General features: G+C 40.5%; 15 protein-coding genes, 1 long non-coding RNA gene and 1 other non-coding gene across 20 annotated transcripts; 7 read left to right on the top strand and 10 right to left on the bottom strand.

Moving 5' to 3' along the window:
* Window positions 1–634: 634 nt before the first annotated feature.
* Window positions 635–7,587, bottom strand: derl1 (derlin 1). The gene is made up of 8 exons (XM_008432018.3): window positions 7,250–7,587; window positions 5,592–5,703; window positions 5,447–5,511; window positions 4,814–4,840; window positions 3,822–3,917; window positions 3,647–3,699; window positions 3,426–3,536; window positions 635–2,550 (listed from the first exon to the last, which is right to left on the bottom strand). The coding sequence occupies exons 1-8, from the start codon at window positions 7,400–7,402 to the stop codon at window positions 2,403–2,405; spliced, it is 765 nt and encodes a 254-aa protein (XP_008430240.1). The 5' UTR covers window positions 7,403–7,587; the 3' UTR covers window positions 635–2,402.
* A 1,445-nt stretch (window positions 7,588–9,032) lies between these two features.
* tbc1d31 (TBC1 domain family, member 31) lies at window positions 9,033–20,465 on the top strand. The gene is made up of 23 exons (XM_008432019.2): window positions 9,033–9,443; window positions 9,632–9,772; window positions 10,248–10,363; window positions 10,506–10,684; window positions 11,336–11,487; window positions 11,593–11,752; window positions 12,702–12,902; window positions 12,992–13,162; window positions 14,090–14,169; window positions 14,254–14,400; window positions 14,503–14,636; window positions 14,725–14,858; window positions 15,212–15,391; window positions 15,488–15,720; window positions 16,569–16,641; window positions 16,776–16,855; window positions 16,941–17,076; window positions 17,173–17,265; window positions 17,702–17,830; window positions 17,972–18,166; window positions 18,350–18,419; window positions 19,229–19,384; window positions 19,506–20,465. Exons 1-23 carry the CDS (start codon window positions 9,373–9,375, stop codon window positions 19,655–19,657), a joined length of 3,183 nt encoding a protein of 1,060 aa, XP_008430241.2. The 5' UTR covers window positions 9,033–9,372; the 3' UTR covers window positions 19,658–20,465.
* Window positions 20,466–22,239: 1,774 nt separating this feature from the next.
* On the top strand, window positions 22,240–26,677 carry LOC103478288 (protein FAM83A). Its single transcript, XM_008432021.3, has 6 exons — window positions 22,240–22,540; window positions 22,620–22,736; window positions 23,284–23,378; window positions 23,495–23,662; window positions 23,789–23,913; window positions 24,549–26,677. Exons 1-6 carry the CDS (start codon window positions 22,243–22,245, stop codon window positions 25,729–25,731), a joined length of 1,986 nt encoding a protein of 661 aa, XP_008430243.2. The 5' UTR covers window positions 22,240–22,242; the 3' UTR covers window positions 25,732–26,677.
* Window positions 26,678–26,759: 82 nt separating this feature from the next.
* c16h8orf76 (chromosome 16 C8orf76 homolog) lies at window positions 26,760–30,401 on the bottom strand. Its single transcript, XM_008432022.3, has 8 exons — window positions 30,198–30,401; window positions 29,503–29,604; window positions 28,898–29,041; window positions 28,618–28,668; window positions 28,394–28,538; window positions 28,193–28,304; window positions 27,313–27,445; window positions 26,760–27,226 (listed from the first exon to the last, which is right to left on the bottom strand). The coding sequence occupies exons 1-8, from the start codon at window positions 30,300–30,302 to the stop codon at window positions 27,068–27,070; spliced, it is 951 nt and encodes a 316-aa protein (XP_008430244.2). The 5' UTR covers window positions 30,303–30,401; the 3' UTR covers window positions 26,760–27,067.
* A 119-nt stretch (window positions 30,402–30,520) lies between these two features.
* Window positions 30,521–37,246, bottom strand: LOC103478290 (uncharacterized). The gene is made up of 5 exons (XM_008432023.3): window positions 35,286–37,246; window positions 32,779–32,805; window positions 32,323–32,620; window positions 31,601–31,746; window positions 30,521–31,466 (listed from the first exon to the last, which is right to left on the bottom strand). The coding sequence occupies exons 1-5, from the start codon at window positions 35,323–35,325 to the stop codon at window positions 31,120–31,122; spliced, it is 858 nt and encodes a 285-aa protein (XP_008430245.2). The 5' UTR covers window positions 35,326–37,246; the 3' UTR covers window positions 30,521–31,119.
* A 1,170-nt stretch (window positions 37,247–38,416) lies between these two features.
* LOC108167015 (fucolectin-4-like) lies at window positions 38,417–41,754 on the bottom strand. Its single transcript, XM_017309389.2, has 6 exons — window positions 41,507–41,754; window positions 41,341–41,386; window positions 41,122–41,151; window positions 40,749–41,031; window positions 40,184–40,329; window positions 38,417–40,017 (listed from the first exon to the last, which is right to left on the bottom strand). The coding sequence occupies exons 2-6, from the start codon at window positions 41,372–41,374 to the stop codon at window positions 39,995–39,997; spliced, it is 516 nt and encodes a 171-aa protein (XP_017164878.2). The 5' UTR covers window positions 41,375–41,386; window positions 41,507–41,754; the 3' UTR covers window positions 38,417–39,994.
* Window positions 38,983–44,461, top strand: LOC145547659 (uncharacterized). The gene is made up of 3 exons (XR_014083954.1): window positions 38,983–39,119; window positions 43,499–43,607; window positions 43,699–44,461. It is a non-coding gene; the product is annotated as an uncharacterized LOC145547659 (long non-coding RNA).
* A 42-nt stretch (window positions 44,462–44,503) lies between these two features.
* LOC145547658 (uncharacterized) lies at window positions 44,504–50,051 on the top strand. 2 transcript variants are annotated; one of them, XM_081597454.1, is made up of 6 exons: window positions 44,504–44,815; window positions 45,927–45,960; window positions 46,212–46,241; window positions 46,338–46,629; window positions 48,269–48,414; window positions 49,270–50,051. In XM_081597454.1, exons 2-6 carry the CDS (start codon window positions 45,927–45,929, stop codon window positions 49,596–49,598), a joined length of 831 nt encoding a protein of 276 aa, XP_081453580.1. In that variant the 5' UTR covers window positions 44,504–44,815; the 3' UTR covers window positions 49,599–50,051. The 2 variants fall into 2 exon arrangements, with proteins under 2 accessions (XP_081453580.1, XP_081453581.1); XM_081597455.1 differs by having other exon boundaries at window positions 44,504–45,775.
* Window positions 50,052–51,005: 954 nt separating this feature from the next.
* On the bottom strand, window positions 51,006–55,536 carry LOC145547650 (fucolectin-3-like). The gene is made up of 5 exons (XM_081597429.1): window positions 53,358–55,536; window positions 53,096–53,128; window positions 52,720–53,008; window positions 51,797–51,942; window positions 51,006–51,551 (listed from the first exon to the last, which is right to left on the bottom strand). The coding sequence occupies exons 1-5, from the start codon at window positions 53,389–53,391 to the stop codon at window positions 51,205–51,207; spliced, it is 849 nt and encodes a 282-aa protein (XP_081453555.1). The 5' UTR covers window positions 53,392–55,536; the 3' UTR covers window positions 51,006–51,204.
* Window positions 55,537–55,704: 168 nt separating this feature from the next.
* On the bottom strand, window positions 55,705–77,361 carry zhx1 (zinc fingers and homeoboxes 1). Its single transcript, XM_008432026.3, has 8 exons — window positions 76,303–77,361; window positions 72,857–73,158; window positions 71,844–72,331; window positions 64,797–65,018; window positions 64,491–64,706; window positions 63,670–63,834; window positions 62,207–63,454; window positions 55,705–61,099 (listed from the first exon to the last, which is right to left on the bottom strand). Exons 2-8 carry the CDS (start codon window positions 73,053–73,055, stop codon window positions 60,812–60,814), a joined length of 2,826 nt encoding a protein of 941 aa, XP_008430248.1. The 5' UTR covers window positions 73,056–73,158; window positions 76,303–77,361; the 3' UTR covers window positions 55,705–60,811.
* A 1,430-nt stretch (window positions 77,362–78,791) lies between these two features.
* Window positions 78,792–95,814, bottom strand: atad2 (ATPase family AAA domain containing 2). Its single transcript, XM_008432029.3, has 29 exons — window positions 95,426–95,814; window positions 94,328–94,482; window positions 94,191–94,228; window positions 93,917–94,106; window positions 92,446–92,533; window positions 92,266–92,347; window positions 91,934–92,089; window positions 91,641–91,761; window positions 90,447–90,548; window positions 90,174–90,282; window positions 89,751–89,866; window positions 89,276–89,450; window positions 89,043–89,131; window positions 88,724–88,883; window positions 87,987–88,077; window positions 87,699–87,876; window positions 87,481–87,617; window positions 87,272–87,404; window positions 85,810–85,996; window positions 84,571–84,756; window positions 84,351–84,486; window positions 83,344–83,540; window positions 83,086–83,245; window positions 81,990–82,112; window positions 81,517–81,684; window positions 80,793–81,431; window positions 79,411–79,544; window positions 79,185–79,313; window positions 78,792–78,983 (listed from the first exon to the last, which is right to left on the bottom strand). Exons 1-29 carry the CDS (start codon window positions 95,621–95,623, stop codon window positions 78,954–78,956), a joined length of 4,407 nt encoding a protein of 1,468 aa, XP_008430251.1. The 5' UTR covers window positions 95,624–95,814; the 3' UTR covers window positions 78,792–78,953.
* LOC145547774 (small nucleolar RNA SNORA5) lies at window positions 85,578–85,711 on the bottom strand. The gene has a single exon (XR_014084092.1). It is a non-coding gene; the product is annotated as a small nucleolar RNA SNORA5 (small nucleolar RNA).
* Window positions 95,815–96,102: 288 nt separating the features above from the next.
* psma2a (proteasome 20S subunit alpha 2a) lies at window positions 96,103–99,758 on the bottom strand. Its single transcript, XM_017309210.2, has 8 exons — window positions 99,623–99,758; window positions 99,069–99,145; window positions 98,759–98,891; window positions 98,347–98,469; window positions 97,603–97,684; window positions 97,358–97,431; window positions 96,969–97,026; window positions 96,103–96,866 (listed from the first exon to the last, which is right to left on the bottom strand). Exons 1-8 carry the CDS (start codon window positions 99,661–99,663, stop codon window positions 96,750–96,752), a joined length of 705 nt encoding a protein of 234 aa, XP_017164699.1. The 5' UTR covers window positions 99,664–99,758; the 3' UTR covers window positions 96,103–96,749.
* Window positions 99,759–99,952: 194 nt separating this feature from the next.
* On the top strand, window positions 99,953–101,797 carry mrpl32 (mitochondrial ribosomal protein L32). The gene is made up of 3 exons (XM_008432698.3): window positions 99,953–100,145; window positions 100,339–100,535; window positions 101,277–101,797. The coding sequence occupies exons 1-3, from the start codon at window positions 100,049–100,051 to the stop codon at window positions 101,526–101,528; spliced, it is 546 nt and encodes a 181-aa protein (XP_008430920.2). The 5' UTR covers window positions 99,953–100,048; the 3' UTR covers window positions 101,529–101,797.
* A 671-nt stretch (window positions 101,798–102,468) lies between these two features.
* Window positions 102,469–106,394, top strand: LOC103478294 (uncharacterized). 2 transcript variants are annotated; one of them, XM_008432033.3, is made up of 3 exons: window positions 102,469–102,816; window positions 104,427–104,619; window positions 105,873–106,394. In XM_008432033.3, exons 2-3 carry the CDS (start codon window positions 104,486–104,488, stop codon window positions 106,213–106,215), a joined length of 477 nt encoding a protein of 158 aa, XP_008430255.1. In that variant the 5' UTR covers window positions 102,469–102,816; window positions 104,427–104,485; the 3' UTR covers window positions 106,216–106,394. The 2 variants fall into 2 exon arrangements, with proteins under 2 accessions (XP_008430255.1, XP_008430254.1); XM_008432032.3 differs by lacking the exon at window positions 102,469–102,816 and having other exon boundaries at window positions 104,373–104,619.
* A 545-nt stretch (window positions 106,395–106,939) lies between these two features.
* LOC103478295 (coiled-coil domain-containing protein 127) lies at window positions 106,940–111,038 on the bottom strand. 2 transcript variants are annotated; one of them, XM_008432034.3, is made up of 4 exons: window positions 110,920–111,038; window positions 110,258–110,413; window positions 108,600–108,844; window positions 106,940–108,501 (listed from the first exon to the last, which is right to left on the bottom strand). In XM_008432034.3, exons 2-4 carry the CDS (start codon window positions 110,403–110,405, stop codon window positions 108,055–108,057), a joined length of 840 nt encoding a protein of 279 aa, XP_008430256.1. In that variant the 5' UTR covers window positions 110,406–110,413; window positions 110,920–111,038; the 3' UTR covers window positions 106,940–108,054. The 2 variants fall into 2 exon arrangements, with proteins under 2 accessions (XP_008430256.1, XP_008430257.1); XM_008432035.3 differs by having other exon boundaries at window positions 110,258–110,410.
* A 135-nt stretch (window positions 111,039–111,173) lies between these two features.
* Window positions 111,174–120,979, top strand: sdha (succinate dehydrogenase complex, subunit A, flavoprotein (Fp)). Its single transcript, XM_008432036.3, has 15 exons — window positions 111,174–111,319; window positions 114,743–114,826; window positions 114,938–115,099; window positions 115,232–115,375; window positions 115,561–115,725; window positions 115,818–115,966; window positions 116,050–116,174; window positions 118,006–118,174; window positions 118,275–118,470; window positions 118,576–118,747; window positions 118,856–118,974; window positions 119,069–119,180; window positions 119,277–119,407; window positions 120,140–120,253; window positions 120,335–120,979. Exons 1-15 carry the CDS (start codon window positions 111,257–111,259, stop codon window positions 120,419–120,421), a joined length of 1,992 nt encoding a protein of 663 aa, XP_008430258.1. The 5' UTR covers window positions 111,174–111,256; the 3' UTR covers window positions 120,422–120,979.
* The last annotated feature ends 933 nt before the right edge of the window (window positions 120,980–121,912 follow it).

Here is a 121,912-nt window from a genome sequence, read left to right as displayed (position 1 = left end):
GGGCTCAGAGAACCAGTTCCAATCAAAACTGAACATGCACACCAAAGGAAAACATTAGGCTAAAAGAAAAATTAAATTATATGGAATGTATGAAATAAATGTAAATTTAATTATAAATGGGTCAAATTTCATCTAATTTCTTGCCTTGGTGTGAAATTCTGATGTGAATCAAGCTCACCTGACTGATGCCTCACAATGTTGAGACGAAACTAAAATGTACAACTTAAATGTGTGCAATTCCTTTTGCTTTTCTAGAACCTCTTGTGCCGCCCCCCATAAACATGCCGCCCTAGACAGAGAGCCGTGTTTGGCAAAATGAAAAACTTATATCGACTCTTAGCTTGAGGGTTCTTTAAGAATATTTGTTTTCTTCCAGCACCACTTACCAACATGACCCAGCAGATGGACATCTCTTCTACTTGATGTGTTGATACAAAACTGATAATCAACCCACATCAATGCAACAATGTAAAATAACTGAGGGCAATAAATGTGTTTGCTCTTTTAGAGGAGAAAACGAGAAACAAATAGTAATAAAACAATTCTCAACTGGTCCTTCTGTACATATTCTAATAATTTATTTTAACAAAGTATTGCATTAAGGCAACAATAAAAATAATCAACACACCCAGACTCATCTTTTCAATAATGTGCTGTATTTACAAAAAAAAGAGCAAGAGCTCATTTTTGTTTTACCTCATTTAAATCGTCTCACGTCAGAAAAAGTTCCGGCTCTTTGCACCAAAGGCTCGAAAATACAAATATGTTACACGTACTCAAGCTCAGACCTGGGAGATACACAAGTTAAATACAGTTTCTATGTATAAAAAAACAAAGTATTCACCCCTGTGGATGTTTTACGAATTTGACTTTTTTGACAAAAAAAATTTTTTTTAGTAAAACCAAAAAATCAGTTGTGGAAAACTGCTTTTTACAAAAGAAAACAAGTGACTGCATAAATATTCACCACTTGAAGTCATCGTTTAGAAGATGTGATTTTTGCTGCACTTCTTCTTTTCAAAACTTTTCAATCTTCCGTCAGGTTTCTGTGTCAAGTCCTGAAACAAATTCTCTATCAGATTGACTTGTCTTTAACCATTTCTGTGTCACTTTAGCTCCTTAGTTCTCTTGCAGATGAAAACAAATTATTCTCTGGCATTTCTCGATATATTGCTGCATTCATTTTACCTTCTGCCTTCACTAGCCTTCCTGCCAAGCAGCATGCCGCCACCACCGTGCTTCACACTGGGAATAACGTCTTGGTGCTGATGTGCATTGTTGAGATCTGCCAAACACAGTGTCTTGTTTGATGGCTGAATAGCTCTATTTTCACTCATCACTCTAAAGAACCCTGTTTCACTTGACTATGGAGTTTCTTTTCTACCATTTGGCAAACTGTTTTAGCCTAGATATGAATTTTCTTTAAGTGGCTCTCTCGTCACTTGCCTGTGCTTTTTAAATGATGAAAAGCACAGGCAACAGGCAGTCTCTACCATTTCAGCTGCTGAAACTTTTTTATATCCATCCCCTGACTTTTACCTTAAGCAACGTTTACTCCGATTTGCTTGGAGTGTTCTTTTCTAATCCTACCTTCCAGCTACTGGTGTCTTTATGCTACTTTAGTCACTTCATTCTTCTCATTGTGAGATTGCTGGCACTAATTGACTGGACCTCTGTTAAATTAGGTTAAATGGGGGTGAATATTTAAAGTGTTTGTCATTTTGTAGAAGTCAGATTGATATTTTTTTTAGTGAAGCCAACTTTTGTTGATCATGACTGATTTGTAAAAGCAATAAAGAGGGCAAAACATCCAAGGAGGTGAATACTTTTTTTTTTTTATGCGCTATAGCTTCCCTTCTCGTCTGCTGGGGGGAGGCTGACGGCGCACTCGGCAGTGATAATTACAATGTAATCTGATATGGCATCACAAGCAGGGAGGAGTCCGAATCAACAGCGTGCAGCTGCAACATCTCTCGTGTCGACAGTCGAGTCATGGAGGAAAACGGCGGAAGAGGACAGGAAAGACGGAAATGAGCGGGAGGCGTTCGGGGTCGCCACGGAAAAAAGACATTTATTTTTATTAGTTCCATCTGCTGGACGCGTGCAGCAGTAGAAACGGCTGAACCGAGCCTACGGTCAGAGTCCGAGTCCTGTAGTGCGGAGCGGAGCAGTTCCGGTTAAAGCACATACACACACTTTCTCCGGTTTCATCCTGCAGCATCTTTGAAAACCCAACACACATACACGTGAATCAAACTTGAGGTAAAGTTTTTCTTTCTCTCTCACTCTCTCTCTTTCTTTCTCAAAACAGAAAATTGTGAGGAAGCAAAAATCTCAGGCAGAAAAAAAAAAAAAAAAGTCAACTGCTCAGTTGTTTGTTAAGAGGGAGCTGAAGGAGGATCTCATTCTCCTCCGAGGCGAAAGCCTTGTCCCCAGTTGTGACGGCCTCCTCCCCTGCCTGCCGCTGGCGGCTCCTGGGGAACCGGCCTCCTGGTCGGAGGAACTCCAAACCCCGACACTCCTCCTCGCGTGTTAGGGAAGAACCGATACCTGGAGGAGGAAAACAGGGAGGCGATTTATTGAACATCGAATGCTACGAACAACCGCAACCAGCTGGAGGTCAGAAAAAGATTCCCGACTTTATTTGGTTCGTTGTGGCTTTAAGACGAAGACGAACGGTTTTTGTTCAGAGATGCCTCAGAACATGAATGATACATCATCACAAAGGCGAAACGTTACTGAGTGATTCAAGAATCTGACACATTATAAATTACAGCTTTAGATAAAGATGTTTATTTTTGAAAGGATGTAAATATGACTCATGTTACTATACACTGCAAAAACACAACATCCTACCAGGTCTAATTCTAGTGCAAGTATCTTACTTTTCTTGAAATAAGACAAAACTAACTTAGAAGTAACTTTTCAGCAAGAAACAATTGATGGAAAAGTACAAGATGAAAGTGAAAAAATCTGCCATATTGTTCCACTTGTTCTACCTGCAGACTTCACTTATAACTAGCATTTTTCCCTTCAATATTAAGGAATTCTTGACTTAAAACAAACTTCTACATATTGCTGAAAAGTTATTTATAAGTTAGTTTTGTCTTATTTTAACTGCACTAACATATCTTCACTAGAAACTAGACTTGGTAAGATTTTGTGTTTTTGCAGTGTAAGATGCATATTTTGAGGCAGCTGCTACAAATACACTGTAATCCTTTAAAGTTGAGTTCAGTCGTCCAGACACCGCTGACCCTCAACCTGGAGGATTTCACTGTATTAGCAGGTTTTCAACCGTGAAATTTGTACCACCCAGTTTTATTTAATGCAGAAATTAGACGAAGAATTTACAAAAACTAGAAATGAACCGCAAAGTTACGGATCAGTGCATTTCTGCCTTCATCTTTTACTTGAACACTCACAAGAACTCGGGCGTGGAGAGGAAGGAGCGTCCGCCCAGGTCCATGGGGTATTTGAACATGAGGAAAAAGTAGAGGTGGCCGACCAGATTGCCCGTCAGCTCATTCACAAATCTGCACAGAAGCAAAGAGAGGAAGACTAAAGAAACCTCACACCACCGATCCGCTGCGACGCTGCGGCTCGTCCCTATGGGATCCGATAAAACGGGTAAGTTGGTACTTACGATCCTCCGATGATAAAGTTGAAGACCAGGATGACCCAAGGTAGGTAATGTGCCTACAAATAGAGCGGCAGACATCTTTAACTGGACGTTTACATGCATGCAAGCAGCAAAACCGCCAGAAGTCCCTCCAACAATCAGCTTCGTGTCCGACGTGAACGAGGTTTGAGGCACGTACCTTGAAGCGAGTTCCAAACCAGAAAGACACGATCATCTCGCTGTTGAACTGAGCCCAGACGTACAGCACCGACATGATCAGTGGGATCATCAGCAGCTGAAAACGTCAACAAAAGGAGACGCCAAGTCAGACGCTCGCAAAGTAAACTTTGTATGCAGATTTTAAAAATAGGCTATTTGCTGCCCAGAGGAGTAATTAAGCCAAAATTGTATAAAATGTATATATTTTGTATGCAAGATAAAAAAAATAAAAAAAACATCTGTAAATGTGTTCAACCCAGGGACCCACAAGTGGCATTGATCAAATTCTGAAGAAAAAAAAAAATCCTATACAACCCGACAGATTAGCACTACGGTGTGTTGATGTTAATTTGGGCAGAAATGCCTGAAGCTTTTGAGCTTCTTGACATCAAATGTACAGTAAAGGAATTCTGTTAGTGAATTTTAGGCAATAAAATGTTGATTTTCTTATTTAAAAAAGGAATCAAATGATTTGTTTATTTGCATCTTTTAATGCAATTCAAATATTGCATAAAAAGCCTTCGGTGGTTAAATGAAAAATGTGCAGAATGAGCCCATTCTTTTATCTGATTAATCGATTAATCGTAAAAAATAATTAATTACTAAAATAACAGTTGGTTACGGGCTGAGAAACATACAAAATGTATCCAACAGTCTGATATGCGGCTATAAAAAGAGCCAAATCTGGTTCTTCTAAGCATTCAGTCAAAGGAGATTAAATAAACAGGCATGCCACACTTTTCAGATTTTTATCACATAAAATCCAATTGCAAACAGACCCAATGAAGATTGTGGCTGCATTGTTGCAAACACATTTTTTAAAAATTCATGAGGTGTGAATAGTTTTGCAAGATACTGCGCTGTTTATCGCATCCTGGGTTTTCAGTGTCACCTGGAAACAAGCACTGCATGCTTCAACAACTCGGCACAGTCAAACCTGTATTGTGGCGTAGATACAGAGAGAATTCTTACCCGCATGTCCATCAGCAGCCCGGTTATCTAGAGACGCCAAGTCAAGGACAACAAGCTCTAGGCGGTTTCATTTGCAGCCTCAGGATTTGGGAGAGGGTACTCATGGAGGGGGGAAAAATAAATAAAAAAATCCCTCACTTAAATCCCCATTTCAGCTCTAAAAGCACCTGGCACTCACACTGGAGCAAAGGAGCCGACCTTGACGGATCACGCCTTCCTGCTGTTTTTACCTGAGGTTATTATCAAAACTGGAAAATTCATATTCCTGATTTGGTTTGTGACTCAGTCTGAGGTGTCTATTAATCATCACTGAACTCCTGACAAAACAAACCGAGCCGGACTGTGAAGCCGCTTGGTGCTGCATGTGACCTAGATTAAGTTTCTCTCTGCTCTGCAGAGGGTAGACTGACACTGGGCCACTGGCGCAGAGCCACCCTGACATGGCATGCTTCTGCTGCAGAGAGAGAGAGATAGACAGAGAGAGAGAGGGAGAGAGAGATGGGGTACAGAGGAGGAACAAAAGCATCAGTGGGTCTGTGGAAAACAGGCCTACAAAGGGCTGCAACTTTCAGCGTTCATTCTGTCCTTTAAGGTTTGAATTTCCTTCTGTTGGCGACGGTGCTGAAAGGATACAACAATGCAGATCCAGTTGAAAAGGAGCATGAAAACATAGTCTGCAGGCCGGCCATCAAACGCTCCTAAGGATTGGGAAGAAAGGCGACATTTAAAAAAAAAAAAGAAAGGGTGACAGAAAGCGTAAGCGGCCCGACGGCCTCACCTGTTTCCAGCCGAGTGGAGTAATGGTAGAGGAAATAAAGATTGACCATGTAGAGGAAGCCAGTGTTTGGGGTGATGGGGAAGTAAAGGGTGGCTGTCACCGGCCTCCAGAGCTGAAACAAAACAAACAAACGGGATGCGGACTCGAGGCGGATCACAAATCAGACATTTTCAGCCATCTCTATCCGTGTTAACAGATCTTTCGCGGCAACGATGTGAACAACACGGCGTTTAAAATGTGCTGAAGGGACAGAGCTCTGTGAACGATCCAGGAACAATTGTCGCTAATCGGTTTAGCTATTAACCTGTAAAAATGATTTCTCTTTGTCGCACCAACAATTCCATTAATCTGGGATGAGGCAGCAGCAGCCCTTTGGTCATTTTAGGATTTACTGATTTCTTACTTGATCTCAAAGGACGAAAACCAAATTATGAGATAGAAATACGTATATTTTTTGGCCAGCACCAACTTTTGTTTGGTACTAATACGACTGATAAAAATCAATAAAAATGGAATCAAATTGTAGCTTAACGGGCAAGATTTAATGCATTTTCCCCCAAGCCAGTTTCAAACTATTCTTTAGCTGAGCCATGGCTGACAGTATTGGAGTGGATTGTAACATCTGTCATAAACATGTTACAACCATCTCCTTACATAAAACTAAGGAGTGTTTTTTTTATTATTATTTTATTGATAGTGGAATACAAACAGGTGAATGAGCTGATGTAAAAAAAAATAGAAATCTGGTGAGATCTCAAAGAAATATACGTTAGTCCGATCTTTGTGTTGTGTGTGTGGGTCCTTTTGGTAACTCCAACCTATAATACACACCAAACTGCACCTCGTGTGTCTGTCAAGATTGAGATTCAAATTAAAAATATACACGCATCCACACAAACATAGGCACACTGGGTGTATTTTCGATGGATTGATGGACGTTGATTGTATTATTCTTTAAGTATTCATGCCTTTTTGAAATGTTTTATTATACTCATTCATACAACCACACATTCATGAGGCAAACAGAGTGTCTGAGTTATGATTCTAGTTTATTCTTTACTTGCAAAATACTTCATTTTTTAGCATATTTTATGATATAGTTTCTTGTAGATGGAAGTTTACTGTTAAACTCCATCATTTAAAAAAACACGTGAATACAATTATTATTACTAGATATTTTTTTCTACGGAACAAAAATAAATATAAAGAACGATATTAATTGTTTTTTAATGGTGCATTTAAAAATCATTTTCTGTCTGAATTACACTGCCCTCGGACACAAATTCAAGCGGAACGCCTTTCGTGATTACTGTCGTACAGTCGCCGCCTTGTGGACTACATCAGAACAACACCCTAAAAATAAACACATATTTACAAACCCTCTAAAACAGAAATTTTATCACATTCCTTGAAAAATTAAAACATTAAATTCATCACTGATAACATTTTAGAATGACACGGTTCACTGAGTATTTTCGGGTGAGCACGTTAGGGTACACTTTCAAGGCTTCCGGAAGTTCCAACCTACGTCTCGACCTCTGATTGGCTGCAGCAGAAGGCCTATTAGGGTTAGCCAGCTGCTAACAACCCGAACACATAAATAGAACCTCAACAACAACCAACGCTTTGGCTCAAAGTGACAACCATAATATACTCACCTGAAATCTGCTAAAGACCAGCTCTGGAAACAGCATAAGGTTCCTAAAATCAATCAATCCTAGTTTACCGATAAAGGGAACAGCAATCGAAGCAGCAAACCAATACCGGGTGATCAAAGGGATGCTTCGGAACCAGTCCCCGATGTCTGACATCTTTCCATAGGAGTCCCGCCAACTAATAAAGGCGAAACAAAGTCTGTTCTTTAAAAATAACTCAAACTCGCTTTAAAGTACAAGCCTTCTTGGGTTTGTTTGACAGCTACTCCACAGCCAAGTTAACATGACGTGGCTAATCACTATGAGCTAGTTTTGCATTTGTTGACGTCACAAAGCTCCGAGAGGTAGCTTCCGGTTCAGATTTCCATAATAAAAGGCAACAACCTCTACCAATAATATCCGCCAACAAAATTAGAGCAAATTATATTCAGACTTCGCGAAAATAATAAATTGTGAAATTTTCTAACCTTTATTGTCAGAAGGATAATTTAGTAATATGTGAAAGCATGAAAGTACAAGCTGATTTTACAGAAACTACGGATATACATTGTTGTTTTTATATTATTCTTGAGACATTGTCAGAAGATACATTGCTGTATTGTGATTGCTTTGAAGTGACAGATTACAGGCTTCTAAAAGGTTCTACATTAGTGCTTTACTTCAGTTAGTTGTATGCATGATCATAGATAATATAATATAATATAATATAATATAATATAATATAATATAATATATACTTTCTATAAAAATCAATACTAATTAGTATAATTATTTTTCGATCTGCAAAATAGACCTAATGCCACTCTTAATTTGGATGTAAAGAGGCTAGTACAACCGGATGCATTTTGAATATATAATACCAGATTTTTGTTTATGTTCTATTTCCTGTAAAATTTGCACAGCGCCCCTTCGACCATTCAGAGGAAGCCAGCAAAAGAAAGAGGCGTGTCGGTGCCAGTTGACTCAGCAACTGAGAAGTATTTTAAACTGAAAGAAGGTGATAAAGATGGACAAGATCTAGATGGCTAAGAAAATATCTGTAGAAATGTGTTATAACACCAGACTTGCTTTCCATTATGTAAAATGCAACCTTAGTTTAGTTTCATTTGTTCTTTTATTTTTGTTTTAATCTGTTTTATTTATCTATTGCCAAATTACATCAGTGTGAAAAGATGTTTAACATTACTCAATTTCAAGAGGTACTCATCCAATGCAATATTCATTAATTCAGTATTTTGGGTAACTTATCGTCACTTCTCAACTTGTCCTAACCAGACCGATGTGGTCCTAAATGAAAATGAATTTAACATCCTTGCCTTAACATGTAAAAAAACAAAACACAAAAAAAATTGTGATGTTACTGACAAGAACGCTTCCTGGTCATTATTTTGGCCAACACTTTTAATTTCGCATCACCTCAGAACGAGAGCTTCAAAACCAACTCAAATCCTTCACACATTTATAAAATCCCACTTTTGTTTAGACCTCCTTAACACGTCTTTAAATACGCCAGAACATATGTGATAACACGGGAAACAGCTTGAAAGCAGTGTTTTTGTAACAAACCAATACAATTATAATTAATAAAATTGAAACTCAACATTTTATGTTAGTATAGTTCAACTAATTAAAGTGTCCAGATATTTATTAAATCTCAATAATAATACAGATATTTTTGAAACCATTTTGTTCCAGGTTTCAATCTAGAAAGTGGTAGTAAAAAGTCTATGCCAATCGCCACAAAGAACCATTGAACTTCAACTCCCACGATTCAACGCCAATGACGTCATCTTTAAGCGACGAATAACCGTCTTCAAAACAAACATGTAAGCTGTCTAACAAGCAGCTGCTTAGCTGTACTTCTGCTCATTTGTTAAAGCTCAGTCGAGTTTCTGTTAGCTTTAGATTTTGATGTTGATATTTACAACGTTTTTTGTCGACATTTTTACAGAATAAAGTTCCGACTGTAGATTTTGGTTTTAAATTTCGCGCTGTTTGCTCCGCCTCTGTTCATCTTGCCTCTGCGTTATGGAGGTTGGTTGCTTCGGTCAGGTCAGGAACGTAAAGAAGTGAGAGTGGATTTTATTCCTATGATTGTTTAATCGGCAGAAACATTTTTTTTTTAAATGGAGGTGACGGACATTGGAAACAAAGAGGAAGGGAAAGTATGGCATCGTAAACCAACACCCGGCAAAAGGTAGGTTTGAAAATACCCGGGATGCCTCTTTAAAACACCTGTCTCATTAGCAGTGATCAAGTGCTGCTGGGCTTACAGGGAGTTATTAAAGCAGACGTGATAACGGTTTAACGTGGCAAGGTTTCGATTTCTATAAATATGTCATTTTTCCATTCGTTGCATCCTGTCTGTGGGTTTCCCCTCCTCAGTGTGTTGGCGACGGTGGTCCGCACTGCTCAGCAGAACAAGACGGTGCGTTTCCTCCATGTGGCCTTCGACACCACAGGGGACTCTTTTCTGGCCGGAGATCACCATGGCAACATTTACTTCTTTGACATCAGTAGAAACAGGTGACTATCTGTGGGTCCTGCTGGGTGTGTGAGGGGATGCTGCAGAGTAAAATGTAAACAAATGAGCATTTAAAGCGTCTCACAAAATCAGTCCTTCCAGTTGAACTGCTTTGCATTTTGTTACATCACAACCGCAGCATTAGGAGTAATTAGTTGGGATTTATGTGTGCAAGGAACACGCTAGATTTGTCAGTGCCATTTGCAGGTGGCCACAAGCAGCAAGAAGGTGTTTTGGTCAGAGGAGATCAAAATAAAATCTTTTGGTTTGCATGCAAATGAACATTACCCTGAATGCATCATTCCCACTGAAAGACACGCAGAGTTGTGCTGGATGTCTTTCAGCACAACTGGATAGATGCTTTGCACTGGAGGGAACTATGAAAGTTTCTTTTTTTTTTATGCATAGGACAATAATGCTAAGTTCTTAGAGCCTAGATACTCGATGTCTAAACATGCCCTCCTCTCTCCTGGGCAGGTTCCGCTTGGTGCAGAAAACAGGACAAGCCTGTACTGCTCTGGCATTCAGCCTCCGCAGGACAACTGAGTTTCTTGTAGCTCTGGTTGACCACACCATCAAATGCTTTGACAAAGGTGAGAGGAACTCTTCTGAATCTTACCTTTCAACATCAAAACTATGTGGAAGCAAAGACAGACAGACCGAAACATGTCGTAAGCATCTACTCACCACTCAATGTTTTTTTTCCCCTGCCGTGCCGTGTGTTTACTTCCACAGACACGAAGCAGCTGGTCAGCTGGATGAGAGGTCACGAGGGAGCCGTCACGTCCATATCCGTCCACAGCTCAGGCCGATATGCCATCACGACATCATCAGACACCGCTCAGCTCTGGGACCTGGACACCTTCCAGAGGAAGAGGAAGCTGAACATCAGACAGTCTGTCGGCATACAGAAGGTAAACAAACAGATGCAGCGCCACATAGTTAAACCCAAGTTCACTCATATCTCTGGCACATTTAGATTTAAATCTAAAGTCTGTTTCTTTTTTCCATGATAAAAAAAAATTAATGATCAACAATTTTGGTGATTTACTCCAAAACAAGGTTTCAGTAATTGTCTTAAACTTGTCCGTAAATGTTTTGAAACTCTAAAAGTCCATTAAAAGTGTCATTATTTACCGAATCACACTTCACGACAACAGTCATAAACATTCATGAAGACTCCTTCCTGTTTATGACTGTGTCATGTTAGTCTCATGGACATCCCTTCAAATAAAGTCTTACCAAAGAAGCTTATTTGTGTGGCACCATTCACACACTTTGCAATACAAAGTGCTTCGCAGGAGGAAACAACATCTCATACAAAATCACATAAAAGCATAAAGACATTAGACATAATCGGGTATTTTTTTGAAACACTAAGCCGAGACTATAAATAAATTATAAAGCAATTAATTTTCAGCGCTGATTTAAAGGAGTCAGCAGTTTAAGACAGTGGTCCGTTGTCTCTGACTAACTAAACTGTAATTTTTTGCGTTAAGGTGGGACTTAGAGTCACTCTGTGAGGTTGACAGCTCTGCAGCGACGCACTGTTTCCTGCGTTTCAGGTTTTCTTCCTCCCCCTCAGCAACACCATCCTCAGCTGCTTCAGCGACGACTCCATCTTTGCGTGGGAGAGCGACACCCTGTTCTGCAGGTACCAGCTCCCCGTTCCCGACTCCGGACCCAGGATCTTTTACAAGGCCTTTGCTGTCACACGGTGGGTCTCCAGTCCATTCGATGAGCTCCTCTCTAGTGTTGCTTGTGACTGCCAGTAAAACTCTGCAGGGGTCAGAAGGCTTTAACGTGGGTGTCGTGTCGACAGAGACGGTAAAAGCCTTGCTGCCGGCGGCCGCTCCAACCTGCTGCACCTGTGGTGCCTGGAGAGCCAGCAGCTGGTCAGGGTGATCCAGATGCCGTCTCAGGTCCGAACTGTCAGGCAGCTGGAATTCCTGCCTGACAGCTTTGATGGAGGAGCCAGCCAGGTACACCAGCAGCAGGACTTTTTTTTTCTTTTGACTTTGCTGAGTTTGACATGAAAGTCATCCTCCATCACAGCCGATGTCCTTCACTTTGCCTCCACATTTAGAAACCAGGTTAGATTCTGGGTTTAAAATGAAGAAATAAAAAAAAAAAAAAACATCCCAGAAAATGAACAACTTAAGCATTTTACATAAATTTCCACTAATGTTGTAGATTTTAGATTTATTTTGAAGCTATTCAGCAGTGAATAAAATGTGAACTCAATTTGATTGATATATTTCAGTATTGTTTCTATTAAAAAAAAATTCATATTGTTCGGAGTCATAAACGTCAGAATATCTCAAGACAAAAATGAAAAGAGGGACAGAAACTCACAGCATAATGAAATTATTCCATGGCAAACTTCCACATTTTTGACCAGTTACTCATTACAAACACACACACGCACACACACACACACACACACACACACATAGAAAAGGACAAATTTATTTTCATTGTTCATATTGCTTCACCTCCTGTGGGATTTCCTTTGTTTTCCTTTTCCCGTTGACCTCTCTGAGGAAAACAGCTTTGTTTCTTTTCCAGTTTCTATTTTTCTAGACAGGAAACCAAAATGTTCACTTCAAGAAATATTTTAATTGGTGACAAAAAGAATGTTCCGCCATATTTTCTCGCTGGTGCCAGACGCTGATGAGCTGGATGTCCTGATATGATCGTGTGCTGAAGGCGAACAGATTCACAAAAAAGCAGAAATGTACTAGAATAGAGTTAATAATCCAAATGGAGAAAAACTAAATAATTCTGGCTCCATGTTTGGAACGGCCGTCTGATGTTTCCAGAATCATTCAGAGAGAATCGCTTCCTCCTTTTGTACTTCTGTTCACCGTCTTGTTGTTTCTCTTCTGCTGTCCTCGTTTGTTTTCATGTTTTTTGTTTTTGTCTCCACAGACTTTAGGGGTGCTGAGCCAGGACGGTGTGATGCGTTTCATCAACATTCACACATGCAAACTTCTCTTCCACATGGGATCCGTGGACGAAGCCATCACCGCCGTCGCCGTCGGCCCCAACGGCCGACACATCGCAGCCATCATGGACAACGGAAGCATCAACATCTACAGCGCCCAGAGCCTGACGCAGGAATTGAACAAGGTGACGGTAAAACACGTTGCTGCAGGACACGTGTTCTCACTGGGTCACTAAAGGCTGTTTTGTTTTGTATCTGTGCTTCCTCTCCACAGCCTCTTCCGTCTCGGGTAGCCGTGGTCTCTGGCGGCGGAGCTGGTCACGACTTTTCCAACATAAAGATGAAGGTTAGGTCAGAGGCGGTCCGGCCAGCCAGGCGATCAGGTGGAGAAACACAGGTGAAGATACTGAGACCCCCTGCAGGGTCTTCAGCTGAGGACAAAGAGGTAGGACAAACACAGAACTAATCATTTTTATTTATACTTGTTGCACATTTGGTTTATTAATTTTATTATAATACAGAGAATTCTATCATCATTTTCACTAGACACTCAACGGTCCGATATTAATATCTGTATCGGTCTCAATATTTAAAAAAATAAATTCTAGATCTGGTATCGATGTCTGATTCACAAGATCTATTTAGTCTAATTCTATGATTTGTGCTCTGAGCGACGTCTTGCTTTATTATTTATTTTACATTAAAGTTAGAATTTCTAATTACACTTTCTGAACAATTTCAAAGGTTTGTTGCAGTTTATTTTTACATGTTTGACCAAAGTAGTGAACCAATTGTTTTTGTCAGTTTCAGTTTCTTCTTTTTTTACCTTTACTGTGGATGTTCGACTCCGAAATGACTGAACAAATGAAAGTTGTTTATAAATGTTTGACCAAGCGTGTGAAGCTGTTATTGAGTTTAGGTGTGCTGTACTGGTGCAGAGCTATCAAATAAATTCAGTACAGTTTAATAAAGCAAACGATTTAGATCAGTTCAGCACTGTTCTTCTGCATCGGATCGTTATCGGTACCAGCCGATACCAAAACCTCAGGTATTGGTGTTGAACTTGAATAAAACAGATTGGTGCATCCCTAATTTTTAATCCTATTTAATGTGGAAAACCAATAAAAGTTGCAATTGTTGGAAAAAAAATACGTAGAAAATCTGGTTCCATTAAAAATTAATGAAAAATGTATGCATTAGTTGTATTATTCCTTATTTTCACAGTTATGAAATAGTTTCTATTGGTCTAACACATGATAAACATACCACAGTTTGATTATAACATGGCTGAACGTCTATCATCCAATATATTTCCTCAATCAAAGAAGTCGGATCCACTGATCATTTGGTTTTCTCTCGTTTTGTGATGAAGAACGAACTACCTGCTGGTCTGAACAAGAAGAGACTTGTAGCTCTGCTGAAAGCTTTTGGGGAATTTCCAACTAAATACAGGTGCAAACCTCTTTCTGTTAAAGGTGTTTCCATATTTGGCGGCATTTTGATACTTTACAATCATTTTCTGCGTGGTTTGTGCAGGATGTTTGTGTGGAAGTCTCTGCTGTGTCTCCCAGAGAACCACGCAGCGTACAGCAGCCTGACTGACAAAGGCCTGCATTCAGCCTTCCTCACTCTGCAAGACAAGTACCCAATCAAGAGCCACAAACTGCAGAGAGGATTGCAAAGGTCTGTTTCTCCTACAAATGTCACTAAAATCTGAAATAACAGCAATTTTTGTCTGGTTTAATTGTGTAAATCTTTTTTTTTTTGTTTTTGTCTCGTCTGCAGGCTTCTATCTGCCTTAGCTCACTGGGCAGCCATTTTTGCAGAGGTGGAATATCTTCCTCTGCTCTCGTTTCCCTTTGTCAAGCTTTTCCAGAACAACCCCATGCTCTGCTTTGAGGTGGTGGCCACCGTTATTGGTACGTCTTTACTGTGACGCCGTTTAAAAGATTCGATTAAAGCAGGTTTCCTCTGTAATGTCTGCTGACTCACTGCGACCTGCTTTAGTGAACTGGTGCCAGCACTGGTTCGAGTATTTCCCCAACCCTCCTCTGAACATCCTGAGCATGGCGGAGAACATTCTGGGTCATCACGACAAGGAGCTGCTGCAGCACCTGATGGACTGCGGCATCACCTCGCAGGTAATGGCGGCGGCAGCGACAACAGGCCAACACTCAGAGACAGTCTGGAGTCTGACTTGTACTGTTTCAGGAACTTAAAATAGTTCCCACTGTTTCTAGACTTTAATTAATGTCACAATATCCATCCATCCGTCTGATTGGTCCATAATCCACCGTTTGTTAATCTGTTCATCTTCTTAATTCATTCTGTCAAAATGTGCCACAAGCGACTCTGAATTTTCCTTCTGGTAAAGTTTGTAATCTTCACATGCTGAATGTCAGGAGACTTGTCAGACACTAGAAGCTGCACATTTCAGTAACGGGTTTATCCTCATTTCTAAGAACCCTGTCCTGCGTCTCTCTGTCTGTCCCAGCTGTACGTGTGGCCACTGTTGGAGACCATGTTCTCCGAGGTTCTGACGCGCGACGAGTGGCTCCGGCTGTTCGATAACGTCTTCTCCAACCACCCGTCCTTCCTGCTGATGGCCTGTGTGGCCTACATCATCTCCTGCCGGGAGCCTCTGCTGCTGTGCTCCCAGAAGAAGGACTTTGAGGTACACTTTCTGCCCCTCCATCTTAATCACCACTGCGATCTGTTGTCACAAATGTGCCTTTCTCCTCCTCCTCCTCCTCCTCCTCCTCCTCCTCAGTACTTTTTTCACCATCGTAACAACCTGGACGTTGGGGCGATGATAAAGGAGGCCTACAGGATTACTGGCAGCACGCCGGCTGCCATCCACCCCCGAACCCTGCTCTCCGACTTTACGCCCCTCACCAGCGGCCAGTACCCCATCTTCGACCAGTACCCAGAATTCATAGTGGAATTCCAAAGCAGGGAGAGGGAGCGAATACGGCTGCAGGAGATGGAGTACCTCAAAGAAAGGCGAGCTAATCTCAATAGCAGAGATGTAACTGCATCATCACAGCTGCATGATGATGTAATGACATCTATGAGCAGAGCAAGTTAATCGTATTTTTATGTTTTCCAACTGCAACCTTTCAATGACCTCTTTTCTTTTCCTTCTTCTGTCCTGGAGATTGTTTTTGTTCATCTGTGTTACATTTAGTATATTTACATTTTTAGGACAATTTTATCCTGTCTGAGCTAAGGATGCAAATCAACGATTAACGAGTTAATCTAAAGTCGATTGACGAATGATTAATAAGCGACAGTTTTTTTTGTTGTTTTTTTAACTGGAGTTCTCTTGATTGTCTTTCCATAACAGGAAGGGCTTAAATGTTCAAATTTAGCCCTCTGACACATGGAGCCAGTGCAGATGGATACTCATCTTCCAAGTTTATTTCTTAAATGAGAAATGTCGAACAAGATTTTATTCTTTTTTTCTTTTTTTTTTTGCTTTCATTTTCATTTTATTGTCATGCCACAAACATAAAAAAAACATTTTGTAGAAATTAATGGACCCAAAAAGTTAAATACCTGTAAACATGAAGACAAATGTCATTCTAATACTGTTTTTTTTTTTTTTTAACTTTAATTTATTGTTGTACGGATAAAGGAGAAATATTCATTTACATATTTTTTGTAGCATTGATTGGAGGAAAAAACTAATTTTGGCCCCTGATGCAAAACATTTGGACATGGACATGGAGAGGCCATTGTTGGAACTAATTAACCATTAATTGACAATTAATCATAAGTCGATTAATTGTTTGCGTCTCTAGTCTGGTCCTAAGTTATTCAGACCTAAAGTGACTTTTTGTCGTCTTCAGGGAGGAGTTGTCGGCACTGCGAGCCGACTTTGTGCGCCGCCAAGCTGAAGAGAAAGTCTACTACGCCCAGCAGGTGGATTTATTTACTAGACTTCCTCACAAGCAAAGACTGTATTGTGTCAATGTGTTCAGATTTGAATACAAATCACCTGTTTTTGAAAGCTAAGCACCTGAAATAATCAGATTTTTTAAACGATTTCAATATAGGAGTTGCTTCAGAAAGCCGAGGAGCAGCGCAGAAACATCCTGGCACAAGAGGAGGAGAAGCTCGCACAGCAGAGGACAAAGTATCCAACTACGCTCTCCCGTGTTCATTGTTTCTACCAAAAGAAGAAACGTAGCATTAGTTATTAAAGTTTTCACGGTGTTTAGGCTGACGGCGATGAAGAGAGAGCTGAAGGTGAAGGAGTTACACCTGCTGGACGCAACTAGAAGACGCTTCCTGAAGCACCAACAGGATCTCAAAGCCTCTCAGATACAGAGGCTGGACCAGGAGATCAGCAGGAAGGTAAGCTTCTCTGGGTCTGAGTGTCGAACCTGTAATGTCCGTGATGTTGAGCTTCCTTTTTTTTTTTTTTATGATGAACCTCGGTACTCAACCCAGATGGATCAGCGGGAGCAAGAAACGACCGCAGCGGTTCAGGATCTAGAAGTCAGACAGATGGAGCTGGAGGTGCAGAGGAAACGGTTTGAGCAGGTGACGAGAGCCGCCTGGGCCTATTGGGGAACATACGGGCCGTTTACGTCACAAAAACACTTAGATTAATGGTTCTTAATGGTCCAAAAGGGGTTTGGACAGGTGCTTGAAATCCTTAAAAATGCTTGAATTTCATTTGGGTATTTTTACGATTTGGAAAGTGATTGATTTCTCTGTAAAATCCTTGAAGGAGTGTTTGATTTCCAAACTGCACATTTTTGTAATAAACTGCAATCTAACATTTGATTAGAAGCCTAAATTTGGAAAATGTTATTTATAGAGAAACCAGATATTTTCATACACATAATAAAAAGGACAGACATATTTTTTTTTCTCGAGGTCTGGAGTTAAATCAGACTGAAGTTTTCTTATTTTAGGTTAATTTAGAATTAGAAAAAAATAGTGAACAAACTCTGAAATAATTGCTGCTGCTTAGGACCTGCTGAAGAACCAGGAGCGCGTCGGACGAGAGGTTGAAGAGGAGGTGCAGCTGAAAATGAGAGCTGCAGAGAGAGCAGATGAGACTGGCCCAGAGCTGCTGCACGGCGCAGAGAGCAACCCACAGGTCAGCGACACACCCCGCTGGAAATTTAGCACCTCACAACAGTTGTCCGAGGAAAGCACTAAGCAGTCATCATAACTTGGGTTTTGGTCCAAGTTTCTGCAATATTTACCGTCTGTTCATGCGACATAAACTCTCACACAGGCCCTGGAGGAGTCCCTGGCAGAGGCGTACCAGCTGGGCCTGGAGTCTGACTGGCAGAGAGAGGTGCTGGGGCGCCTGCAGCAGGTTGAATATGAGCAGGAGAGGAAGAGGAATCTGCTGGCAGAGCTTCAAAGAAAATCTCTGGCAGAGGAAGAGAAACTGGCTCACACCATGAGAGAAGTGGCAGGAAGAAAAGTGAGAATAGGATTTTTTTTGTGTGTGTGTGTTTATTAGTGTGGAACAGAAACAAATGATACAGGTGTAATTTTATCTCAGACTTCAAAACAAGCTTTATCTCTGAGAAGTGTGGGATTTGTTCAGGATTTTTTTTTTGACTGTTTTTATCCATGGAGAGTGATTGCTGTGTTTATTTTGCAGTGGGATGAAGTGATGAATAGCAGAGCAGAGTTACAGGAGCAGCGACTGGCCTGGTCCACAGCAGACACGGGTAACACATCACACACACACACACACACCATGGTAGAGGTGGATATTAATAGATGGTCAAACAGCTTTTAAATTTATCCGAGAAAGCTGCCCGGAAACTGCCTGTATTGTCGGATATTAACGGGGAGAAAAAAAAACTCCCATCTTCAAAACACCTCGAGTCAGCTGTAGTTATCATGTCAGGCGACTAGATGGCGATGTGATTTTCAGATTGTCATCGAATGCGCAGGCGCTTTTAACCTTTAGCTTCCGCCTCATTGTAAACAATAACCCGTATCCTATGAGCGAAGAGCTCATGCAACACTTTTATTCCTTATCAGAAACCTGTTAAACTGAACCAGTTATTAGTACAACATAGCATAATGCTATCCGCCATTGTTTTTGTTATCAGCCCGTGCACGCGCATAGCATAAACCCTAACAGCCGTGCGTTCTGCGCGTGTGCACCGTCACCTCCGCGGGTGGTGCTACACTTAGGCGTCACTCTTTCATTTTCCTGACTTGTTTCTGCTCAGACTGCTCCCTACCACAAGGTGGCAGTGTCGTATCAAGTTGTTTGCCAGTCACTACCACAGAAATGCTCTGCATTGCACAAAATCGATTAAAAAACATTCACTTCTGCCATTGCAGGATTTTAAATGAGAACATTTCCGAATAATTAATTCAAATAACATTTAGAATGTGTTTAATCACTTCCAGTCTTCTTTACCACAATAAAAAAAAAACTCTCACCTCTGAATTTTAACATAAATGATGTCCAGGAAACCTGTACTACACAGATCTAATCTGCTCTTTTTTTTAATTGTCTCAGGAGGAGAGCGACTTCTTCACAGACCTACTGCTTCTGTTGCAGCTAAAGGTGTAAATACAGCCACAGCGAGGAGCTCTGCCGCCACCCAGAGGCAGGAAGGCGCCAGCATGGTGTGTCTGAACAGCTCTTCACCTTCAGGGAGCTCCTCCACCAACTGTGAGTCGGTTTAAGCAGTAAAAACTCATTACATTAAATACATTTTAGTTCACTTCTTCAGTGTTTTTGTGTGGTAATGATTATTTAATAGTAATTAAGGGTTCTGTTTGCGTCCTGTTAGTCTCCCTGGACCGCGGCCGGGCCCTCTTGGACAACAGCGAGAGGGAGCTGCTGAAGGAAATCAGGGAGCTGAGACAGAAGCTGGCAGCGCGAGCCAGAGAGTCCACCTCGTCCTCCTCACCGTCTGTGCCCAAGCCGTCCTCCGTGTCCTAATGACCACCAGCTGCCTTCTGTCGTCTGCCCGTTTAAGGAAACATATTCTGAACCTAAGCTCACTGCAGCAAAACACAAACAGTGACTCAGACCGTGGAGCGTGTTGACTGGCTGCTGCGTAGTTATGAACCATCCGCTCTTCCATCTGAGACAGGTTGAGGGTTTACTTTGCGCAGATGAACTCAAGCATGAGAAGATTCTTTAACAACATCGTTGAACCCAGTTAGAAGTTTAATTTATTTCAGTTCTGGGAAACATTTTGTGATGAAAAGACAAATGTGACCTGACGCCGTTCCTGCATCTTTTCCTGTCTTTGCTCTCTGAAAAGTCCTTAGTCAGCAAAAAAACTAAGAAGTGCTTCAACAAACAGTCCAGATGGATCAAGTTGAGCGGTGTCAGATTGGTGCTGCGTTTGAATGTCTGATTTCCACTTCCTACTCAGCAGAGCGTCTTCTCACTCTGAACTTCTCCGGTATTTTCTGTACTTGTGACCTCGGCGTGCGTAATATACAGACTGAAACCCTCTGATAAGGAAGGAGCAACAATTTTAAACACAGGAGTATAAATTAGGGGTACAATGAGCACTCTGACTTCAGATTTCTGCTGCAGTATGAACTCTTGCAGCCATTGTAACCATAGAAACAAATAAGTGGCCGTAACTACTACTTACTTATTTTTATATTTTCTTTGGTAAGAGCACCAGTGCTTTAATTTGATCTTTTATTATCTTTATTATATCAGAGATGTTTTTTTTATTTATATTTGTCTCGTTTAAAGCCATTTTTGATAAAGTCGCCAGTATTCTGTCTGTTTTATGGTAACTTTTGATTCCCATTTATCTCATCTTGATACATTTTATAATGATTTACTCACATTTTACCTAAAATACACCACCTGAGCATTTTTTCAAAAGCGGTCACTGCGTGACTAAAGCATCCTCCTTTTGGCAGGGCAGTGAAAAGCTACAATTATCTTCTGAACATGTTGCAAAGACTCGTGTTTAGCTTAAAGCTGACAAGTGGCATCAATGCAAAGCAAAGCCAAAGCATTAAAACCTCCAAAAAGGTTAAAAAAAAATCTCCATTGAAGACGGAGTCGAAAACAGATGCATGTGAGCTGGAGATCTGCTTAAATGTATCATCATCAGTGTGAGAAACAGCCTTGGCTGAGGTTTTGTGTCTCTGCTCCTAATCCCTGTCTAGGTGTGTCTACCATTGAACCAAAAGCCAATCAGCCATTCTTTGACAGGAGCTGAAGTGACAGCCATCTTCATTCCAGTCACTCATTTGTTCCTGCGCTCATCAAGCTGCCTCAGGCCTGGGAACAAAACTCTACGTCTGCCGTGCTGAACTATTAACCACATCATGAATGTTTTCCTACTGCCTGTAAGAAAACAGGCAGTGCTGTGTTTATTTCATTTAATTACACATAGACTTACAACCCTCTCTATTTTTTTAACTTCACACACATGATAGGATCCTGAACTGTTTTAGAACCTTGAAAGAGCACGCATACTTCTTGAACAACACAGTTTGTCAGGATTCAGCCACAAACTTTAATTCATTTCATTGTTGATGTGATTGAGCAACACAAAGCAGCACATAACTATGACATTCTGTAGCTGTTTTTTTTGAAGAATATAGATGTTTTTTTAGAAAACGAATCACATCACAAAGACCAAGGAACACAGCAGACAGGCCAGAAGAAAGTCAATTTGAAAGCAGAGTTGATTTGTGAAACAATTTCCCAAGCTTTAACCATCTCACATAAAAAAAATATAATAATAATATATTACCCAAAATTGGAAAGAGTCTGGCGCAGCTGCAAATCTGCAGATTAGGGAGGCAAAAAGAAAAAAACCCAGAAAACTTTTAGTCCAGTTTAAAGTTTTCCACAGGCTATACTGGACACAAATACTCTGGCCAGATTAGACCAATATCTAGTTTTTAAACCTAAATCCGAAATGCCATGTGTGTTTTCTGTCTCTACTGTGAAACAAAGTGTTGGAAGTATCATGCTGTGGGGAGCTGTTTTTTTTGTTGTTGCAGGGACAGGAAAGCTGTTCAGTGTTGATGGGAGTTTCACTTTCCAGCATGATATCAACCCTAAACATAAAGAACAGAACTAAATGGAACAGCTAAGAAAAAAAAATTACTTGTGTCAAAATGGTGTAGTTAAAGTCCAGGCCTAAATCTAATTGAGAATCTTTGGTTAATTTACTATATAATTACTACCTATGTTACTATATAATTACTATGTTTACTGTCAAATAGTAATGACGGTAATGATTACTAGTAATCCAACACATAAAATACCAAAAACGGAGATAAAAGTTGAGGATGTTGAAAAGTTCTGCAAAGTGCTGTGTGATAAACTCACCTGTCACATCTCATCTTGTTGAGGAAATCACCTGGCTCTCAGCAGAGGCGGGTCTACCTTCCCCTGACTTTCCACACAAGTAGTTCTCCCACACAGCTGCAGCAGAACCCCGAATGCAGTTCTTCTATTATGCTGAACCAGACTGAAGCTTTTCGAATCAGAACCGTTCCTCCAGCCAGAAAACCCTTCATCAAAGCTCCTCCACCATGGACGGATGCAACAACATCTCAGTTTTGTCATACAGAAGGTTCCAGCCTGTGGGGAAGGTGAGGCGGCGGGTTCAGGACCTTCGCATCCCGTCGTCCTCTAATTATTGCGCCCATACGGCCAGCGGAACCAAGCCGGACCTGAGCCACAACGAGAGCGCGCGGTTAGCGGCCGACTGCCTGCTGTCCCGGGGCCTGGACGGATACCGCCAGGTGCTGCAGGCAGAGGGGGAGGTGGACTTCCTGTCAGAGCTGGAGAAGCTTTACATCCTACAAAACGGGAGAGATGCAAACACAGGTTGAGTGTTTTTCTCTTTTTTTTCTTCTTCTTCTTTTTTTGTGTGTTTCAGTTTTTTACTGTCTTGTGTTGTTAACAGAGTATGCAGACGACATAGACAACATGGATAAAGAGTTTGTCAACCTGTTTGCCCATTGTGAGTCCCAAACGAGCAGCGACTCCGCAGTGGAGTGTTTGGACCAGAAGATCGATAAAGGTATTAAATTACTTTACTGCAGTCATGTCTGTCTGAAAGCCAATTTCTTCAGGCTCCAATTTCTGTCTCCCCAGACGTGAAATTATTTGCTGCTGTGTCGGACGATCCCAGCAGGGCTGCAAAGTTATTGATTAATCTATCGACTGTTCTGACGATTAATCGTATACAAAAAATTAGCACATTGTACAGATTTTTTATTTAAGCACTTAAGCCTTTTATATACAATATTCGAAATACATTAAAAGATGAAACTATAAGCAAATATGTCACTTCCAATAAGAAAATAAACATTAATGCAACAACAAAGTGAATTTAAATAGGGTGAAGCTAAGACTATGCAGACTAAAGCTTTTGTCATTTTAAATGCAAAGTATGTTATAGAGTTTTGGCTTAATTACAGCTCTGAATATGTAGTTGTTTTTTCAGCAAATGGCATCTTTTGAGTCTGTATTCTCCAGTTAGCGATTAATTGATAACTAAATCAGCTGACAATTATTTCAGTAATCGATTCATTACTGAATTCGATTAATCTGATTAATCGTTTCAGCCCTAGATCCCAGCCCCGAGGTGTTTCTCCAGTCTGACAGGACTGCAGCTGCCATGAAAGATCTGGTCAGACAGTTCCTCAGAAAGGCTAAACTGGTACGATAGGAGGTGTGTTTGTGTGACTTGAATCCCTGTTGCTGTAGTACCGCACGGTTGGCAGGCATGCGGGTGACAGTGTGGGTGCGTGTATGTGTGTGTGTGTTTGTATTCAGGTCTTGGCTGTAGTGATGGACGCCTTCAGTGACCCGGAGCTGCTGTGTGATCTTCTCGAGGCGAGCAGGAAGAGAAACGTGTCTGTTCACCTCCTGCTGGACCATGTGAACATGGAGGGGTTTGTCAGCATGTGGCAGGAACTCAAACTCATCAGCAGAAACTTCCCGGTAAGTATTTTCAAAACAAGAAAAAAAAAAAAAAAAAAAAAAAGATGGACATATTTAGCTTCAGACAGTGAGAAGAAAATTTGCTGCTGCATGTTTGTGATAGTTAGCGTGTGTTGGTGTGTACAGAAGGTGTCGGTGCGAAGCGTCCCAGGTCAGACCTACAGCGCAAAGACGGGCAGGAAGCTGACAGGTCAGATAGCGGAGAGTTTTATCATCGCTGACTGGGATGAGGTGCTGACTGGTACATACAGGTACATCTACACACACACACACACCTACACACACTGCAAAAACACACCAAGTTTCACCAAGTATTTGTGGTCCAGTTTCTAGTGCAAATATCGTAGGACACTTTTAAGTAAGACAAAAACTAACTTAACAAGTAACTTTTTAGCATGATGTAGGAGCTAATCTGGCAGATTTTTCCCTTACAACATGGGAAAAATGTTTTCTTATAAGTGAGCTTTACTTACATCATGTTATAATGTCATTCCTCATCAAAAACATACCTGGAGTGTTACCTTGACTCTTTCGTGCACCTCTGAGGAATCCTTGAATCTCCTGTGGGAACCATTCAGCTGTGCAAAACACCTGGGTACACCAAGATCCTCCTCAGAGCTGCACTTTCCAAGTTTCCGAGCTTCCGCTTCACAGAGCAGCCCTTGATTTACCTGATTGTGCTATAAAATAGCATTATGTGTCCGGAAAAGACAAAATACTGTCCCTTTAAGATATTTACACTAGAAACTAGTCAAAAATACTTGGTAATATTTGGTGTCTTTGCAGTATGCCGCTTCCAGAAAACATTGTCTGTTTCTCTATTAATGCTTCAGTGATTGTAAAACTCTTTCCTATGATGTATTCCTGTTTCTGATGTCTCCCTCAGTTTCACATGGCTGTCCAGTATGGTCCATCAGAGTCTTCTGGTTCTCATCAAAGGTGCCTCGGTCTCACATTTCCATCAGGAGTTCCTCAGACTTCACTCCAGCTCTAAGCCGGTCCCTGGATTTGTCACTTTCATCTCTCTGCCACAGTGTCTTTGCCTTTACTCCCTATCTCATGAGCATCCAAACGGCTGTAACTGGAAATCCCACAATACTGTGACAGCAGCATGTTCACGTGGAGAGATTAGTCTACATCCTCCTCAAGGCGATAAGCAGCTCAGAGAGAAAATACCTCCACATCTGCCTCTGTGGCCTTCGGTTCAAACAGCAGCAGAGAGTGGAACAGGAGCCAAGACGGAGCTGCAGAATCAGAACCAGATTCACGGTCACCCTCATCTTCCCGATCAGACCTTCTCAGATGTTCAGCTTCTCAACACCACTGTGAAGAAGAATGCAGAGGTCCAAGAGCCGCGCAATCTGAACGATCTGTCCCTAACACACGGGCGGCAAAATGTTCACCGTCAGTCAGGCTTAAAGAAGCAAAACAGCCTCGCTCTCCTAGATGGGAGCAGCGAAGGAGTTTTCACTCTGCAAAGGAACAGAAACACGTCGGCAGGGTTCACACCAGACATCCAAGCACAAAGAGACCAACCGGATTCCTCACGAATTGCTCACGCTAAGGTGGAACCTCAACTCCTCTCACCTCCGTTGTCACAGAAAACACGACCGAACCTCAGCCGTCAGGTCTCTTTCGGGAGCTCCAGGGAGTACATGCCCAACCTCCAACCCAACGCCTTCAGAGGAACTAGCAAGCAGGAAGGGTTCATGGAATGGCATCAGGGTCGTCTGAACTCGTCCTCTCACACAGTGACCTCCTGCTTTAGACCATCACCAACAGGAGCAGGAACCGCTCTCGGTCCTCAGCAGCAGGCGGAGTCCAATCGGTTCCTGTCAGGCGTATGGGCCATGATGCAACCGCATCCCGTCAGACTGCACTGGAGCCCACAGAAGGCTGCGCGACCCGGAGCGATGGCTCGCTACAAATCCTTCAGCGGTGCACATGAGACGGGGCAGGTAGGCTGGAGAACCCTGCAGAGCAGCAGCAGCACGTTGCTGCGAAGGAGCCTGAGCCTGACGGAGAGAAGCCCAGCAGGATACAGAGGAGCAGGACTTCACCCTATATGAATGCATCCACAGTGCAATGAAAAGCCCATGAAGCAACAGAGCTCCACTGGACTGAGAGATTTAATCATCGAACAAGAAGCAGACCAAAAACAAAGCAATGCAGAAATCTGAAATCAAAGAGAAATTGTACGTTAATTTTCAAAATGCAATAAACATAAGGAAAAAAAAAAAGAAAATGTTCCATTTCTTCTTAGCCCCTTTACTTTGATACCGCTGGATAGTAGCCACTGCCACCAAAAGTATTTGGACGTCACATTGCGTTAGTTTTCCACCACGTTATTCTCCATTCACATGGTGAAACACGGTAGTGGCAAAATCATGCTTTCTGTGACGGCAACAAGGATGCTGGTTAGAGTTGATAGGAAGATTTTTAGACAGAACAATTGACAAAAAAAAAAAGTCCATCTCCAGACATGCAATGTACTGACTGAAGGGAAGCAGTACAAATGTCTGCCAGACTAAACAGATTTTTTAATTAGGGGAAAAAAAAAAGGTTTAGTTTCCACTTGTTAGTTTTCCATTTTACTTTGTGTCAGTTTGTCACAAAGCTTATAAGCTTTAGCTTTAAAGCAAGAAAAACTGGGAAAACATCAGTGGAAATTAATCAATTTGCAAAGCACTGCTTTTCTGGTTCAGCTTTTATCTTTTAAAATTGACAGATTACCTAATTCTGTCTTTCAAAAGTAACTCAACACGACAGTGCGTCTCTGTTCTCATGACTCTGAATGGCCTTTCTGGTCCGTTATAAACATGACTTGGTTTTCCTACTAAAAGGATTCTTTTATGTCGAGTTTTCCTCTTCAATATTAAATAATTTACCAGGCTGGAGTTTCTCATCTCATTTAGTGTTTGTGAGGACAAACTTGATTAAATCCAATCCAGTTCAGTTAATTTACAAATGTCATCTGAAGGTACCTCGCAGAGAAATGTCAACTTTTCTCAAAACATCTGAATCCTGCTTTTTTGGACCATTTTTGATGACATTTTCTATAAGGATGAAGAACTTAAATGTAGTATTTTAGACAAAATATGTTGTAAAAAAAAACATTTAATTTGTAGAATATATAACAATTTTGAAGAGAAGAAGAAATAAAAAGACACGGATAATAAAATATAAACAAACCTGTTTACACAGATATACATAATATACATGTAATACTTATAGCTAGTCTTACCGGCAACACATTACTTATTCTTTGGTCGTCCCCAAAAAAAAAAACAAAAAAAAACTTAAATATACTGCAACACTGCTATATTTGCAACAAATATTTGAAGAATCTTCAGCATCATCTGAAATCCTCTGCCAGTTTGGCTGCAAACATGGATTCCAGCAGCATTAAGGTTCAGCCTGTGATCCATCAGTCTGTGACGCTGCGGCCAGTAAAACGCTGCTCCACCAGCGCTCTCTGAAGCTCTGCAAGCACACCAAGGTCAGGCTCTCCCCGTCCTGGTAGTCCTCCCTCATCTTCTCTGGGATCAGGTCCTCCGACATCACCTGGATCATCAAAGCAACAGCAGAAGGTTCTAGTAGAAGCAGAGTCTACACTCTCTGGGAATGAAGTGAAAACTCGTCCCGCTCACCTCGGTGAGAGCCTGCAGCGTTGCTTCTTTAGGATTTAGTCGCTGTAGAGCCTCTTCTGTGATCCGGAGAGTTTTTTCACTGCGCTGCAACACAAAGGAGGACTGCTGCTGGCGCAGGATTCTCAACAGGAGCCTTTAAGAAAAAAAATGCATAAAACAGGTGTATGATTTACACATAAACACTAAAACCAAGGAAATCTGTCATTTCATGTCACCTGCTGCTGTGTGGAGAAATGTTTAACTGCTACATAATAAATGACTTTGTTTTCAGGTTGTTTTTACGTGTTTAATGTAGGGCTGGAAGATAAATCAATAACGATATATATCGCGATAGAAACATGATCAATATCAATAGATAATCCATCCATCCATCCATTTTCTTTACACCCTTGTCCCTCAGTGGGGTCGGGAGGGGTGCCGGTGCCCATCTCCAGCTAACGTTCCAGGCAAGAGGCGGGGTCACCCTGGACAGGTCGCCAGTCTGTCGCAGGGCTCAATAGATAATACTGATAGATATTCAAGAATTTTGCTGAATTCCAATCCAGAACCGCACAGCATTCTGGGGGATGTAGGCAGAGCAAAGGCTTTGCCAGCTAAGCAAGATTGGTGGCATCAACTAACTAACTTACTGAGGTTACCTAGCAACAACCTGTTGAGTAACTGGGCAGCAGAATTTTAAGGTTTCCCCACCGTGCCTCACAACTGCGTAAAAATGAATGAAAACACACAAAACTAGTCAATAATTATCAATATCGACTGATATGAAATGCTTATATTGTGATATGTTTTTCAGCCATATCGTCCAGCCCTAGGTTAATGTTTTATTAGCTGGGTGTGATTTAGCCTGCGTCAAAGCAGCAGCTTCATCAGAAAGCGTTACCGTGTTCTGATGAAACACATGCAAGCTCTCAGCCAGACCCGGTCCTCAGTGAGCTCTGCTGCCCCCTCCTGGTCCGCCTCAGATTCTCCATTCACAGCCTCTGATGAGCGTTCTGGTACACAGAAGCACATAGTCTATATATACATATTGAGCTAAATATATGTAGATGAAAATATTTTTATCTAGAGAAAGTTGCTCTACCCATGTCTGAGTGGCAGTCCAGCAGCTGTAAACACGTCTGACCCAGGCTGAACCAGTGCCAGGGGTTAAAGGGCAGCAGGCTGCACAGCTGCTGCAGGCAGGACATCTGAGGCCCCACACAGCCAAAGTGCTGGTAGATGTTGACCTTCAGGACGTGTTCAGATTTAAAGTTAGCACTCACACCAATCTGAATTTTGAACAAAAAGGTTTTATTTGACACAGACTTTGAGCAGCAGGAGGCTGGTCAGGTGGCAGGTGTTGGAGGCCTCTTTGTTCTGCAGGAAATGGACATGGTGTGAGGAACGCTGTTTACTACAGAAGACATCTGATCTTATTTTACACAAGATGTTTTTTTCATAATCTATCAAAAAAGTATTGTATTTTATGACAGTTCTTGACTTAAATCATTAAAACCAACCCCATGATCATTCAGAGATGTTTTTTTTTTTTGTGAATAATTATAGCAGGTAATCTTAGGAAAAACCTGCAGGAAAAGAACTTCACCAGTAATCCAGCTAGCTCCAGCGCCTGCTCCCTTCGTCCCAGCTTGGTGCAGCATCGAGCCATTCCCTCCAGGACGTCGCGCCTGATGGTCAAATTGTTGTCTGCGATCCACTGCAGGCAGCTGCTGTAAGCATCCAGGGCTCTCTGAACGAGGCAGCATGAGACACAACGACAGTCGAGCAAAGATTCGGCTTTAAACTTAAACAGCTGCTGGGTCTGATGGTATTACTGCAGTAAAAGTATAAAATATCTAAAGCATCACTTCACATATTTAAATCATAAGAGTTGAAGGTGTGTGATTAAAGGATTGCAAAGCAGCTAGGCCTGATTAAAAATATATATATATTTGTGATGCCGAATGTTTTCCTGTGCATAAATAAATCCTGTATTTTTGTACATAAACAACTATTTTAAATATTATGGAAATACGTATTTTTCCTCTTTCCGTCTGTCTCTTCTTCTATTCAAACTAGAAGCCAAAAATAAGAGTTTTGGCAAATTTCTCATCAGAATGCTGTCGCATTACATGCAAATTTTGTTGCGAAGTTCCAGTTGCAGTTCAGTTTTGCAAACTGAGTGAAAGGAAACTGAAGAACTCCAGTTACCTGATAGTTCCCATGCCTCAAAGCCAGGTCACCTCTGAACTTGAACACTTTCTGCTTCTCCAAGGAATCGTCCGTATCCAGAGCGCTGCTCTCACAAAACCACTGCGAGGAGAAACAGGAGGACGTGACTGATATATTAACTGTGAACTGCAAACCTCATGTTTTAGAAAACAGAAATGGTCAAAATTATGTAAAGAGAAAGCTGACATTTTATGTTTTCCTGGTTGAAATCTAGCCTGCTTTTAACACGTAAAGGCAACGTTTTACAATAAACAGCGAACATTTGTATCAATACTTAAATCTTTTGGCTGCACAAATGATGAACAAAGGGGAATAAAAATGGCCGGCTGTTTTCCTGTTGATTTTATGTTTAAGAATATAAAGGGTCGATGCTTCATCATTAACTGATCAATTATAAACTATGAAACATCAAGTGAACTACAGACTTGAATGTTTACCCAAACAGCACGCTTAAAAACAGAACAAAAACTTCATACAAAACACTAAACTGAAAGCTTAATTTATTAAATCATCCATAAAAAGCTTTTTTATCCCCTCACAAAATAAATACAACGCTTCGTATTTTAGTGTCAGAATCTTTGAGAGAGAGAGAGAAAAAACTGTATTGTTACCATTAATAACATTAGCAAACAGCAGCACATAGTCAACAATCATCCTCTGGCAGACAGTCTCACCTCTGGTTCACACAGTTTGGCGTTATAAGACGACAGAGACTCACACACCCGCTCCCTGGCCTCTGAAAACACAGAGTCATCAAAGGTGCTGCCGAATATCTCCATCCAGAAGCAAAAAGCCTAATAAAATATGGTATTACTACAAAAAAGGGGACCCAAATACTTATACTCAGTTTCACCAGTTTGTTTGACGCACAGTCAATCGGTCCGTCAAGAGCTGCTCCGACGGAAGATTCGTTAAATATATAGTTCCGGGACGAAAGGTACCCGGAGCACATTACCTCACGACAATCTTAAGTCATGCTTTTTTTATTTATTTTTATTAAATTTTTAAGCCTTTGTTGTGTTGCTGTTTCTTCATCTGATTATTATTATTATTATTATTATTAAACATTATGACAATTAAGCAACATTTCTGTTGTTTTATTGATTTATTACTTTTTTCTTATTTTCATCTTTTATTTTGATGTTTTTACTTATTCAAATATTACTGAAAGCAAGCAACTTCATGCTAGACATAGAAATCACCGACTTATACGATACTTAAAAAAAACACACACACATTCCAAATTAAATTCCTCTGAAAACAATCAAATACAATACCTGAATTTCCAAGCACATTGGAGATAAAACAAAACTATAAAGTAATCCAGATTTTTGCTTAGAACAGAATTTAACTCTTGTGATTAAAAGAAAGTGCTATAGAATGTAAAAGATGAAAAAGCCATTACTTCAGAGCATCTGCTTTGGATAAAAGAGTCCAAGTCTAAAACTACAGGAAAGTACATAACCCCTCAAAGTAGTTATTGCAAAAATACAGAGAAAATGATTATTTTAGATTTTTTTAAAACACAGAAAAAGTTCCGTTTTATGACTACAAAGAAATATTAAAATTGAAATAAAGTAGACGTCCTAAATTTCTCTACAACTGACAAATAAAATTAAACTCTTCATAGTCAGACTTGCTGAACCAGTGATGGTCTCCTTCTGTCTCCATGGCTCCACTCATGTCACAGTCTTCTTTATATCCATCCCTATCCCAGAGTTTAAACTCTACAACATTATCATCAACCCAGAACCAGAAGTCCAGAGTGCAGGTGTAGCGAAGGCCGATCCATATGAAGGGACTGTTGGCTTTCTCAGCCTCCAGCTCAGCAAAGGCCTGCATCTGTTCATCCAAGATGGAGGCCAGATCTCTGTGTTTATCTCTGCAGTAGTACAGAGCTTCTTCCCAGGTCTTGTTTTGGTCAATCAGTAGAAGAGGTGAAGCTTAGAAAAGAAAAACAAACTTAGTTTAAAATATATTTGCAATAATATCTGCAACAATTAAAAACTTAAGTTTCTTTGAAAAATCATTACAAATTATTTTATGTGTCTTTTTATGGTGGGAGTTCATCACATACTCATTTTTGTTCCAGTGATGTTCACGTCACAGAGAACCATTTGTTTGTTTTCTGATATGATCACAGTGACGTATCGCCCCGACACTGATGAAGGAAACTTATAGACATTGGTCTGGTCTGTTTTGAAGGCTGTGATGTTTTGAACCCTGGATGAGAGAGATAAAAATTAAACATAACACTGACATGACAAAGTAACCTCTTCAACATGAATGACATAAATAACACTGAAATAAAAACAGGGAATTTGCAGTAACTTCACATTTATCGCAGTGTTTTCAGTTTGCCATCATTGTATAAATGTCATCCAGGGAAGAAAAGCCTTTAAAAGTCATGTTCAAGATTTTGCTTTCATTCATCTGCACATTTGTTCAGACATCAGTATATTAATAATGTTTAATGTGAAAAAAATAGCCACAAATTCTTTGAGCCTTTAAGGCCTGGAATAGACAATTCTGTGACATATATTGTAGCTCAAGGGGAAAAAGAGCTAAATCCTTCAGTGACTGAATTTGCATTTTGAAGGTTTGTAAAATAATTATTTCATTGGATGAAACACATGCAAAATTCTAAAAATGTTAAATAAATCAGTTTAAGATAACATGACCCTTACAAAAGGAAGGATCTTCACACCTGATCTGTCAGTTATCATTAGGCTGATTAAAATTGCATATATATATATATATATTTTTGTTTTTTTTCTCTCCATGAGGGGAGATTCTTACAGCTTGTTGTTGGTGCCATTGTTCTGACGAGAGTTCCCGATGTAGATCTTGGCACCTGATATGTCAGTCGCCTTATTATTCTGAATAAAATTTCTGATATTGATACAGGAAATGTTGTAAACACCCTGCAGGTCTACAGACCACCAGGAGTTCGTCTGCTGGTTGGTGTGAGAACAAGTCGAGGGATTTCCATCAACGGCTCTGTCAGCAGTGAGCGGTGTTTCTTCACTATAGGTTGTAGACTGGTATGCTCTTTTGTCCGTCAGCTCTATGTTTGGTGTGTTGCAGAAAAAGGACTCTGTCAAATTACAAAGCATTTAACTTCAAAGTGTTGGTCTTCACATGACAATCATTTTAAGACTTATTTGACTTCAAATGACACTTATCCACAGTAAAGTTATGACATGAAAGATTAAACACAATAAGTGGATCAGACCAAAAATATATGGAACCTACCTGGTTCTTGATTTGCACACAGCCTTCCTGTAAATACATTTTAAAAAGTTAATTTTATAGAGAAACAGTTAGAGCTTCTTCTTTAATAAAATCATTAATTGACTAAAAACCTCATCTTTCAAACCTGAAAATAAACCCATTGTATGATGTGTAGCATTATTTTTGCTGTGTATTAAAATAAGAGGTCATTGACAATAAAAACTAACTGTTTTAGTACTTGTAACACCAAGACCTCAGGCAAAAAGGACTTTCAGTTAAATCACCCCTTATTATGAGGCAATTCAGACAGAGGATTAGACAGCGACTTGAAAAGTTGGGAGCTGACAAACTGGAAGTCTGAGATAATGGATAAGCCCAAAAGTCAGAATGAAAAGGCAGGCAGCTAAATATCTAGTTTGGAATTAAATATTTATCTCCATATGATTCTTCAGACTAAAGTGAGAATTGCATAGTTACAACTACAACTGGAATGCACAAGTAGGCACATAACAGCTGGACCACAGCCAATCAGAGGGGGGTTGGGATATTTGACAGAGGCTCCATCATGATGGTTAGATGCCTCTAATTTTGAAAAAATAGTTCAGACTTATAAAGGTGGAACAATGCTCCCTGTCTCTGTGAATATTACTGTGCTGATCAACTGAGACGTATGATTTACTGCTAGTGTTCACCCACCTACTACGCAGGACAGACGCATGTTGCATGAACTGTCACACAACAAATACTACTTATCACTGTACTAGCTGACATGAAACTGCAAAATAAATATTATTATTACAGCAGACTTTATGTCCCTGCTCAAGTCTTGGACTGGATTCCCGCAAATTTGCAAGGTGGTAGAACTGTGTAGAATAGCGGTTCTCAACGTGGGCGGTACCGCCCCCCAGGGGGCGTTCAGAGGACTGCAGGGGGCGCTGGCGGACATTTTTACAAAAGGGGGGCGCTGGGATGCCTTTGGGGGGCGTTTGGTTGAAGGTAAACTTTACACCTTAAATGCACAACAATGCCAGTTTAGACTTTGAGCAACTTGGTAAAACTGTATTGTGTAACATTAAAACATGCTTGGCTGCAACTGTATCGATGGAAGCTCTTCTTCTATTCAGTGTTTGTAGCTTCATGGCGCAGCTCAGCTCCGCATCAGTTCAGCGTTACACCGGCTGATGACGCTGCTGTGATTCACTTTGTCTGGTATTTATGTAGGCTACATATGTTTTGGCAGTTCTGTGATCATGTCAAAGCAGCAATTTATATTAAAAAGTGTTTTATTTCCGTTTGAAAGCTGCCCCCTTTCATGGAAGGACAACAGAAAATCGCTCTTATAAACATATAATTACTAAAATCACGATGCCCTCACTTTGTATCCCTCTGAAAAATGAACCCATTTAAATAAAGAAATCCCTCCATGGGTGATACCACGATAGAGAGCGTTCATTTTATAGCGTTAACACCGGAGCTGTAAGTGGTCCGACATGATTGAACAACGTACCACAGCACTTTTAAATTTAAATAATCAGAATGCAGAAATTGTTTCCGTTGTTTTAAAATGTTTATGTCAGTCTGCCTTTTCCCCATCGATGTTTCCCGACCGCCCTGCACCTTAGGGGCTAAAAAAAAAAAGAAACAAACAACGCCGCGCACATTGCGCAAAACTCTGAAACATGAGAAGCGGGCAAAACGGAGCAACGAACTAGATGTGAATTATGGCATAAAAACAGAGAATCCGACGCTGAACAGTGAAAAATAAACACATGATGTGAAACACATGATGATTAGGCGGCGCAGCAGGTGATGAGTGAAGATTACTGATGGTGAGCATCAATAATCGATAAAATAAATCTAGCAACAGGAAAGAAACTAAAGTGGACATAGCAATAAACCAAGAGAGGATAATACTAATCAAATGAAACTAAATGGAAATGAATGAAGAACAAAATGCAAGAATAAACTAAGAAACTAAAGTAAATACGGAGGAATAAACTGGTATGGCAAGACCTTTAGAGTAATAATTAATACAGAGGACTGTATAGCAAGAATAAACAGACACTATTTCCAGATAAAAGGTAAAATAATATTGTTGAAGTGCCATGGGTAGGGGCGCAACGACACATTATTCAGGTGGATGCGAAAACATAAATCGGTTTTGCATTTTTCTGTTTGTATACATTATGTTGTGCTATTTTAAATGATTATCACTTCAATTTTTAGAGTTATTTTTTAAAAGCCCACTTAGGGACAAGTGCTGCGAATTAGCTGTTGGTATTGCACCATGATGCAAACATAGGACTGCTGTTTTATTCAGTTTGTCTATGTTGATGTGTGTCTGTCCCTATCAAAAGATAAACTTTATAATTATAAATGCTGCCAGTTGCATGTGGGGTATCACTAGCATGATGTCTCTTTGACTTACTCCGTTCAGTATACAAAACATGAGTTCTGTGGTATAACAGCACTCTTCTTTAATATAATTAATATTGAGGGAAAAAAATAGAAGTAAATGAGAAGCTTACCCATCAGAAAGATGGAGGTGAAGAACAGAATCCATGACATTTTTGGAGGACACTATGTTCTCTAAAATTAGTTCTTAGCCACGGACAAGTAAACTGTGTCCCGGACAGAGGCTGTTCACTGATGCCTTCTCCTCTACAAACAGGTAAATCAAGAGTCAGTTTGAGTTCATGTAGCTTCACTCCTCTTGTTAGGTTGCTTCCCTCTGACAGCTCATGTAGACAAAATCCAGTTTCATGGTGGCACCTGGATTTGAATATGCATTGTTGCCTTCATAATAGATGGTTTGAATACCCCATTGCTTACTGCTCTTTGAATCTCATTTGCATTAATTTGGGGAATCAGATCCTAAATGACGCTGGCACAGCGAGTGTTTATCTGGGATGAGGTCAGACTTGATAACCATGCTAAAATGTAGTGTGTAAGAAATAAAGTATGAAACAAATGATCTTAGTTATATATATATATTTAGATTATTAAAGAATCAATAAACATACAATACATTCACATATATTTGAGATGTGCCGTTCAGGTTTTTTCCTGCCAATTCCGATCACCCATAAGGGCCGATCACAGTTTTTATTTTTTTTTAATCATAAGCACTACCGGTTACATTATGTGGAAATTTGCTCAAAAAAAGAGCAAATGTGATGAAAATCACAGGATTTCTTGTTGATCATGTGGCAACACTAAGGTAGGAGTCTGGTACTCTGCTCCTCCTCACAGCAGGGTAACCAGAAGTTAACACCACCTTGGGAATTGCACCCAAGGAAATGTGCTTCTCGTAGGCTCGAGGTTCGTGACCAGAGAGAACAAGACTTTTCCAAAAATAGGGATCACATTTATCGTTTTACGCTTAAAAAAAATAAATAAACAATCACAACAGGAAGGGATTGTACAGTACTGAGGCCTACCAGCAGGGGGAGGGCGGTCCAAATGGGAACTGGTTCCTAAAATAAATCACCCCAAACACTTGTGAACAGGCATTCAATCATGAAGAAACCCCAACACCGGCCACTCGCTCAACACACAGTTCCAGTCTCCCAGGAGGCCCCTCCCACTACCGTCAGCTCTCAGCCTGGAGACAAGAGGGTGGGGTTAAACAAGCAAATACAAAAAGAACACAATTACAATTTAAACTTGGCCAAAGACTAAAATGAGGTTACCGCCAACATAACCAATTAAAATCATCAATGTTTTAATAGAATAGTTTAAAACAATCCATGGCTGCTACCTGCAGTGAGGCTGGAGGCTATACACAAAATAGAATGTTCCAAAGTAACAAATTCAAACCAAAGAAAACCCAAAACTAAAGAAACAAAACAGATTAAACAAAGCAGTTGGGAAAATGAAACGAAGTCAACCAATGAAACAAGATAAACTAAAAAGAAAAAAAAAATGAAAGAAAACACAGACAAAACAGGGTCTCCAGTGAGCTGCAGCAGTGTCAGAGCTGGAATTAAATCAAAAGGTTAGTAGGTGATTTACATACGATGGAAGGCAGAGGAAACCATCGTCACCCATCAGAGCTGATGTGACTTCACCCAAAACCAGAGGATCCTTTCCAGCCCACAGTGGGAGGATCAGCTTTCCAATATGCGCTATATATAAATAATTGTTATTTTTGGTGTTATGGAGCTGTATGGGTGCAATAAAACAATACATACCCGTTTTATGTGCAAACTGCACTGGGGAGGGTGAATTACAGCCACACCCCAGTACCAAGCAGGAGCTTCCAGTGGTTTTCTAGATGTAAACAATTCAAGTCAAATACTGAATTTGTAGGTCTTATGCCAAAGGAGAAACATTACTTACTGATGTTAGAGCTTTAAAACCTTCACACTACCCAAGTGACCTTCCCAATGACGTGTGACCAAATGCCAGCATAAGCAACCAGGTGAGAGAGTCTGCCTTTATACTCTCCACCCCTTATGAGGTGATTAGGGACCAGGTGTTTTGAATATTGGGGCAGGCTTCTCCCTGCTACAATCATAAGATGAATGAACACAGTAAAAAGGGGAGGGGGGACAGATTTTATCAGGCGGTTAAAATATTTTCTTCCCCCATCCTAGCTTTGTCAAAAAAAGAGCAAATGTTATGAAAATCACAGGAATTATTGTTGATAATAAGAGGAATGAAAACAGTAAAAGACTTGCAGGTAAATTAATTTGTTTCCATTTTATAGAGGGCGAACACATTATTTCAGGCAGCTGAAATATCCATTCTCTCCTCCTCCAATAACTTTGGAAAATAAAAGGCACTTGTTTCCAAATTCTCAAAAAATATTATGTGTGATAGCATACTAGACATTTCCTTAATCCAGTAATGTCATATTTTACATTAGAACGGGATTTACCAAAAAGTTTACACTCTGATCTTTTCAGGAAGTCTTTATTTTTGTGCCCTGCTATCGGCCAGCTTCCCTCCTCCTCTTTTATCAGAAATGAAAAATTATAAATGCACACAACGTGTTGGAAACCTGTGTTTGTTGACTGACTTTTGTCAGGCTTACGAGACAAAAGCTGAAAGATCGATTCACTTCGCGTTTAAAATAACACAAAACAGCGTAATAAGACCTCCACACAAGACCTCGTTTATTTATGTATGTATTTTTATTTTTGATAGCTGCCGATTAAAGTGAAAGTTACAACATTGACATGATTATATGAGTAGTTTTTAGCCGAAAAATCGATCAGAAGCGCCGTAAAAATGGTCAGATCCGCCGGATCCACCTCTCTGGCTGCAATGCGCGCTCCCGGACACAGGGGGAACAGATTTTCTCACAAGACCGAAGCCGAGTGAACACAGCTAGCTAGCTAGCTATCCATCAGTAGGTTCAGCAAATCTGTTGTGGAAATCTGAGTTCAAACTGAAATAATGTTAAATATTTTTGGATTTTTGATGGCCAGGGGGAAAAAAACAACATAAAAAACATCTGACCTCAAAATAGAAAACGTCAAACCTTTTTACTATTTCCAGCCATAGATCCAAAAACTGACATCTGACTATCAGCTTAAAAAAAACATAACATTCATAACCGTGATAAAGGAAATGTGCAACCATTGATGCTAGGATCAATTAGAAAATATAAAAAGATCCAAAAATGTGTCTTTAATCAACATTAATGAGAAGATAGCTTTTATGTTTTATTTCATCACCAAACAGGGCATATCTCCATATAAAATTACCATTAAGAAAAGCACTCAAAGCTGATAAATCTGTTCTCTAAATCAGTGACGTTGTACAGAATTTCAAAAATTGAACATTTATTTCAGTGTAAAATATTTTGTGATGTTTAATACTTTAATGAAATTTTTTTTACATTTGCTGTACTTCTCCATTTATTCTGATAAAACAATAAAACAGCCTAATAAGAAAGGATCTTTAGCGGTCATTTACAACAAGCTTTAAAGCATTAAACATTATAAATACTTCATAATGATATCAGTGAGCATGACACTATACAGACTCAGAACTCTTTGATACAAATACAAATAATTATTACCATGACATAAAGGGGGCAGAGCACCCTCAAATGAAACTTGCCACAAATAACGGAACATCTCCTTTATCCGAGGTTCTGCTGCGCACCGTGCTCAGCAGGCTGCGGTCTTCTCCTGTCTGTCTGCGGTCAGGCTGCAGCTGAAATAAACAGCCAATCAGCATTCAGTTTTCAAACGAGCCTAACGCGAGCGAGATCCCGCTCCCTGCTAGCCAACCTGCTTGCTAACGATGGCGACTTTATCTGTCAAGTTGTCTAAATCTTAAATGTGCACGAAAGGAGCACAGTGTTTTGCTAAGACTACAGCTACAAAACAAACCCCAAAGTTTCACAGGTCAGTGAAAGGTTTTAATTAAAAAAAATATCGACGGAGTTGGAAGTAGGTCAGTTTATGTTCCCTTGACTTCAACAACCTTAGCATGTTCGGTGTGTTTTGGTTCAGTTTGAAAGGCGACTCTCACACCAACTATGTGGCAGAGCATCAGTCGAGCAGGTTTTTAAGGTAGCTAATGAACCCCGCTGTGTTTACTGTTACGAATTGAATATTCTGTTCTTTTTGTGGGAAATGTTTGCGTTTTTGGCGCTGAATCCTGATACTTAACGCAGTGCTGCTCTGTCAGCTATTGGATTTGTTGTTACTCGGTTGTTATGCGTGTAAATCAAACATTGTGTCCAAACAAATTTTTTACAAAAAAAATGAAAGAAGATGAACTAGGTGAGTTCCTGAATTGGAATTGTGTAAAAATGTTAATAATTCATCAAAGGGAAACTGCAAACTTCTGCAAAGGCTACCGGAATAATATATTTAAAGGGCTTTTTTGTCGATATTTGCTGTAAATATAATTCAGCCTGTAAGTTGATGTGAAGTTCGCTTACGTTTCTATGACGTCACTGTGAGGAGTCAACTTCTACTCGACTTTTATCATTTTATAGTCCACCATAAAATATATGAAGTCTATCAACCTCTAATATGTATATACATAATGACGCCCCCTTAACATTTTCGCCTGCCTCCTCATGTATCCATGGCTAGAACGGCCGTGACATAAGTTTTGCGCAAAGAAGGAAAATCAAACCAACCACCCAAAAAATGACAGAAACAAAAATGAACTTTTCAAACAGAGGGTCGTTCTGTCTGCATCTGTCCATCCAGGATTCAGAACCGATTTCTGATTTCCTCCAGAGATTTTCAGGGATTCTTCACAACAATCAGTCAAAACAGAATGGAGGTTCTTGAAAAAAAACACACAAAAAAAACATGTTTTCTTGTGTAAATCCAGTCAACACGAAATATATAATCCACTTGGAGAAGTGATGGGAAATGCATACAAATAAAATCATTAACTAGCAGTGTTACTATCAAGTAATGTGTGACACCACATTTCAGCGTTAACGTACCCAAAGCTGTGCCAGTGATGTTCACGTCACAAAGAACCGTGGCTTTTTGTCCTGGTCTGATCACCGTCACGTAGCGCCCAAACACAGATTTGGGGAACCTGAAGACGTTTACCTGGCCTGTGTTGAACTCTGTGATGCTGTAGGCTCTGAGTAAAAGACAAAATATATCAGCTGACCAACATCAAAACAATTTGAGAAACAATGAAACACCCGAACAGTGATGCAGAAAAACCTACAAAACCTTTTTTCAAGTGTTGGGGAAGAAAAAAAAAAACACCTTTTCCCAACTGATTTTTTCTTTCACTCAACTGTCTATAAATATGCTGTACATTTTTTGACATTAAAATTTTATGAGACGTATTTTTACTATCTACAAGCCATGAACATAAATTACAAGACATAACCTCTTCAGATTTCACTGGTGTAATAAATCGATATTTTTTTATTAGTTTCACTTTCTGAAATGACGAAAAATACAATAGTTTTGAACTGAACCTGCATGTTATATCATGTTAAAGCCTGAACATGTAAAATGTAACACATCGAGGAAACAGGAGGATCTCACAGTGTGCCGTTGTCATTTGGAGAGTTTCCTACGTAGATCTCGGCAGGCGTTACGTTTAGACTTGAGCAGTTCTTGTTGTATATAGAGACACAGGAAACGTTGTGAACCCCCTGCAGGTCAATTCTCCACCAGGAGCTCGAATTAATCAGGGTGAGAGAACATGTGGAGCGATTCCCATCAGAGGCTCTCTCAGCGTTGGTTAGTCGGCTGTATTCATTAGAGAAGTTCGAAGACTGAGATGCGTTCTTGTCAGGCAGATGTATCAGCGGTTCGTTGCAGTAATCTGTAAATAAAAAGAGACGATTAGACACGTTCTTTCCAAATTTCATGACATTATAAAAAAAAAATCTTAAGGTGATTTATTTGGTCTCACCTGTTGTCTGCTGAGTTACATGCAGCCTTCCTGTGAAGTGTGGTAAAAGTCTAATTTTTTAATTATTTACTACTTTTAGTTAATAACGACAAAATTCTGACATTTAGCTACGTCATTTATATGTTTACATGTTTTTCTCTGTCCTGTTGTAAAAATGTATTTTTTACACACTTAATCTCCAAAAATATAGAAATGTTATGGATGAAATGAGCAACTCACCAATCAGTAAGATGGGTAACAGTCTCCACATCATCTTTGAGGGTTTCTGAAATTGTTTTTCATAAATGACTGAATAAGATATGAGGAAAAAAAAGTTCTTTGCACAAATAACTTTTCCATTATGAAACCAACAGCTGTCTCATCCAGTCATGTTAAACTCACTCACCGTTGGGACGACGTTGATCACTCTCAGCTGATTTATGATTCTCTCTCAGTCACACCTCGGCTTTTATTTGTCAGTGTTTCTAAGTTGGAACAAAATGTTGTCTACATGTCCAACCTGATCCAAATATAGATATTTTACTTCAGAAGTACGTTTAAACCAAATGTTTGCATCTGATTTCCATCGGTGAAAAAGAAACAAATGACAGTACCGCTGTTCATGACTCACCTTCGTTTTCCTATCATGAAGAGATGTAAATGTGTCCTGGTTTGTTGACAAAGAGACTCTTTAATCAGAGAGCTTTCCGTGAGTTAGTTATTTATTTATTTTTCTGAGGTTATTTTTTGATAAATGATTCTTTGGTAGACTATATCTTTCCATCTGCAACAGAGGTTCTCATATTTTTACAACATGTACCACCAAACAAATTTTAACTTGGGACCATAATTGCAGACATTTAAAAAAAAAATTAAGGGTTGACTTTCCTGTAAAAATCACAGTAAAAACAAGACATTTCTAAAACTTTTGATGATTTTGATGCAGTTGAAACTTTTATGTACAGTTCTCTGCAAAAATGGAAGAGAAATCTGGAGCAACGAAGACATTCAGAGGGAGAGTTTCGACTGTGTCGAATCGTCCAGGAGGATTTCTATGAAGCGCTTCTCATGGTTTATTTTAATGACGCTGGTTGTGATATTCAAAGCCTCTCAAGCCAGATGCATCATGACTGATTCAGGAACTTGGGTTCTGACAGGGCTGGGATTGATTTTATAGCAGCAATTCTTTCTGCTAACAACATCACCACTGTGCAGCTGAGTTACAGATTATTTACAGGTCTGATGCTGTGAAAAAAAAAAAGTTTTCTATTGTGTTACTTCACAGCTATGCTGGGAGAAAAAGACAGCGCCATTTTGAAGCTGAGCTCTAGCTGAGTGCCGCTCATCCCTCCTCCCTGCAGCAGACATCGTGTCAAACACATACACACATATTAAAATTGTTCAGGTTTGATAAGGAAACCCTCTTCTGCTCCACCTTAGAGGGTTAAATGTTAAATTGAAGTAACCTGAAACCTAAACTACAACTTCCCGTGTTTGCTAAGTTGCAGTTTTAATAATAGACTCTCCTAATGTTGTTGGGAATCAGAATTCTGCAAACCAAAAATGTCACTGGATAGAAATATAGTACAAGGTAGAAATGAACAAAAATGACTTATATTTATTAAGTAATAGTTTATTGAAAAATGCATGTGTTCAGTTGGAAATCTACGATATGAAAGTGTCAATGAAATACTTTAAAACAGTCAATCCTGGTTGTCAGCTCGGCCTGAACAGCATGTTTTAGGTGTCTCCTTTCTGTCAAAGACCTGGACTAAATAAATGAATTATTAAAAGGCTTTTTTTTACCCTTAATAGAGCTCTTGTATTTCTGCAGTGATGAGAATTTTTGGGGATTGATCTGGTGCTTTCTGTGTGTTTGCCGTTGGTGGTAATTTGCATTTGGACACGGAAGTTTCAGTATCCAACCAAACTAAGGCTGACTTTTCCTTGATCTGTTCAGATAACAACCTGAGTTGTGGTCACCTGAACTTTGTTACGTTCCTACACCACACACACAAACAAACACAAACACACCCACGTTAAAATGATTAAATCATAATTTATCATCTGTTTTAAAATGTGTGGTAGGTCTCGTACTGTAGCAGGACATTTTCTTTGTGTGAGAGAAAACGCTAATGATGAGAATTAAAATAACTATTCTCAAAAAACTACTAATAAGTAAAACAAGAGTCAGTTTGGGTTGATGTAGCTTCTCTCCTCTATCAGGATGTTGCTCTAAGATCATGTAGATAAGATCCAGTTTCATGTTTCCACCGGAATTTGAATATATTTATCTTCCTTCATAATGGAGGTTTTGAAAATATACTACAGTATAGTATATCCTAGTTCCAAGTTACTGATGTTTATCTTTTTATCTTATCTGCATTGCTGGGAGCAGATTCTTCACAATCTGGAACAGAAGAAGATTTGTGTGATAGGAGGTGAAACATGACGTCACCTCTGAAATGAATGAATTCTCACTTTCATCAATCATTCTGATCTGCAGGGTGAGTGCAAGATGAATTAAAACAAGTGAAAGGGAATAAAATAAATAAATGCACACATTTGCATGTACATATCCTGACCTTTATTTGACAGGAAGCAGAGAGGAAATGGGCAGAGAGAGAGAAAGGATGGGGACATGCAGCGAAGATCTGAAGGCTGGGAATCAGAATAAAAACACAAATGGATAAATTAATGCCCAAAAACTGGACTGAAATTTATATTCGATCTACATTTAATTTCTGACATGCCAACACCTCAGTGGTAACAAAAATAAATAAATAGGGTAAATAAAATGATTTAAAACTGTTATGAACTCCAACTAACAGTGCAATATGTTTGCATATCTGCAATTTTTTCCATGGAAAATATTGTTATACACATTTATTGAATGAAATAGATTTCTGCAGAAAGAGCATCAAATATAGATCAGGGTGCATCCGTAGTTTTTATTCTGCTGAAGCTTTTTATCTATGAAGAGTATTAAGTAAATGTTGAGCTGTGGCTGATGGAGAGGATCAGAGAGAGAGCAGCAACCTGTCAAGGTGAGTGGAGGGAATAAGAGCTGAAGAGAAAGTTGTTTTCATGATGAATTTGTGAAAAAGGTGTAATTTGAATGTAATTATTTGATATAATTTATGAATAAGTAAAAGAAACTAATGTCAAAATATTTCTTTACTTCGGATGCTGTGGAGTCTGTTATTCGTCTTATTAATTGGTAAGTGGTTCATTTTGTTCACTTAAATATCTACATAATCTGCTATTTATTGTTCAATCTACTGTATTATAGCGTTGGACACAGCGTGGCTGGAAAGTTCCAGTTTTACAGTGAACTCTGTGGTATTGGAACCACTAGAGAGAGCCAAAAATTAAATTAAATAAAACATGTCCTCTGGGACATGTTTTATTTAATTTAATTTTTTTATTGTCTTACGGTCACTGACCTCTAGGGGCTCTCTTCCTGAGAGAGCTCTGTGTTTCCTGTTTCAGTTCTACCTGATTGCTGCAGGTGAAGAGTATTGGGGCTCGTCAGCCATCCTATAAGAAGCAGCAAGCTGGAGATGCCAGATCCCCTTCTGTTGGTCCTGGGCTTTGACTTGTGATCCTGTTGAGAGCTGACTGTGTGTGAGCTGAGCTGAGCTGAGCTGAGCTTGCTGTGAGCATCTGTGTGAACAATTGTCCAAGATGTGTTTTTGTTCAGAGGTGGAAGCTGGTAGGGGTTTGCTGCCATTTTTGTTGTGAACTGTTTTCTCCTGTTTTTTGGTTAGTAAGGGAGTTTAGGTTTTGTATTTTCTTTTAGTTCTTCTTTAGAAAGTGGTTGTTTTATTTTATAGTTATAAGGGGGTGTTTTGTTTATTATTTTGACCTTGGAGACCCTGACGCTTAAAGCTCCCCTGTGTTTTTTTCCCTCCTGTAGTTTTGGCAGAATTGTAAAATAAATTATATTTTAGTTACTCATCAACTGTACGGATTACTTTGTGTTTTATGTTAAAGCCCAGTGCCAGAATTTACTTTAGAGATTTTAGGGTGGGGTTGTAACATATTGGACAGATTTCCAGGTTTGCATATTTCTGCCAGATGGTGACATTTTGTTCTATTAACTACACTAGTATCAGTCAATAAATAGTTAATAATATAATTATGTACACAGATTGAAAGTGGCTTCGTTCACATCTACTGCTGCCATTGCTAAAGCTAGGACTGCAATCTAAACCAGCGCAGAAACATGTTGTTGTTCACAACTTCTCATTCTGTACATTAACCCAGTAAAAACATTCTACTGGAGGAATCCAAGTGAATGGGGGGAAAAGCTGGCTACATACGGTGCACACGAGAGTTTTATTTTTCTTCAATATTTCTATTGAAGAAATTCCTATTATTGAATGGCTTCTTACAAAAGTTTTATGAGTCACTCTCAGTCCTTTTCAAAGTTCACGTGACGTGAAAACTATAAAGTTCCTAAGAAACAGTGAGCTCTTTATCAGAGCTGCTGACGAAGAGTGTTGTTATATATTTCTTGTTTCACTGATGCAAATCAGATGCAGAAAACTGACTTCTGTAGAAACAACTTCTCATTTGCATCAGGGTTTCTCATAATATTAAATAAACGTTGGGGTGTGGCTGACAAAGGATTAGACGTACATCAGCTGAGAGTGAGCAACATCCTGCCAAGGTGAGTGGAGGGAATGTGAGCTAAAAAGAAAAATATTCTATTTTTCAAAATAATTAATTGGTACAAAACTGTACTTTCTAATTTGAATGTATTTGTAGAAAATTGTTAGTAAGTGATTTCACAAAACTGACAAAATATTTTTCTACTTAAGATGATGTGGACACTGTTATTCATCTTACTGATTGGTAAGTCATTTTATTTACTAAAACATCAGTTTAGTCTGGTACTGATGATTCAAACTATTATAATGTTGCAATCTAAGGGATCAAAAAAGTCCAGTTTTACAGTGAATGAGCTCACAGTAAAACACAACAACATGTAACTGAATGACAACTTTAAGAGTAAAACTAGTGTGAGAATGTTGGGATTATTTCAAAATTAACTTGGCCAATAAATAAAAATCAGACATTCAACATATGTCTCTGGCACTTCACAGGAAGGCTTTGTGAAACTGAGCAGACAGCAGGTGAGGCTAAATCAACATTGCTGAACTCTAGAAACTGAACTTATGTAATTAATGGATTGTAAAAGTAAAGATCAGTTCTTCTCTTTTCACTCCCAGATGTCTGCAGCACACAGAACATCAATCTGACTGACAAGAAAGCATCTCAGTCTTCAGCCTTCACTAATGGTGGCATACCGTTCACTGGTGACAGAGCCTTTAATGGGAATCGCTCCACATGTGCTCACACCCTGCAGCAGAACAACGCCTGGTGGAGAATTGACCTGAAGGCTGTTTACAACATTTCCTGTATGTCTGTATTTAACCCAAGCGATGATAATCATACTGACTTGTCAGGAGCTCAGATCTACATTGGGAACTCTCTGCAGAACAACGGCACCGAGAACACACTGTAAGAACATCCTGATTCCTTAATGAAATTTATGTCACATTTTGATACTATTTGACATCCTTTGAAAAATAATAGTTTTAATTATAAATTTCATGCACATTTTGCTTCCTTTCTTTGTTAAATGTTTTACAGAAAGGATTTCTTATCCAAAGCTATTTTTAAACCTGGATTTGAATTTAAATTTCAATGCTTTGCTCAAATTTTTTTACATGCACTCACCAGCCACTGGTAGTGAGGGGGTTGGACCCAATTTTTGCCTTCAGAAATGCTTTTATCTTTCGTGGCATAGATTCAACAAGGTCCTGGAAACATTCCTCAGAGAGTCTGGTCCATATTGACATGATGCACATTTTGGATGTGCATCATGGCTGCACATCCAAAATGCAAATCTCCTGTTTCACCACATCCCAAAGGTTCTCTATTGGATTGAGATCTGGTGACTGTGGAGGCCATTTGAGTTCAGTCAACTCATTGTTGTGTTCAAGAAACCAGTCTGACATGATTGGCCCTTTATGACATGGTGCATTATCCTGCTGGCAGTAGCCATCAGAAGATGTGTACACTGTGGTCATAAAGGGATGGACGTGGTCAGCAACAATACTCTGGTAGGGTGTGGCGTTGACGCGACGCTCAGTGGTACTAGTGGACCCAAAGTGTGCCAGGAAAATATCCCTCACACCATTTCACCACCACCAGCCTGAACTGTTGATACAAGGCAGGGCAAATCCATGCTTTCATGTTGTTGACGTCAATTTCTGGCCCAACCATCCGAATGTCGCAACAGAAATCGAGACTCATCAGACCAGGAAACATTTTTCCAATCTTCTATTGTCCAGTTTTGGTGAGTCTGTGTGGATTACCTTAGATTCCTGTTCTTAGCTGACAGGAGTGGCACTCAGTGTGGTCTTCTGCTGCCGTAGCCCATTCACCTCAAGGTTCAACATGTTGTGCATTCAGAGATTCTCTTCTGCATACCTCAGTTGTAACGAGTGGTTATCTGAGTTACTGTTGCCGTTTATCAGCTGGAACCAGTCTATCCATTCTCCTCTGACCTCTGGCATCAACAACACATTGCACCCACAGAACTGCTGCTCACTGTATATTTTCTCTTTTTTGGACCATTCTCTGTAAACCCTAGAGATGGTTGTGCATGAAAATCCCAGTAGATCAGCAGTTTTTTAAATACTCAGACCAGCCTGTCTGGCTCCAACAACCATGCCACGATGAAAGTCTCTTAAATCACCTTTCTTGCCCGTTCTGATGGTCAGTTTGAACTGCAGCAGATCGTCTTGGCCATGTCTACAGGCCTAAATGCATTGAGTTTCTGCCATGTGGTTTTCCATTTCAACATTTGCGTTAATGAGCAGTAGGACAGGGGTAGCTAATAAAGTGGCCGGTGAGTGTATATGTCATAGTAGTGTCAATGCTTTGACAAATTCTGACAGTTTCAGAAAGCTAGAAGGTCTGACATTTTACAAAAGGTTTCTTTCTGAGTTACTTTGATTTCTTCCCAACATGGAGTCATAACAAACTCTCTGTTTTCCTTGGTGGCTCCACCTTCTGCATCTCCATTTTCAATAACACTCAGTTGTATTCAGTGTCAGCTCAGCTATCGGTTGTTGTTTTTTCTCTTGTTCAGGGTTTTCAACATCACAAGCTTCCAAGTAGATCAGAGAAATGTCTTTGAATTTCCAACATCGGTGTTTGGACGCTACGTCACTGTGATCAAACCAGAAAACAAATTCTTGGTTCTTTGTGAGCTGAACATCACTGGCGCAGAGCTCGGTATGTTTCATTTAATTCTCAGGCAAATAAATTCATTACAGGTTAAAAATGGTTTGACGCTTTTAAATGTATCCATTAATTTTTAAACAAGGACCAAAAATGTTTTGGTCTCAGTTTTTGTCATGTGTACAAATACAATATATATAGATATTTTATCTGTGTGTGAAATGTTCTGTCAGAGAAAAGATGTTTTTATCCTGATGCATTTTGTAATCCAGTAAAATGCAATTATTTGACTGAACCATGTTCATAATTATAATATTCTAACAGAGATTTAAACACACTCTTTATAGGCAGGAACAGATTTCTTTTGTTTCTTTTAGAGTGAAAGACTAATATAATTTAAGCCTCGTTGTCAATTTTCAATGAACATTTTTCATACAAAGCAGAAATATATACACACACACTCTTACTAAACTTTTGACAAATGTCCCGTCTGCGAGTTTCATGTTGATCACAGACATTTAGTCTCTGTTTACAAGCTTCTGTGATAATTATAGCTGACATTGCACTACTCTTCCTGATAGAAACAGGAGAATTTTATCAAGCTGCTTGGTTTTCTGGCAGATATTCTGACTTTCATTAGACTTGAAGGTCGGCTGCTTTCATTCTGATGTGTGTTTCTTTGTCCTGTTGGAACAACCAGCTGTGTCAAAGTTTCATCCATCTCACCCAAACTTTCTCTTTTAATTAACAAGACTCAAGCTAAAATGGAAGTTAGTGGAACAGCAGCATCTCTAAATGCAGTGATGTAACTGAATCCTGTCCCAGATTGTTTAAATGTGCACCATTTATTATTCTAATATGGACAAAATTGTAAATATATTAATTCCTCTCCACCCCTTTCCTTACCAGAATCTCCCTTTAAGCTGATCGACACAAACAAGACCTGGGAAGAAGCTCTGTCCTACTGCAGAGGTAACCACAGAGGTCTGGCCTCCATCTTGGATAAACAGATGCAGACCTTTGCTGAGCTGGAGGCCGAGAAAGCCAACAGTCCCTTCGTGTGGTTCGGCCTTCGCTACGACTGCAGTTTAGAGTCCTGGTTCTGGGTGGATGATTGTAATGTTGGTTCTGGTGTCAAAGATTGTGACACCAGTGGAGCCTTGGAGACAGAAGAACAGCATCGCTGGTTCAACAAGTCTGGTGATGAGAAGTTCAGTTTCATCTGCGCACTGAAATAACACTGCAAACAGATTTTATTTACTCCGTCAGTTCTCTCTCATGAGGAAAGAAAAGCTTCTGTCTCTGATCTGTTTGTGTGATGTGGACAGCTCCTCGTCTCCTGATCTTTGAGAAGATGTTCTCTCCTCTCTAGTGTCTCCTGTTCCACACTGAGATTCTTCTTCCTTCCTGACTTTATAAAACAAAGCTCTGGTTGGGAGCAAACACTGTTAGAAAACTTTAGTTTATACAGGAACCAAAAGATATTTGCATGGTTTTTTTTTGTAATAAAATACAAATTTTCACGATTTCTCTGTTATGCATCATATATTATGCAAAATAGCATCACAGGATTTGGGGATTATATAAAATAGCAACTGCAACCCCATGGTGCTTAAAGGTAGAAATAATTAATAACTTAATAGGCCAATCAAAATTTCAGACTCACTTTGCTCTATATTAATTTCTATGTGTTACCATTATTCATAGCTTATTATTGTTATTTTACTATTATTATTATTAGGTTTTTTTCCTTGTTTTTTATTTTATTCGTTATATAACAAAACAAAAATTTATAGATGTACATTGGCAAGGAGTTGCTAATTATTCTGATTATGTATGTCTGGTTATTTACAGTTGTCATTATTACCACTATTATTGTCTACAGATTGTTTTGTCTTATGAGTTAGTTTGTAGCAATTTTGTCTATGTAATATGATTTATTTGTTGGTTTTTTAGCTCTGTATATTGAACAATCACATGAATATTATAACATAATTTTAATTACAAATTTTGATAATTATTGAGTCAGTAAGAAATATATTTAATTAAATTGAGATAAGGGGTAGGACTAAAAAAGCATTCACTTCTTCCTAAATAGCAGTAAACACATGATTTTGTTCTTGGTTATGTATGCACATGTTCTCTCTATACTACTGTTTGCTTGTTTTTAAAAACCTGTTTGAAATAAATTAAGTATTAAAATACTTGGATGAAGCAGCTTAATGGCCTTTGATTTGAATAGCTAACATTATCTGCATGCAGGAGCATTATTTACTTAATTAGTTTGTCTGGAAGAAAATTCTAAAAAGTTTTTTGGCTCTGGCTTGTTGCTGAACATGACACATAGTATTAATATAATATTAAGGTATTCCGACACTGTTCTTTCACAAATATACAAAGCAGCATTTGGGGCCCTACCAGAACCTATGAGGAAATAGTTGGTCTATTGCAGGAGCAAACACCTACGCACGCTGACCAGTGGAATAATCATCCATTCCTCAAACATAAATGAATGAATCAAAGAAACACTCCAGGTATGATTCTGATGAGGGAATAACTTTCTAACATGATATGAAGCTAAAAAAAACCCCCATACTTTTCATTCCAGCCAGAAGGTAAATAAATCTACCAGGGATGAGAACATATTTAGTTTATCCAGGGTCTTCCTAAATTTATTAGTCAAATTTACATAGATGGCAAAAATGTCAGAGATTAGAGAAAAAGGTCTACAATATAGAACAATACAGAAAAACAAACACACTAAGTGGTGCAACAACACAAGATGTTATTTTTTTTGTATGATACACTGAAAGTAAAGCCATGGTAACTCAGACGTCACAGCTCTTAGTTTACAGCACAGATAAAATTAAACTTATGTTCAGACTTGCTAAACCACAAACGGTCTCCGTCTTTCTGCATAGCTCCACTGGTGTCACAGTTTTCTTTTGGTTCGTCCTGACCCCAGTGTTTAAACTCTACAGCACTGTCATCAACCCAGAACCAGTATTGGAGAGAGAAGGCGTAGTGAAGTCCGATCCATACGAAGGGACTGTTGGCTTTCTCAGCCTCCAGCTCAGCAAAGGTCTGCATCTGTTCATCCAAAATGGAGGCCAGGTCTCTGTGGTTATCTCTGCAGTAGTTCAGAGCTTCTTCCCAGTTCTTGTTTTGGTCAATCAGTAGAAAAGGAGAAGCTTAAAAAAGAAAATTAATTAAAGTCAAGCAAATCCAGTGATTTATGATAAAAAGACAACATTGAATCCTAACATTCCACAACACTGGTGACACAAAAAAGGTTGTTATGCAGCAACATTTAAATGATATAGTAACTCAATATATCTGAATTAGTCAACAGCTTGGCCGTTCCTCTGAAAGCTAGAATTATTACAACATATTATATAGTTTTCATGGTGGGAGTTAATGAACATGGATCACGTACCCATTTTTGTTCCAGTAATGTTCACGTGACACAGAGCCATATAATTTGTTTCTGGTCTGATCACAGTGACGTATCGCCCCGACACTGATGGAGAAAACTCATAGACATTGATGTGGCCTTTTTCAAAGTTTGTGATGTTTTGAACCCTGGATAAGAGAGAGAAAATGAAACCCATTGCTGACATGACAAAATAAACTCTTCAATAGCAATGAAATGGAAACTGGACATTAGATGTAAATTCACATTTATCTCAATGTAAGGGCGTATGGTTATTCACCGCTGCATGGCTACACCAGATTATTGTCCTTGACTGAGTATTGACTTATTTCACACAGTATTTGTAACGGAAATACAGTGGAAATACTGCTCTCTGCTGTCCTTAGATGTTTTTTTTATTCTTTTTGTTAGTTTGCCCAGCTATTTGATTGTGTTTGTTTCTCCTTAGTATACAGTATGTGAAGGTGGACTGTTTTTCTTTTTTTTGTTTGTAGGTCCCATGTTTTTGTTTTCGGGTCACTTTCCTGAAGATAAGCAGTCAGATATTTCAGTCATAAATATCTGAGACTCAATCCTGCTAGTAGCGTTATCTTGGGTTTAGATTGCATGTATTCTGCAGGGAATTGACTGCCTCGTGCAGGTTTTCCATGAACTATTTTAGGGTTTGTCCATCTGAAGTGGTGTTTGAATTCAAGTGAGATGTTAGTTGATTGACAACAGACGAATAAATTTAATGGGAACCAATAAATCTTTTAATCAACTTTATTCTCATTGCTAATTATCACCTCCTGGCTATTTGGAGCATAACAACCAAATGATTAAATATGTATTTTGAAGATCAGAAAAAGAATGATTGCACTGGATGAAGTACATGAAAAAGTCTAAATTGTAAAATAAATCAACTTAAGGTAACATGAGACTCTTACAGCTTGTTGTTGGTCCCATTGTTCTGACGAGAGTTCCCGATGTAGATCTTGGCACCTGATATGTCAGTCCAATAATAGTCATAATTGTAGATAGAGATACACGTAATGCTGTAAACACCCTGCAGGTCTACAGTCCACCAGGAGTTAGTCAGATATTCGGTGCAAGAACATGTTGATCGATCCCCATCAAAGACTCTGTCAGTACGGTACTCTGTTAGAAACCCTTTAAAGGTTGTAGACTGATATACTTTCTTGTCAGTCAGCTTTATGTTTGGTGTGTTGCAGTTTTCTGTGGATGAAACTTTCAAATTACAGAAAAGTAACATGAAAAGTTAAACATTAAACAGATATCAAAGAAAAAAAACATTTGACCTACTGGTACTTTTGTCACCATGTGCACACAGCCTTCCTGCAGAAGAATGAGGGGAAAAAAATTAAGTTTTTATAGTGGAAAATGTCAGAGCCATTTTCAGATTGAATAGTTATTAATACTCAGCTTTCAACCCTGTCATTGAACATATGAAGTGTGACATTATTTTTGCTGTGTGATAAAGTAGGGCATTGACAGCAAAACTAAGCTTTTAGAGCTTTTTTAATATTTGTAAAACATCAAACTATAAAGTAAACGAGCAGCTTACCACTCAGACAGATGAAGAACAGAATCCACAGCATCTTTGGAGAACAAACAAGCTAAAATGACTTTTTCTTAACTAAAGTTGACTAAACTGCTCAGACCAGAGGATGCTCCCTGATTCCTCCTCCTCTACAAATAAGTAAAATAAGAGTCAGTTTGGGTTGATGTAGCTTCTCTCCTCTATCAGGATGTTTCTCTCTCTAAGCTCATGTAGATAAGATCCAGTTTCATGTTTCCACCTGAATTTTAATATATTTCTCTTCCTTTACAATGGAGGGTTTCAAAATACACAACTGTATAACATATTCTAGTCCATGGTTACTGATGTTTGTTTTTGTATCTAATTTGCATTAGATTGTATAACTGGAACAGAGAGTGCTTGTGTGGGACAAAGTGAGACGTGTCAACTCTAAAATGCAATAATAAATAAGAATCATAAAATAAATGATCTATTACTTTAAAAAAAACATTCGGACTTGCAAAGAGAATCCATTAAATAACACAAGAGATAGGGAATACAGCAAATACATTTACACACAGGACAGTTGTACACGCATATTCTGGCCTTTATTGTACAGGAAAAAGAGGAAATTGGAGAGGACAAGCAGCAAAGATCTTCAGGTAGGAAATCAGAGTCCAGAAGGCTGCATCAAGAAACCTTGTTTGTCTCACTTAAATGTTTCAGCTTATGAAAATATTCTAATATACTTAGATTTAAAAAAAATAGCAGATGCCTTCTCCTTCATCAAAACAAAAAATTACTCAGGTTTGGGTAATGATGACCACACCAACCTGGTCTTCGCTCCAAGCTGATGCTCATAATAGAAATGTAAAGATGTTCCAAAGTTCAGTCAAATACAAACTTTTGCATCTTATTTCCATCAGCTCCCAAAATTAATAAGAAATGTGGCACTGTGTTCGTTTTGTTATTGTGTCAAGAGATGCAAATACTTTGTGTTTTGCAGAAGGGGTTTCATGAATAAAAGGTTTCATTCTCTCCTCTGTTCTTCCTGTTTCTGAGTTATTACTTTTAGATCAATCTAAACATTAAACATGATCTTACACAAGAGGCGGGGTACACCATGGACAGGTCTATCGCAGAGCAATACAGAGAGGGACAGGATGAACGCACGCAATCAATCAATCAACCTGACAGTCATGTTTTTGGATGGTGGGAGGAAGCCGGAGTACCCAGAGAGAACCCACGCATGCACAAGGAGAACATGCAAACTCCATGCAGAAAGACCCGATACTGGGAATTGAACCCAGGACCTTCTTGCTGCTACAAACTGCATCACTGTGCAGCCCCCACATTTAGACAGATCCACTTTATAGACAGATATGGGGAAATATGAGTGACAGCAGGTTAATGGTATTTAATTTGATCAAAGAGCACTTTAAAGAACTGAACCCAAGTTATAAATGCTTCATTATGGCAGTCATTTTTTAAATATAAATATAAGTGGATTCATGGGTATCAAAGCTCAGAAGGAGATTTTATTGTGAAGGCTGTAATACAGAATATTAATTTATAAAGCGCATCTGTGGAGCTTGAAGCAGAAACCAGTTATGAGCTGAACGATAAAACAACCACTAGAGGGAGCCGGAGGACATGTCTAATTCTAGATCAGATTTCCAGGTTGTTGAATTTCTTCCAGATGATAATGGTGACAATTAAGGTCAAGTTGTGTATTTAACAAGACATTACACTTAAGTCCAAATGTATTCATAACTGTATTCAAAAGATTTTAATTCATCCATCCATCCACATCTGTTAATTAAATGTTTTATTTTTAACATCACTGTTAAAAATATACAGTGATCATTTCTGTGCTAATGGTACACATGAGAAAAATGTCCAAAAGGAGTTTTCTCCTAAAAACAAGTTCAGCAACTCATATTTTTCTCTATAATATTGATTGGTTATTCAATATGAAAGTTTATGCAAAGTAAAAGACTAAATAAAAACAAAATGGCCTCTTTATATAGCATTTAATTTCCCCCAATAGCCTGAATAAATTGCATTAGTAGAACTGATCAGTTATTTATCTTTACTTACCAACATATGGTTTTTTGATTTGAAGTAATATTAATGTTTTGTAATGATCCGGCCAGAGTCTCAACTAGACTAATAAGTTTAGGATTCACTGTTTGATTTGATATATTTCTGTATATAGATAGTATTATTTTACACAAAGTGAAATGAAATAACATTTGTTGTGAACTGGTGAATCACAAATAAACACAAATGAACTGAATTATTGAAAAGAAACAAAAGGTATGTGAAGGTTTAAAAGCAAACTATGAAAACGTTAAAGAGCAAACAGTAAAAAACAAAGCAGCACTAAAAATGGTTTTAAAAAGACATTTTACTTTGTACATTGTTGACCCTCTGACAGGATGGACCCGGGGTTCGTCTAAAGATGACCGATTGCTGTGAGGATCGTTCCACCATCTAGCCGTCTAAATAAAACAGGTGAGGACTACAGCAGAAGTACAGTAAAGGGTACAGATATGACACAGCAGGTAAACGGTTCAGATCACAATGTTCGCTCTTAGACCATCAGCACAAAGTTAACAGGGATACATGATGAGGGCCGGGGACAGAATCACAACGCGGTGAACAAATATGGCACCCGGACAGACCAAATGTTGCAGGAATCAGTCTGTTCAACATCTATTCACTGAATGTCTATAAGCGATGTGACGACAATATTTTTTTGTATTTACAGAAGCGGACACGGCCATTCGGGACACATTATTATGAAAAGGAAATAGCACACAGTAAAAAGGTGAAGGCTGGAGACCTGGGAGCAGGAGGCCTAACCTGTAGACTAAACCACTCTCTGTCTGCATGAACGTCTAGAGAGTCAAACACTTCTGAAACGGTACCAGGCGTCTGCTGACATGACACGTGGCAGCTCCAAGTACAGAGATTGTTCTGCTGTAAACTGTAATTCATAGCATATTCTCACCGCAGGAACCTTTTACCTCTGCCGTTTGCACTGAGGGAACCAGGATGGAATCACATTACCAGAGTAGAAATCTACTCCATAACACTGGTAGAGAGGCAGCGCTTCTTTTTGTATGTATTCAGAACCAATTACAGTCCAGTCACATAATGCATCAAGCATGGAGACGGACGGCGGGTTGTAGACTGCTGGAAAACGGCTGCCTTCTTCCTCTTTACGCCCCCTGGCTAACGAAATGATTCACAGCAGCAAGTACACCAGCACAGAGCGCGTACGTCTGTAAATAAGGAGAAAGCTGTGTTTTTATTTTGGTCGTCTCCATAGCGATATCTGAGAATCCAGCTGGATCCTGCAGCTGGCAGAGCGCTAACGCCTTAGCTGATTCTGTTCTCATGAAGATATTGCTTTATCCATATCATCTGGACTGGGGAAAGAAAATGCTGTTTTGTCTGTATATTCAAATTGAAAGTGAATATTTGCTGGTAATACTAACTGATACATGAGGAATAATTTCTATTTTTGCTTGCAAACATTAAAACCAAGCCGTATATTCAAATGCATTGATAAAATCAGCTTAAAGGGAATATTAATTAAATCAAGTGTGGATATTTGGGTTAAGAGAGAGCAACTCAAAAACATGTTTTAGTAAAGTTTAAATGGCTTACAGAGTTCATAATGTTAGGTAAAATTAAACCTGGGAAGTTCTGCTGCACCATGTTTGCATTGCTTATTTAGAATTGAAATAATTTTAGCATATTACGAATGTCTATTGGCTTTGATTTTACTTCTGTTTCAGAATGTAACAACTTTGGAAGAAATGCTTAGAAGTAAAGGCAGCAGAATAAACCCCTGGGTTGGAATCGGTGTGAGACTGAAGAGTGAAATGTCTGACCAGTTGATCAGCAGCACAGGAGTGCCACAGGGAACGGTCCTCACACCACTCTTTTTACTCTGTAAGCTAATCTTTCCAGTACAAGTCAGACTCCTGTCATCTGCAGAAATACTTAGACAATGCTGCCATTACCAGGTGGATCAGAAATGGACAAGAAGCTGAGTACAGAGAGCTGGTGGACCACTTTGTGGCCTGGTGTGGTAACAATCATCTCATCTTGAAATGTGAACAAAACACGGGGAGGCCTGTGGATTTATAGAGAAACAGGAATCTGTTCAAGGACTTTACTTTATAGGTTTGTAAAGAATGCAATCTTTGATGCCAACGTCTGCTGGTGTAGCAGCATCAGTTGCTACACCAGCAGAGCCAGGGACTTTAAAAAGCTAAACAACCTGACTCTGTTCTCCAGGATACAGTTCTCTACAAGAGATCTTTACTGACAGCAGTCATCACCATCTGTAATGACTTTGCAAAAACTTGGATAGTTGTGTTATTTAAAAAACAAACAAACAAACAAACAAACAATATTTCGCTTTTGGATTCATAAAGTATTTTCGAATTGAGCTAAATGTCACAATTTCTTTCTTCCATTTTTGCCTCTGCGGCTGCTGTGGGTGAGTATCTGCATCCACAGATGAACAAATCTGAGTCAGCGATTGAGTTTGAATGTTGCTTGAAAACAATAACAAGTATTCCCTCTTTATATATGGTAACAAATTAACACTTGCTGGCTACAGGCTTCATTTACATCAACACAATGCTTTTGAACTCATCACTGGAAACACACTCAAGAAAAAGACAGAGGATATCTAAAAGGTTCCTGGAAAATACTGGAAGTACTTAGAGGAAATGGTTCAGGGTAACACAGTGGAAAGGTACCTTTTTATGTTTTCATCAAAGGAGTTAACTGTAATATTAAACAAATATCTCTAGAGTCATGATCATGACAATTAACTCATTGTTGAAGTCTGATAAGAAAAATGTATCAGGCATTATTAAAAACACAAAAGCAGCTTAGCCCTGATCAGACTGTCCCAAGTCCACCAACCTCACATTTCGTATGTACAACATGAGATGTTTGTTCTGACTATCGCATGCAACATATGACAAAAGTACACTTCAACATTACAGGTTATTCATTTCATGGACAGGCACTTGTCACTGAACGACAAAATGCATAAAGTCAGCTCTCTGTCAGTTCCTAAAATCAAGATAAATTACAGCCAACAGTCAAAAGTCTGTTCAAAAACGTGATCATATAAACGCCGTGAGGGAAACTGAACGTTTCCATGTCTGGCTGTGACAAGTGCCTGGCGACAAAATACAAGTAGCTTCGTTAAAAGACGTAAAAAGCGGACTTTCTGAAATCCGTTTCAGGTTCCGGTCATCTTCTAATGTCGGAGAAAAACAGAGTTTGAACATTATTTAGACTGAAGAAAACGTGTTTAAGAAGGTTTTTTTTTTTTTTTTTTAATTTTCACATTGAAGAGTTCATGAACTCGAGTTCAAACAAGTGTAGGAGCCATGTAGGCACAAAGGTTTAGTCATCGGAGTCACCGAAGAACAGTAGTTGGGACAGCTTTTTAGATCGTCGTACCGTTTCTTTTTAAAGCAGTAAACAGGGGCGTCGTTTGGTAGATTTTCCACAGAAAAGAGGAGGCCGTCCTGCTTCTTCATCACAACTGAGACCGTCCTCTTTGTTTACTGGAGCAGTTTTTCAGTCTTTTGGTTTCTGGTCCCCCAGCGTGTCAGTCTGCGACAACAGGGAACTCAACAGAACGCTGCTGGGACGTGCACATCATGAGTCTAGTCATGGGTCTGACAAAAAAGACTCGATAAAAAGGCATAAGGAGTTATCAAGGGGCGAAAGGAGCAATAACAAAACAAGCTCCCATCATTTAAAGCGAGACAGTCAACAAAAACAACTTTTAGGCTTCGTCAAATCGGCAGGTTATCAAAACGTAGGGCTAATGATACAACATTATTTTTAGTGCAGAAAAAATGGTGCAATGATTGTTCTTTTCTTTTCGAGCAGTTACAAATGTCTAGCTCTTTAAAACACGTGGTATATAAATAGAAAAATCAATACACTGATTATATCCCTTCATGTGTGAAAACAGAAGGAATATAAAAGGCAAAATACTGGTTAGTCATAAAAAACAGGGTTGGTCTCGCAGAGCCATTTCATGGTATAATGTGAGACTTAAGGTGCCTAATCAAGTGGAAAAAGTGCAAACTTTTAAAGATGAGTTTAAGTGCTTTAGGTTGGGGGGTTGGGGGGGTTCAGTGCAGAATGGGTTCAGATTATAATTTCAAATACTGTTAAACAGTTTCTTCTTACAGTATGGGTCAGGACACAAAGATCCACACATCGCGAGTCAGTCACTTCGTTCTTATTAGAATAGTGACATGATCTTTCTTTGTCTGATTTCACTAGATTTAAACCTCACAGTGGGCTTTGCTTTGATCTCCAGTATCTCCTGCCACAAATTGCCGTCTTGCATGGGAGGCACCACTTTCAGCTTTGGCACAGCATGTTTACTGTTTGAATCTAAGAATCTCTTTTTAAAAAAGGGTCAAAAAAGCACAAGACATATATATATATATTTTTTTTTATCAAAAAGTGGAAAAAAAGAAAGGAAAAAGTTAAAAAACGTCATCAGCAGTTCAATTCACACACATTCAGTGGCGTCTCCGACGTTCAAATTTGCAGATGTTCAGTTAAAAACTCGTAATAATAATATCGATGAAGCGGTAAGGCGGTATAAAGGGAAAACATTCCGTACTATTTAAAAGCGTTTTAGCATTTGCATTCATGCAGCGTCTGGCTACTCGTTTTATTGCCAAGTGAAGCCTCAGCCTCGGACTAAAATGTCATCGCAACTCCTGGTGAAGCACAAAACCAAACAGCCTTTTTCAATGAATTTCAGGCGCCAGAATAAATATCCACAACGAATCCTGCATTTAAGACTCACGATTTAGTCCTAATGTCGCATTTTGATGCAACTCAGACTTAACTTTAAATCTAACGCGCTTTAACGTCGGCGTGACGAAATTGTTGTCAGTTTCGGAAAGCAGGAAGTGTGAGCTTCAACGTAAAAATTCATGGTTATCTGTCAGTCTTTAAACTTGATTATCAGAGATCAAACACAGATAATTGTAGCTGATGAATTGACTACCTTCACAATTCTGAAGAAGATAGATTTTTCCATGTGCTTTCCACTACACATACCAGGTTTCCTAGCCAGCTAGTTTTTGCTTTTATCTGTTATTTCTGAATGATATATAGTGGGAGTTTTCATTCTCAGCTCAGTTTTAACACTTTTTTTTTCTTCTAAAGTTAATTTTGCAGCAGCTGCTTTATGACATCTGTCAAAGTTTGAGCTTGATCTAAACCGTTCCTTCAAAGATTGAGCTAAAGCTAATAATTGGTGTATTATTAGTCTCATGTGGACTTGATTTGACAGTGAAATAGTTCTTGTTCATGCACGTTAGTGGCAAACAAACAAGGACACAAATAAAACTTAATTTATCTAACTGACCGGTATCGGCCTAACTCAAGTCAATTTTCAGGCCAAATGTCAATGTCAGTCTTTAGTCTTCGGAAAGGGACAAGCTTTTCCTGACGCTACGTGACGGCTCCCAAACCTCGCTGTCGTCCGTTTCGTCGCCGTCGTCCTCCTCGTCGTCTTCATCGTCCTCCTCGTCTCCCGCTCCTGCGCCCGCCGGCTCCTCGGTGTTCTCCAATCTCCCTCCGTGCGTCTCCTCCTCGTCGTCCCGTGCTGCTTTGTCCCCGCCCGTTCTCCCTGCAGCCCCAGGTTCCAGGAAGGGATCTAACCCCAAGTCCAAGCGCCGCTGGACCTCAGCAAACCACTCCCTCACCTTTTCACAGACAGAGACACAGCTTAAAATGTCAAATAAGACATGGAACGAGTGCAACATATTTTATTTCATTTAGACCGGCTGCGTGACATCTCATACTGCCGGAATGAAAATGCAACGTCAGAAGACTGACGGTCACAAGAGCAACTCCCTTAAAATATTATGGCTCATAATTTTTAAAAAGTCAAAACAGCACATTTGTAAAGAAAATGGCAGACCGTAGAATGTTCTCCGTTATTGGGTTGTGTTCAGTTTATGTGACATAGAGATCACGTCGCACTACTTTTTGAACTTTGGGGCCCCATAATTACCTCACCCACTTCAGCTGTTACTCAATATAACGGAAAACTACCCAAAACGATTAGAGTTGAGCCAAGACAAGCTCGTGCACTGCTAGCTAACAGCAAAAAGGTCATTACTAATATTAAAGATAGTTCTAATTGAAGAGAGGTTCTACTAGGCTATTATCTATAATAGTTGTCTGTTGTAGAAATATGTCCAATTACAATACGTTTATAAAGAACTGAAGATACTCCCTGAGCAGCTCAAGGCCAAGAGTTAGCCAGACTGCGGTCCATGTTAAGTAGAATTTAGCCATTTAAAATACCTGAACAGGTTTATTTTCACTGGATGCAGCTCAATACTGCAAAAAAGATCAAACATTTTCTACTTTGCGGGAGTTTACCGAATTTGTTGCCGTTTCGTCAGCTGAACAAAGTCCTTGTTAGCTAAAGCTAGGTGTGATAAGGCGGTATCAATCAGCCAGATTTTGTCGTGAATGACAAAATGTGAAAAAAGCAGAATTGTCTCTTTAACGTGTTGTATCCTGTTTTTGCGTAGTTAAGCACTAGTTTAACAAGTTTTTGTTGGCCAGTATTTGAATCAGGAAGGGAATGGTGCTCTAACCAACTATGGGTTATTTCAGCTTATTATTATTTAACCACATATATAGTGTGTATAGAGTTTTGAACATTTATTACTAATAATTAAAGCGACATAATGAAAAAACCCCCCAAAAAACAACAAAAAAAAACCCATACCCCATTTTGACACCCTATTTATGCATTTAGTTTCTGGGTATTTTCTTTAAAAATCTCCGTCGCCCACCTGTTCATAGCTCATGTTGGTCTTGGTGACCAGCTCATCCAGGTCTTGCTCGCTGAGGAAGTGGTGCTTCAGGTAGTACTCCTTCAGGATTTCCCGCCCGGTCTTGAATTTCTTCGACGGCGGGGATATTTTGACATCTGCGCTGGAAGAGGAGGAGGACCTCTTTGGCTGCTTCCTGGTTTTGGACCGCCCCCAGCCGCGGTTCCGACCACGCCTTTTCCGACCGCCGCCCCCCGTTTTGCCGCTGCCGCCTCCTTCGCTTGGTCCCTCGACGTTGCCACTTTGGTACTGGAAGAACCACTTCAGGTTCCCGTTTTTCCAGGAGTACCGAGAGTCCCCGAACCAGCTGACGATGTAATGGCGGGGAAGGCCGCTCTCCTCCGCCAGCTGGTCGTACTCCTCCGGCGTGGGCCACTGCGTCCGCACAAAGGCACTTTTTAGAATGTGGAGCTGCTCTGGAGTCTTTTTGCTTTTCTCTTTAAGGTCTTTCTTGCTGCAGCCGCCACCGGACAGCTGCTTGCTGCGGCCACCTGGAGGAGTCTGACTCCCCTTTCGAGACGAGGAGGCAGATGGAGGAGAGTTGCTTGATCCTCCTAGTTCCCCCGTTTCCTCTATCTTCGAGTTATCCGTTTCGATCTTCCCTCCCTCGGACGACTCCGGCGAGGGCGTACTCGCGGCGGGGACTTTCCGCCTCTCGTTGAACCAGGCGTCGATCTCCCTCCGAGTCAGTTTGGTTTCTGTCCTCAGACGACTCAGTTCTTCGTCCGACGGCATGCTGCTCTTCTCGAAGCTCTCCTCCAGCACCACCAGCTGCTCGGGAGTCTTCTCCTTAAACTTCTGCAAAGTGAAGTCTGGGAAGGGGTTCCAAGTCTTGACTCGGGTCTCTTTCTCTTTTTCCTTCTCCTTCACAGGGGAAGTGCTCGGAGGGTGAGGGGACGCGGGGGTCTCGTCGCTCGAGTCGATGACTATGGGGGTGTTGGCAGCGCTGCTTGAGCTGCTCCCCCCTCGCCCACCTCCGTCGTGGAAAACAATCACGTGGCTGTTCTTGGAGTTGCGCTGGTTGTAGCGTGTGTCGCTGAACCACTTTTTGATCTCGCCCTTCGTCAGATTGGTGAGCTTCATCAGCCGGGCGATCTCTGCGTCCGAGGCGAAGTGGTTCTTCAGGTAGCTGGCTTTCAGCTCCGCCAGCTGCTCTTTGGATTTCTTAGGTCTCAGACTGAACGAGTCAGCACTGAGGGCTGAGTTCTCCTTGGAGAGGGAGGGGGAAAAAGTTAGCCATCAACACAGCGCTCCTGTTGCGTCATTTCACACAATAAGGTAGCAAACAGGAAAAAGGCAAATGATGTAAATTCTAAACAAGGCATTAGTGCAACGTTTAAGAAACACCAGTGTAATTAGATGGTGAAAATCCTAAACCTGCTACTAAAACAGCAAGCGCATCCAGATGTGAAAGGTGTCCCAACCTGGGGAGACAGAGAGGGAGGCTGGACTGTGGTAGCCCGTTTTAGCTCACTGTTTGTCGGCGTGGACTGACAGGAAACTCTGCTGGAGCTCTGAGACTGACTGGGCAAACCTGCCACAGTCAGCGTGATTGGACTAGTCACTGGAAGATTCCCACCTGGACCAACCTGTGGTAAACAAATACAGAGATCACTGTGTCTGATTCTCATGCATGTTTTACAACTTTACAACATCAAACATGTTTTAGCAGGATTTAATGTCACACACCATCAGAAATAGTGCATAATTGTGAAAGGAGCATGTATCAAAGGGAGATACTATCTGTTTCCATATCGCACAGTGCCATTTTATAGCAAAATCAAGTAACTACAATACCTTGTGTTATAAAAATGTTCTATGTATATGTGTCTTTAAAAACTCCTGCTCTTTCTGAAACTCCACTTTCAAGAAGTCATCACAACATGTCTCCTCTGTTAAACCTTTAACAACGTTTTTACCAGCGTTTCACTGAAAAGTAGCTCGTGTGATAAGCTCAGGAAGGAGATGTGCAGTTCCACTTGGTGCTAATGCTAATTGCTGCTGGCTAGTCTGAAGAAACTGAGTGGGGGAGGGCTACTCTGAAAGGCGCAAGCTTGGAAACTGGGAAAGTGAAGCTCCAAGGAGGCGGTCAGGATTCCTCAAACATGCATGGCACTATCTTCCAGGCAACTCTCCAGGTATGTCTTTTTAAGCTCAAACTCAGTCCAGCTGAGACATTGTTCACACAGCAAGCTTGAAATCCAGAGTCCCTCATTGAAATGCGGAACATTCTTTCTTTGCCTACCTGTGTAAACACAAGGCCAGGTTGGCCCACAATCTGACAGGTCTGCAGGATGGACTGCAGGCCGTTTGCCGCAGCGGACAGCTGGTGCGCGGGGATGACGGTGATGGTTTGAGGCACTGTGTGCACGGTCCCGTTAAACTGCTTCCTCCTGGCCTCCTCCACTTCCTCTGGAGTCCAGCTGACGCCGTGCTTCAGACGCTGGGCCGAGAACCACACCTGCGCACACATTGAGTGTCTCTAGTTGAAGCAAGACAGGAAAAAAAACAAAAAAAACACTTGATTATGAAAAACAGTGTGATCTTTTACCTTGATCTGCTCTTCTGTGAACTGTGTCTGTGATGCCAGACTGCTTATTTCTGCCAGGGAGGGGTAAGGAAACTTCCTGTAAGTGTTGATCAGAAGAGGGTTGGAATCCATAGCTGCACTGTAGGAGGGGATGCTGCTCAGAGGAATCAGCAGCTGGGACTGAGAGACGGCCGCTGCTGCGGCTGCTGCTGCACTCTGCTGGGCCTGGAACGCTGAAAGCACCTGGCATGGCGGCAGAGAGAGCGAACACCGTTAAACACAGCAGCTGCTGCAGATGCTTGCTATTCAGTATCAAAGGTGTGAGCTAAAGGTGTCGTCCCTGAACAGGACACCGACTCAGCTGTGAATTATCTGTCCTTTTCCCAAGGCTCAAAGTGAGTTTTTAGTTCTGCAAAGGGGTACTGGTGGCATGCAACACATCTCCCTACAACAGAGCACTGCACAAATATTCATAAGCTTACTAGTTTTTCCACATTTTGTCATGTTACAACCACAAACTTTAGCGGATTTTATCAGGATTGTATGAAACGTTTCCAATATGAAACAAAACACAAATACTAATTGTAACTAGAGGTGTGCCGATCGATCGTCCACCGATCATAATCGGCCGATTTCCGTGAAAAAGTGTATGATTGGTGATCGGCGATCACAGTCTCTTGTTGCCGATCACACAAACCGATCACCTGCATCTCATTTCACAGCCTGCATGTGCAGCTGGTCTCCTCTTTCCTTCACACTGTGCAAACACGCAGCAACAAATCCTAAGCAATGTGGAACTATAACGCACTAAGTGAATGGGAAAGTTTGCGTGTTGCGGCGGAAAATTACCTCGGGGTGAAGCAGGTCAAAATGCATCAACACAACGAATCTAATATGGCATAAAAACAATGCCATACTTGACGGAGTTTGGCTACATCGAGGCTCACTGCAGTAAAAAAGACATATGGAGGATCAGATAACAGGTAAAGCAGCGCACAGCTACAAACACTCACCCGGATTAGCATGACGGTCAGAAAGCTAAACAAATAACCCGCAAAATTATTTAAGTCTTCGAGCTGCGATGTACCACGCTGGTTCTGCTCTCGCTGTTGAACCGCTGCTACGCGCTACAGGTAGTAATATTTCACAGACGGAGTGCTGCTTCTGCTCCACCTGGTAGTGACTCTCACACCGAACCTCTGCTTAAAGCTGCAGCATCTAACCTAAAAAAATAAATTTTACATACCTATTAAAACTTTCGCTATCCTAAACATGACAGATAATCTCTGAAAAAATAATCGATCTGTAAGATTATTTGTTCTGCATAATTACTCCGCTCAGTCAGAAACAGTTCATCAGAACTAGCAGTAATAAGCTTAGTTAGCCGCCATGCTATCAGGAAGTTTTCACTCAGTAACTCAGGACTGTCTATTGTAATGGATCCTGTATTTGCCTATGAATGTTAAATTTTATACTTGAATTTTTTGGCAATGTTGAGAAGTTTTATTTGGACTCTTTGCATTATTTAGCCACTTCAGAGCCTCCATATGTTTTCAGTCTGTTAAAGATAGTACTACCGATAGCAGTGGAATAAGTGGAATAAGAAGGGTTCGGTGAATGCGCATATGCAACTGGGGGGGTTCGGTACCTCAAAAAAGGTTAAGAACCACTGTCCTAACGTATTCATACCCATATGTAGTCAGTTTAGGTGGCCAGCCATGTTTTGGTCACATTACAGTGTTTCCAGATGCTTTAAACATCTCTACAACTTTCACAACAGGATACACACATGCACACACACACAGTCGTGTTTTCATCACTTGTGGGGACTTCGCATTGACTTCCATTAACTACAGCCTAGCCCTTACCATAATCCTAATCATATCCCTAACCATTACATACCTAACCCCTACCTTAACCTTTACCATAAACCTAACCATCACAGACCTAACCACTAACCCAAAAACAACAATTTCCCTCTTGGGGACCAAGAAAATGTCCCCACAATGTGCAATAACCCCACATTGTAGACAGAAATAGGTTCCCATAAGGATATGACAACCTGGTACACACACGCACACCCACACGTTTGTTTTGCTGTCTTTGTGGAGACTTTCCATTGACTTCCATTCATTTCTACAGCCTAACCCCAACCAAAACTTAATTCACACCTTGGACCTAAACCTTACCCCTAATCCCAAAACAGAATTTCTTCTTTAGGAGCAGTGAGTTCCCACAATGTAGTATGTGCCAGGAAAATGGTTCCCACAATGCATCAAATACAGAATACACACCCACACACAACAGGCTTTTAGTGGCTTTGATGAACCAGTGATGTCGCTCATGCACTATGACATCACTGATGACTGTGATACATCACCCTTTAATACCAAGTTCCACAGAGCAACTCATTTGATCTACATGTCAGAGGACCAAAACTCAATTTCACATCCTTGGACTTTAGAGCAACCAACGGAAAAAAATTTCTGAAGGTAGAGACGAAGATGTGATGGGTGAGCTTGCCAGCATTTTTAAAGAAACATTTGTTGATGACGGCATGGACAGACTGGAGAAGGAAAATTGCGAATTAAAACATTGTGGAATGTCTTCGATGAGCGCTCCAAGTCGAGTGAAAATGCTTGCTGGGAAACAAACCTGCAAGCAAAATACGATATGGCGGCAAGTCGAAACAGAGAACTCCATGCGGAGTACGTGTCGGTTCGTGCAGAACTTGATGACATGGAGCGCAAATACGAAAATACGAGAGATGAGGGGCGTCTTATAGAAACCGCTCAACAATCTCTCAGAGGAAAACTCCAGGAGATTCTGGTAGATTTGAAGACCGCACAGAGGATCATGGATGAGGAATCTGGAGAGCAGGAAAATCTTCATGAAGGACTGAACGTCCTCAGGAGCCTGAATGACTCCTGAGGACATTCAGGTCTTGAGACATTAAACAGGCAGAACATGGTTTTGTGGCAGAAAAATGCTCTGCTTAAGTCAAAGATAAGAGAACCAGGAGAGGAGGGCAACCGGGGACAAGGTTCAGCTCTGAGAAAACTAGGTAACTGGGTATATACCACTTTAAAGACCGGCTGTTCCTGAATGGCTGGCTGGTCCTGAATGGCTGGGTGGTCCTGAGTCGCTGGCTGGTAGTGAATGGCTGGCTGGTCCTGAATGGCTGGCTGTTCCTGAGTCACGGGCTGTTCCTGAATGGCTGGCTGTTCCTGAATGGCTGGCTATTCCTGAGTCCCTGGCTGTTCCCGAGTCGCTGGCTGTTCCTGAGTCGCTGGCTGTTCCTGAGTCGCTGGCTGTTCCTGAGTCGCTGGCTGTTCGTGATTCACTGGCTGGTCCTGAGTCACTGGCTGGTCCTGAGTCACTGGCTGGTCCTGAATGGTTGGCTGTTCCTGAGTCGCTGGCTGTTCCTGAGTCGCTGACTGTTCATGATTCGCTGGCTGGTCCTGAGCCGCTGGCTGTTGCTGAGTCACTGGCTGTTCCTGAGTCGCTGGCTGGTCTTGAATGGCTGGCTGTTCCTGAGTTGCTGGCTGGTCCTGAGTCGCTGGCTGTTCCTGAATGGCTGGCTGTTCCTGAATGGCTGGCTGTTCCTGAATGGCTGGCTGTTCCTGAATGGCTGGCTGGTCCTGAGTCGCTGGCTGGTCCTGAATGGCTGGCTGTTCCTGAGTCGCTGGCTGGTCCTGAATGGCTGGCTGGTCAGGAATGGATGGCTGGTCCTGAATGGCTGGCTGTTCCTGAGTCGCTGGCTGTTCCTGAATGGCTGGCTGGTCTTGAATGGCTGGCTGGTCCTGAATGACTGGCTGGTCCTGAATGGATAGCTGGTCCAGAATGGCTGGCTGGTCCTGAATGGCTGGCTGTTCCTGAGTCGCTGACTGGTCCTGAATGGCTGGCTGTTCCTGAGTCGCTGACTGGTCCTGAATGGCTGGCTAGTCCGGAATGGATGGCTGTTCCTGAGTCGCTGGCTGTTCCTGAGTAGCTGGCTGTTCCTGAGTTGATGGCTGTTCTTGAATGGCTGGCTGGTCCTGAGTCGCTGACTGTTCCCGAGTGGCTGGCTGTTCCTGAATTGCTGGCTGGTCCTGAATGGCTGGCTGGTCCTGAGTCGCTGGCTGTTCCTGAATGGCTGGCTGGTCCTGAAAGGCTGGCTAGTCCTGAATGACTGGCTGGTCCTGAATGGATAGCTGGTCCAGAATGGCTGACTGGTCCTGAATGGCTGGTTGTTCCTGAGTCGCTGGCTGGTCCTGAATGGCTGGCTAGTCCGGAATGGATGGCTGTTCCTGAGTCGCTGGCTGTTCCTGAGTCGCTGGCTGTTCCTGAACGGCTGGCTGGTCCTGAGTCGCTGACTGTTCCTGAGTCGCTGGCTGTTCCTGAGTCGCTGGCTGGTCCTGAATGGCTGGCTGGTCCTGAATGGCTGGCTGGTCCTGAGTCGCTGACTGTTCCTGAGTCGCTGGCTGTTCCTGAGTCGCTGGCTGGTCCTGAGCCGCTGGCTGGTCTCGAATGGCTGGCTGGTCCTGAGTCGCTGACTGTTCCTGAGTCGCTGGCTGTTCCTGAGTCGCTGGTTGTTCCTGAGTCGCTGGCTGGTCCTGAATGGCTGGCTAGTCCGGAATGGATGGCTGTTCCTGAGTCGCTGGCTGTTCCTGAGTCGCTGGCTGTTCCTGAACGGCTGGCTGGTCCTGAGTCGCTGGCTGTTCCTGAGTCGCTGGCTGTTCCTGAGTCGCTGGCTGGTCCTGAATGGCTGGCTGGTCCTGAATGGCTGGCTGGTCCTGAGTCGCTGGCTGTTCCTGAGTCGCTGGCTGTTCCTGAGTCGCTGGCTGGTCCTGAGCCGCTGGCTGGTCCTGAATGGCTGGCTGGTCCTGAGTCGCTGGCTGTTCCTGAGTCGCTGGCTGTTCCTGAGTCGCTGGCTGTTCCTGAGTCGCTGGCTGGTCCTGAATGGCTGGCTGGTCCTGAATGGCTGGCTGGTCCTGAATGGATGGCTGGTCCTGAATGGCTGGCTGGTCCTGAATGGCTGGCTGGTCCTGAATGGCTGGCTGGTCCTGAGTCGCTGGCTGTTCCTGAGTCGCTGGCTGGTCCTGAATGGCTGGCTGCTCACTAAATCTCACTAAACTGCACACACTAACTGTATTTAATAGAGGTGTGCCAATCGATCGGCCGATTTCCGTGAAAAATTGTATGATCGGTGATCGCCGATCACGGTCTCTTGATGCCGATCGCACAAACCGATCACCTGCATCTCATTTCTCAGCCTGCCTGTGCAGCTGGTCTCCTCTTTCCTTCATATTGCGCAAACGCACAGCAACAAATCCTAATCGATGTGGAACTATAACGCACTGAGTGAATGGGGAAGTTTGCGTGTTGCGGCGGAAAATTGAAGCAGGTCAAAATGCATCAACACGACGAATCTAATACGACATAAAAACAATGCCATACTTGACAGAGTTTGGCTACATCAAGGCTCACTGCAGTAAAAAAGACATATGGAGGATCAGATAGCAGGTAAAGCAGCGCACAGCTACAAACACTCACCCGGATTAGCATGACGGTCAGAAAGCTAAACAAATAACCCGCAAAATTATTTAAGTCTTAGAGCTGCGATGTAAGACGCTGGTTCTGCTCTCGCTGTTGAACCGCTGCTACGCGCTACAGGTAGTAATATTTCACAGACGGAGCGCCGCTTCTGCTCCACCTGGTAGTGACTCTCACACCGAACCTCTGCTTAAAGCTGCAGCATCTAACCTAAAAAAATACATTTTACATACCTATTAAAACTTTCACTGTCCTAACATGAGACAGATAATCTCTAAAAAATAATTGATCTCCTCCCTGATCTGCATAATTACTCCGCTCAGTCAGAAACAGCCAATCAGAAATAATCAGTTAGCCGCCATGCTATCAGGAAGTTTTCATTCAGTAACTCAGGATTGTTTATTGCAATGGAACCTGTATTTGCCTATGAATGTTAAGTTTTATACTTGAATTTTTTGGCAATGTTGAGAGGTTTTATTTTGGCTCTTTGCATTATTTAGCCTCTTCAGAGCCTTCATATGTTATCAGTCTGTTAAAGATTTTATTACCGATAGCAGTACAATTTGCACAATGCCTGTTTTGTTTAGTTTTCTTCTTGGAAAAAGTTATTAAAAACAAGTTTTTGTCTAAATTAAGGTGAATTCATGGTTCCTTTTTCCACATAATGTAACCGGTAGTGTTTATGATTAAAAAAAAAAATTATGTGATCAGTATCAGTATCGGGGAACAAACCTGATCGGCACATCTCTAATTGTAACCAAGTTTTGGAGCTGTTACTAATGGTTATTTTAGTAATCAATTAATCTATTGATTATTCTGACATTAACCAATTAATTGGATTTTAAAAATCTGCACATTTTTCAGATTAAATAATTAAATTCCTTTTCTAAATAAGAAAATAAATATTTTGTTACTTAAAATTCAATAGCAGTATTAATTTAGTGTACACTTGATCATTTGTAGCAAAGGATGCTTCTGCAGCTAAAAAAAAAATTACTTCTAAGATCACCATGTGAAATGCTCGGCTCTTCCTGCTTGACTTAACAACATAGTGCAGTGATGATCTTTAAATATCTGATTGATAACTGGACAACAAACGGTGCTTAGATTTGTTTTACAGAATTTGAGCTTGGCAAAGCTAACTGTGTAGGTCACTTGAGGAGTTTTGGGTAAAATATAAGTATATTTTTATCTTGAACGCAAAATGTGTATATTTTTGAACAAATTTTGCTTAATTAATACAATATTAAATCTGTTTTTTTAGCAAAATTGCCTATTTTTGAGTCTGAACACTCCAGCTAACGATTAGTTGATTACTAAAGTAGTTGCCAATTATTTCAATAATCGATTAATCCCAATTAATGTGATTGTTTCAGCCCTAAACACCATATCATTTGTCTTCTACTAGAACGTCTCTCACAAAAAAAAAATCCCAGTAAAAAGAAAGCTGTGGATGTGAAGTGATAAATTTGAAGCAGTGTGAACACTTCATGTTCAAATAAAGAAGCAGTAAATCTTTGAGGTTTTCTCTACCTGTGCCAGACCAGCAGGCAGAACTGTGGGGTTTAAAATGGAAGATTTTCTCAGCTGCTCTGACGGTGGGCTGACCAGCAGGCCCCCTCCTCCGAACTTCATGGAGTCGTGCAGCAGCTTCTCCACTGGCGTCATCGGTCCGAGCGGGGCTTCGATGGGCTCCTGCTCCCCTCCCAACTCCCCGTCTCCTGCTCCTCGTCCTCCACCTCCTCCTCCCCCCACGGCCTCCCCCGCACCTTCGTCAGAGGATTTGAGGGAAACGGCGATCCTCTTGGGTTCGGACTTGGTCTTCATCCTCATGATCGGGGTCTTGCTCAGGGAGATGGCCGAAGCCGCGGCCGAGTCTGCTCCTCCTGCCCCAGCCGAGTCGCTCTGCGGCTCCTGTGCGGTCTGATCACAACTCGGGTTCTCAGGCGAATCTTTCGGTCTGGATTTCAGCGTGGAGCCGACGACTTTGAGGTCGTCGGCGCTGGAGACGCTGGCTTCATCTGCAGTGGGGAATAATAATAATAATGTTCTGCACGTATTTTCATTTGGGGCCTATTTAGCTTAGGTTACTAAAAAAAATGGCTTGATTATAAAATGAGTCAAAAGCACTTTTCATGTTTTTAGGTTTACAAATAAAGTTCTCAAACTTTTTTTCACACAAAAGGAATGAACATAATTTTTCAATAATTTTTAATAGAAAAAAAGCTCATACTAGGCAACCAAAATACAAAAACAGCTACTTTTTTAAAAAGAAAATATTCTTTGTTGTTGTTATTGATAATTATTTGGATTTGTTACATGAAAACAACTAGTGTTTTTATTAACACTAATTGTATAGCACTGTATTTCTGGATCCGCAGGTTCAAAGCGCCTGGTTTAGAGTGCCACAGAAAATATCTACGGCGGGCCGGATTTGGCCCGCAGGCCTTACGTTTGACATGTTCTACCCTGTTCACATTCGTATCTTAGTTCTCTAAGTCTGAGTAACAAAGTTCCACAGCCACTCAGTTCTGTGAGGACCTCACCTGCGTCCGGTGGAGTGGGAACAACTACCACCGCCTGACCAAGTTCCTCCGTCGCCTCCTTCCCCTTCCTCTCCTCTTCCTCCTCATCCCCTGCCTCGTCCTCCTTTGTTCTCTCCGTCTTCTCCTCTACGGCTTCCTGCTCCACCACGTCCGAAGGCAGCACCATGCAGGGCGTGGTGGACTTCCGGCGGCTCGACATCTTCGATTCAGACTGACTCGTACTTGTGTTGCGGCCGAGCTGTCCAGGTTCACATATTGCAGGTCAGTGAGTTGATGAGCTGGATTCTTGGAATCCCGTTTCTCTGAATGGAAAACACAAATAAAGGGAACATCTTAAGGTCGTATACACGCCTCCCCTCACCGGGATTCAGTAATCAAATTCTTGATTCCTTAATTTCCTGCAACGGCTTGGAAACTGTGTGGGAGTGGATGTGAGTGTAACATAGTAGGTGTTTCAAGGTTTTATGCAGGTTTCACCAACTCAAATGGAAGATTTTCTTTTTTAACACTGTCTAAGTACTATTATGAATGACATTTCAGAACTGCGTCGTGACAGAAACGTACCAAAAAGGAAATCGCAAATAAATAAACTGCACAGGTTGGCAGCAGACATGAACCATTGGCCAAGATGAAGAGCGTCCAGCCAACTGGCCATAAATCTGCACTGACTAAACTTGCATTTCAGCCTCTGACATGCTGGAAAGCGTACAGGAAAACTGAGTAGGCCATCAAAACTAATACGTCTTCATATTATTAGGTTTAAGTTATTTCTTTGCACGGAAAACCTGATTTTCACGCCTGCGTTTAAAGCGTCAAAGCTGTGCTTTAAGTAGCATCTAAAGGTACATCTAAAAAATATATGAAGTTCAATATTTTTTAGGAAACACAATAATGGGGACGACTGCTGACTTGGAAGCTGTCCAGAAGACCGTCAATGACAGAGGGTAAGAAACAGAAGAAGCTGGTTGTTCACAAAGTGCTGTTATCCAAGCATATTCACAGAAAGTTGAGTGGAAGGGTAACTGCAGGACAGTCAAAAAAATCCATTCAAGAAAATAGGGTAGCTTCATAGGAGCAAACTAAGGCTGGCATCACAGCAAGAGCCACTTCTGGACCAGAGACAGGGTCAGCAGTCTTTTACCTGGGCTAAGGAGAAAATAACTCGACTGTTGCTCTGTGATCTAAAGCATTATTTTCATTTGGAAATGAAGTTTGCATTTTGTTTGGAAATCAAGGTGCCAGAGTCTGTGGGAAGACTGGAGTCGCACAGAATTCACGTCGCTTGAGGTCGAGTGTGAAGTTTCCACAGTCAGGCTACCAAAAACCGGTTTAATGAGCGTGGTGTCACTGTGACTGATTGGCCAGCACACTGGTCTGACTTGAACCACGTAAAGAATCTAAAAGGTTATTGTCAAGAGAGAGACACCAGATCCAAGAGATGCAGATGACCTGAAGGCAGCTGGATGTAATCTGGGCTTCCATCAAACCTCAGGAGATCCACAGGGCTGATTTCATCCACTCCACACAGCATGGATGCAGTAATTTATGTAAAAAGAGGCCCAATACTGAGTGAATAGAAATTAACATACTTTAGAATTTTCTTTTTAATATACCATTTTCTATTGATCTTGTAATGTTATATTCTAATTTTCTGAGACACTGTTAGAGGTGTGCCGATCGATCGGTCACCGATCATAATCGGCCGATTTTTGTGAAAAAGTGCATGATCGGTGATCGGCGATCATTGGCTCTTGTTGCCGATACCGATCACCTGCATCTCATTTCGCAGCCTGCATGTGCAGCTGGTCTCCTCTTTCCTTCACACTGCGCAAACGCGCAGCAACAAATCCTAAGCGATGTGGAACTATAACGCACTAAGTGAATGGGGAAGTTTGCGTGTTGCGGCGGAAAACTGAAGCACGTCAATATACATCAACACAACGAAGCTAATACGACATAAAAACAATGCCATACTTGACGGAGTTTGGCTACATCGAGACTCACTGCAGTAAAAAAGACATATGGAGGATCAGATAGCAGGTAAAGCAGCGCACAGCTACAAACACTCACCCGGATTAGCATGACGGTCAGAAAGCTAAACAAATAACCCACAAAATTATTTAAGTCTTTGAGCTGCGACGTAAGACGCTGGTTCTGTTCTCGCTGTTGAACCGCTGCTACACGCTACAGGTAGTAATATTTCACAGACGGAGCGCCGCTTCTGCTCCACCTGGTAGTGACTCTCACACCAAACCTCTGTTTAAAGCTGCAGCATCTAACCTAAAAAAAATACATTTTACATACCTATTAAAACTTTCACTGTCCCAACATGAGACAGATAATCTGTAAAAAATAATCGATCTCCTCTGCCTCCTCCCTGCTCTGCATAATTACTCCGCTCAGTCAGAAACAGCCAATCAGCAGTAATCAGCTAGCCGCCATGCTATCAGGAAGTTTTCATTCAGTAACTCAGGATTGTTTATTGCAATGGAACCTGTATTTGCCTTTGAATGTCAAGTTTTATACTTGAATTTTTTTGGCAATGTTGGGAGGTTTTATTTTGGCTCTTTGCATTATTTAGCCTCTTCAGAGCCTTCATATGTTATCAGTCTGTTAAAGATAGTATTACCGATAGCAGTACAATTTGCACAATGCCTGTTTTGTTTAGTTTTCTTCTTGGAAAAAGTTATTAAAAACAAGTTTTTGTCTAAATTAAGGTGAATTCATGGTTCCTTTTTCCACATAATGTAACCAGTAGTGTTTATGATTTAAAAAAATAAAAAATAATTATGTGATCGGTATCGGTATGAAAAAACCTGATCGGCACATTTCTACTGAATATTGGTTTTTCGCTACATGTGAGAAAAAACATCAGACACAAAGTCTTGAAACCTTGTGTAAAAAAATCTTTATAATATACGATTTTCACTTCATGAAAAGGCAACAAAATAGTCAACTTTTTTTTTTTTTTTTTACAAAATTCAATTGTTTTATATTTACAGTTCAGGCTAGTGTGGTATAGCTTAAGTAATAACCAAAGATATTTGTTTACGAGGCTGTTGGGAGAAATACTGCAGACCCCCTTCACTGCTTCATCCACATGACCAATGTGTAAAACCAAAACCTTTATAAACACACAGTAAAGTGCTTTGGGACACATTTTTATCACTTAATTGCGTTAAAATGTATCACTGGTTATAAATATATAACTACTGCGTGTTCACACTGCTCTGCTACCACTGTGAGGTTTTAACACCAGCACCTCGAAAATGTGGAGGTGTCAGCTAGCTCATTTGTTATTATTAAAGTAACAATAAAGCATTACCATATGTTACAAAGACAACAAGAAAGGCTGTTTTTCAGCTACACAGGAGCGTTTTAATGCGGCGGGCCAACTAGCCCGTGTTAGCCGGGCCGGTCATTATGAGGTCTGGCGGTAAACTTACAAGAACTACAGTAATGTGCACTGTGTTGCTACCAGGCTGTAGAGGCGAAGCGAGGAGTGATTTCCTGGGTCTCGGCAGAGCAGCCTCCAGGTGCTCCCTGTCGGTATCCGTCGGTGTTGCTTTCTCCTCGGGCTAAGCATTCAGCCCGGCCGGGGCGGCTGCGGCGTCTACGTGAGTTATTAAAGCAGCTGGATCTCCCACAAAAAAAAAATAAAAAAAAATACAGCCAGCCGAGACAGACGGACCGCTTTAACGGCTACAGCCCTCCTCTGCTGATGCTGGAAACACCGGACATCTCTCTGCTGGTCCGAGCAGGTTATCTCCCACCAGAAAGCGGCTCCTCATAAAAGTTCACGCGGCCACAAGACGGCTCGTCTTAGCTGTTCATAAAAAGGGCCGCCCGGTGCTTTGTTTTTTGATGACCTATTTCTCAAATATTTTAACGGCTGATTTTTTTTTTTTTTAATGATCAAACAGCGTCATCATTCAATGTAATACGTCTTGACGTCATTCCGCGGCGACTTTCGGGGGATCTTAAAAATGTTAGCAGTTAATGGAAAAAATGCCCACTTTAATGCAAATACGGACCGTATTTCAGAATAAGGCAGTCACAGTGGGCTCGGAGAGGGGGCTGGGTGATGGACAATCAGCGCAAAGGGTCGTAAACGCGTTCGTTTCCGATTCGGCTGGGTGCCAAAATGTCCTTAAATGACCTGCGAGGGGGAATATGAGAAGCTACTTAAGGACACGCTGCTAGTTTCAGCCAAGGTGATCCTCCTGGCTGCTGCTTTTCATTACATTAGGCTGGCTGCCTCGGTCTGTTTAATAGGACTTTTTTTAAAAAAAAAACAAAGTGTACACTAAAGTTAGTATACTGTGCTTCGCAAAAGTATTCACAACCCTTGAACTTTTTCTCATTTTGGCAACCGAACCTTAGGTATTTTAGAAATATTTAGCGTGACGCACAAACACAATGTACAACATAGTTGTGCAGTGGAAGGAAGAAAAAAAAAACTTTTATAAGCGTTTACAAATATGGAAATCTGAAAAGTGTGGCGTGCATTTCTATTCTGCCTCCTTTTCTCTGAGGCTTTGAGGATGATGTGATCTGTTGAAACCGATATTTAACTTTTTGGCTAAACTATGCTGAACATAGTGGTGGCAGCACCATTCTGTGGGGGAATTTGGAGCTCAACAGGGAAGCTGTTTTGGAGCTAGAAGTTTGCAATACTGTACATTTTGGTATTGACCCAATACAAATAAATACAGGACTAGTATACTGATACTTAAAAAACATCTAAGTAACTGAATAACTCGATTCAGTTTCAGTTTGATTATCGTTTTGATAAAATAAATCAAGACACTACAATCTTTATTTAAAGCAAATAAATGTGAGGAAGATCAAGGAGCCAACAGGAACTGTTCTGTGACCTGACCAGGTAGAGGATATTTGTTTTCTATTAAGATCGTCTCTGTTGAGCACGTCCAGAAAGGGATAGGTCACTAGTCGGCTGACCTACTTTCCCTAGAATCACTTACCGTCACTGCCTGATGCAACCATGGATTCCTGACAGAAATAAATGAAAATATCTCTTGCTACACCTCACAGACGTTTTCAATTTGATCTTTTACACTTTAAGCCAATATAATAGATCCCCTCTTGTAGCCGTTTAGTTATTTTTTAGCCATTTTATCAGAAATGCGTGCTACAGTACCAACTTTATGTACAGGCACTACTGGTAAAGATGCTTTTAAAACACATTTTATTGCAGTTGGATAAATTCACAATAGAATCTAAAAATGTTTTTATGCTCAGGTCAGTAAAAACAGATTTGAAACAAAAATAATCAAAGGCTACTTTTGGTGAATTTCAAGTGACATTTTGGGTTATATCTTCATGGCCACCATTAGACGCTGCTGATGATTGTTCAGTTATTTTCAGTTTTACCATCACAAAAGTAAACATCTACTAAACTTGGCTCTGGCTTTTATTGGAATTATGTGCTTTGATCAGTCATCCTGGTGTTCGTAGCATGGAATATGTATGTGGAAAAGCACTTTATGCCGTCTGAAGTACGGAGGAGGATATCTGGGTCAGTTCCTTTAACAAAGGTCAACAGGAAACTGAAATTGGGTCATTATTGAATGTGATAAATGACAAAAAAAGGTCAAGGACAAAGATTTAAATGTACTCTAATTAAAGGCTATGTTTTTCAAAACTGGAAGTGGAAGTAGATGCTTCTGTATTGCAAAATGTATTTCATTGCAATGCTGTAAATGTTTTTAAACAGTGATGCCAGTAATACGTGTTTATATCAAACTTTACATAATGGTGGCACATCCTCGACAAATACTTTGTAATTCAGTCTTGCTTTGAGTAAAGTGTAAAAAAGGATTTTCTAGAAACTGAGAAAAGCTTCATTGTCAGTAGCGACATTACAGTCAGTTCAAACAAACGTTTTGTCGCGCAACAAAGGAAAAGCGCACAATAACAGGTGGAAAACCATTTAATTACATATAAACAAGTGATACAAAGTTTGAGCTAAGTCACAAATATAATCATTGTTTCCTACTAAAAAATAGGACCATTGTCTGAATATTTACATGTATGAAAGAAAGATTATTTTTTTCTGGGGGTTTTTCCTGAAGAATCAGAAGTCTTCAATCTCTTGCTCCAACTCCTGATATAAGCAAGAAAATAAATCACACATACGACAACTTAGCATGAAATATGTTAACTTATGAACAACATCTCAGAAGTCGGACTTGAAATAAAACTCAAAAACAGAATTTTATATCAGAGAAATCTTTTAAACATATCTGTAAATATGAAATTTTAACCTGCTATGCTCTTCTTAAATCAATAAAAAGGACAAACTAACCTGTATTAGTGCTGTTTTGTTGTAGTCCTGTCTGTATCTGTAGATGCTCTGGCAGAGAAGAGCGTAGAGTTTCTCCAGCTTGTAGACTTCATAGTCTTCTGTCTTCATCACTACTTTATCTAGTAGCTCCTGATTGAAAAGAAAAGAAGGAGAAAAAAAAAAGAATCAAGGCAATTACAGATGTTGTTAAGCCCCAATAAGTACAGTTTTTTGTGACATCACAGACCTTTAACTTGTCTCGGTCCACGACCAGAGGAGGATTCTCCTCGTTGAGAATCTGCAGAGCTTTTTCCACCGGGATCATGTGCTGCTGCAGCACCGTGTTTTTCAGGGCACGGGTCATCCGTCTCACGTTTCTCTCTGGGGCAGGAAACAAAAGAGGCGCACTGACTGATACACACCATTTAATCTCCTCCTTGATTTCTAACAATATCTAGAGGCAGTAATGTTGAGTGTTTATTTGGGTGTTTTCAGGAAATAAGAACAGCATCTCTTTACTGTTTTGTTGGAAAGAAAAACCACTCGGGCACAGAGACCAAATTAGTCTGTATGACTCTGCTATCTCACAGTAATGTTATTGTTTGCATCACTATCCTATTTCTAAGACCTGAAAGCAATGGATGCCAGTTGTGTTGGGAGTCCCAAAGGCAAACAGATGAGTGTGTGAAGGGGCAGAGGGAGGCTGAAAATAGGACGCTGATTCTATCTGGTCATCTGATTGGCTGATAACGGGCTAAATGCATTTACAGCATTTTTTTTTTTTTTTTTACAATCTAAAGAACCACATTTCAATGTATTTTACATTGACTTTATGTGATATAACAACAGAAGTTAGTGGACCACTAGGCAGCCTACAAACATCACCAGTGTGTGCCGTCTAGAGATGCACACACTGATGGATTTGGATAAATTCAGACAGTCTGTGAACGTCTCGAGACCTCTTTTATTTATTATCATTTATTTGCCATGTTTTTTCTTTCCTTTTACTATAGTAGAACGGGGCCACAAACATCAAGTGAGTCTTGGCATAAAAACAGAAGTGGATACACCCCACCCGTTAAGCTTGACTAAATACAGAAGTTCTAATTTTTGTCGCTGGGAGTAGACTAAAAATAAACAAATAAATAAATACCGAAGATGTGAGCCAAAAAGTTATGAATCTGCGCGTCTGTCTTATGCTGTGTTTTTTATATATATATATATTTGGCTTCATTAAATATTGCATGTTTTTTATTACACAGTAGGTAAAAAGAATATTTCAAACAAAATGTTTTTGTTTTTAACTGATAAAAAAATATTGGCCCCAGTACTTTCAATTTGGTGTCCAAAACGTTTGGACACCGTATATTTAGATAAAAGCATATTCATGTGTAAGATTGGTCCAGTCAAAGTCCAGATTAAAATCTATTTGAGAATCTGTGGAGGTCCAGAAAATTGTGCCAAGCTGTCAGACGCTCTCCTTAAAGGACTTGCAGCTGAAACAGTTCACAAAAGATGGCTCTACCAAGTATCGGCTGCAAAAGGGCAGAATACAAATGCATGCCACACTTTTCAGACTGTTCCCTGTAAAAGATTCATTGGTTTGCAACATGACGGAGAATAACCAACCTGCACTTGTGTCCGTCTCGCTCCTGGCAGCTGCAACTGCGTCGGTGGTGGATGCTTCTGTTGCGTCCACCTCCATGGGCTCAGCAGGTTTGTCCAGCTCTGCTTCATCTCCTGTGACAAGTTTGCTGTTCTGATCGTCAGCGGAGTAACTCCTCTCCACCTGCGTCTCTGACTGACCGGCAGGACTCATGTTTGTTGTGATGGCATTCTGAGCGTCTCCCTGTCCCTCCACGCAGTTGTCCCTTTTCGTGCGGACAGAGACGCCCTGGTCTGCGTCTCCTCTTGTGAAAGGCTCAGGCTGCTCTGACTGATGCCGGGTGGCTCTGTCTTCATCATGCCGGTTTTGCTGCTCTTCAGCAGCTGGTTTCCTCTCCGTCTCTTCCTCCTGACCGTTCGGATCAGAACTACCTTCCTGATCTGCTGCACTTCCTGGCTCCGACTCAACGTCTATCGGACCCTTATCAATTCCTCCGTTGGGATTCTCTGCTGCTCCTTCTTTCCCAGCCTCATCCTCATCATCTCCATCGTCTTCGTCCTCATCGGAAGCGTCGTCCTTGGATACGTGGGGGGACGAGGATGGCTTCTTCTTTGCTATGTGCCCAGTGGACCAGCGACTTTTCCGACGCTTCTTCTTATGCACTGAGGCAGCAGAAGAATATTTAAATATCACGGAAAACCTTTAAGCTGCAGGGTTTGTTTCCCCTTTAATCAAGCGTATTGTTACCTGTGTTTTTGGGTGTCATAACAGCAGAGGCTGTTGTATTGCTGGCAGCAGCAACAGTGGGTTCAACCGTCTCACTTTGTGGGGTGAAATTATTGGGAGCTGCAGCAGATCTGGGATGTTTAGGAAGGACGTGGTAGAAAGAGGGAGCGAACCGCGCCGTGGAGCAACCTAACATGGTTCAAATAAAAATACAATACAATTATTTATAAAAGAAAATTAAATGTGATGTTCACGTGTTTTTTTTTAATAATATGGGCAAATTGGTTTAAACTGTAGATCCAACTAATGCGTTTTTTGTCTGTAGCTTACTTTAATTACACATTTATCCAGTAACTAAAACTAATGTGTTTGCCTCGTTTTAAATAACATTAATAATCATAATTCCATATTTTAGCAATTTTTAGAAACTTCTAAAGATCCTAAAGGCAGCTGTTAAGTGACAACTTGTGGATGAAAAGCAGCCACATACTGACCCCTTGTTCTGTGAGACTCTTTAATCTCCTCACAAATCTTCTCAAAGTTTTCGTCCAGTTCTTCTCGGATGATGGCGTGGACGGTGTCCTTCAACGCACATGCTCTGTGACGGATCTGCCGATCTGCAGGAAACACAGGAGTATCAGAGTGCGCTCATTAAAAAAATAAAATAAAAAAATAAATCTATAAAGCATGTCTTGAAAAACTTTTCACTTCTACAAGAGCAAACTTATGTATTTCAGCAGGAAATTTTCTTTGATAAAGCAACATAAAGTAGTGCGTAATTGAGAAGAGGAGGAAAATGAAAAGCGGTTCTGTTTAGAAGATCCTGAGGCAAAAATGTGTTTGACCACTTTTTTCTGCAATTACAGCTGTGAGTGCACCAGCTTTGTTCATCTGGGCACTTTTTAATCCATTTTTCTTTCCTAAAAAGCTGCAGCTCAGTCAAACTGAGTGGAGACAGAAGAACGTCAGTTTTCTAAACAGATTCTCCAACACAAAAAATATTGATCTAAATCACTCTGACTAGGGTGTTTGTCCAGGTAGAAGGTAAACCTTTACACCAGTTTTTTTTTTTAAATTCACTGTCCAGATAGTGTTCAGGACTTTTATGCCACACATTCAGTTTTGCATGCTGCTGCTTCCACGTTTATAAGAAAAAGAAATCAGTGTAGCATTTTCTGTTTAAAAACGTTTGATAGCATTTCAGTAATCTGTTTCTTTTTGCTACTCTCTTAGCTTGCTCTGCCAGTTTAAGCGGCCAGCCGTGTCTTGACATGCTTGAGGTTGGGTCATACTTTTTTCCTCTTTTCCCATAATGGATCAAACTGTTCCTTAATGTCCTCTTAAAAAAAAACTAAACAAAAAAAACTTCTGAGGCCTTCATACAACGGCTGCATTCATAGAGTCTAAATCACACAGATGGACCATTTATCAATTGGATCATTCATCCCTGAAGCCAACTGATTGGACTGGATTGCCGCTAAATAAAAATCTGTGCCACACTTTTTTGTTGTTGTAAAGATTAATTACTCTGGTTCCTTTTTCCTATGCTCCACTCTGTGTTGGTTTGCACATGTTGTGTATATTTGGTACCTGAAGGGTCCCTGTCTGGGTTGTACTCTAGGGCGTTCTGCCAGATGAGGTCAACATCCTGGAGGAACTCTTTGACCGTGCCGTATCGATGGAGGTCAATCCTCGACAGAACCGTGGACAGGTCCATGGGCTTCTTGATTACTTCGGCATAATCCGGAACCTGCGCAACACACGTGACGTCATTTATAGAGAACAAGCAGAACTTCTGGGGAGAAAAACGTCACCGAGAGCGACAAGAGGAGAAGCCTGGACGGCTACCTCGTCCAAATCCACGGGTTTAATGAAAGCCTTGAAGCGTTTGTCTTGAGAGAGGCGGTTCGTGACGTCGCGCAGAAACAGCCGCAGCTCCCTGAGCGTGTCCTCTTCCTGCTCGTCCAGCCGCCGACTCTCCTCCTCCGTCAGCTGTCGAGGCGGAGGAGGGGGGGCCACCGGCAGCACCTCCAACGCACGGAGCACTGGCAGGTGAGGATTCAGGAGATGAGATGAAGCTAAAATGTGAATTTCAAACTTTTCCAGCACTGCACTTTGAAGATAAAAACTAAAAAAGGACATTTGATTCACTATTGTATATCATTTATTATTGTTAAAAATGTATGTGATTGTATTCCATATTCTACAGCACTGACAAGGTCTTAAATTTTAAGTTTTGAAAAGTCTCTCTCTCTCTCTCTCTCTCACACACACACACACACACACACACACGCACGCACTCACACACACACCCCTCACTGGTCCAAGAACAAAACACTAATTTAGCAAAAAAAAAAAAACAACAACTTTGTTTAATGTAAAAAGCATAGGACGATCAATAAGTCATTGAGTCGTTCGAAATATTAGATTGAAACAATCCTAACAAACTGTGTTGAGATCAATGACCTTCCAGCTAAAACTAAATGCTCATATACAAAGAAAGTATATAAAATTTATTTAGCAAAAAAAAATAATTTCGGTGATTCTAACTGTTAAATCAAATTAAACAAGGAAAGTTTAGTCTGATTTAACCTCAGACTGAGAAAAAAACAATGTATCCATGTTTTGGATGTATGAAGATATCAGGTTTCAGCTGTAAGTAACTTTTTTTAAATAAAAAGTATATTCCACTTTACTACAAAACTGCAGTTTGAACATAAAGCCCCATCAAGCATTTTATACTTTACAAACCTAATCGAAATACAAGGATTTCGAGCACCTGAACAAATCCCGTTTCTCTCTTTTTTTTAAAAAACAAAAAAAACAAAAACTATGATTTCAGATAAATCTCTTACCAGCTTTTCTTTTAGAGGCTGGAGCTTTAGCAGCCTGGTTGAGGATGAGGCCCTCGAAGAAGTCCCTTCTCTCTTGGCTGGTGGGGACTGGAACATGAAAAACTTCTCCATACTCGACCTGAAACAGCTCCTGCACCTGGAACGAGGAACATAATGGCAAATTAATGTCTCATTTTCATAAAATAAACGTTTCCCCACTGGAAACGCAGCGGCAGCGTACCTCCGTGCTGAGCTGGTCGTAATGGACGCTGCAGGTGGCCAAGAGCAGAATGGGAGAGAAGGCAGGAATGGAGCTGAGGAGGCTCAGAAAGGTGGCCCTTAACGCAGAGCCCACCGTCTCCCACCACTGGCCGATGTGAGGGATGTACAGGATACTGGGAGAGGTTCGCTTGGCCTCAACAAAGATCTGGGGAGCATCAAACTGGATCAGTTTCTAGTTGTGCTACTCAAGACTCACAGCTGGAAGCAGGACATGAATAGTTAGTGTAGGACTGTAAAGGATTCTGGACATTAAAGCATAAAAGAAAAAAAGCCAAGCAAATACTGGTTGATCAGGTAATCAGAAACTATTAAAAGAAATTGTCTTTTTTTCAGTCAGAGAAAGTAAGACGACAAAAAAATTAAAAATATCCATATATACCTGGGTCTGTTTATTAAAACATAATTGTTCAGTTTATACTAAACAGAATTTTTCCATAAGAAATTATTACACCCTGATTCTTCACTGCTGGTCTCTGGAGAGCGGCATGTTATGAGGAAAAAAATGAATACAACAAGGCTTTTATGAGAGAGCTGCGACTGGGTATAAAAGTCATTGTTGCTTTGAGATCATTTTCAAGAAATAATATAATGTTAATGGCATAATAATGCAAGAAAACAATAGTAGGAAACATTTACCTAACGTCTCAAACAAACATTTAACGCTGGAACACACTTTAAATAACCAAAATAAACAACATATAAAATGGAAACTGGAGTCTTTGTAAACAGAGTTAACCTTCAAAAAAGAGACAAATTGAGACCAACAAACCAGACTGAACATTTCTGTCAGAAATGAGAGACATGAGAAAAACATACAATCATCCAAATGGAAACCAGTGAGTTTGTGCATCAATTTTTCAAGCGATTTATTGCTGATTGAGGGAAGTTTAATGGAGGGTTTTATAAACAGTTTAAACATGAAGTTCACATGTTCACCTTTTCAACCCTCAGATGAATGTAAGACAAATTTGTCTGTAGAACAAATTTGTCCCCATTTGCTATTATAAGAGCAAGTGGGGCCCATGAACTACAGTTTATGTGGCAGCCATTTTGGCCAGTGAGGTCTACCAAAGAGACACACTGAATTTGACAAGGCTGCAAAAAGAAAGAATCTGCGACTTTTAGAGCTTTGTTTATATTGTTATGTTTGAATGCCAATATTTGACATCAGGATGCATTCAGAAAATTTCCCTCTCACCTTTGCGCATGTTTCTTCAGGCGCCGTCACGCTGGCTCCAAACAGGACGGCCATGTCCAGAGTGTACACCGTGAATTTCTCCAGAGCGTGGAGCACAGCGGGGCCCAGGTGGGAATTCTGACCCGAGCCCGGCCGGCCCTCCAGCAGCAGCCTGGGACGGTACGACGTCGGCTGACTCAGCACGCTCCTACATGGGAGGACGGAGTAACTTTTAGACAACTTTTAAACTTTTAACCAAAAATCCTACAAGCCTATTATTAACAGCTACACTAAAGGGTATCCCATTTTATAACAGTTTGTAGGAAAGATTTATATTTAAATTATGCACTTCTATGGCTGCAACTAACAATTACACTGATAAAAAAAAAAAAGACACAAAGCTTTTTTTTTTATACAATTTTAAAAATACACTAGAAGAAGCCAAACAAATAATTCAATTCCTTTTTTTAAATAAGAAAAATAAACATTTTAGTGCATAAAATGCAAGAATGCAGGATTTCTTTAGTGAACACTTCATCATTTGTAGCAATGGATGCATTTGTAGCTAAAAGATACTTTCAACATCAACATGTGAAAAGCTCAGGCTTTATGCTTGACTTTACATTAACATAGTGTTGGAATAATCTAATGACTAATTTTTGGATTAAACAATTAATGATTTTTTACACAATTTCAACTGGACGAAACTGAAACTATTTTCCACTTCAGGAGTCCTAAATAAAGCATATTTACAGACAAAATGTTTAAAAAAAAATAAAAATCTTTCTACAGTTTTGGCTTAATGACTGATCTGTGCGTCATTTTTCAGCAAGTTTATCTTTTAGTGTGTAGATTCCAAATAATAATTAATCTATAGATTAGTTGAATTTTTCCAGTAATCAATTCATAATTATTAATCCGGTTAATCTGTATTGTGCTTTACTCAACACAATACAGAAGAAAATAAATACCGTATTTTCCGCACTATAAGGCGCATTGAATAGATGCTTCAGTTTGGGTTGCCATTTTGTTATGTACTCTATTATTACACATCCACATTGTAAAGAAATGGTCCCCGAGTACTTTATATAGTAGGTTGCCCCAGTCATTGTTTCACTCTCTGTGTTGGTGTTGCGATATTGTGCCCAACTGCTTTCTGGGTAACACAGACCAACCGACACGCTGCCGCTGCAGTCTCTGTCTCTCTTCCCCCGCCCCCTCTGACTTTAAATGTATTATCAAACTTTATTAACAAACCAGCGTTCTGACAACTATCCCAGCATGCACCGCGCACTTCTTCTACGGGGGAAAATGAAGTCGGCGGCTGCTTACCATAGTTGCTAGACCTGTTGTGGCTCAATATTGGTCCATATATAAGGCGCACTGTCGGCTTTTGACGAAATTGAAGGTTTTTAGGTACGCCTTATAGTGCGGAAAATACGGTACTTTCAAGTTATTTTCTGAGGAAGAGTGACTGATTTACCCGTTGAGGTCCAGCAGGCCGCTGGCGGCGGGGAGCTTTAAACGAGACTTGGAGGTCGGCCCACTGGAGATGACGTCACTGTCCTCTTCCTCACTAAACATCAGATCTTCATCCGATGTCCCACAGGCCACATCTGCAAACAAAGAACCACACAGAATGACAATAAAGTTGATGCTCTTCTCTGTAGCAGAAAAAAAAACACAAGGCACCTTGTTCTCTCTTCCTCTTCAGGCCCTGATCTGCATGCGGGAAGACTCGCCTCACCGTGTGCAGAACCGTCTGCAGGGTGGCGTTCAGCAGAGGCCGGATGGCAGGTATCAAGGCCTTCGCTGGTGACACCATCGCCCTGAAGACCAAGAGGACGAACTCAACAAAATGTCTGCAGGGTCAAGGGCCGATGGAAGACACCAAAGTTTTTTTGCTCTACCTTTGGGCGGCTGGTACCATCTTGGACATGGCGCACTTAAAGTCTTTGCTAGCGATGACGATGGAGTTCACGTCCAGAACCAGCTTCTGGGACGAAGAATAGATCTGTGGGTAGCGGCGCCGCAGAGCGCACAATGCTGCCTCGGAGCAAACCGCCTTGATATCTGCTCCACAGTATCCTTAGACGGGGAAACGGATGACGCTTGTAAATCAGTACAGCATTTTAAAAGTGAGAATGTTTCTTTCTGTTGCTGCTCCAAAGGTTTCCTGCCTCTACACAAAAACATACCAACACATTTCTCTGCCAGTTCTTCCAGGAAGGCCTCAGAGGGAGAAGGGGTCCACTGCCTGGTGTGGATCTTCAGAATCTCCCTCCTTGCCTGTGAATTATGCAGAAGCAAGATGTTTAGTGTTCAAAAACAAAACTTTTACAGCACATTTTGAACATTAATAAGAAAAATTACAATTTCAAAACGAACAATTTTCTTTCAAAATATAAAACTTTTTTTTTGGTCTTTACATAAATTTTAAATCAACTTTAAATGTTTTTGGTTTAAATGGATCGTTCTAAGAAAACGTTGCTCCTTGGTCCACAAAACCAGAAATGATCTACGTTTCTCAATGTTACACAGCAGAAAGAAGAAGAAAAAAAAACTTGACAAAATCCTTACAAACAAAAATGATCTACAAAGCAGAAAATGCTACTAGTTTTCACAGGATGTTTAGACACAGGGGGATTGTTGTTGATGTTTTGTTTTATTGCTGCTGTCGCCATCTGGTAGTGGCTGGGCAATATGACTTAAAAATAAAATTTTTCCACAATTTTTATTTCTTACTAAGATTTTGTAGTCCAGGTTCAAGGATGCCAAAGCTACAAGTGGATAAGTCAAAATGAAAATCTCAATTTTCCAAAACGCAAATCTTCAGAAACAGCTTATTTGATTAATTGATAAAACCGTTGATTAATTGATAAAACCGATTTATCGCCCAGCGCTTTTTTTTTGCTTGATTAAAAAACTTCCCCACCTCTCTGTCCGGCAGACCAAACAGGAACTCTCTGTCGAAGCGTCCGGGTCTCCTCAGAGCCGGGTCGATGGAGTCCAGGCGGTTCGTAGCTCCGATGACGACGACCTCCCCTCTGCTGTCCAACCCGTCCATGAGAGCCAGGAGCGTCGACACGATGGAACTACACAGAGACCAGGAGCAAACTTTAAACGATAAATCCTCAGGTTTCTAACTCCTCTCCTTATGAAGAAGCGAAAGAGCAGCAGGATATGGAGTTGCATCTAGTTTGAGGTTTTGGTTCTGCTAAAACCTACGGCTGGATCAAAAGAAGAACCCAAACCTGTGTATCTGGTCCTGTCGGCTGGATCTGACCGGAGCCAAACCGTCGACCTCATCAAAGAAGATGATGGACGGACGCATCTGATAGGCCTGAAACAAACACAGGAACAGTCACTGACAACACACCGTGACTTCATATCTGTAGGAGACAAACTGGTTTTATTTAGTCAGATTGTACATGAAAAATAAGTGTTTTCTTTTCTACTTGGTTGTTAATTAAGAGCTCAGGTTTACCTGGTCGAACAGCAGCCGCAGCTGTCTCTCTGATTCTCCCACCCACTTGCTGAGGCAGTCCGCTCCTTTCCTCATGAAGAAGGCCACCTTCCTTTCCCCCTGGCTGCACTCGTTGGCCAGCGCTCTGGCTACCAGAGTCTTCCCGGTGCCTGGAGGGCCGTAGAACAGGCAGCCCCTGGAAACGAGAGGGGACACAGAAATTATGCTTGTGGACGAGATAGGATGGCAATAAAGTGGAGAAAAACGATTTACGAATGAGGAAAACGATTGATACGCACATGAAACATACCAAGAAGAGACCATAAAAAGCAGAGTTTACCATTTTGGAACAATTCATGGATATCGACTGATTTTTCAGAGTAGTTTTCCAACAAAAATGTAGTTCAGTGTTCACCACTGCTTCCATCTTGATGCATTTTTATTCAGCCAACAAACTGAGCTATTTTTCCATTTGCACAGGACCCATGTCTTTTACCTCGGTGGCTGTATTCTGAACCTCTCAAACACCTCTGGGTAGAGCAGAGGGAACACCACCATCTCCTTCAGGGCCGAGATGTGCCTGCTCAGCCCTCCGATGCCGTCAAAGCGAACCTGGAGCAGGAGAAACGAGCTTCTGTTAGGATTTCATCCCCATGCTGCTCAGACGTTTCTCCGTAAGAAGAAGAAAATAACTATTCATCTCATTTACATTTCCTTGGTGTAGACCACTTTGTGTTAGTCTGTCAACTAAAATCACAATGAGATGCATTAAAGTTTGTGGCCATTATGTGACAAAGTTCAAGGAGTGTGAATATTTATTTATGCTCAACACTAAACCCACCCTGTAACTATACAGTCAAAATGCTGAAAAGATAAATTTAGCATTTGGATACATTACTTCATCCTTCCTGCCGCTCACCGTTTTGTCGATGTGCATGGGGTCGACGTCGGCGAGGCTGGCTCCGATCTTCATCCTGTCTTTCTGGATCCCCAGCAGGTCTTCTTTCACGAGGTTCATAGGGAGGCATCTTCATAAAAATAAGAAACAAAAACATTAAATCGCTAAATCTTAATGATTCTATCTGATGCAATCACAGAGTCACAGATGGCACATTGTCAAGCGCTAAAAATTCAAGAATGAGGCTTAAAATAGAAATCAAGAATTTGGTTCACCGGTTTTTGCTACTCTCACCTGTTGACCGACCTGCTCCGGTTGTTGCTCCTTCGTCTCTGGAATTTCTCGTCGTCCGAGGAAGACGACGTGGAGTCGCTGCTGTGGATGGCATGTCGCCTCCTGTCGGGTAGAAAAGACGTTAAATTAGTTTTCCTGTCTCACTCGGTAACGATGCAACACACAGACCATTAAACTTGATCCAACAATTGCTGTCTGCTGGATGGAGCTAACAAAATACAAGTATGTTTATGCCTAAACATATCGGCGTCGCAACATTCACCAACATGATCATGATGTAGGTTTTCCTTGTTTTGTGCGGCTCTGGGTGACAGTAAATATGATGCATTGGACTTCAGTGACAGACTAACATATAGCACTGATTATTTTACTAAATCGATTATTCTGATGATTAATCAGATTTTAAAAAATGGCAGTTTACAGATTTTTCATTAACATTTTTATACACTAGAAATGCATTAAAAAATGCTAATGAACAAGTAATTCAGTTCATTTTTCTCTTAAATAAGAAAAACATTTTATTACCTAAAATGCAACAACATAGCATTCCTGTAGTAAATTTGTACCTAAAGCTAAAACTATACCACTTGAGGAGTTTTGGGTAAAATATAATTACAAACAAAGGCGTTTTTATCTTATGTTGAATACAAAATATAGATATACTATGTACAGCTTTGGCTTATTTACTGCTCGTTCTTTCAGCAAATGGCCTTTTTTTGAGTCTGTAAACTACAGTTAAATAATCGATTATTACTAAATTAGTTGACGGTTATTTCAAAAACGGATTCTTCACAATCGTTTCAGCCGTATTAAGATAGCATTAGTATTAAGAGCCAACCACCAACACCTACAATGCTAACAAACACATCCAGCACTGCACAGACAAACCGAGAGCCCAACAAAGACACAGTAAAGGTCTTACCTCTCAGAACTACTCCAGAGGTTGGGAGGGAAGCCAATGAGAAAAAATAAAGAACAAACAAATAGGAATTGGAGATTTTTGGTTGAGATCTTTAGGAGAGTTGGGCTAACTTTTCATAATAAAGGAGAAGTAGATCTAGGCATGGGTTAGCTACCTGTTTCCAGTTTTGCAGAGGTCACAGTCAAAGGAGTTTAAAAACCGCTAAACTTTTCAGTCGCGCCATTCTGATAACCTAAAGTCTGAAAAAAAGTCCAGACGAATGGAAAACCGACCTGCTGGTTCTCCTTTGGTTATAGGGGCTCCTGGGGGCCGTGGAGCTGAACCTGAACCTCCGTCTCATAGGAGACGAGTGCTCCTTGAAGTACATGCTGCGTTTCCTGGGCTCCCGCGGTTCTGGAAGAACATTACAACTATTTATTACAAAAAGCTTGTTGGTAAGCTTCAGCAGTAGCTCAATCTCACATTAAGATTGATCATTAAAAAGCCGTGCTCTTTATACAGACACTCATCCACGTTTCAGAGATCAATAATTGATTAAAGTGATTCCTTTGAACAGATGCGGTACCGTCTAATGGGGCCTGGTAGCGAACGGCAGTCTTCCTCTGGCGAAAGTCGTATCGTTGGTGGTTTTCTTCTTCCTCCTCGTCATCTTCGCCATCTTCATCCTCTTCGTCCTCCTCCTCCTCTTCTCCATCTTCACTGTTATCATCTTCTTCGTCATCTTGAGTTTTGAATAAAAACACAAACAGACCGTGTAAATGAGGACATAAAACTCTTCAGGAAGTTGAGGTTCTTTTAAAGTAAATGAAACCGATCGGTTCTTTCCGACGCCGAGACGTATCCTGGCACGTCCCGACCGCGTCTCTGAAGCACTTCCACCTCGTTTCCCCTCCTCACCTTGGTTCTTCTCCTCGGTTTTATTACTCTTGGTATTTGTCCTCAGGGAGCGCCTCATTCTGCCTGAGCCGTAGACTCCAACCTGTCAGGACAAACATAAAAAACCTGAAACAACTGACACGGCAAGGAGCTCAAACTCAAGGAGTGATGTAAAATAAATTAAATTAGAAAACCCATCACCTCTTCTGTACTTTCTCTGTCTCTGCTCCTCAGCCGGCGTCTCATTTTCTGCATGTCGTCCATCTTTTGGAGAACTGCTTCAGCAGTGCTGAGAAGAAATCAGAGCAAAGATTTTTTTTTGGGGTGGGGGGGATGTCTCTTAACGCTCAGAGAACAAAACAACGTCTCCTGAAGTCTCTCTTTATATTTTTAATTTGATTCACATCTAGACTTTGATTTTATCTTAACACATGATTATGCTTTGATCTAAACCATTTTATCGTAGCCCCAGCTGCATGTTTACGGTTATTCTCCAGCTGGAAGGTTAATGTCCCAATCTCAAGTCTTCTGCATTTTCTAACAGGTTTTTTTTTTTTTTTTTTCCCCCAGTATTGCTCTCCGTTTAGGTCCATCCCACTGAAGAACTGCATCTCCACAGCCTGATGCTGCCACCACCTATTTTCAGGTTGAATTGCACCGCATGTTGCATGTAAACCAAAGTTCTGGCTAAGTCTGTCTCAATAAATTAATAAAAAATTGTCTGATAAGTTAGAACGAGCTCAATAGTCACAAAGGTCCTAACTGGCAGTTTTGCCTGTTTTCCCCATCAGAGCAAAATGATTGATTTTTTTTAAGTGCAACTCTGTTAACAGAGACTTCATAATTCATTACATTTATGGTTTTGGTTACGTTTGGTTTTTATTTACCGTTTTTTTGTTGTTGTTGTTGTTTTATTTAGGATATTTGAAATGTCTTCCTGTTCCAGTGTTAATTGTTCTTTAGAAATTAAAGTTTATTAATCTTTCAAAGGGCGTACTTGTTTTTTCTTTCAGATCAAGATTAATTGTATTTTAGTAAATTTACATTACAAAGAAAGGAAACACGACAAAACGCTATTTCGCAAACCAATAATTTACAATAAAAATGAGTAGGCTGAAGCCACGCTTTGTTCTTCACTACCCTTGAAAATGGTTCTTGAAAATCGTCTCAAAAATGACAATATTAACACTTTTTGCGATAATTTCTTTGTCCAGCAAAGTTTGTAGTGACGACAGACCTAGATCTAGTTTGTATCCTCCAAATTACTTTTGGCAAATTTCAAAAGAGACAACTTTTGCCTCTTTTAACGCCATTTCTCCACAACAATCCAGGTTTTTGGAGTCCACTCGACAGGTGTCATCGTCAGTTGCACTGAACTTTATTTAGCAGCGTCCAAGTAAAAGGGCAGGGGTTCGAAAACAAATGATAAACATACCATTATACAACTTTAAAAACATTGTACAACATTACTATCTATTTAAAAACTAGATGATTGTTTGTGTATGTGAATCACATATGATGCCAAAAAATACATGTCACGTGTGCTTTCTGAATGGCACTGTAAAGTTAACATTCAGTACAATTACAGGTCAATATGAATGTTATAGATCAAATTAAGGAAATAAAGGTGAAGCTGAATCGACAGAACTGGTTTGGATGTTGCTCGACTCACTTGGTAATGAGGCGATCGTAGAGCGCCGACTGTTTGCGGGAGTTCAGTTTATATCTCGTGATTCTGGAGCTCCTTCGAACTGAGTGATCCTCCTCTTCCTCTTCCTCCTCTTCCTCGTCCACTCCCCGACTCTGCAGGTTAAAACGACTCCTCTTGGGAGTGGATGACCCCTCTGCCTCATCTGGAACATCTGGCAGGAAGGATTACATCGAGCGTTAGCCATCCAGTAAACAGAACGCTTTCACACGGTCAGCGGTGCGGTGCTGCTCCTCACCAGAGGGTTTTGCTTCTCTCTGCAGCCTGGAGGACTTCCTGGTCATCAGAAACAAACAAACAAACAAAAAAAAAAAAAACACAAAGTCAGATCACTGTGCTTGTGGAATTCAAACGAAGAATAAACAAACGTTTCACCTGGTGCAGCAACCGTCTGCTTTGTCCTCATCCACAGGAGAGCTGGTCTTAGGCTCCATGTCAGCAAAAGAGACTTCCAGTTTAACTCTTTGTCCTCGACTTCTAAGGGAATGACCGAGACCACTTCCATTGTCCTGCTTCATGTCCCTGTGACCCTGAGACCGTTATAGAGAGCTTAAGTTTACATTTAAACCAAAAACTCAGATGATTTAATCTCATAAAGGACATTTACGATATCTAGACTCCCTACAATTCCCTTATTTTCCACAGCCTGGAAAATCAGAGTTCCTGCACATTTTTTCCATGTAAAACATTGAGACATTTCCAGTCACAACTTTCTCTGTTTGTGTTTATGTATACGGAAGGAGATCAGGAAGTAGGAATAAAGTAAATTAAAATGACAGAAAAGTAAAAGGAATATTGCAAGGAAAGAAGTGATCCATTGCATTTAATCAAGTTTAGTAGTGGATGAAGTTAAAGAAGTGGATGATGGTTTTGAAAAAACAGTGGGAGAATATTGCAAAAATACAAATGCAAAAAACAAACAGTAAGACTGTACAATTGATGAAAGCTCAAAAATAGATTAGTGACAAACAGGACAGGTGGGTTAAATATTAGACAATGGGCAAAGAACTAGATAAATACAATATTTAAACTGTGATATAAAGTATAAAGTAGAGAAATATATCTATTTTTTCCCATACCTGAGCTGAGTCAAGTTCAAACTTTATAAAAAGTACAAGTCTTGATTATAATCAGTTTCTCAGCTCTGAGATCCAGGTTGAAAAAGTGATGAAGGAAGTGGTTCAGCATTTATGCGTTTGATTTTTACAGTACCGGGAAACAAACAGGTTAAAAACGCTAGGCTGCTGTGTATGTTGACTGCATGACTCATCAATCATCATTCATCTCGTATCAACAAGAGCGCAAAGAAAGTTTCTATTAAATGTGAAGGACAGCGCAGCAATGCGCTCTAGCTGGGCGAGAAGCTGCAGAGGCTGAGCTAGTTAGCTTGGCGCGTTAGCTAAAGTAGCACACCTAAGTTACCATTAACGACAACTTGTCCTCCAAACAAGTGCTATTCTCGCATGTTCTTACATTCATTAAGTTGGTTTCGGGGCTGCTGAAGCTGTCATTCAGGGACCGAGAGGACCGAGTCACTCGGGCGGACTTTCTCTGCGACGCGGGAATCAGCGACAGAAAGTCGGGGCTCATTTCCAGCTCCGTCGTCCTCCTCTTTGGAATAGTGGCCACCGGTTCAGCTCCGACACCACCGCTGCTGCGTAGGACCACCATCTTGACTTTATTACGACCACAAATGATGGAGAAATCTGTCCACGATTGTTACGTTTAAAATATCGTAAACATAATACAAATAACGCGCTGTCTTCTCCAGTTGACACACACTCTTTCCTCTCTGAACCCTTGATTTCTGGCGCCATAAACGTCATCAGGGCGTTATGTGGACAGGGGCTTTACTCCTCCGCCGACACAAACAGAGCTCTGACTAATTTTTCACATCAAGTTAAACCGAAAACTTAACTTAAAATTTCGAACACAACAAAACTGTTGTATGATTGAATACGCTTTACAGTCACTTCCGTACAACTCACAGCAAATAAAAACATAGAAACAAAATAGAAGCGGAGGGATACATAAATACTTTCACAAGGTGATCCGGTAAATGTTTGAGCGCACTCATTTAAATAAACTGCTGTTAAACTCATTTTAAGATATTTTCAAAATAAAAGTTTAATAAGTAGAAGCAACGAGTCAACAGTTCACCATTCTTTATTTGAATAAGTGACACATAACAGTGGAGAAAATACAAATTTAAGAACTGTATCAAGCCTGAAAAAAAAGTACATAATGTAAAACGGTAGTACAGCAACCAGATCTTGAATGTAAAATCTCAAGCCTAACCATTGAATCCTCCAAAACCTGCTTTTTTTTGTCCAACTCAATTATATTAAATGAAAAATAGCTTTTTGTTCAATGTAAAAAAAAACATCATTTGTCATAACCTCTAATAAGTCTGATTATTACGCAAATATGTTTTTTTTTAGCTAAATGTATTATGCAGGAGAGGTGCATCTTAAAACTCAGCGCAGTTCTTTGGCGAGTAAGAATTGAAGATTCAATGGAAGACCTGAGATTCCTCTCAGAGCTCAAAACCTTTTCAGCGTGCACAAAAGCCAATTGTCACATATGACATCAAGAGTACACGTTAAAGCTAATTTTATTTTCTTCTCTCCTTAAGTATAAACATTTGTGTAGATATTGAGTAGTAATGGTCAATAGGGATGTGTATGCCTTCATTATGTTGTTGTGGACATACTCTTCTGTTCCTTGTGTCAATTGGCCACTGTGCTGCTAAATCTGTTTTGAAATGTAGCCAGGTGGCCCTTCAGGGAGGGTGTGTTCACGCGATGGCTGCCAGGTAGTCTTTCACCTCTGCCGGGGTGAGCCTTTTGAACCCGGCCTCGTTGCAGATTCCCACCTCAATGTTCTCCTCTGTCATCTGACCCTCAAAACTCTCCTAAAGCACAAAGACAGACCAATGTTAATAATGGGTTTGAAAGCAAACACAATAACAAAAATGTCTTAATGCTTCCAGCAATGCTGATAAAATGTGATCTACCTTCAATGTAAGGATGGCTGTGTGAATGGCATCTTCTAACTCCAGGTCATTATTATACCTAAAGGAAAAAAAAAAACACACAAAATGTTTACATTATGTTTACTCATAAAGTCAGTCATTATTATGATTAATCTACTTAAAAACACTATTCCAAGATTCATACTTTTAAAGAGCTTCGTAGGAAATAACATAAAAATGTATCATGACTTAAATCCTTTAAATTGACCTGTTCTTTAGGTCTGGATTGAAAAGAAAAACAATAAGGAGTCAAAAAACGGCAGATAAGTTCTATAAATTTATGTGTGGTCACGCTCCACACATAAATTCATAATGTATATTTAGTGACAATACATTGGATATAACTTTCATATTTAATTCTCGACCTGCACCTTTTTTCAAGGAATGTTTTTCCATTGACATAGTTCTTTCCCATGGCTGTGGCCTTCCATGCAAAATATGCTCCCTGTAAGACAAAAACAGAATACTGATATTTGGGAGCCTTTCATGTTTCTGACAGATATAGCCTTAAAATAAAAGCATAATCAATTATCCAACTTTCATTTTTCTAAACTGATAAGTTGCTGGCAAAAGCCTAAACCAACTTATCAGACAATGTGAAAATAAATCAACGCACAGAAGGATCGGACTGGAACAAGTAGGGGTGATCCTCATCCCAACCAGCTATCAGGAGTGACACACCAAATGGACGCACTCCGCTAGAGGAGAGAAAAAAATACACATTATAAAATTTAAAAATAGTCTCAAGTCTGTGAAGTACCACAAATGAACAAACAAGTAACATTTTCAGAAGATAGTGAAGAATTCATTCTGCATCCTCTCCAAAACAGGACACAAGTGAAGAAAGTGAATACTTCGGCACACATCAGGTCAAACTATGAACTATGCTTTAGGCAAATTTAAAAGTACCTCATGCTTTATAGCGACATTCATAGTGAAATAGTATGCAATACGATCTGTTCCAAATGCCGTGTTCAGATAGCTGTCCAGAAGCTAATCATTAAACTTTAAAATGCTTAAAGCAAAAATCTTTACTTCTTCTGTAACTTAACTGGAGCCACACTGAAATATTCCATCAGCAGAATCATCAATTATAAACAGAGTAAACATGCTAATGTTAGCCCAGCTGTTCCAACAAACCGCTCCACAAAATGAGAAGAAAAAAAAACAAAACAGAAACAAGATGCAAGTTTATTGAAGGCCATAGCAGAGTGTGTCGAGTCAGATGCGCTTTTAGAAACAACCAATAAAGCTGTTTGCATTTTAGGTGACAATAATTAGGAAAAAGCCAATTAGGACATTTCCAACTTGTACTGCCACATAAAGCTAGTATGCATAATGAGTGTTTACAAAAACGTACCCAGACTGTGTGTACTCCTGCATTACAGAGGCCACCCTCTGTACAAGCTGGCCTGTAGGAATTGGCTCCTGGTACACCAGATAGTACTGCTGGGCCAGCTTCCGGGCTCGTCGCACTAAAACCCTGTCATGATGAGAAGCATATTAGTCTGTCTGTGTAGGTCAAGACTGAGCTGTTTTGTTAAACAAACAATGATGTCATCAACTATGATAAAGTAAATTCCTTAACCTTATAAATTAACAATACATAACAAAATACATTTTAGAAATATTTTTGATTTTGTGTGCAGTTATAAAAAGCATGATAATGCCTGGACGGGAAATTCATTTTAACTGTAGTTTTATTTTTAAATCCATGTTAGGCCTCAAGTTGTTAAGATATCACATCCAGATATCTCCTAAAGTCTCCCCACCTGTAGTCAGGTCCCATGCCACTGTACACCATGCCTATGTGTTTGGTAATAGGTTCCACTTTGTGGACGCTCTGTTCATCATACAGAATGGATTTCTGCTTCTTCTCCGTAGCCAGGACCACTCCATTAGTAGCTGTAATAAGATATGCAGTGTGATCAAATCCAAAGTTGCAAAGTATCCACATGAAACTACGACTCAAAAAGTCACAAGTTTAGCTAAATTACTATTCTTTATGCAAAAGGGAAGCAATAATGTCCCCCTTCGACTGAATGAAATTACATCAGAGCAGCAGATTTCCATGATTCCTACCTTTAATGCCAACTGAAGGAGCTCCTGCTGCTACAGCTGCCAGCGCATATTCAATCTGGACCAGTTTACCCGAGGGGCTGCAGGAGCACAAACATCACGCTTAGTTATTATGCTGAAGGCTGGAAGGAAGTTAAGCTCATCCACGTGCAAACAAAACTATTACCTGTCGATGCATTAAAGAATTAAAAAATAAACTACCTGACAAAGACGAAACTGAAAGTAAAATCAGAAACTAATTTCTGTTAATGTTGGCAACGCAAACTTCCAAAACTCTTTACAATCACAAATTAGTTATATAATTATTATTTTATCAACCGATTGATTTTGACTCTAAAGTACCTTAAAAGTTAATATTTAAGAGTTAGCCGTTAGGCTAATAGCCGATTCATTGGACAATGACAGTGCATCAACTCCAACCGCTAGCAAGAACGCCTCTCAGTATTTAAACGAACCACACTGAAACTCTAAATCATACTAATATTCAAGAAAACATTTTAACATCGCAACTTTAAATTTCTGAGAAAGATTCTATTGCTTTTTTTCATAAAGTTTACCTAAATGTGGTGAGAGAGAAACTATAGCCACGCTCCGCCATTTTGATCTTCTTCTTCTTCTGTCCAAAGGTGAACAGGAAACTCCAAATACACTTGCGGGTGTATAGCGCTCTCTGGGGGAATCTTCACAAATTACATGTGAAAATAAAGGATGCCCTTCATTACGGCTATTATGTGAGTTTTGGTCCTCCATACTTCTAACCGAGTAAGACATTTTAAAAACATCCGGATATTGATTTGACGTAAGAGGAGCCGTTTGGTGCAAAAACTCGTGCAAAAAAAAACGCTATGGGTGGAATAAATGCAGTTTGGACAAACCCCCACTGGATGGCAATCGCGCATCGAATCAACAAAGGAGAAGAAGAAATCCTGGTGACCGTGAGGTGTTTGTAATGTCTGAAGGAGAAGAAACGTGCTGAAATAAAAATGATGAACTTATCCGCCTTGGTGCACAGCCTCAGGTGTTCTCTGTTGCGCATTGAAAGCAGACTTCTCCAAATATCCGGACTGGACTCGCAGCTAGGTGAGATTAGGCCGGATAAATGAAGGCTGCAGCTTTTTTAATCACAAACTTAATTGAGTTGTTATTCCACTTCGTCTTGTAATAACAAGGCGTAATGTGAGCTTTTGTCGCCGTGTTGGTGCTCGTCCATGTTGTAAACTGTTTAATGCCTGACTCCGTATAAACATGCGGCTGTTTCTCTGTCCGTGTATAGCCCCAGCTCTGGCAGTGAATGGTCCCAGCCTTCTGCCCCAGATCGACCAGGACCCCCAACAGGATGAGGAGCAGAGCCCAGAGCAGACTCCCGGCCTCCAGGACAGCATCCTGTGGATGGCGGCTCCCAAGAAGAGACGCACCATAGAGGTCAACAGGACCAGAAGGAGAGCTGAAAGAAAGCTAATCAAAGTTAAGGTACTGCCACAATTTCTTAGTTTGTATTTATAGAGCTCTTATTCCACCATTGACACGGTTTGTGGTATGTAACACTTTAGATGTACAGTCAGTGTTTCGATGTTAAACAATTTAAAGAAGCACATCAAATTTAATAAATAAAATATTCAATATGTTCATATTGGGGATGAGATCTTTGTTTCCTGGCCCTGGACCAACCATCTCAAGGTTTTGATGCTTTGATTCTATAGTTGTCACTTCTGCTTTGTGGCATTGTCCTCCACCTTACTGATCAGCACCAAATTTCTCTTGGATTGTTGAGCAAAGTTGTCCTTTGATCCCATCATTATTGATTGTTTAGATAAAAGTGTTAGTGAGCCCATAGCCCGAGACAACAGCATGATACAGAAAGTAAAACTGTACATATTTCAGCAATAATTTACCTTATGAAAAAAGAAAAGATGTGTGAGCGTGTTAGTTTTGTTTTATCAGCTGTAGAAATTATGTAGCTCACTTTGTCAAACCAGCTCGGATGACAATACCAGCCATTTAAAACCAAATTTTCCACTCTTGCTTTGAAAAAGAGCATTCAATTCAGTGGTTATGGTAAAGTAATGATATGCTTTTATAATATTTTTCTCCAAAGCATAAAATATTTAAATATGAACCTATTCATTTTCAGCTAATATTGCCTTTAAAGAGATGTACAAAAAAGTTGACCATGCTGTGTTCTATGTGGCTTATCACTTATTCTGCAACCAGACAAACATCGAGCCGTGTCCAGAGTGCGGCCATTTGAAGCAGAAACACATCCTCTGCGGCTTCTGCTACGCCAAGATTTGCAAGGAGACCGGTCTGATCCGTCAGCAGATCAAGGAAATGGAAGGCGGCCCCCTGAGGGCCCCGCCCGTGGAGACGGTCGTCCTGTATGACGGGGAGACGCCGAGCGAGCAGGACGGAGGGAAGAGGATAGTGGAGCGGCCCAGGAAAAGACCCGCCTGGTTCAGAAACTGATGCTGAGGCTTGGTGATATGCGCTTTGCAGAGATGACCGGCATGTGTCAGTGTGTATGTTGTTTTTGTTTTTCATGAATACATTTGTTTTAAGAAATTTACACATTTCTCATGTGTTTCTGCTTTTCACTGATTTAACCAGTTCTTAGAGATGAAAATGTCAGAAGAACCCAATGTGTGAATAAACAAAGTAAAGTCATTCAGTCAGAGAAAAAAAAACATTGTTTGGATCTGTTCTTTATATCTTTTGATTAAAAGTGATGAACTGTCTCTTCTTTCACAATAGGACTGAAACAATTAATTTAATTAATAAATTATTGACATAATTTAGTAATCAGTTAATTAGCTGTTAATTAGACAGACTCTTAAAAATGCCAATTTGCTGAAAGAACACAATCGAAGCAGAAATTAAGCCAAAACTGGCTTAACAAAAAATATATATTTATTGCATTTGTCTGTAAATATGTTCTAACCAGAAGTCCTCAAATGGCATTTTTAGCTTAATCTTGTTCAAAGTTTGAAAGAAAAAAAATTAATTCTATTAATCACATTTTGCTGTCCGTTTATTAATAAAAAAAAAACAAAAAACAGATTTTTTTTAAACTGCAGATGCAGCCTTTACTACAAATGATCAGGCTTTCATTAGAGGAATAATGTGCTATTGGATGTTTGGCAAAATCATCTTTGTTTTCTCATTCAAAAAAAGTAATTCTGTGATTTGCATTTTTAAATATATTTTCAAGTGTTGTGTAAAAGCTTCACTGGTTTAGTGAAAATCTGCAAAATGTGCCAATCCCTTAATCCTATTAATCGTCATAATAATCAATAGAATAGATTCATTGATTACAAAAAATAATTGATATTCTTGTTAATCATCCAATTAAGTCCACTTCAGACATTCAAGTGATTTCTCTTTGGATGAGCGAGTTCAGGGCGGACAACATTGTTAGAGACACAAGCATGTTTTCTTCTCAGCTATAGAAACCGCATGAAGTGATACGTCTTCCCTCTCGGGACATTCAATGCCACTTTGACGTGACCAAAGGTTAATCTGTTTGGGGGAATGCGAATCCTTGTCACCACAGCAACACGTGTTCGGACCAGCGCCCGAACTGGAGTCATGCGGTGCTGACTCTGGTGTCACAGAGCCGGGTGTTGTTGGTTGGAGTCCAGCTTCCTCCTGCCGCATCATAGCTTCACGCTCTTTCTGATTCAGTTTCATTCTGATCAGATTCGGGTTGCCAGGGGGTCCTCCCGCTGGAAGAATGTCATTTAAAACACTAGATGAGGTAAAAAATAAATTTCAAGTCTTCAGCAGCCTCTAGCAGCGTTACGGGATTATCCTCTAACTCTCTTTAGCTTCATTTCATTTCCTATCAACATGATTCTGCCACCAACATGTTTCACAGAGGCGACGATGTAAAAAGCGGTGATGTCTCCATGTAGCCTTTTGCAGTAAAGACAAGAAGTTGAATTTTGGTAGAATCTGATTAGATAACCTTCCTCCACCGATCCGATATTAATATCTGTATCGGTTCCGATATTCAACAAAATTCTAGCTTGGATAACGGTGGCAATGTGCCTGAGCCATAAGGGCAGATCTATTCAGTCTAATTCTATACTTTGAGCTTTGAGCGAAGTCATTCTCTATTATTCATTTTACATGACATTTGCGATTCTTGAACTTCAACTATTTGAAAGAAGGTTTGTTGTGGAATATTTTTGTCAGTTTCAGTTTCTTTATTATTTATTTTTACGTTGGCTCCTCGTTGCACTGACTGAAAAAATTAAAGTTGTATTGTTTGGACATATATAGATACATTGTTTTGTTTTATTTATTTCTATCTATTTTTAATTGTTATATTTTATTTGTTTCTGTCACTATTTTTTACTCTTGTACGGTGTCCTTGAGTGCCAGAAAGGCGCCTTTGAAATAAAATGTATTATTATTATTATTATATTTGACCAAACTTGCAAAGCAATTGGTGATGGAGATTCCTTTCGCTTTCTTCAACAATTGTTTCTTTGTCAAGACTATTCCAAAAACACTAGATTTGTGTGGAGCATAATCAAAGGTTGTCCTTTTGGAATATCCTTCCACCTGCACATATTGTTTTGTAACCCTACTTTAAACTTCACAACTCAATCCCTGACATCTCTGCTGTGTTTCTCGATCTCTAAAGTGGGTTGAGTGCAAATGCACGCCAAGAGTTTTTTATTTTTAAAATCACTTTGAAAATGTGCCTTTTTCCTTCCACTTCGTAATCATATTCCAATAAGAAGAAAAAAAGTCCAATAAGGTAAGTTGAATTTTTTTAGTTGCAATGAGACAAAATGTGAAAAAGTTTAACATGGAAGTTTAAAACGGCTTTGCTCCGCCTCGCTGCGTGGAAAGCAGCTCTGAGTTAATGAGCCCGATTAAAGAAGCAGTCAGAGCTTCTTTCTCTCCTCAACTATGCCAGCAGACATTTGATCTTAGGTCAAATGGGATCACACTCTAATCCATTTAATATTTCTGTCTGCACAAATAAATTTATAGGTTTGTAAACCTAGAACTTCCTCTCCACTTTTATACCAATTCTACCTGTTTACACGCAGACACAAAGTTGATATCTAAAACCACATTAACTCGACATGTTTACTGCTCCAAAGTCTGTAAAGTTGCAAATATTAAGACTCAAACTGACTCCGATAATCCAGTTGGCTGACATCATGGAGGCTTTCATGAAGCTCCTTTTCAGATGGAAACCAACCTGCAGGAAGCCTGAGGGGGGGCATTCACCAAATACACAACAATGTGACACAGAGGAGTAAATATAGTAACAAGACGGGACATTTAAGACATTGCAACACAGAGAAACTCATCTCAGACGCCTCAATGTCCGATCTCCTCCCTTAGGTTTTCGTCGGCTTCAGCAAAGATCGGGAATCACAAACGTCGGTATTCATACGTCCACTATGCACTGTGTGAGCAGAGGAGGGGTCTGCATGGTGAAGTCCTACTCGGATCTTCAGGAGGACGACCTGTGCAAGAAGGAGAGCTACAGCGCCTGCTGGCTAAACGTGGTGCTGGAGACAAGACCTGAGTACAGGTGAGCGGTTCAACATGCTGCAGGGACACGGCCTTCTGGTCCAATTCACAAAACGCAGAGAAGAATGTTTATTCATATCCATGGGAAATTTAAGCTTGACTATATCAATGAGTTTCTTCTGCCTAGATTGGAACCAATATAAAAATAATGTTTTGTACAGGAACAGCCAGAGTTGTGAGTATTGGAGAATCTGTGGGTGGGGGAAATAATTAGGGTGATGGTAAGGAGGCCTTCCAGCTGAAGGGTTAAAATACCAATGGAAGAATGTTAAAAGCTGGTCAGAAAGGATTGGACAGATTTAATGTCGATTCAACGACATTTTTACCCATCAGTTTGAATTGGAATATGGATGTAAATGATTGTTGACGTGTTGTTTTTAATAAGATTATAGAAAACCTAATTCAAATAAAAAAATAAAAAAAAACAATACTGTTATACAATATTGTTATATGTTATAGCAAATCAAGAATTTTGATTTGAATTGAAATTTCAATCTAAAACAGAAAGGGTATGGATTATTTTGGGCTCAGTTGCAAATATTGACTTTTTTTTACAGATTGAAAGAAAAATAATGTCTTTAGATCATAGAAATTAAATTTGGATGCCGTACAGACACCTTTATCACCTCTGACAGACTTGGATTATTGGTCTAAGTAGCTTAACTTTAGTTTTAATAACTGAATCGCTATATTCTCGTTTGTCATGTGCCACATGCATAAACATAAACATGACAACACGCAGCAGTCAATACTTTAATCTAGAACTGGCTGAAGAAAAATGTAACTGCTGAAAAACAAAATACTCTTACCTTTATATGAAGAGCAATATTTGACGGCGGATAATTAATGATGAACTATAAATCCGCTCTCATCAAATAGATAGTTTTTGGTAAGAAACTAAAAAAAACAAAAAATCAACAACAACCTAACAAAAGGCCTTCTTCTGGTTAAAATGATCAGCGTTCTGTTATGTCAGAATGTTGGAAAAAATGAAACTGTATTTCCATTCATGAACCAAATATAACTCAATAAATTACGTACAAATAAAACAGCTAAAATAACATCCTTCAACAGTGCTGATCCTATATTTGTCTGAAACTTGATAATTTTTCCCATGTGGAATTCATCATCCTAAAAAGGTTATAGCTGTGCAATGTTCAGAAAACCTTAACATCTTCCTGTTTTTATCGTTTGTTACGTCTTAAAGTACAACATAAAATTTAACTCTGCGTGTGTGTGTGTGCTGTGTTTCAGGATGACGCTGTCAGAGACCGACAGCATTCGCAGAGAGAGTTACAAGCAGCAGCAGGTGGTCCACCTAATGGTCGAGAGGAGCCCCAGCTCCCTGAAGCTGGGCATAGAGGGGGGAGTCATGAGAGAGTACCAGCTGCCGTTCTCCAGCAGGAGCAAAGCACCGCAGCGAGCCTCCGGCACAGAACAACCCGTCATTGAAGGAAAGGCAAATCTCACAGCAGACCGAGAGGAAGCCCCCGCTACCGCTGGGGACCTCTGCAAGTCGGTCAGAGAGAACTTCAGAGCCTCCAGGTTGATGTCCTCTCCGAGAGAAGTGTCTCACCGAGAGCAGAGGAGGGAGTGAAGGAGGGAAATGAGATTATAAGGAGTCTAAACAGTGCAACATGCTGTTGTTATTTACACAAAACTGGTATTATGATAGCAATGACAAAGATGTCAGTAGGTCTCATCTCATGGTTTGTATTTATATCTATTCAATGGTGAATTAATATTGTTGAAATAAAACTCTAAATCTGAACACAATCTGTTTGCAACGGTGTAATGTGTCTCACATGATGACCTAGATTCATTATAACTGGAATTTAGTGTTCATTATAGTTGTGCAATATGAGCTTCCAAACATATTCTGTCTTGGAGGGGTGTCTAAAGTGTGGCCCTCTGAACATTTTTTGTGGCCCCTGACTGCAGTTCAAGAATTGTACAAATTTGATCCTCCAGTGGCCACTTTTGTCATTTATTTTTTAGAATAAGAGTTTCAATGACCAATCTCATTATTCTTTAATGGAAACTGTTGGGCATAGAGTATTTTTCCTTTAATTTCATAGTAAGTGGGGCTATCCATCCATCCATCCATCCATCCATCCATGGATGGATGGATGGAGTGGGGCTATAAACATCCAGCGACTTTTTGCGTAAAAGAATAAAAAAAGACAAAGCCTTCTATTACACTTTAACTTAAGAGTTTTTTGTTGGAGAAAGTTCTCATTTGTAGGAAATAGACTCAAATACTTACCCCAAAACCAAAGAAACAGTCTGCCTTTTATTAAGTCAAAAAAAGCACCTCTTGGTTTCATTAAAACATTGTTTGTTTAATATATTGTTGACAAAATTAGAACAGAACTGATCTTTTAAGTTGGAAAAAACTATTTGTCCCCCTGAGTACTTTCTACTTTGGGATTCTAACCCATGTTGCAAAAAGTTTGTACACCACTGGATTGAAGGCTTTGCAAACAATTAAATTGAGAGCGCCCCCTTGTGGACAACAGCAATTATTTTGAGGGGGAAAAGCAAACAACACAAACATGTTCATTTCTTGGAAAAAATACATTTCAGATGACTGCACATAGTTGTTGTCAATACATGTGTACTCATGACATGAAATCCAGCACTTTTAAATAAAGTTAAGAAAAAAAAAAAAAAAGAAAAAAGCCTGGTTTCCCCCCCAAAAAGGCTAAACGTGAATTCATTTTACATGAACATTACAGTGCAGAACCATTTGACCATTCTTGTTTTTATTGAAGTTTTACTTTACTTACACATGCAGCTTCAATAAAGTGCTATCACCAAGATATCTCACAAATCAAACATTTCAAACCCAGTAAGACTAATTCTATTTCGATGGAAAACACTGTAAACGATTAAAAACTGAGGAAATGGTGATACATTGAAACTTAGTCCCCCTGTTGCCTCCCACAAAAGTTCATCAACAAGTTACTGAAAACCTCCACCCAGCCTTAAAATATGCAGAAAATGATGTGTTTTATCAACATAACAACATTCTGTGTTTTACTTCACTCCTATAAATTAAATCAAAGAATGAAACTACTTTATCAGATGTATGTTAACCCGGATTTCTCTATGAGATAAAAGGGTAAAAAAGATAAAGTGAACGTCTCAATTTTTTCGATTTAAAGTGCCAACGGAAACCACCTGACGTATCTAAGTGCATTCTAACTTTCCCCGTGGTTAAATTAAAGCTATCAAGTCTTAATTGAGGCCTCAGAAATTAGACCTACTTTTATGATGTTCCCTTAACTCAGGGATCATGAATGCTAAGGAGAAAAACATCTGAATAAGATTACCTCTTAGGTATTTGCATAACATTCCTATCAGATGATCCCTGCTCCATGTTAACTTAACATCCTTCGAAGCCAAAAACGGGAACAAAAGCAGCTTATGGAGGTCACTTTCTGTGACCTTGGATTCTCCCGTCTAATATGGCTTCTTCTGCTCTTTTGTGCTTCTGCAGAGTGATCTGTAGCTGCCAGTACTTCAAGTAAACCCACATGAGGCTTCCGTTCTTCCTCTTGTCCATGTTCATCAGATCCGCACAGTGCCTGTCTCTCTTGAAAATGTCCTTCAAGTCAGACTCTAGGCCCAGCTCCGCGGCGATGGGGTTTTTGACCACCTTAAGCAGCATGTTCTTCTCCATCTCCAGCCGCTGATCCCGGGGCTGGATGAGAGAGCAGTAGGCGTTCTGACGCTCAACGAGCAGACCCTCAAGCTCCCTCAGGGTGGCCGTGGCGCGCTGGTGCCACTCGGCCTCCCGTTCCAAGGCGTCACGCAGCACAGCACCGGTGGCGCCAGATTTGACGAGCTTTTGCTTCTCGTCGTTCAGCGCGTCTCGCTCCTTATGTGAAAAAAAAAAAAAATACAATGTTTTTCTTTAAAGACAACAGGAAATGAACAAGAATGATGTAAAAGTGGGTTGAGCTGAAGGCGGGGTACCTGTTCCAGCCGTTTCCGTTCCTGGATTAGATGCTGGCTGTGAGAGACCAGGGCCTGCTGGTATCCTTTCACCCTCTGTTGCTCCTTCTCCACCTCCAGCTCGAGCGTAGCCACTGCCCTGCGGCTCTCTGTGAGCGTGTCCCGGTAGCGAGCCTCCATCTCGCTTTTTATCACGGAAACGTCTTTGTCGTACTGGACTTTAATCTTCTGGATCTCATTCTCAGAGTTCCTCGTCCATATCCAGCCTTTAAAGATAACAGTTTTTAGTAATACGGCCACAGAGGAGCACTTTATGTCTAACTTGTCTGGTCTTACTGAACTTGAAATTAAGCACATTGTTATAAACCCTCATAATAACAGTTACTACTTATTTAAAGGGGTAGTTTTATGTTAAACTGCCTTCATGCATGTTTGAGAAATCCCTTAATCTCCCTGGGCAACTATGCAGCTGTGTAAAAGCAGCAGTTTCCAAACTTCAAGCATTAAGCCTCACAGATCAGAATTCCATCGCGATCCACCCATCAGTTCCTTCAGATTAGCCAGCAGCAATTATCAAACACAGGGTGGAGCTGCACATCTGCTAAGCTCATTGAGCTACTTCGCAGTGCAGCACTGGCAAAAAATATTGTTAAAGGGTTAATAGAGGAGTCTGAAGGAGAAATTTTAGAAGGAGTCGGAACTTTTAAAGAGACAGAGGCCCAATTTCGAGGCACCGTCAAATTTCTTTTAAGTCTTATTTGGTATGTATGTAGCATTTTTACAACATCTTAAGGTAATATAGTTACTTGACTGTGCAATAAAATGGCAGAATTAGGGCTGTAGTGATACAATACTTTCTCTATACAATACACAATATTCTGCTCACGATACGATATATATTGCGACATTCAGCAAACAATTCAGATACAATTCAATACACTTTTGCAATTTTCTGAAAGATTTTAGAGGGACAGAGTGATTTTGGTGACATTTTGTGACTGTTATAGAGTTGGACTGAATTAAACTGAAAATAGTAATAGTAAATTAAATTAATTCACCAACTACTAATCACCAACTAGTAGTTGGTGATTACTACTAGTTGGTGATAGTAGTAATCACCAATTACTATTGTGTAGTTGGTGATTATAACTACACAATACACGATGGCTCTGGTTGGACATGGACACAGACTTAAAGTCGATAGCTGGACAAAATGAATCAAAGAAGTGGAGAGAAAACATGTTTCTTTTAATTGAAACAGTACAAACTGTAGCTTACATGCATTTGTAAAGTAAATAAAGTGCACCAAGCACCCTGCTCTGAATAGTTTGATACCTTTTTAACCTTGACACTAAGCCTGATGACCTAATCACTCTCCCAGCGTGAGCAAGGTGACAGTTGGATGTTACGATACTTGCGGATGAATATCAATTTTTTTCTAGGAAAGAAAATATCGATATATATCACAAAATCGATATTACACAGACCTAGGTAGAATATATATATTTTTTAGTATCTGCGAATAAGATTATCAACAAAATGAAAATGTTCCATAAAAGAAATCAATAGTAATTTTCTTGAAATAAAGTCAGGAAACCACATAACCCTGCCTACTTTTTAATCTAGATTTAAAACACCCAATCCCAACATTTCCAGAGGAATATAATTGTGAAACTTACGAAATGCAGCCAGTCCCAACATGGGGACCAGCAGGGCGTAGTTCCACTTGTTGCCACCACTGGCCCCTCCATCCCCACGGGCCCCTGCATCCCCGCTTCCCTGGTTTGGATGGATGTTCCATCTGGGAGGGTTATTCAAGTTATTCATGGAGGCTGCTGGAAGGACAAACAAATAAAATAATCCAACGAAAACAAATTTTTAATTTATATTCATTCCTTCTGTAGCTAACAATGTGATTTACACATTTGTCTCCAGCTATAAATAAAGCAGTTTTCAGACTTTAATGGCAAAACTGACATCTTAGATTACTGAAAGCTCATATCACTAGTTTTTCTTTAAAAGCCTAAACTTAAGTTCAATGTTCGTCATTAAATGTAAATATTTATTTTAGCATTAACGAAATGCCCGTAACTACCACAAACAGGTCTTTGTATATTGTAGACATAGACATGTTTTTACAAACTGTAGCGATGACACCTGAGGGGGTTTGGCAGTTGAGCTGACCAAAAACAAAGCTAGCATCAGCTAGCATGCTCGCTAACCTTTAGCTTTGCCTTTGCGGCTAAAGTATTTAACACCAAACTAACAACGGAAAATATAGCTGCACCATAATTACATCAAACCATCATTTCTCTGCATTGTATATGCAGCTGCCTCTCACCTTGAATGAAATGCCTAGGTCACTTATGCATTTGTTCCTGCATACTCCGCTTATACAATAATCATTTGCTAGTGCACACAGCTCTGGATAGGGTGGTTGATTTAAACCGACTTGAACAAAACATTATTTAAATATCACAAAACAACAACTTTTTATTTTCTTTCAAATTTTTTTATACCGTTGAATGTTTCTTATGCTTGAAAACAATGCAACATTTTTTATAAGTAAAATATATTAGGCATAAAGTAGATAACCCCCCTCTTCGTACACTGGTTCCGTCTAGTCCGACAGCATATCTCTTCCCCCGACACCAGAGCAACAGTTTTTTACCGACAATATGGCGTCTGTACGTGCGGCGTCCCGTCTCCTCTCCAAGAGGGTGCTCGCTAACACGAAAGCGGTTAGTAGCCACAACTGGACATTCAAAAATAATTGGGCATATTTTTATGTATATATATTTTAATTATGTGTGTACATTTGAGTCATCATATTTAGATACGCAGCAAATAAGTATTGCTTTCATAATCGCCGAATTGTTGCTTGCGTAACCTATTATGTAGCATAGGGTGTCTCAATGTGACACCTCAAAGAATCTAATTATTGCCAGCCCGAGGAAAAGCATTGTTATTGTCTAATCATTCCATATTTATGTGTTGCAAATGATCAATTTAGAGCAATATTTGTAAAACTCATGGGTCATTGTTTTATATTATTTATTTAAAAACTTTGTAACCAGCTCCTTACGACATGCATGTTGCTAATTTTTCATAAGTAAATGTATGCACACACCAAAAGAAGCGGTTTATCATCAAGCAGAACAAATGTTGGCGTAAAATAAAAAATTTAAACATCTTTAAGTAATTCTACTGTGTAATTTTGCAGTGTTATGCATTATAAATCCATATTTAGCCGTTTTTTTTGTTTTTTTTGCTCCTCTGTCATTGTGAAGAGCTAATAAAATGCAGTTGTCTATTTCCATGGCTCCATGCGAGTTATGCAGCATCTCTTGTTTTAAAGAAACTACATTGTTGTGGGTCATGCTTCATTATAGACATTACCTTTAGTTGTGTTGTTTCTGATTTATTTTTGTTGTACAGGTCCTACTCAAAAATTATCATATTGTGATAAAGTTAATTGTTTTCCATAATGTAGTGATAAAAAGTAAACTGTCTTATATTTTAGATTCATTGCACACCAACTGAAATATTTCAGTCCTTTTATTGTTTTGATACTGATGATTTTGACATACAGCTCATAAAAACCCAAAATCCCTGTCTCAAAAAATTAGCATATTTCATCCGACCAATAAAAGAAAAGTGTTTTAATACCAAAAAAGTCCACCTTCAAATAATTATGTTCAGTTATGCACTCAATACTTGGTCAGGAATCCTTTTTCAGCCTTCAATGCGGTGTGGCATGGAGGCAATCAGCCTGTGGCACTGCTGAGGTGTTATGGAGGCCCAGGATGCTTCGATAGCCTTAAGCTCATCCAGAGTTTTGGGTCTTGCGTCTCTCAACTTTCTCTTCACAATATCCCACAGATTCTCTATGGGGTTCAGGTCAGGAGAGTTGGCAAACCAATTGAGTACAGTAATACCATGGTCAGTGGTCCCATGGTCAATACCATGGACAGTAATACCACTGGTAAATGGCATGACCTGGCAGGTGCCAGGTTGTGCTGAAAAATGAAATCTTCATCTCCATAAAGCTTTTTTTCAGATGGAGCATGAAGGGCTCCAAAATCTCCTGATAGCTGCTGCATTGACCCTGCCCTTGATAAAACACAGTGGACCAACACCAGCAGCTGACATGGCTCCCCAGACCATTACTGACTGTGGGTACTTGACCCTGGACGTCTGGCATTTTGGCATTTCCTTCTCCCCAGTCTTCCTCCAGACTCTGGCACCTTGATTTCCGAATGACATGCAAAATTTGCTTTCATCCGAAAAAAGTACTTTGGACCACTGAGCAACAGTCCAGTGCTGCTTCTCTGTAGCCCAGGTCAGGCGCTTCTGCCGCTGTTTCTGGTTCAAAAGTGGCTTGACCTTTGACCTGGGGAATGCAGCACCTGTAGCCCATTTCCTGCACACGCCTGTGCACGGTGGCTCTGGATGTTTCTACTCCAGACTCAGTCCACTGCTTCTGCAGGTCCCCCAAGGTCTGGAATCAGTCCTTCTCCACAATCTTCTTCAGGGTCCGGTCACCTCTTCTCGTTACCACTGGTGCAGCGTTTTCTGCCACACTTTTTTCTTCCCACTGAGGTGCCTTGATACAGCACTCTGGGAACAGCCTGTTCGTTCAGAAATTTCTTTCTGTGTCTCACCCTCTTGCTTGAGGGTGTCAATGATGACCTTCTGGACAGCAGTCAGGTCAGCAGTCTTACCCATGATTGCGGTTTTGAGTAATGAACCAGGCTGGGAGTTTTTAAAAGCCTCAGGAATCTTTTGCAGGTGTTTAGAGTTATTTCATTGATTCAGATGATTAGATTCATTGCTCGTTCAGAGAACCTTTTCATGATATGCTAATTTTTTGAGACGGGGATTTTGGATTTTCATGAGCTCTATGCCAAAATCATCAGTATTAAAACAATAAAAGACCTGAACTATTTCAGTTGGTGTGCAATGAATCTAAAATATATGACAGTTAAATTTTTATCATTACATTATGGAAAATAATGAACTTTATCACAATATGCAAATTTTTTGAGAAGGACTTGTACATCGTGTTTAGAACGGGTATCTTTTGGTTTAAGATGATAGTAGTTGGCATTTCTACCAGAAACTATTGGACCCAATAAGATCCTCACTGATGGGCTATGAAAAGGTCCAAACTTGTACATACATTACGTTATACATTGTTATGCTTTCGTTTGCCCACATTTCAAAGAAGGGATCTGATTTGCTATTTTGTGAAAATATTAATAGGAAAATGGTTTTGCTTGTTTTTTGTTGTTGCTGCTGTTGTTTAAGTGGAAATACTGTTGCAATTGCTTATTTACAATGTTATGATCCTGACATGACCATGTCAGTTTATTTGTGATGAATTATGATGACTGTTTCAGAGATGATGGGGAGCACACTAAGGCACACTTTCATTACTGTCTACTTATCGCTAAACATTGAAGTGCAACATCTTTGTCTGAAACAATATCTGTCCGCTTTTTAAAAAAATGATTTAATGATTTATAGAGATTTGAAGGAAAATATGCACTACTGGTTCTCCAACTGATGGTGGAGACGGTAGTTTTGAAACAAAAGTAGGAATAAGAGGTCATCCCTGTTTATCCTTTAAAAATGTGTTGTTTTTTTTAACATTTATCTTTTTAAACTAAACTCAAAGCAGTACGTTAAATTACATGTTGTCGTTTAGTGAATGTAGAGACAGAAAATGGAAATATAGTGTGTCAAGTCCTTTATGGATTTGACCGGTCGCTGATCTCAGATCCGATCAAAACATATCTGGCAGTTTGGAAAAATTGCTAGTGCTTTTCTGATGTAACCATGGCAATAACGAACATATTTTTAGCAGCTGTAATGGTTTGATTAATATAGATTACGTAATTCCTAATAAGACCTACTGTCTGTTTCCTGAACTGAAGTTGATGAAGGAAAATATTGAATTGAGCTGCAGTTCTGCTTTGTTAAACCAGTGCATAACATTGCTTTGTGTCATAATTTACCAACAAACTGGATTTCTTCCTCTGTTGTCAATGACTAGATGGTCACCGTTGCGTTTGCTTCTAGAGTCGTTTTGACAGGAGCGCGACCGTCAGTGGATTTCATGTAATCTATGTGAGTTTCTAGTTGTTGTTGTTCTCTCTCAGGTCCCCGCTGCTGCAGTTCAGGGCTCCAGGAACTTTCACTTCTCCATCTACGGCAAGAAGAAGAGCGCCAAAGTAGCAGATGATGTGAGTTCTTCTTTTTGTGTGTTGAAAATCAGGATGCCTCCTCCCCGCTTTGAAAATTGCCTCTTTATTAGACGTTTTAAAAATATATCGCCTTTATCCGACCGTCTCCAGATCTCCACCCAGTATCCTGTTGTGGATCACGAGTTTGATGCCGTGGTGGTGGGAGCCGGAGGAGCTGGGCTTCGGGCCGCTTTTGGCCTATCGGAGGCCGGCTTCAACACGGCCTGCGTCACCAAGCTGTTCCCCACCAGGTCTCACACCGTCGCTGCACAGGTACCCCGACACGATGGTGTATGCTAGCAGGACTGTCGGCCATTTTGGAGAGCAGTTTCGTCTCGACTCTACTTGTGTCTTTCGTTCTTTTTGGAGCAGTGCTGTTTGGTAAAGTATTCCTCTCGTTTCCAGGGTGGGATCAACGCGGCTCTGGGTAACATGGAGCAGGATGACTGGCGCTGGCATTTCTACGACACTGTGAAGGGATCTGATTGGCTGGGAGACCAGGACGCCATCCACTACATGACAGAGCAGGCTCCTGCAGCCGTAGTGGAGGTCAGCTCCGTCTCTGACGAGTTTTTGCTTTTTTTTAATCTTGCACATATCTGACTCTTCCAAAAGAAACCATGATTATTCAAGATGGTGCTACAGTATTAGCTTCTTTAACTCTATGAGAAAACCTTCGAGTAGGTATGAGTTACAGTGATCCATAAGAAACTCGTGTCGCTCATCTTTCTCAGCTGGAAAACTTCGGCATGCCATTCAGCCGCACCGAAGAGGGGAAGATCTACCAGAGAGCCTTCGGGGGTCAGAGTCTCAAGTACGGGAAGGGGGGCCAGGCCCACCGCTGCTGCTGTGTGGCGGACCGGACGGGACACTCCCTGCTGCATACGCTTTACGGAAGGGTGAGGACTTCAGCTTCTCCCTCCAGCTCAGACAAGGAGCTCGTTTCGGTCGAACTGCGTTTCACTCGTCGTTCTCCCTGCCTCTCCCTCAGTCTCTCCGCTATGACACCAGCTACTTCGTGGAGTACTTTGCTCTGGATCTGCTGATGGAAAACGGAGAGTGTAAAGGAGTTATTGCTCTCTGCATGGAGGACGGCTCCATCCACCGCTTCAGAGCCCAGAACACCGTCATCGCCACAGGGTACACCAGGAACTCGGCTGCAGCTCAGTGTTGTCGGCTCAGGACTCACAGTTATAATGAGACTTTAAATGTGTGTTTCTCAGTGGTTACGGAAGGACGTATTTCAGCTGCACGTCTGCCCACACCAGCACAGGAGACGGAACCGCCATGGTGACCAGAGCCGGCCTGCCGTGCCAGGATTTAGAGTTTGTGCAGTTCCATCCCACCGGTGAGAAAAGTCACAACCAGAGCCAGAGTGAGAGGCAAACTGCTTTGAAGTGCCACGGAAATTTGGCATAATCTTGTAAGAAAGCGTTAATGTTTACATGTGTGGAATTTTGCCCCTGCTATCTCACTCAGTGGCGTAAAGAGAGAGTAAAGAACAAAGCACTTCAGAGTTACAATCTTGTTGATTAATTGAAAGGGAAAGCTGTATTGCTTGATTCTTCAATAATGCAGAAACATTGGTGAAATCTCATGGTAATGTTTTTTCCCCCTACATGCTGGATGTTGTTATTGACTGATTGTTGCAGACCTTCAGCTCAAAGGTTGCAGCAGAAGGTGGAGCCAGAGACGTACAGGTGGACAGACGTAATGCCACAACTACCTTAACTTGATCTTTTAGACAAGATTAAGAAAAACTGAAAAGTAAACAGTGACGTGGTCCAGGTTTTGCAGAACAGACCAAAAGTCTTAACCCTGCATGTTTTCACTGACACAACTTTCAAAATGTGTGTGTGTGTTGTAGTTTTACACTTTTGCCGCTTTGATCATCTGGGTCCAGCTTTCGGACACGGACCGAACCGTTTCTGTGTTCAGACGTTTAAAGTGACAGATGTGTGTGACTGAAGGTCGTCCTTATTTTTGTTTCTGCCAGACATTTGACACCAGCCTCAACGGTGACGTTTCATAATCATGCTGCGCCGTATTGAAGGCTGTGTGTGTTTGTCTTTCTTCTTATAGTCTAATCTTCATACTGTTTTTCACCTGTTGGCTAAATAAGCACAGTTACATTGCGTGGGTCAAAAATAGTTGCGTTTGGATTTACAGTGATGAGTGTAGATAATTGAGGCCACTGCTACAGCTGCCATTTTAGCTCAAAACTGAAGGGTATAAAAAGCTTTGTGTAGGAACGATGCAGCAGAATGTGTCAACTCGACTCGAAGGATGACGTAACTATTCAAGTTTATTGTTTGATTTTATTTTTTTTTTACATGGAACCTAAACGAGTGCATTTTTAGAGACTTTAACAATGACGTGGCAGTCTACTAGTATAGTAAGACTTGCAGTTTCGAGAACCTGGCCAGGCCAAACCTTTAGTGTCTCACATTTTAAAAATGACATAAAAAGGCGTTTAATTTTTGAAAGTAGAGTCTGGAATGCAGGGCTGCAATTAATGATTATTTTCATTGTTGATTATGCTATTGATTACTTTGACAACTAATCGGATAAAAAAATTGGCACATTTTTAATTTAACCACATAAGCCTTTTTTTACACGATATTTGAAATATTTTAAAAGATGCAAATAATTAGGTTTTTTACAATGCAAAAAAACCCAATAAGCATTATTAAAGCTTATTCTTTTAATAAGCTTTAATAATGAAAGCTTATTAAAGGAATAAGCTTTCATTATTCCTTTAATGAAAGCTTGATCATGTGTAGTAAAAACTGCATCTGCAGCTAAAAAAGTACTGTCTAGTGTGTTGATTAGTAAATTGACAACAAAATGTGCCTAATGGGACATTGATTTTGCAGAATTTGAAAAAAGTGAAGCTAAAAATGATACTTGATGAGTTCTGGGTAGAATATATTTATAGACAAATGTTTTTTTATCTCATGCAAAACATATATCTTCTTTGTACAGCTTTTGCTTAATTAGATCTCTGATTGTTCTTTCAGCAAATTGGGCAATTTTAGAGTCTGCATATTCCAGTTAATCTATTACTAAATTAGTCAATAATTGATTAATCACAATTAATTCCATTAATCATTTCAACCCTGCTGGAGTTGTTATATGAACAATGCTTTCCCAGCAGTTTAACACGTGAATGTTTGCAGGGATCTACGGGGCTGGCTGCCTGATTACGGAGGGTTGCCGTGGCGAGGGAGGAATCCTGATCAACAGCGAGGGCGAGCGCTTCATGGAGCGTTACGCCCCCAACGCCAAAGACCTGGCCTCCAGAGACGTGGTGTCCCGCTCCATGACCATAGAGATCAGAGAGGGCAGGTAGGGAGGGTCACGGCACACAGATTTCTTCTTTTTTTTGTTCTGCTTCGTGGCTGCAGACATGAAGCGGCCGTTAAAATGGTCGCCCTACTCTCTGTAGAGGTGTGGGTCCGGACAAGGACCACGTGTACCTGCAGCTCCACCACCTGCCTCCGCAGCAGCTGGCCACCAGGCTGCCCGGGATCTCTGAGACCGCCATGATCTTCGCTGGAGTCGACGTGACTAAGGAGCCCATCCCCGTCCTGCCCACGGTTCACTACAACATGGGAGGAATTCCCACCAACTACAAGGGACAGGTTCGCCCCCCCCCCACCCACACCTCCGATCCCGTTCGCCGCTCTCAGATGTCTCCTCAGACCACCGTTAACGATGAATTTTAAAAAATTTTTCCCCACCATCAGGTGATTGATCACACTAACGGCAAGGACAAAGTGATTCCTGGGCTGTACGCCTGCGGTGAGGCGGCTTGTGCCAGCGTTCACGGCGCTAACAGGCTGGGCGCTAACTCGCTGCTGGACCTGGTGGTGTTCGGGAGAGCCTGCGCGCTGACCATCGCAGAGGAGCACAAACCTGGTAAGATTTCTCTGCTTCTGCAGCAGACAACACGATTGATGGGTCAATGTGTTACATTAGCAGTGTTCCATGTGAAATCACTGCTAACACTCGTTTACGTCGCTTTAGGAGAGAAGCTTTCGCCCCTGAAGCCCAGCGCAGGAGAGGAGTCTGTGGCCAACCTGGACAAGCTGAGGTTTGCTAATGGAAATCTGAGAACATCTGAGATCAGGCTGAACATGCAGAAGGTGAACACTTTGAACACAGACTCGGCAGTCCACCGTGGATTTGCTAGGACGTGTTCTTCCAAAAGCTGGAATTGTTTTATTTTCCCGCGTCCAGACTATGCAGAACCACGCCGCCGTCTTCCGTACCGGCTCTGTTCTGAAGGAGGGATGCGATAAGATGGCCGACGTCTACCAGAGCATGGAGAAGATCAAAACGTTTGACAGAGGTAGGATTCTCCACAGCCACAGAGTCTTTGTACTCTTTGGCTGTGTGGAGAACTGATTAAGGTGGATTTTTTTGTTTGTTTTGTTTTGTGTATTAGGCATCGTGTGGAACACAGACTTGGTGGAGTCACTGGAGCTGCAGAACCTGATGCTGAACGCCGTCCAAACCATCAACGGTGCTGAGCAAAGAAAGGAGAGCAGGGGTGCGCACGCCAGAGAGGACTTCAAGGTTAGTCCTTAGATTTATAAAAAAAAATTTACATCACTGATCTTTATATTTCTGTTTCTTCACTCATTCAAAGTAATTGTGACTCCATACTTTCGCCTTACTAAGATCAGTTGAGCATGATGAAAAACAAAGCAGCCTGATTTGTTAGAAAAATGTAGCTTCATTTTCTGGCCACTTGGGGGCGCCCAGGGGCTGAGCTGCCAGCTCCTGATGAAAAGTCAAAGTGGAGTTAAAAATGAGGCTAACTTCACATCAAACCCATTTTAACTGGTAGAACTTTGAATTTCACACCTTTCATCCTATTAAACACGTTCTGGACCAGTGGTGTCCAAAAGTTTTGTCATAAGGGCCAAAGTTGTTCAGTTGAAAGCATTAGGCTGCTTGTTTTTCATAACATTTTTAAGATTAACTGTTTGTGCCTCATTTCATCTTATCTGCTCCATAACAAACAAAAAAATTCTGTAAAAAATACGGCTGAAATGGCCCCTTCGCCTTGGACAAGGGGTCAAAACAAGCATCCATCCTAGCTAACATACATATTTGAAACAACTAGTTTCAGAAAATGTTTGATTTCATATTTAAAGCCAGGAATCTAGTATTTCCAGATACGCCAACACACACACTGTTAGATGACAGAACCGTGTGAAAATTTTGTTTGTTTATTGCACGTGTGGTTCCATTCTCACCCTAGTCTGTCACCATGGCAATTTGATCGGCCCCTTTGTGTTTCAGGATCGTATCGATGAGTACGACTACTCCAAGCCCCTGGAGGGTCAGCAGAAGAAGCCCTTCGAGCAGCACTGGAGGAAGCACACCATGTCATACGTAGACCCCAAAACTGGAAAGGTACCACGTGCGCTCTGGTTTGTCGTCGTCTCGCCGTCATTAGTGTTGTCTTAACGCGCCTCTTATTCCGACCAATCCCAGGTGACGCTGAGGTACCGCCCCGTCATCGACAGCTCTCTGAACGAGCAGGACTGCGCCCACGTTCCTCCTGCCATCCGCTCGTACTGAGAAGCTCTCCCCCGACAACAGAAAGATCATAAACTGCTATTTAAGAGAAAAACATAATTTCTGTTAACAGATAAGACGGTTCATGTTGCACATTTGTAATCATTTAGTGATGCTGATCATAAAAACTGCCGGTTTCAGACTTTGACGTCACATTCCTGTTTCTGTCCTTCCTGCCTGTTTAGCCTCGACTTATCTCGGCAAAGGTCCGGTGGATCTCTCGGTTCTTGTCGATATTAGAAACGCTTGATAAGTTGAACACTGACAACGAACAAATTTCAAGCTCTGCTTTCTGTCATGACACTATTTTCTCGCGTTTGTGTCGTTCTAAGCAGCTCTGCCGCTTAAAATTCTCCCTGCTGAGCGAAGAGACGGTGGGGGACGAATGTAATCTGATGCGCACACGTCGCCGAAAGAGCGGGAAGGTTTTAAGTGTGTAAATATTTCAGAAATGTACAATAAATGTGCTTAGCTGTACACACCAGTTGCATCATCTGCGTATTACTAGTGTGTGGTCTCCACGCGGCTTCTGTTCAGTAATAAATCGGCTAAAAGTCCTGAGTGAGCTTCAGCTTTCTGTATCAGTATCGGTATAAATGTTAATCAAAAGTAGCAGTTTGAAGATCTTCAACCACATTTGCATCTTAGCTGATGGAACAATGACTCTTCTATATGTTCTGCTGTCTTCCTCTGACGACATTTTGTAGAAAAGGTCAGCGAGTGCCTCTGTCAGAGTAACTAACGCTGCAGGAAAAAATGCTCCTTCCATTCAGCAGACAGAACAAAGCTGCGTATGTCCTGGGTTGAATTGACGCCTGAACAGATGCAATGCAAACCCAAGAAGTCTTGATGGATTTGAAGGTGGAAGAAACGCTTGGTTCAGAAAAAATGAAAAACACATTGTTCTTTTATGTTTTGAATCGATTAAAGGGTGACTTAAATTATTTTCTTGTTTGAGGGGGAAAAAAATTTGACTTTATTCTATTTTTTTCCCCCATTTGTATTTGTTTTCATATATTCAATAAAGTTTATGCTATGCATAGAATCGAAAGCTCTTTGTTTTACCTTGTGGAATTGAAAGCGACAAACTAAAAATGAAGTGCTGGGTACTGATGGGTATTTTCTGAACCTACCATATTTTCCGCACTATAAGGCGCACCTAAAAACCTTCAATTTCCTCAAAAGCCGACAGTGCGCCTTATAATCCGGTGCGCCTTATCTGATCTATGTTTTCGCATCCACCTGAATAATGTGTAGTTGCGCCACTGCGGGGACCACTTCTTTATTATTACACATCCACATTTGTAGAGTACGGAACAAATCACGCAACCGTAACTAGTGTCTATTCTATGCGCCTTATATATGAAAAAAGTTTAAAATAGGCCATTCATTGAAGGTGTGCCTTATAGTGCGGAAAATACGGTACATGGAAAAGAAAGAACCACAGATAACTTATGTGAGTTTTTACCAAGCTTCCATGAAAGAAGAAGACGA

Source organism: Poecilia reticulata, chromosome 16, assembly GCF_904066995.2.
Source record: "Poecilia reticulata chromosome 16, P_reticulata-male-v2, whole genome shotgun sequence".
Taxonomy (NCBI): domain Eukaryota; kingdom Metazoa; phylum Chordata; class Actinopteri; order Cyprinodontiformes; family Poeciliidae; genus Poecilia; species Poecilia reticulata.
Note: the sequence above shows the minus strand (reverse complement) of the source record. Positions and strands in the feature narration are given on the sequence as shown.

Bases quoted from the DNA above. Each gene is read 5' to 3' on its own strand.
- LOC103478294 (XM_008432033.3), top strand. From the start codon at position 104,486: ATGCACTGTGTGAGCAGAGGAGGGGTCTGCATGGTGAAGTCCTACTCG. The intron at 104,620-105,872 runs GTGAGCGGTTCA...GCTGTGTTTCAG, and splicing joins GAGACAAGACCTGAGTACAG to GATGACGCTGTCAGAGACCG.
- c16h8orf76 (XM_008432022.3), bottom strand. From the start codon at position 30,302: ATGGAGATATTCGGCAGCACCTTTGATGACTCTGTGTTTTCAGAGGCC. The intron at 28,539-28,617 runs GTCTGTGTCAAA...CACGTCCTGAAG, and splicing joins CCAGCCTCCTGCTGCTCAAA to GTCAACATCTACCAGCACTT. The intron at 27,227-27,312 runs GTGAGCGGGACG...TTGATGATCCAG, and splicing joins CGCTGCAGGCTCTCACCGAG to GTGATGTCGGAGGACCTGAT.
- derl1 (XM_008432018.3), bottom strand. From the start codon at position 7,402: ATGTCAGACATCGGGGACTGGTTCCGAAGCATCCCTTTGATCACCCGG. The intron at 3,918-4,813 runs GTAAGAATTCTC...TGACGTTTTCAG, and splicing joins GGCTGCTGATGGACATGCGG to CTGCTGATGATCCCACTGAT. The intron at 2,551-3,425 runs GTGAGTGTTCAA...TTCCTCCTCCAG, and splicing joins CTCTCCACGCCCGAGTTCTT to GTATCGGTTCTTCCCTAACA.
- LOC145547658 (XM_081597454.1), top strand. From the start codon at position 45,927: ATGATGTGGACACTGTTATTCATCTTACTGATTG. The intron at 45,961-46,211 runs GTAAGTCATTTT...GGCACTTCACAG, and splicing joins GTTATTCATCTTACTGATTG to GAAGGCTTTGTGAAACTGAG. The intron at 46,630-48,268 runs GTAAGAACATCC...TCTCTTGTTCAG, and splicing joins AACGGCACCGAGAACACACT to GGTTTTCAACATCACAAGCT.
- mrpl32 (XM_008432698.3), top strand. From the start codon at position 100,049: ATGATGAACTTATCCGCCTTGGTGCACAGCCTCAGGTGTTCTCTGTTG. The intron at 100,146-100,338 runs GTGAGATTAGGC...GTCCGTGTATAG, and splicing joins CGGACTGGACTCGCAGCTAG to CCCCAGCTCTGGCAGTGAAT. The intron at 100,536-101,276 runs GTACTGCCACAA...TTCTGCAACCAG, and splicing joins GAAAGCTAATCAAAGTTAAG to ACAAACATCGAGCCGTGTCC.
- psma2a (XM_017309210.2), bottom strand. From the start codon at position 99,663: ATGGCGGAGCGTGGCTATAGTTTCTCTCTCACCACATTTAG. The intron at 98,470-98,758 runs GTGGGGAGACTT...TCATCATGACAG, and splicing joins GGCATGGGACCTGACTACAG to GGTTTTAGTGCGACGAGCCC. The intron at 96,867-96,968 runs GTAGATCACATT...TTTGTGCTTTAG, and splicing joins CAGCCATCCTTACATTGAAG to GAGAGTTTTGAGGGTCAGAT.
- LOC103478290 (XM_008432023.3), bottom strand. From the start codon at position 35,325: ATGTCATGGATTCTGTTCTTCACCTCCATCTTTCTGATGG. The intron at 31,747-32,322 runs GTAAGAATCTCC...TCTCTCATCCAG, and splicing joins AATGGCACCAACAACAAGCT to GGTTCAAAACATCACAGCCT. The intron at 31,467-31,600 runs GTATGTGATGAA...TTCTTTTCTAAG, and splicing joins CATCACTGGAACAAAAATGA to CTTCACCTCTTCTACTGATT.
- LOC145547650 (XM_081597429.1), bottom strand. From the start codon at position 53,391: ATGCTGTGGATTCTGTTCTTCATCTGTCTGAGTG. The intron at 53,009-53,095 runs GTAGGTCAAATG...TTTCATCCACAG, and splicing joins ACATGGTGACAAAAGTACCA to AAAACTGCAACACACCAAAC. The intron at 51,552-51,796 runs GTACGTGATCCA...TTCTTTTTTAAG, and splicing joins CATTACTGGAACAAAAATGG to CTTCTCCTTTTCTACTGATT.
- zhx1 (XM_008432026.3), bottom strand. From the start codon at position 73,055: ATGTCGAGCCGCCGGAAGTCCACCACGCCCTGCATGGTGCTGCCTTCG. The intron at 63,835-64,490 runs GTAGGCAAAGAA...TGTTTACCACAG, and splicing joins CTGGCCTTGTGTTTACACAG to GTTGGTCCAGGTGGGAATCT. The intron at 61,100-62,206 runs GTGGGCGACGGA...GTCTGTGAAAAG, and splicing joins CCAACATGAGCTATGAACAG to GTGAGGGAGTGGTTTGCTGA.
- atad2 (XM_008432029.3), bottom strand. From the start codon at position 95,623: ATGGTGGTCCTACGCAGCAGCGGTGGTGTCGGAGCTGAACCGGTGGCC. The intron at 88,078-88,723 runs GTGGGGAAGTTT...CATAATTCACAG, and splicing joins TTGGTCTGCCGGACAGAGAG to GCAAGGAGGGAGATTCTGAA. The intron at 87,618-87,698 runs GTAGAGCAAAAA...CTTGGTCTTCAG, and splicing joins ATGGTACCAGCCGCCCAAAG to GGCGATGGTGTCACCAGCGA.
- LOC103478295 (XM_008432034.3), bottom strand. From the start codon at position 110,405: ATGAATAACTTGAATAACCCTCCCAGATGGAACATCCATCCAAACCAG. The intron at 108,845-110,257 runs GTAAGTTTCACA...TTATCTTTAAAG, and splicing joins GTTGGGACTGGCTGCATTTC to GCTGGATATGGACGAGGAAC. The intron at 108,502-108,599 runs GTACCCCGCCTT...TTTTCACATAAG, and splicing joins AACGGAAACGGCTGGAACAG to GAGCGAGACGCGCTGAACGA.
- sdha (XM_008432036.3), top strand. From the start codon at position 111,257: ATGGCGTCTGTACGTGCGGCGTCCCGTCTCCTCTCCAAGAGGGTGCTC. The intron at 116,175-118,005 runs GTGAGAAAAGTC...GAATGTTTGCAG, and splicing joins TGTGCAGTTCCATCCCACCG to GGATCTACGGGGCTGGCTGC. The intron at 118,748-118,855 runs GTAAGATTTCTC...ACGTCGCTTTAG, and splicing joins CGCAGAGGAGCACAAACCTG to GAGAGAAGCTTTCGCCCCTG.
- tbc1d31 (XM_008432019.2), top strand. From the start codon at position 9,373: ATGGAGGTGACGGACATTGGAAACAAAGAGGAAGGGAAAGTATGGCAT. The intron at 14,859-15,211 runs GTAATGGCGGCG...TGTCTGTCCCAG, and splicing joins ACTGCGGCATCACCTCGCAG to CTGTACGTGTGGCCACTGTT. The intron at 17,831-17,971 runs GTCAGCGACACA...ACTCTCACACAG, and splicing joins GCGCAGAGAGCAACCCACAG to GCCCTGGAGGAGTCCCTGGC.
- LOC108167015 (XM_017309389.2), bottom strand. From the start codon at position 41,374: ATGATGTGGAGACTGTTACCCATCTTACTGATTG. The intron at 41,152-41,340 runs GTGAGTTGCTCA...CACACTTCACAG, and splicing joins GTTACCCATCTTACTGATTG to GAAGGCTGCATGTAACTCAG. The intron at 41,032-41,121 runs GTGAGACCAAAT...TTTTATTTACAG, and splicing joins TGTAACTCAGCAGACAACAG to ATTACTGCAACGAACCGCTG.
- LOC103478288 (XM_008432021.3), top strand. From the start codon at position 22,243: ATGGACGGATGCAACAACATCTCAGTTTTGTCATACAGAAGGTTCCAG. The intron at 22,541-22,619 runs GTTGAGTGTTTT...TGTTGTTAACAG, and splicing joins CGGGAGAGATGCAAACACAG to AGTATGCAGACGACATAGAC. The intron at 23,914-24,548 runs GTACATCTACAC...TGTCTCCCTCAG, and splicing joins GTGCTGACTGGTACATACAG to TTTCACATGGCTGTCCAGTA.